General features: G+C 36.2%; 2 protein-coding genes across 6 annotated transcripts in view; one reads left to right on the top strand and one right to left on the bottom strand.

Annotated features, from left to right (window-relative positions):
* ORC4 (origin recognition complex subunit 4) overlaps positions 1 to 41029 on the top strand; it is a 64545-nt gene extending 23516 nt beyond the window's left edge. For 3 of the 5 annotated variants that reach the window (XM_090279597.1, XM_090279591.1, XM_090279596.1), the window contains exons 3-14: positions 7166 to 7242; positions 8140 to 8230; positions 17588 to 17663; positions 18102 to 18187; positions 21239 to 21287; positions 23753 to 23904; positions 26532 to 26705; positions 31252 to 31338; positions 34341 to 34449; positions 35183 to 35278; positions 35363 to 35430; positions 40052 to 41029. In XM_090279597.1, the coding sequence (XP_090135723.1) occupies positions 7166 to 7242; positions 8140 to 8230; positions 17588 to 17663; positions 18102 to 18187; positions 21239 to 21287; positions 23753 to 23904; positions 26532 to 26705; positions 31252 to 31338; positions 34341 to 34449; positions 35183 to 35278; positions 35363 to 35430; positions 40052 to 40240 (1254 nt within the window). In that variant the 3' untranslated portion in view covers positions 40241 to 41029. The remainder of the gene's footprint in view (positions 1 to 7165; positions 7243 to 8139; positions 8231 to 17587; positions 17664 to 18101; positions 18188 to 21238; positions 21288 to 23752; positions 23905 to 26531; positions 26706 to 31251; positions 31339 to 34340; positions 34450 to 35182; positions 35279 to 35362; positions 35431 to 40051) is intronic. The other 2 variants (XM_090279598.1, XM_090279599.1) reach the window with 1 other exon arrangement.
* Positions 41030 to 48581: 7552 nt separating this feature from the next.
* Positions 48582 to 134037, bottom strand: ACVR2A (activin A receptor type 2A). The gene is made up of 11 exons (XM_090279584.1): positions 133186 to 134037; positions 82081 to 82288; positions 76719 to 76828; positions 76375 to 76529; positions 61316 to 61459; positions 58966 to 59109; positions 57857 to 58002; positions 56035 to 56149; positions 53613 to 53751; positions 50374 to 50504; positions 48582 to 49451 (listed from the first exon to the last, which is right to left on the bottom strand). The coding sequence occupies exons 1-11, from the start codon at positions 133238 to 133240 to the stop codon at positions 49257 to 49259; spliced, it is 1542 nt and encodes a 513-aa protein (XP_090135710.1). The 5' UTR covers positions 133241 to 134037; the 3' UTR covers positions 48582 to 49256.
* Between the last annotated feature and the right edge of the window lie 10142 nt (positions 134038 to 144179).

The following is a 144179-nucleotide window of genomic DNA, read 5'->3' as shown; positions in this document are numbered from 1 at the left end:
GTACAGATCAGTAGGGTTTGAGCTAAACCAGTTTAGATGTGTTGGTCTCTAGAGATTGAGGTGTGGTGCATATGCATTATAAGATTAGATTACCTCCTGTCTTTGTTCCTTGGCTGACATGTTATATAGTGAAGTATTCATTCACATGCATTAAAAAAGCCCTCTTGCAGTGCTGGTTTGGTGGAGACGTATTCTTTTAGCCTTCTTTTGTCTGGGAAACAACTTATTTCACCTTCCATTTTGAATGAGAGTGTTGCTGGATAAAGTATTCTTGGTTGTAGGCCTTTGTTTTTCATTGCTTGGAATATTTTTTGCCATTCCCTTTTGGCTTGTAGTGTTTCTGCTAAGAAATCGGATGATAGCCTTATTGGAGCTCCCTTGTATGTTATTAGCTGTTTCTCTCGTGCTGCTTTTAGGATTCTCTCTTTGTCTTTCAACGTTGCCATTTTACTTATGATGTGTCTTGTAGTGGGCCTGTTTGGGTTCATCTTCATTGGGACCATCTGTGCTTCCTGGACTTGCAAGACTTTTTCTCTCATTAAGTTAGGGAAGTTTTCTCTCATTAGTTTTTCAAACACGTTTTCTATCCCTTGCTCTTCTTCTTCTCCTTCTGGTATTCCTATGATACGGACATTATTATGTTTCACATTGTTCTGCAACTCTCTTAAAACCTCTTCATTTTTTTTTTCAGTCTTTTTTCATTTTGTTGCACTGTCTGGGAATTTTTCCTACGTTGTCCTCCAGCTCACTGATCCAATCTTCTGCTTCTTCTAGCCTGCTTTTAATTCCTTCTACTGTGTCTTCAATTCAGAAATTGTATTCTTCATTTCCTCCTGGCTCTTATAGGTAGCTTCTATGTCCTTTTTCATGCTGGTGTAGTTCTCAGTAAGTTCTTTGTAGTTTTCCTGGATTCCTTGTAGTTTCCCTGGAGTTCTTTGTAGTTTTCTTTGAGCTCACTGATCTCATTGAGCTTCTCTATAATCCATGTTTTGAATTCCATATCTGATAGTTTGCTTACCTCTATTTCATTTAGCATTCTTTCTGGGGATCCCTCCTTTCCTTTTGATGGGGGGTTGTTTCCCCATCTCCCCATTTTTGTGACTCTTCTTGTTTGGTGCTGCTTCTTAGATTGATCTGTAGGTCCAGGATCTGCCCCTGGTGGGGTCAGATCATGTACCAATCTGGGACTAGGCAGCCTGTTCGAGACTACCAGAGATCTACTGCCTTTGTCTGTCTCCTTTAGTTGTTAATCTATTCAATTTGTGGTCAACAGTCAGGCCTAAGCACCGAGGGTGGGGCAGATTAATTCCTGCCGGTGGGGCTTTCTCTTCCCCTCAAGCTGACACAACTTGGAGGGGAATGGTCTGCATGCAGCACGGGGAAGGAGTCAGCACTGGGACCTGGCTGGCTGTTCCCTCAGTTCTCCCCTCAAAGCTACTGCCCCCAAAACTCCCCAGGTGTCTCTAGTCCTCTCTGCCATCCCTCTGCTTGAGCCCAGGGTAAGTGGGTGCCAAAATATTTTCGTATGTGATCCGTTTAAGAGCTCTTTGTCTCCAGCTGTTTCTTTCAGGCCAAAAAAAACCCTGTGGCTTTTTGCTTTTCACAGCTGGATGCTATTTTACTTACCACTCTGTTGCTGTAGGCTGCGAATCCCAGCTGGGGGTTTAGACGCTGCCCTTCTAAGGGACAATTCCTGGCTGCTGAGCTGTTTCTCAGTGCCTTCAGCCGCCACTCATGGGAGCCCAGCCAACCCTTTCGCGTCTCTGCACTTCCTACCAGTCACATTGTGATGAAGCAACCTTTTCTGTCTCTCCATGGTTATAAGACTTCTCTCCAACTAGTATTCAGTTGGTTAAAAAACATTCCAAGCAATGAAAAACAAAGGCCTACAACCATGACTACTCTACCAAACAAGACTCTCATTCAAAATGGAAGGTGAAATAAGGAGTTTCCCAGACAAGAAAAGGCTAAAAGAATACTTCTCCACCAAACCAGCATTGCAAGAGATGCTAAAGGGTCTACTTTAAGACGATGAAGAAACAGAGAGAGACAGAGAGGAACACAAGTGCAAAGGGGGGAAATGACAATGAATAAGAACCTATCAGTAATAACCTTAAATATAAATGGATTAAATGCTCCAATCAAAAGACATAGGGTAACTGAATGGATTAGAAAGCATGACCCACATATAAGCTGTCTGCAGAGACACACCTTAAAACAAAAGATCTACACAGACTGAAAGTGAAGGGATGGAAAAAAATATTTCAAGCAAATGGACTAGAAAAAAGCTGGGTAGCAATACTTATATCAGTCAAAACAGATTTCACAGCAAAGGCCATAAAAAGAGACAAAGAAGGGCATTTCATAATACTTAAGGGAAAAATCCATCAAGAAGATAAAACCCTTGTAAACATACATGCACCTGACATAGGAGCACCAAAATACGTAAGGAAAATTTTGAAAGACTTCAGGTAGGATATAGACAGCAAAACACTCATAGTAGGGAACCTTAACACCCCATTGTAAACAATGGACAGATCTTCAAAGCAAAGAAACACCAAGAATATTCAGATCAAATGGACTTGGTTGATATATAGAACTTTTCACCCCAAAGAAGCAAAATATACATTCTTTTCAAGTGCACGTGGAACATTCTCAAAGATAGACCACATGGTAGGACACAAAACAAGCCTCAACAAAATCAAGAAAACTGAAATTATGTCAAGCATCTTTTCAGACCATAATGCCTTGAAACTGGAAATCAACCTCAAGGAAAAAACTCAAAAGACATTTATACTCAGGGAGAATGAATAACATGCTATTAAATAATGAATGGGTTAACAGTGACATCAAGGAAGAAATCAAAAAGTTTCTGGAAACAAACGGTAATGAACATACAACAACCCAAAATCTATGGGATACAACAAAAGCAGTCCTGAGAGGAAATTTCATAACAATACAGGCATATCTGAAAAGGATAGAAGAATCTCTAATAAAAAATCTAACCCTACAGCTATAAGAACTAGAAGAACAACAACAAACAAAGCCCAGTGCAAGTAGAAGGAAGGAAATCATCAAAATCAGAGCAGAATTAAATGACATATAGAGACTAAACAATTCAAAAGATCAATAAAACCAAGAGCTGGTTCACTGAAAAGATAAACAAAATTGACAACCCTCTAACCAGACTCATCAAGGAAAAAAGAGAGAGGACCCAAATAAATAAAATCAGAAATGAAAAAGGAGAAATCACAACCAATACCACAGAAATAAAGGAATGTAAGAAATTACTACAAACAACTGTATCACAAGAAATTTGACAACCTAGATGAAATAGAGAAATTTCTAGAAACATATAATCTTCCAAAACTGAGTCAAGAAGAAGCAGAAACCATGAACAGACCAATAACAACTAGTAAAATTGAAGCAGAAATCAAAAAACTCCTGGCACACAAAAGCCCTGAACCGGATGGCTTCGCAGGTGAATTTTACAAAACATTTAGGAAAAATAACTCCTATCCTTCTCAAACTATTCCAAAAAACCCAAGAAGAGGGAAGACTCCCAAACTTTTTCTATGAAGCCAGTATTACTCTTAAGTACAAAACCAGGTCAAGACACAACAAAGAAAGAAATCTACAGGCCAATATCACTGATGAACATAGATGCTAAAATCCTCAACAAAATATTGGCAAACCGGATCCAGCAACACATTGAAAGATCATACACCACGATCAAGTGGGATTTATCCCAGGGATGCAAGGATGGTTTAATATTTGCAAATCAATAAACATAATACACCACATAAACAAAATGAAAGACAAAAACCTCATGATCAGATCAATAGATGCTGAAAAACCATTTGATAAAGTTTACAACACCCATTTATGATGAAAACACTCAGCAAAATGGGAATACAGGGACCATACCTCAACATAATAAAGGCCATGTACGAGAAACCTGAAGCCAACATCATACTCAATGGGCAAAAACTGAGAGCATTCCCCCCTGAGGTCCAGGAACAAGACAAGGATGTCTGTCTACTCTCCCCACTCCTATTCAACATAGTATTGGAAGTCTTAGCCACATCAATCAGACAAAGAGAAATAAAAGGTATCCAAATTGGAAAAGAGGAAGTAAAATGTCATTATTTGCAGATGACATGATAGGTGTACATACAAAACCCTATAGACTCCATGAAAAGATTACTCGACCTAATAAGTGAATTTGAAAAAATAGCAGGGTACAAAGTCAATATTCAGAAATCGAAGGCATTTCTGTACAGCAACAATAAAATATCAGAGACAGAAACTAGAAAAAAGATTCTATTTACTATAGCAAAAAGAAAAATAAGGTATCTAGGAATAAACTTAACCAAGGAGGTAAAAGACCTGTACTCAGAAAACTACATAACACTGAGGAAAGAAATTAAGGAAGATACAAAGAAATGGAAGCATATACCATTTTCATGGATGGGAAGAATCAACATCATTAAAATGTCCATACTACCCAAAGCAATTCATAGATACAGTGTCATTCGTATTAAAATACCAACGACATATTTTACAGACCTAGAACAAATACTTCAAAAAATTATATGGAATCAAAAAAGAACCCGAATAGCCACAGCAATCTTGAGGAAGAAGAACACAGTAGGAGGAATCATAGTACCTGATAGCTAACTATACTACAAGGCCACGGTCATCAAAACAGTCTGGTACTGGCATAAGAACAGACATATAGATCAATAGAATAGAATAGAGAGCCCAGAAATAAACCCAGGTTTATATGATGAACTAATATTTGACAAATAGTGAAGGAACATAAAATGGTGTGAAAAGAGCCTCTTCAACAAATGGTGTTGGGAGAGCTGTACAGAGGCATGCAAAAAAATTAAACTAGACCACCAGCTTACAACATACACCAGAATTAACTCAAGATGGATCAAATACTTAAATGTAAGCCATGACACCATAAAAGTCCTAGAGGAAAACATAGGCAGGAAAATTTCAGATATCCCACATAGCAATATTTTTACTGATGCATCTCCTACAGCAAGGGAAATAAAAGAATAAACAAATGGGACTACATCAAACTAAAGAGTTTCTGCTCAGCAAAAGAAAACATCAGTGAGGTGAAAAGGGAACCAGCCATATGGGAAAATATATTTGCCAATGATATCTCGAACAAGGAATTGATCTCCAAAATATATAAAGAACTTATACGACTCAACACTAAGAAGACAGATAAACCCAATTAAAAAATGGGCAAAGGACCTGAACAAACACTTCTCCAAAGAGGACATACAGAGGGTCCATAGACATATGAAAGAATGCTCAACATCACTAGCCATCAGAGAGATGCAAATAAAAACCACAATGAGATACCACTTTACACCAGTCTGAATGGCAATCATCAACAAATCAATAAACAGCAATTGCTGGCGAGGATGCGGAGAAAAGGGAACCCTAGTGCACTGCTTGTGGGAATGCAGACTGTTGCAGCCACTGTTGAAAGAGTGGAATTTCCTAAAAAAACTAAACATGGAACTGCTTTTTTGACCCAGCAACTCCATTACTAGGATTATATCCGAAGAATCCTGAAACACCAATTCAAAAGACCCTATGCACCCCTATGTTCATAGCAGCACTATTTATAATAGCCAAATGCTGGAAACAACCTAAGCGCCCATCTGTAGATGAGTGGGTCAAATAACTGATACATTTACACAATGGAGTACTATGTAGCAGAAAGAAAAATGGAACTTCTACCATTTGCAACAACATGGATGGAACTAGAGAGAATTATGCTTAGTGAAATAAACCAGGCAGCGAAAGAAAAATACCATATGATATCACCTAATACAGGAGACTAATGGACAACACAAACAAACAAGCAAAATTGAACCAGAGGGCAAAAGCCTATGATCTCATTACTTGAGTGACTGTCTAATACAAGAAGGATGCCAGCCTGTTAAACCAAGCACGCCGTGGTCCAGGGACAGCCTACTGACCTGGAGTCTGCAAGATCCTTACCCATGTGGGAAGGCCACCCTCCCTGCTATACCCCAACTCTTATTAGGGATTTCTGGACCCAAGGGTAGGTAGGACAATGACCATGTCCAGCTTGAAGCAGCTAGAGGAGCACGAGACCTTCGCCCATTGTCCTTTTTAAGATTATAAAGGGTCTTAATTCTGAGAGGGGGGAATTGTTTTTTTTTATTGTTATAAATTAATTAATTAAAAAATAATAATATAGGAAAGTGTGAAGTCAAGGAACTTACATGCATGACCCATAGACATGAACTAAGGGGGGTGGGATTGCTGGGGGAAGAGGGGTACTGGGCAGAGGGGAGCCAGGGGGTAGGATTGCAGCTATTGTAACAACAGAATCAATGAAATATACTTTAAAAAATACATATAACATGGTATTTACTCATTCAATCTTCATAGCAAGCCCATACATATACACATACATACATATGTCTATATATACATGTGTGTATGTATATACATGTGTGTGTTTATATAGTTTATCCAGAAGGTATCCAGCCATGTAATATGAAAAATTGAGACATTTATTGAAGAAGATATAAGAAACATTGTACTAAGATCAGAGCTTGACTCTTGTAGGGATGGCAAGGTGTCCTGAGTGGGAAGTAAATACATGATTTTGTCATGCTTGGACTCAGCTACTCGTGAGCAACTACAGGAAATGCCAGGTTCTTTCTGACATTGGACTGTGGTTTTAGGGGAGGGTAAAGCAGCACAGTCTATCCTAATGCAATGGCCCGAGTACCTCCCGTGTGCTGGCACCATGCTTCCCACTGAGGAGCGACCCAAGAGACCAAAGAGCCTGTGGGTGCTGAAGGCAGGAGCTCTAAAAGAAAATTAAACAACCTCAAATTGCTGATGTAGCTAAAGAAAGTAATTCTCTCTTGTTGAAACCTTCACAACTAAATTTTCATCTTTTCTCCGGAACTTAAGATAGGTAGAAAGAAATAATTTTATAGGTCATGGAAATGGTTCCAGGGCTCTTAAAGAAAAGTTATTTAGGGAGAGTTGAACTGATTCATTAATACCTAATCCTAACTACTATAAATGTATATTCTGGTTCATTCTTTACTGCATGCTTAATATTTTTATTTATACTTACTCACTTTCATAGGTACAAAGAATTTTACGTGAAAGATTTTGTCGTCAGAGTCCACATAGTAACCTATTTGGAGTACAAGTACAGTATAAGTAAGTTTAGCTATTCCCATGTTTGTTATAAATATACTTTACAGGTGCACATTAGGTAATGAAGAAATCATACCCAAATTTTATCTTAATGCTGATGAACAAAAAAATTTGCTCTGGATATGGAGGCATTGAATATCATGAAGCAAGAGAGATATAAATTATTTTCATAATGAGAAAGCCTTTTAACTTTTAGTCTTGTGTTGTTTCTGTTATCTGGCATTATGGAGATAATTCTGAGCTTCTTTTACCTAATATTTCGCAACCAGCTGAGGAATGAAGGTCCTAAGACCTGTCGCTGTTGTCTCTTATCTCATATTAGGACAAAGAGCAAGATATTTCAAACTTACTTGATTTTGTATTTATTTATTTATTTATTTATTTTGAGGTTTCTAGAGAATCGGTATTAGCCAAAAATCTCTTCTGTGCTCTGTGTAGGACTATTTAGAGCAGTGGTTCTCAACCTTCTTAATGCCGCGACCCTTTAGTACAGTTCCTCATGTTGTGGTGACCCCAACCATAAAATTACTTTCATTTCTACTTCGTAACTGTAATTTTGCTACTGTTATGAATCGTAATTTAAATATCTGATATGCAGGATGTATTTCATTGTTACAAATTGAACATAATTAAAGCATAGTGGTTAATCACAAAAACAATATGTAATTATTTATGTGTTTTCCGATGGTCTTAGGCGACAGCTGTGAAAGGGTTGTTCGACTCTCAAAGGGGTCGCGACCCACAGGTTGAGAACCGCTGATTTAGAGCCTAAGTCGGGTACCCAGAGGGAAAGAAAAAGGGAATGCTTGTTTTCTATACATATTCAAATATAGCTTTTAAAAAATAATACCCAGAAATTATACCAGCTTCTTAAAATTTGGCCTATTTATGTCATTTTAGACACTTAATTGAGCTGCTAAAAAGAACTGCTATCCATGGAGAAAGTAACTCTGTTCTCATTATTGGACCCCGAGGATCAGGAAAGACTATGGTAAAGCTGTTTATTTCTGGTGTTTCTTTATTCTGGTAGTCTTGGGATGATTCCTATAGACAACATTAAAATGTGTTTCATTATTTTTATTATTTTGTTACTAACATCTTACTTTTTTTCCTTAAATCATCGAAGACATGCAGAGCCTTATAAAGTTAACCTTATTTTGCCCACAGTGACATATTTTTAATTGATGTTTGTTTTATCATGGTCTTTCGTCCTTGAAGAAGTAGTGGTTGCTAGTGGAAAAGAAACTTAGACTTACCGAACATGTACCTTGTGCCTTTTATGTATATTATATCATTTACTGTTTACAATAACCCAGTAAAGTAGGTATTTTCCCTGTTTATAGATTAGGTAATTATTACACCATCCATTCTCTCTTCTCTTATCATTTGTTGTGTATTGTTTAACACTAACTCAAACAATTTTTCATACATCCATTGACTTCTTCTGGATTTGTCTTACACTTTCCCTTGTTATTATATATGCTTAGTTACCTCAAAAATATACTCTTGCTTTTTTCTCCTCTTCTCTTTTCACATTTTTTTTTTAAGATTTCATTTATTTATTTTTAGAGAGAGGGGAAGGGAGGGAGAAAGAGAGGGAGAGAAACATCCATGTATGGTTGCCTCTTGCATGCACCCAACTGGGGACCTGGCCAGCAACCAAGGCCTATGCCCTTAGCCACATCAGCCAGGGCTCTTTTCACATTCTTTATTTGGTATTATATGAGACAAATTATGTCTGTCATGTTGAAAGTATTACTATACTATTTAATTTTAAATAGCTGGGCTATGTAGAATCTGTTTTCTGCTATATTCCATGCAATACATTACATTCTGCACTAACATACATTTTTATTCTGTAAAAGTAAAATTATATAATTATGTGTTCAGTAAAATTATGTGAAACAAGTAAAATTTTGTTTTCATTTTTTTAAATAATGTGTATTGACTGTATTATATAAGATGAGGAAATTAGGACTGTTAAGATTTTATTGTTATCACCCATTTCCAATATTGTTTGAAATACATAAATTGGGGATATATACCTATGCAAGGAAGTACATTCTTCTTAGGTACCCAAAAGGGAGGTTAATCAGAAGTATTTGGTTAATGTCACTGAACACCACCACAGCTAACTTGTTTCATGTATTTTTGCAGGTCTGAATGCTTATAGAGTTTCTTTATCTTAGCAATGTGAAAATTTCACAGGTTATATCTAAGTGTTATAAAAACTGATACTCTGCAAATCTTTGTAACATGAATTTAGATCTTGTCTTCAGTAAAGGATAATTCCCCTCCCCCAGTTTTCATTATTTTATTATATCTGGAAAACACCTTATCATACTAATGTTTGAAGAACATTTTTAGATAATACTTTAATTTTTCAAGAAGTTTCATAGTGATACTCTTGTATCAGTACAGAAGAAAATGAGATCTAGGAAATCAGTGCATTGCATCTATTATACTGTGCATCTTGAAACAAAATGGCATTAGAATAGGAAAGTTGAATCTCAGTGATTTGTACATCAAAATGTCAAGCCCAAAAGTATAAATTGAGCAGCTGACAGAGTTTATTCTGAACTTCACCTTGGAAGTTTGTTCCTAAAGGCATGAAGAAAGCTCAGAGAAAAAAAGATAGAGCCAGTAAAAACTTACCATAATTGGTGGGTAAACACAAATTATAAACATACTCCAGTTCATTAGAAAGTTGGCTAAAGGAGAGATATTTTTTACAAAAAAAAAAAATTAAGCATATAGTACAGAGCTACTATATTGTCCCTGTAACACAGTTTCCCCTGTTATTAACATCTGGCAGTAGCATGGTACGTTGGTTACAGTCAATGAATTGCTATTGATACATTATCATTACATTAAGGTTCATTCTTTGTGTTGTACAATTTTATGGGTTTTAACACATATATAATGTCATATATCCACCATTTAAGTGTCATGCAAAATAGTTCACCATTCTAAAAAAATCCCATCTGCTTTACCTGTTTATCCTCCTGCCCCAAACCCCTAGCAACCACTGATTTTTTTACTATCTCCATACTTTTACCTTTTTCAAAATGTCATATAGTTGGAATTATACAGTATGTAACCATTTAAGATTGTCTTCTTCCACTTAGCAATACACATTTAAGGTTCCTTCATGTCATTTCATGACTTGACAGGTCATTTTTTTAAGCTGCTGAATGACATTGCATTATATGAGTGTACCACAGTTTATTTATTCGTCTAAAAAGGACATCTTGGTTGGTTCTGATTTTGGGAAACTTTAATAAAGTTACTGTAAACACTGCAAGATTTTCTGTGGACATACAACTTCAACTTAATTGGGTAAATACTTAGGAGCACCAATTGTTGCATCATAATGTGTTTTTAGTTTTGTAAGAACTTGCGGAACTGCCTTTCAAAGTGGTTATACCATTTTGCTTCTTACCAGCAGTAAATGAGAATTTCTATTGCTGTGTATCATCACCAGCATTTAGTATTGTCATAAAAAAAATTAGCCATTCTAGTATTGGTACCTCATTGCTTTCCCATTCATTCATTCATTCATTCACTTATATTGTTTTTCTTTCCCCATTACCATTTATTCCCCTCTCCCCGAAATCATCATCTTGTTGTCCATGGCCTTGAGTCCCTTTTTTTTTTTTTTCTTCACTTGGTCCCTTTGCCCTCTAACCCCCTCACCCAGAGCTGTCAGCCTGCTCCCTATGTGTCTGTGTCTGTTTTGCTTGTTAGTTCAGATTGTTCATTAGATTCCACATAGGAGTGAAATTGTATGGTATTTATCTTTCTCTGACTGGTTTATTTTACCTAGCATAATAATCTACAGGTCCATCCATGCTGTCACAAAGGGTAAAATTTTCTTTTTATGGCCAAGTAGTATTACATTGTGTAAATGTCCCATAGTTGTTTTATCCACTCATTTCCTCATGGACATTTGGCTGCTTCCATATCTTGGTGATGGTAAATAACGCTGCAATGAACATAGGGGTGCTTATATTCTTTTGAATTAGTGTTTTGGGTTCCTTTGGATATATTCCTAGAAGTGGGATCTCTGAGTCAAAAGGCAGATCCATTTTTAATTTTTTAAGGTATCTCCATATTGCTTACCACAGTGACTGCACCAGTCTGCATTTAATCCAGCAGTGCAAAAGGGTACCCTTTCTCCACATCCTCACTAGCACTTACTGTTCATTTATTAATGATGGCCATTCTGACAAGTGTGAAGTGATATCTCATTGTGATTTTAATTTGCATTTCTCTGATTAGTGACATTTAGACATCTTTTCATATGTCTGTTGGGCCATTGTATGTCTTTTTTGGAAAGTGTCTATTCAGGTCCTTTGCCCATTTTTTAATTGGATTGTTTGCTTTTTCTGTGTTGAATTTTATAAGTTGTTTTATAAATTTTGGATATTAACCCCTCATCAGACGTATCGACAAATATGTTTTCCCATTCTGTGGGTTGTCTTTATTTTGTTGATGGTTTCCTTTGCTGTGCAAAAATTTTTAATTTGATTGTAAAGGTGTGGGTTTCTAACTGGGCTCTCTGTTCTTTTCCATTGATCTGTGTATCTGTTTTTATACCAGTACCAGGCTGTTGTAATTACTGTGGCCTTAGAGTATAGCTTGATATTAGGTAGTGTGATTCCTCCAACTTTGTTCTTCTTTCTTGGGATCGCTGTTGCTGTTTGAAGCCTCCTGTAGTTTCGTATAAATTTTTGAAACATTTGTTTTAGTTCTGTGAAATATGTCATTGGAATCTTGATAGGAATTGTGTTGAATCTGTAGATTGCTTTGGGTAGTATGGACATTTCAATGATGTTAATTCTTCCTATCCATGAACATGGTATGTGCTTCCACTTATTTGTATCTTCAATTTCTTCAGTGTCTTATAATATTTTGAGTACAAGTCTTTTATATACTTTGTTAGATTTATTCCTAGGTATTTTATTCTTTTTGAAGCAATCATGATTATTTTATTTATTTCCCTTTCTGATACTTCATTATCGGCTTATAAAAAGGCAACTGAGTTCTGGATATTAATTTTTTATCCTGCTACTTTGCTGAATCATTTATCAGTTCTAATTGTTTCTTGAGAGAGTCTTTAGGGTTCTCTATGTACAATATCATGTTATCTGCAAATAAAGATAGCTTTACTTCTTCCTTTCCCATTTGGACGCCTTTTATTTCTTCTTGTCTGATTGCTATAACTAGGATGTCCAGTACTATGTTGAATAAGAGTGGTTAAAGCAGACATCCCTGTCATGTTCCTGATCTTAAGGTGAACACTTGTAGTTTTGTCCATGAAACATGATACTTGCAGTGAGTTTGACATACATGGCCTTTATTATGTTCAGGTATGTTTCCCTCTATTCCAACTTACCTGAGAGTTTTTATTGTAACTAAGTGCTAGATTTTTCAAATGCTTTTTCTGTATGTATTGATATGTTCATATGGTTTTTATCTTTCATTTTGTTTATGTGGTTTATCACATTTACTGAATGCGAATGTTTTACCAACCTTGCATTCCCAGAATAAATCCCTCTTGATCACGGTGTATGATCTTTTTTGACGTATTGCTCTGTTTGGCTTGCTAATATTTTGTGGAGGATTTTAGCATCTATGTTCATCAGGGATATTGGCCTATAATTATCTTTCTTTGTAATACCTTTATCTGGTTTTAGAATTAGGATAATAGTGACCTTATAAAATGTGCCTGGGAACCTTCCCTCCTGAATTTTTAAAAATAGTTTGAGGAGAAGTGTTAGTTCTCAAAATGTTTGGTTAAATTCACCTATGAAGCCATCCATCCAGTTCCAGGGCTTTTGTTTGTTAGGAGTTTTTTGATAACTGCTTCTATTTCACTAAGTGTAATCTGTCTATTCAGGTTCTCTGATTCTTCCTGATGTAGTTTTGGAAATTTTTATGTTACTAGGAGTTTATCCATTTCATCCAGGTTGTCCCATTTGTGGGCATATCATTGTTCATAATATTTTCTTACAGTACTTTCTATTTCTTTGGTGTCAGTTTTTATTTCTTTGATTTCTGATTTTATTTGGATCCTCTTTTTATCTTGATGAATCTGGTTAAAGGTTTGTCAGTCTTGTTTATCTTTTCAAAGAACCAGCTCTTGGGTTCATTGATCTTTTGTATCATTTTTTTAGACTCTATTTTATTTATTTCTACTCTGATCTTTATTATTTCTTTCCTTCTACTCACTTTGGGCTTTGTTGTTCTTTTCAGGTTCCTTTAAATGTAAAGTTAGATTGTTTATTAGAGCTTTTTCTAGTTTCTTGAGAAAGCCCTGTAATGCTTTAAATTTTCCTCCTAGGATTGCTTTCCTTCTATCCCACAGGTTTGGGGTTGTTGTGTTCTCATTTTCATTTGTTTTAAGATATCTTTTGATTTTCCTTGGCCTTGTTGATCTCATTGTTTAATAAATTGTTATTTAGCTTGCACGTGTTTGTGTATTTTTTAGTTTTCTTGTGATTGATTTTCAGCTTCATAGCATTGTTGTCAGAGAAGATGTTTGATATGATTTCAGTCTTAACTTCTTTGAGGCTTGTTTTGTGTCCTAACATGAGACCTATCCTTGAAAATGTTTCATGTCTCTTGAAAAGTATGTATTTTCTGCTGCTTTGGGGAGAGATGCTCTGAAGATACCAATTAAATCCATTTGATTTAGTGTGTCATTTAAGGTCCTTCCTCCTGGTTGATTTTCTGTATGGAAGATCTATCCATTGAAGTCAATGGGGTGTTAAAATCCCCGACTATGACTGTACTTCTGTTGATCTCTCCTTTTATGTCCATCAAGATGCCTCACATATTTAGGTGCTCCTATAAGGAGCATGTAAATGTTTATTAGGGTTATATCCTCTTGTTCAACTGTCCGTTTATTATTATGTAATGTCCTTCTTTGTCTCTTAACTGTAGTCTTGCTTTTAAATCTATTTTGTCAGATATAAATATTGCTACCCCAGCTTTTCTTTCCTTTCTATTTGTATGACTTATCTTTTTTCAGCCCTTTACTTTTAGTCTGTATCTTTCTATCTGAGGTAGGTCTCTTGGAGGCAGCATATGTATGGATCTTGTTTTATTCAGCTACCCGTATGTCTTTTGGTTGGACCACTTAAGCCATTTACATTTATTGATAGATCCGTATTTATTGCCATTTTATTTTTTAACTGTCTTTCTCTTTTTTTCTTCTTAAAGCAAAGCAAGCCATTTAATATTTGTTGCAGTACTGGTTTGGTGTTAACAAACTCCTTTAGATTTTTCTTGTCTGAGAAGCTCAGTATTTCTCCTTCAATTTTAAATGATAGCCTTGCTAGGTAAAGTAGCCTTGGTTGTAGGGCCTTGCTTTTCCTCACCTTGAATATTTCATGCCAGTCCCTTCTTCCCTGAAATGTTTGTGTTAAGAAATCAGATGACAGTCTAATTGGAGCTCCCTTCCTTGTAGATAACTAACAACTTTTCTCATGCTTTGCCATTTTAATTATGATGTGTTTCTGTGTAGGCCTCTTAAGGTTCATCTTGTTTGGGACTCTGTGGACTGTGCTTTCTGGACTTGTGTGACTTTCTTTCACTGAAGTTTTTGGTCATTATTTCTTCAAATAGGTTCTTGATATTTCTTCATGTCCTTTCTTAGGATTAGAGTATCCAATTATTAAGCTTTTGTTCTCATTTCTTTATGTAATTTCTCCTTCCTCAGCATTCTACTGTATCACAAATGCACTTTTTTCTTCATTAATTCTGTTGTTTGCTTCTTCTAATGTGATGTTGCATTTTACTTTCATAACGGTCCTCCCTGCTTGTCTAGATCCTTGTCATGAACTTTCTTAGTCTGTTGTTTTGTGTTTGTCTAGGTCTGGCTTAAATAGCTCAAAACATTTTTTTCTAAAATATCCATTTTCAGTAGTAATTAATCTTTTTCATTAGCTTTTCCTTTCTTTCGTGTTACATCATTTTTTATAAATTCCTATGTCAACTTTTTCTGTTTACTCAGATTTAAAGAAGGAGATAGCCATTAAAACATAGTATTTATCAGTTAATAAAAATGGATAGATTATTCTTGGCATACTGACAAGTTTATCCAGTTATTGTTACTTCTTAAACTAGAGCCCTGTTCTACTTTGAAATCATTTATTTAGTGTGACTTCACTGGGATATGGAAGAGTCCCCTACTTAGTATTTCATTTTGGTACAATGTAATTTATTTCTGTTGCACTCCAATATTGAGAGATCAGAAAGCTGAGGAGCATTGTTTAACTGAGTCACTTCTGTAATTTGCTCTGTGTGGGATTATCCTAAAATATAAAATAGGTTATTCTTAGATAGGAATGGTAATTAATATAATTATGTGCATTCAAATTTAAAAATGAGATTACAGAGTATTTAAAATATTCCTCTTGGCCTGTTTGAAATACAAAAATTCAAAATCTATAGTTGATTGATAAAGATAACAGATGGTGTGGTTTGTTGTATTTCAGATCTAAAAAATAATAAAGTTCCAAATGACAAATTGGACCCTGAATAATAATTTATATAAAATAATTACTATAGACAAAGAAACTTGCTAGATGGTTAAGCGAGATGTTTCTTCTAATTGATGTTACTTATGTTTGCAAATTGCTGAATGTTACGTTCATTAAAGTATTTAGAAATTGTAATAGTAGGTAAGCATAAAAGTCCCTAGGTGCTGGCAGATCTAAGCAAACTCTGCTTGTACATTTGTAAAATTAATTTTTACCTACAATGAATGTGGAAATTGGGTAGCCAGATTGGTTATGCTCTCTGATGTAACATTAGTAACCAACTATATTTTTAGTATATAACTTAGTTTGAAATACTTGAAAAGATGACATTGTATGACAGTGTATGAAAAAATGACTTAAATTATGTGATTGGTTACCTAGTTAATTACACAGTAAATTTTAGCAGTATTCAAATTAGAACAAAAATTATTTGAAGACGAACTTGCTAATACATTTAAATTATGGTTTCAAATCACACAGACACACACACACATGCTGTTAGTTGATCTAGGCAAATCATAACTAGATGCTTGAAGTAAATTTAGTGGAAAGAGTGCTATATATATAAATCTGTTACAACTCTTGATGCATATGACAAATGAAGGTACTATTATTAACCTTGTTTCATTCTGCAAAGCATTTGAAATGGTTTTCAAATTTATCAGACTTAAAATAATTTAAAACATAAAGTCAGAGCCAGGGATATATAAATTCTATATAAATAAAATTTTAAGAGGTGGGTGCAATAACATAGCGGATTACTAAGAAAATATTGCAAAGGCTGTATTTTGAGAGCACAAGTTTGTATCATTTGGGGACTAACTCCTGTAATAAGGTCTGACTTGACCCAAAGGCAGAGAAGCAGCACTTCATGTTCTGACAGTTCTTTATAAAGAATGTCACATCTCAGCTGGGCTTTTATACATAGTATGACAGTTGATATTTTAAGATTGTCCTTTTAAAGAGACCTGGACTAGCTATTATATGTTTTGAAGTAGAATTCCATATGCTTAAAAACTGTACGGACAAACAAGGAATAGCTATTATGTTTGATACCCTGTTGTGAAACCTAATAATTTAAAATGAGGATATTTGCTTCTTTCTTCCTATTGCACAAAGATAGATTGTTGCAAATAAAAATAGTATTTTGTTTTTCAAAATAGTTTACCTGTTGTCCCAGTTCCTATCTTAAATAACTCCTTTTGTTCTCACTTAATTTTGATGCCATCTCAACAAATTTTGGGGGTGAGGGTTGTCTATGGAGCCTTCCTTCTTATAACATATATTTTGTGATAGTATCCTTCCATTTTAATATTGGAAGGAATAGTTCCTCATTACCTTTTTAAAAAGCTTACTTGTCTTAATTTTATTCATTTTCAAATTTTAAAAAATATATGTAGTATTAATATAAAGAGATGTATATATTAATGAGTGATAAGATGTCACAGTTCAAAAAATATAAAGAATATGTGTAATAGAAACCTATAATTATAAAAATGTGAAGCTTTATAATTGAACAGTTTAAGGTGGTACAATGCTGAGTATATTTTTAGTAATTATTATTATAAGTATATTATTCATAATAATGTTTTCATTGCAAGCACTAAGTTTCTATAATAAGGACTTTCCCTGTATACCTAGCAACTTACACAGATGGAACTAAAGAATCTGCAAATTTATTTGTTAATTTAAAATGACAATTTGTTTATATTCTTTTGCCATTAGCTATATTTTTAAAATATGAACATATCATCTTTACCTATTATTAATTATTTTGTAAACTTTTTAATATTATTTAGTTAATAAACCATGCTTTGAAAGAACTAATGGAGATAGAAGATGTGAGTGAAAATGTATTACAAGTTCACTTAAATGGTAAGTATGTCATTATTTTGCAACTGGAAATAATATAAATCATGTGATCTTTTTATATTATAAAACTAAATTCACTTGTATACTTTAAATTTAGATTAATAATTATATTTAAAAATTAGATTTTTGCTTAACAACTTTGAATTTAGCAGACTATGCACAATATTTTTAGAAATTAAAACAAAAATAAAGGAAGCACATAAGGACTTCAGATTTTTGTCTTTTTTTTTTTAAGTAACACGGACTCCAAAGAAAACTGTTCTTTGTTCTTTGAGTCTATCAAATGTCTTTATTGCTCAGTTGTAAAAGTAAATATAAACTCACTTATTTAACTTTTTTTTTCTAGTTAAATTCAAAAAGCATTAGAAAAAGTTTTTGACTTGGAAATAATCTGTACATATTTTATTTTAATTAAATACTTTTAAATGGGCTTCATTTCAGGACTGCTGCAGATCAATGATAAAATAGCTCTGAAGGAAATCACAAGGCAGTTAAATCTGGAAAATGTAGTTGGAGATAGAGTTTTTGTAAGTATCATTTCTATCTTTTTATTAAATAGGCATCAAATGTAAAATCTGTAATATTATAGCTTTATACCTTTGGAAACTAGGGAGGGTTCAGAGATTCTACATTGAGATATGCAGAGTTCTTGTCACAAAAATGTATAATGTACTAGGGTGCATTTCTTCATCGAAACCTGGTTTATGTAGATATTATCTGAATTTATTTCTTTATTTGTAAGATATGTAATCTTATTCTCTGTCTTTGGACATAGATTAATTTTTTAAAAAATACTATAGTAGTCTATTTCTAGTCTTCTGAGACTTAGGTAGCATGGGAATAGTAGAAAATGTGCTGAATTTTAAGCTACAAAAAGGTGGGTTTAGTCTTGCCTTACAAACTGGTGACCATGATTAATGAATAACCCTGCATTTCAGATTCCTCAACTGTTAAATGGGCATTATCTTAAACTTCCTATATAAAAGAAAGCATTAAACATTATTTATGTTTTAAGAAAAGATACTTAATGATAATATACTATACAGATGTCAGTTATCTCTAAACTGTTAAACTGTTTTCAGAAACTTTCCAATACCTCATTATTGTAATAGCTTGGAGTCTAGGTTAACACACATCAGTAGCTCAAAAAAAACTCATTAGAAATTTTTTGAACTTTTAAAGCCTTTTTACCTACTACTTGATTTTTACGTCTCAAGGGAAGACTATTAATTTTCAGCTGCCTTAATTTTCATAATGAAATGACTTATCTTCATACTGCTTATGCATTTGAAGTAGGTTATATATGAGTGGGGACCCCAAAAAAACTGAATTTATTTTTTTTAATTGTGTATCTAACTTCAGTCACCCTCAAAGTACTCTCCATTGGATGCAATTCAACTATCGAGACACTTTTTCCATTTCTCAAAACAGTTTTTGAACTCCTTGATTTTGATGCCTTTTAGTGCTTCTGCTGTTTTTTGTTTCACCTCCTTCACATTGGCAAAACATTTCCCTTTGAGGACTCTTTTCATCAGGGAAACAAAAGAAAACTGCTCAGAGTGAGATCAGGTAAATTTGGAGGGTGGGGCATGGGCATCGTGCCATTTTCTTAATCAAAAACTGCTGAACATTCAGCGTGGTGTGGGCAGCTGTGCTTGGTAAATCACCCATCATTAAATGGGCAAACGTGTTGAAACAGCCTTCAAAAAAAATTATCTGAAGCCGAACACAGCCTCTCACAACAATGCCAGCTGGTACACTGATACAGAAGGATTCTAGAATACTCACCTAGTGGGGGAAACCTGTACTACAAGGAGCCCACCCCTCAGAAGATAATACCGGGTTTTTTTGGAGTCCCCCCTTGTACCTTCCTGGTTCATTTTCTGGTCACTGGTAATCATGCAGTGCTCTCATTCTGATCTCTAAACTGTGTATTCTAATGCAGTGGCACAGCCATAGCTGTGAAAACCTCCTAGAATTTAGTAATTCATTCTTTTGTAATTATCTATAAAAAGTTGAGCCAGTCATGTGTTACTCTTCCATTATCTGTAGGTCTCTGAAGTGCAAGTTCAGATGCCCTTTCTATAACTCTGATGTTCTACCTTGTTAGATTTTAATGTTGTAAATGGTTGCCTACTTGGTCTTGGAGAGTTACTATTATAGAGGCTTAGTTTGGCTTTTGATTTCCAATTGATGTAGATTGGTGTTTCTAATGTTCTTAAATGGACCTATGTTTATTGGATTCAAATGAAATAATAAAAGACACAGTTTATCACACTCGTCATCAGCATTGCTACCACAGTGGTCACATATAGAGATTATTAATTTAACTTCTACATTATATAGATCAGGCAGTTGATGCTCGGAGAACATAAGTAGCTTTTCCAAAGTCATAAAATGACAAAGGCTGGACATTAAGAACCTGAGTCACTTAACCCAGAGCGTTTCTGTTTTGATATGCTTATAGCAAATTTGTGTATTCTATACATATTATGCATGCATATGTATATTTATATAAGTATATACTTATATGCATATCTACTTACATGTATAAGTATATACTTAATGTGAGGTACAATAGTTTTTTAAAAAATACATACCCGAAAGAAAAGCAATCTTTGAGTAACTTTAACCACTGATTTTCCAATAAATTGTCTCTGAGCCTTTGTTTATGTTATGGTAAATTCCTGTAGCCCTGCCTACCTTGGGAAAAGTAGTGACTTGACAGAATGCAATCATCACAAAATATATGGGAATTCTTTAAAAACTTATGCTATTTTATATCAGTTCTCTCAGTCAGGAAACAAGTGTGTTTCTTTTTTCCTTTACATTTCCTCAAATTTAAAGTTGGCTGTTTTTTTTTTTTAATTAAAAAATCTGAAGTATAATAACTTTAATGAAAAAATATTTAATAGAGCCTTTATCTATAAGCTGGAACATCTGGATAATACATCTGCTACTCTATTAATTTCCGTCTAGAATATTTAAGTTGTATCCAAAAATGTTTTGACTGTGCTCCAAGTAAGCATAACCAAATTTGATATGATATATATAAATTCTGTAATATGCTCTAGAATAGAGATGCACTATTATAGCATCTAATTCGTTCTCCCTTTTCCTTTTGTATCTCATTTAAATTCATGGTCATTTTTTTGTGGTAGAAATTAATTTGAGATTAAAGGGCCTGGTGTGTTTGAAGATATGAAGTACAATGGATTTCTAGTTCTCTACCTATATTTATAATATACCAACTCTTAAGAACTGCCTTTAAATAACATTAAATGTTTATGGATTTTATACAGAAAATACAAAATTTTGAACATGACATAGTAATAACATTTTTAATGCTATGCCATCTTGCTTTTATATATACATTTTAGATTGTAAACATAGTGATATGCAGCTGAGAATCTGGTCAGTGACTCTAATTTACTATAAAAAAATAGAGTATCTACATAATGTCTAAGACTCAGACACAGAATGTGTCTATAATGTCTAAGAGCTAGATAGCCCTTCTGTTCTTTATTTCACTAAACTTCTAATCATGGTATGTTTTGTTTTGTTTTTTTGTTATTCAGGGAAGCTTTGCTGAAAACCTTTCATTCATTCTGGAAGCTTTAAAAAAAGGTAAATATTAGCATATTTAATAGTATCAAAGATATTTGTTTAGCTTTATTTTTTCCCTGATTATAAAGATAATCGCATCCTTTTTAGAAAATGAATAAAGAAATATGAAAAAGAATAAAATAATTATCATTGTATTCTCACCACTGTAATAGTGATTATCCCAGCTAACTTTGGTTTCATATCTTTATTCATCTGCAATATATCACTGATATAAATAAACTAATTTTTCATATTTTGTAGTCTACATCTTTTCATTTACTGATAGCATGTTGTAAGCATCTTTCCATGCCAGTAAATATTGAGCTGCACTATCATTTTTATAGTTCTCATACATTTCATTTTATAAATATATATTAACTATAGTTAAAAATATAAATTAAATTTTATTAGCTACCAGTTGTGGGTTTTTATTTATAATTTTATATAATTAAGAAGATATTCTGAGATAGTATGTAGCTGAAAACAGGTCCGGCTGCTTACCACTACAAAAACGAATACTTGAGAGGCAGGTGCTGATGCTAAAGGGAAGTGATTTATTTGCAGATGCTGGCCATCTGAAAGATTGGGGACTCATGTCTGAAAGCCCGTCTTCACCTTTCAGTGGAGGCAGGAGTTTTTATAAGGAGGGAGAGGGGAATAGAACAAAGAGATCAAGAAAGGGAGTTGAAAAGTTCCCTCCTTGCAGACTAGTATAGTCCATTCCAATAAGGCAGGTGATGGTCCGGTGTGTGTCATTCTGGTGTGGTCATCCTGGCTCCATGGGTGAAGCTCAGCAAATCTTCCAGAGCTGGGATGCCTTAAGGTTGGAGTCTGTATCTTTTGAAGTTAGTTCCTAGGATTCTTATACAAACTACATATTAGAGTCAGCACTTACAGAAACAATGTCAAAAGAATGCGGGGGTGGGTTACAATTTTCCACTGTTACAGTCATACAGATATTTCCTGAGTTAAATTTCAGTTAGTAGAATTCTGGATTAAAAGGTTTAATATTTGAAAAGAATAAATATTACCAAACTGCCATAGAAAGTCAATTTTCTAAGCATATTTCATTGTACCATTTTCTTCACAATTTTAAAAACAATTACTATCTTTTATGTTTGTCTATTTAATAGAAATAATTATTTAATTTGCTAAATTTTGGTTAAGACTCATCATCCTTTTCTGTTTTTACTGGCCACTGATATTTCCTGCTTCATGTATTTCCTGTTGGTTCTTTGCCTTATTTTGATGTTTGGCTTGTATTTACTTATGGGAATTATTTTTATTTTATTTTATTTTGCTTTATTTTCTTTTATTAATTTAAGAGAGAGAAATGTCAATTTGTTGTTCCAGTTACTTATGCAACCTTGGTGTATAGGCAACCTTGGTGAATCGGGTCCATGCTCTAACCAACTGAGCTACCCGGTCAGGGCCTCCTCATGGGTATTCTTGCCCTTAGTATTTCTTTTTTCTTAAATTTGGTTTGGATTTTCTGCTCAACAGAATTTTAAAATTTTTACAGTCCAATTTTTTCCTCCCCAGATTTTAAACATAATCAATTATGTTTTCATCTAATACATATACTTGTAATTAATATTTTGGTTGGAATTTATTTTGGTAAGGAGTAAAATGGAGCTTTAACCTTGAATATACCACTTTTCCCCATCTATATGTAGTGCTATATCCTACCAATACTAAATTTCCGATTATGTAGATGTGTTTTTATACTTTTGAGCAGTCCCTCAGAAATTCATGCTGTTTAGGTGAATGTTAAATATTTTAATATCTGTTGGAGTGAGTGTCCCCTTTTCAGATTTTTTTTTCACTTGTTTATGCAAGTAAAAAGCCTTAAACCTTAAGGTAAAAGTGATTCTTTTGCTAAGGTAGATTCCATTGTGATGAGAAAAATGAATCCACAGAGTCCTGTTGAACTTTTCTCTGTCATTGCAGTCTTAAAATTGTGATTTGAAGGAATTATAGTGGTTTTGATTGAACTTCATAGCCTAACCATAGTTTATAAAAATTATTTCTATGGGAAAATGTACTTTGCATTTCTGCCAACCAAACAAGTCTCTTCTGAAGTAATAGTTTTGTGTATAAATTAGTGACTCTTTATATTTAATCTCAAAGTGATTTGATCTGTGTAATATTAAAATAACTTTATACATTTTCTGATAGAAGAACTATTTTACATAATTTGAAAAGCAGTAGTCTCCAGTATTTAAATGATATTCTTAATTTTTCATCAGTAATCTACTAGTCTAATAATTAGACTGAAATACTTTCGGCTATCTTCTCCTGTGAATAATTTATTTTTGTTGAGTAAATAAATATACTTGCGTTGGTCAGTGCCTGATCCAAAGTAGGTTATCAATATTTGTTTGTTGAATTAAGTTTTAAAAAGTGAAATGTAGTCAATAGTTTGGAAATTTAACAAAGGTTGATACAACTGCTTGTTAATGTAAAACTCTTATTTTAAATCTTAGGTGACCGGACAAGTAGTTGTCCAGTGATCTTCATATTAGATGAATTTGATCTTTTTGCTCATCATAGAAACCAAACACTCCTCTATAATCTATTTGACATTTCTCAGTCTGCACAGACTCCAGTAGCAGTTATTGGTCTTACATGTAGATTGGTAAGTCTTTCTATTTAAAAATTAATTATAATATCTATAAAATTAAAGCTTAATTACCAACATAGTCACTTATGTAGGTCATCATGTTCATATTAGGCATTTTTCAAATGTGTTTCACTGATGTCTGTTCCACTTAAGAAAAGTTATCACACATGCTCATAAACGAACACCTCTGTCCCTCCAAAGGAATCACTAAATTAAAAAACGTGAATTCAGATTATGCTAATAAATATAACTTCTATATTAGCAGGTGAAGAGAAAGTTAAATAATCTTATCACCATTTGATAAAAATCACTAATAGTTTTTATTTATATTTATGATTACATATTTTGAAAATGTTTGGAATCGACTCAGAATACTATTTTAATTTCATAAGTACACACCTCTGGAAATAAGGCTCATTTACTTATTGTTCTTTTCTATAGTTCTTTTTCTTTTTTAGAAAAGCGAAACTATAAAGTCATCTTTCACCAGTTCTTTTTTCTAGTGTTGTTTCTTCTGTTGAGTGGCTTTCTCTGTCCTCCTTCCCCAGTGCTCCAGATGCATGCCTTTTAATAAGCCCCGCTCATAGAACATCTGTCTGGTTCTCCACATAGTACCTTTATTCCTCCTTGCCAAAAGCAGCAGTCTCTCATAGGGGTTGAGGCCCCTTTCTTCTTGCTAAAAAATCTTTCTTTGGATGGAAGTAGCAGTGGCAAATGTTACTGACCCAGGGAAGGAGCAAATAAAGTGCTGCTATCAGAGGCTCTTTTATTTTTGTATCATTCTCAAACAAGTATATAAGTGTCTGTGTATATAGGGAAGGCCCTGGCTGGTTTCACTCAGTGGATTGAGCGTCGGCCTGCGAGCTAAGTGTCGCTGGTTCGATCTTCCAGTCAGGGTACATCAGAGAAGGAAAACTCTGACTCCAAAAAACCTCCGCTGCCTTGCGGCATACCTCTTCAGGGGAAAGGCTAAGGGAGTAAACCCTGACAGAAAATCCGGAGCCGGAGTCCCTAAGGCGGTTTGACGTTGTAGTCAACACCGGCAACTCCTGCGGCGCACCTGAACCCAAGCTGTATCGACTCCGTCTTTCCCTTGGACCCTTCAGCTGCGAAGAGAGGGGGGGTCTGCTGCATGGGCAACAGCAGACCCTCCATATCACCCTGCCCAGGCTCTGTAGCTTCAGCTTCACTGGAGAGGACACTCCAGCGTCATCGTAAGATGTCGATTCAACACGGGAGGAGACAGATACCGTGTCACTCCCGAGTCGGACTGCACAGCCATTCTCGGCGGTGCAGATAGACTCTTAAGAAGCTACACCATCGTCTCTCGAGACGGACGGCTGCCGACGATATAGGGAAAAAGCAAAAGGACAAATGGAGTAGTAACTTTCCTGGCAAACAGCCTCTTCCCTGTAGAAGTGATTCCTTTACTGAACTCTTCTCGCACTGCCAGTTTCTGTCATTCCTCTTCACCACTCAAATCTCTTTCTCTCCATTCCCAAATGTAGGTTCTTAATTATTGCTTGCGTAGAGTGTTACTTACACATCCTTTCAGCCACTTACCTATATGGGTGATGTAAAACTGTTCCTTAATAGAAAATAAATGTATAATATTTCTTTCTCTAAATTTAACTTCCTTTAGTTCTCTTTTACTGACACTGTAATTTTCTTTAAGCTATAAAAACATTCCAGGCTTTTCATTCACCTCTTCTCTCTAACCTCAATCTATTAATCTTTCCTGTCTTCCTTCCCAAACTGACCATGATCCCGTTTTGAGTCATTGAATTCTTTCTTCTTTATAATTGATTTCTTAACTTAGCTATTACCTGAAAATCATATGAGTAGATTTAAAAATCTGTATTTCTGGGCCTCACTACAGCTTTTTTTTTTTAACTTTTTAATTATAGAAAATTGACAGTAAACTTGATTTCTAACTTCTTAAGGAAAAATAGCACAAAGTAGTTTCTAAAATATCACTAGCACTATTAAAAAACCAAAAGATAATAAGTTACCCCTGTCATGCTGTGTTCTGCCAGTTTTCCTCTTCAGCATTTTGTTCCTTTAGCTTTGCATGGCTTCAGCTTAAAATTGTGGGAATTTTAGTGAACTGAACTTTTCTCCATTAGACATGCTGCTGCTTGAGTCTTTGTTACATAAAATAATGAAGATGATATTTAAATGTTCATTAATGTAATGGGTCTTAATACATTTTATATCTTAAATTTTTATCTGAATTCTTCGTAGAATGTACAAAATTCCTTATTGAAACTCTTAATGTTACTATATTTTTTAACAATTCTTGTAGGTCTTGGAATGTTAGAAATTACCTGAGAATAACATGGTTGGTAAAAGACATAATATCGCCAGGCCCACAAATGCTTACAAATGGATTAAAGTAGCACGCGTAACAAAATTTTTTGGAGGCTTGGTGTATTTCCAAGCCATGTTCTCTTACTGCCTTGTAACTGTAAGGAGATCAAGGGAATAATTTGAGTTCTTAGAGGCTTTTATAAATTTTTTATGCTTAATTGTGTATTATAAGATAAGCATTGCTAATTGCAGGTGATAGTTTAAATACTTAGAACTCTAACATTGATATTTTTTTAACATGCATCTTACTGGAATTTCTTTCTGTTTTTAAGGATATTTTGGAGCTCTTAGAAAAGAGAGTGAAGTCGCGATTTTCTCACCGGCAGATACACTTAATGAATTCATTTGGTTTTCCACAGTATCTTAAAATATTTAAAGAACAATTATCTCTGTCTGCAGAATTTCCAGACAAGCTTTTTGCTGAGAAGTGGAATGAGAATGTTCAGGTAACTTGGAGCAAAAGCAATAATATTTAAAGTAATTTTTGTGTCTTGCTATACCATTTGAAAGCAATTAAAACATGAACATTTAAAATTTCTAAACTAGTGAAAAGCTCAAAAGCACAGAGGCATAAAACTGCATAAATACAAATTATACATTTTTGGTGTGTGCATAATTTCTTCTTTTAAAAGACTATTGAAATGTCATATGTGCTGAATTTTTTCTCCCAAAAGAACTTGAGTGAGATTTTTGTCTTATTTATCTTTTATATTTTGTTATTTTCTTAATGCATTTCCATTATAGAACTTATTTTTTTATTTTATATGTTTAGCAGTATATTAGCTTAGTGATTCATACCTGCTTATCCAATGCGTTTTTTTTTTCCCTCCAGTTCTCATAAAGAACTTGATCTTTTATCTGATTGTGTTTATTTAGAGGCAATCCAAGTATGGCACTTGTGGTTATATTATATACATTGGTGAATTCCACACTGGCGTCCCTGGAGCCCTGAGGTCTTAGCTAACAGAGGCACCTTCAAATATTGTTTTAAACATTTACTAAACCTGTGGACTCTGTAAATGTACCTAACTTAAATTGCACAGCCTAACTTGTACAGATCATTGTTACCTCAGCTCTATATATTTGCATCAGTTTATTTTATGATAACAAGGAAGAGAGGGAGAGGAAGTTTAATAACAATTGAAGAACAATATTGGTAGATAAATACCACATAGTAGAATCTTTCAAAAATATGGGTCCTGTGAAAATGGAGAAGATTGCTTTATATTAAAGCAATATTGATTTTATTCTTAAATGACAGTACCAAATTAAAAGTGAGAATTCTGTATTTTCTCTTGAATAATTCTTGTTTCTTCTCATCTCTGTTGAAGTATAATTGACAAGTTGAAAACTATGTTTATGGTGTACAACTTTATGTTTTGATATATGTATACATTGTCAAATATCCCAGTCAAGCTATTAAACATGTACATCACCTCACATAGGTATAATTTTTTTAAATGTGAGAAAACTTAAGATCTATCCTCTAAGCAGATTTCAAGTGTACAATACTGTGTTGTTAACCGTAGTCAAATCGCTGTACATCTCTGAAACTCTCATCTTCCATAACTGAAACTCAATTCTTGTTTTAATAATAAAATATAGTCTGATCATGTCAGCATTATAATTTTGACGTTTTGGGTTTTTTAAAATTATTTATTTGTTTATTTATTTATTTTTAGAGAGAGGGGAAAGGAGAAAGAGAAGGAGAGAAACATCACCGTATGGTTGCCTCTCACTCGCACCCCCAACTGGGGACCTGGCGTGCAGCCTAGTCATGTGTCCTGACTGGGAATCAAACCAGCGACACTTCACTCGCAGGCTGATGCTCAATCCACTGAGCCATAGCAGCCAGGGCAACGTTTCATTTTTTAATTTGAAAGTTTATTGAACAGATTTAATCAGTGTATAAGAATACATGATAAAAGGTAGAACTTTCCCTTATATCACAGCTTATTCTTCCTTTTTTTACTACAAAGTAATTATTTAATTTATAGCATTTCAAACTTTATATACATACTAAATGTTTTTACATAAAGAGTTGAAGCTTTATTATTTTACTTTTACCTTTTACACTTTGTTCTGATTGATAATTCCATATAATTTTTTTCTAATATAGTTTTACAGAAGTATATATAAAAGTGGCTAATTTTATCCTTAAAATTTAGATACTGTGCCATGATGTACTTAGGTGTGGGTCCTCCCTTCCACCCTTTTCCCCAAATTAGACTTTCTTAGGACTCAGATATTTGTTACCTCCAGCAAGTTTTCCTTGACACTTTAACTGTAAAGATTCCATTTTTTAGGAACACTTTATAATTGGTGCTCCCACATTGTCCTTTCCTTTACCAACATCTGGAGTGGATCAGAGCTCTGGTCTCCTGGTCTCTGAATCCACTTCTCAGTGAGTTACAGACTTTCACCTTCTATAGTTTTTTAGCTGATGTCTTTTTACAACAGTGTGTTTTCTGACTGCTTTAGAGAGTCAGTTGTAGTCTTTCATAGTATTTAAATTTGTGCTATCCCAGGGCTTTTACTACTTTTATGCTTGCTTACTTTCTTGCCTAATATGGCAGATAGCCCAGGTTGTACTATGCCATCATCCATCTTTCTATCCTTCTCAGATATGTTACATTCTGATCATCTCAGAGTAGGTGTATAAAGGAAGTAGATGATAGAGGTTATTGGTGAAGCTTAACTCTAGGAGTCAGAAAAGTGGTAACCATGTGGTAGTAGAGTGGCTAACCTTTAGGTTTTTGGTCCCTTTTTTGCTGGACCTTTATCACTGAATTTATAGGCAGATGGTAGGAATGAACGTCAGTACTATCCTGTCTTCATTCTGATACCCTTGTAGTTCTTTTATAAGGTAAAACTAGTGACATGGAGTTTGTGTCTCCTAGTTCTAATACTTTTTTAAAAAATTCTAATCATCATTTGCCACCTTCTTTTGGTATTATAGTAATGGACTTCACTTGAAAAATATGTCAGCACCATGGCCAGAGGCTCTGTCCTGTGGGTGGGAGTGGGATAGGGACTGCATGAAGGGAGCTGTCATTTCTCTCAGTGCTGACTGTCCAAGTTTTTCTAATTCCAGAGTTAAACCAAAAATAATGGTATAGATAACATCCTGAAATCGCATCCAAGAAATATCTTCAGGATAGTGTTGAACCTGGACCCCTGAATGTTTTAGCCCCTCCCCAAATGAATCAAATAAGTAAGCAGAGGAAACACTATCTCAGCATGGCAGTGTTAGAGAAATCCCTGTATAAAAGAACATTTAAAAGAACCATAGCTAATTTTCTCAAATGCAATTCCCCTCAAGTGCTAGCTATAGCTAAGTGCAAGGAAGATTTAGATTCACCTATTGTCTTAAGCTTTCCCTGTTTAGTTAACAAAAGGTGAGAAGGTTTGGCAAGAACTAAGAGACTTGTTACATACACTGCTGCCAATAAGTTATCCCTAGAGCAGTATGAGTCTTGAGGTGCACGTGGAATCCTGTAACATTCTGCTTAGACGCTGCCTGAAGAAGCACTGGCCAAAAACACTGTGCACTTAGCACAATAAGAACTTGCTCTGTGGCAGCTGTTCAGGTGACCATCAGTGAAAAGGAAATGTATCCACTTACCTGAACAACAGGGGAGGTCTGCTTTGTTTCGGGGAATTTCTCCCCTGTTCCTATAAATGGTGACGTTAGTCAGTCTCTGTCTTATTCCCTTTACATCATTTCCGGAGCCAACCATAAGAAATTCAGGCATGTTTCAAAACCTAAGATTTAATATTTTCAATAATTATCATAATTAATTATAATAGGCATTCAGTAACTGGTTACTGGTAATAGCCTTATTCTCAAGGAGTTTATGTTTGAATTAAGGTGAAATTAAAAATGTGATGAGGTTTTGTTTTTAATGGCTCACATATGCTTTTTTTTAAAGCAGATGAATTACGGAATCAAGGAAGTGATAGCCTTCAGAGAGAAGGGGAGTTGGATTCAGACCTTGAAAAATAAAGAGATGATCAGAAAGGCAGAGTATAGAAGACTAACCCTTTGACACATGTTATTTTTAAAAAATTGAATTTTTTCAAAAATTGAATTCTTGTAGAAAAAAAATTTTCATCATTATTTTTGTTTTGGGAGATTTTCTTTAGTTTTCCTAAGTGCTTGGACTGTAATACAACTTTATACAGGACTTGATAAGAGTCAAAAATTGCAGAAGTCAGGACTACAGTTAATTTCCAGAATTCTTTTATTTGAATTACTTTGCCTAATTTTATGTTCATCTTGTGCATGTCCAAAGGATATTTGACCCTGTTTATGACTAAAATTAAATAAATAAAGCTAAGCCCTTTCTCTTCTACTTTCTCATTTGTTGTTTCTCCACTGAACATGCCTTTTATGTCTCAGTTCTCTCTTGTCTTTACACCACTTTGTTCAGACCCTCTTTGTCTCTTGTATGAACAGTTACAATTGCCTCCAATTAGGTTTTCCTGCCTTTGTCTTTCTCTACAAATTGCTTTGCCAATAACTGAAACTCAGGATTACATGACTACTTATCTTCTGTCAGAGTGCCACAGTCTTCTACATTCCTCATGCTGCTCCTTATAACCGGAGTGCTCTCTTCTGTTTAACCTATTGACGCATACAGTGTAAGCACTCTATATATAACCTTGTTTTCCCAAATATAGTAACCCTTATTTTCTGTTGTGTGTTGTGCTGCATTTTGAACACCCCACTAGTAACACTGTATAGATTCCTTTTTCACACTAGAATTTTGTGGGTAACGAGGATTGTGTTTTATCTTTGTGTCAATTGAAATAATGTGAAGGGATGAGAAGAAAATCAATAGACTGAAAATTGATTTTGATTTCTGTATTCTAAGTAAGGCAAGCACCTATTTAATAATGAGGAGAATTAACAAGATATAACTGGTGAGGCATAAGATTATATTTAGGTTTTAAATTACATTATTCTTTAATTCTCTTTCCCCCGTCTAGTGTCTCTCAGAAGATACAAGTGTGCGAGAAGTACTGCAGAAGCATTTCAACGTCAGCAAAAACCTGCGATCATTACACATGCTGTTGGTTTGTATTAGTTTTGTTTTTATTATTTATTTTATTTCACCAGGTAATTGATTAAACCCGTAGGTAGGTTTTGGGAAAATTATAATGTTTACTATATAGAGTCTTTCAATTCCTGATTGGTACATCTCTCCTTTTATATAGTTATTTGATTTCTTTCATTATTATTTTATAATTTTTACCACTCTGATTCTGTTTGTCCATGTTTAAAGTGTATACCTAAATATTTAATTTTTTAGAGCATTTGTAAATGATATTTTGTTTTTAATTTTAGTTTCAGCATGTTTATTGTTAATATATAGAAATGTGATTGATTTTTGTTTGTTGATGTTGGATACTGCAGCCTTGCTGAATTCATTCTAGAAGTTTTTTAGATTTCTTCAGAGTCTATCATCTGCAAATTAGTTTTTTTTTTTTCTTTTCAATCTGATATATTTCATTTCTTTTTCTTGTCTTATTGCAAACTTCTAATACTACACTGAGTAAGTGTGGTGAGGGTGGACATCCTTGCCTTGTTTCCAGTTTTAGAGGGAAAGAATTCAGTCTTTTACCATTGAGTATGATGTAAACTGTAGGTTTATATATATATATATATTTGTTATCCAGGTACAGTAATCCCCACCTCTTCCTAATTTGATGATAGTTTATTATGAACACATGTTGAATTTGTCAAATGCTTACTCTGTATCAGTGGATAGAATCTATGATTTTTCTTCTTTAGCCTGTGATATGTTAGATTACATTGCTTGATTCTTTTAATGTTGAACTAGTTTTGCATACCTAGAATAAGTCCCACCTAGTTATTGTCTTTGACATGGTAATTATAGCTTAAGCTTAAATTATTGAAGGAGTACTTTATTCTGTAAATTAAAGCTCTTCCTTCATTAAGAGTATTTGATGTTAGCCTAATGTTTCTAGGAAATTACCTACGGCAAATGCCTTTCCAGGAGAAAACACTTCTTGTGTCATGAATTTCTTTTGCTCACTTTCATTGATAATAATAATGGGTATCTTTTGTTAAATAGTACTTGAGCCAGGTAATAGTTACTTTACCAACATTATATTTTTTTATAAATGTTGGGGTCGTTTGTCTTCATTTTGGAAGAAACTGAAACTTCTTGTGGTTAAATAACTTGCCACAGGTCTCACAGCTAATACATGACAAACCCAACTCAAAGCCAAGGCTCTCGGGCTTCAAGTTTCTATCCTACTTTAGTATATGGTTCTGCTGTGTTTATTTACATACTCTCCTTCCCCATTTCTGTTTTTACTGAGGAAATTTAAGAGGTTTTTTTCTATATGTTGTCTCTCCTTAGCAATCCCCTTCCCATTCATCAAAATCATATTACCATTTTTGTTAACAGCTGTCTTTATTATAAAGTAATTTCAGGATAAAGAATTTTTGGAGTAGGGTTTTTAGTTATTTAAATACCAAATTACTTTATTTACTAATTTATTGAATACAGAGGATACACATACATACCACACATACATGCACATGTATATATTATTCATATACACACACTTCTCATTCTGAGAAACTTATCTACTCAGAATTGTTGATATGAATAAACATTATTCTGTGAATTATCTATTACATTTCTAATTCAGGGTAATGGCTTGAATTTGTCTTGATTTTTCTTGTTTAAGAAAAGTTTTGGTAGTGGTGAAAATTATAGAGGTAAAGTCTTAACAGAGATTAACTATAGTTTGGATAAATTTTCAACAACAAAAAGAAATCAGGAGTTATACATAAGAAAGAAAAAAACACCCTCAATGCATATTCAAAAGGAAATTCCTGGTTGAAAAACCTAAATGTATGTACAAGGAAAAAAAAAAAACTAAAAATTTTAGCAAAGAACCTAAAAGAATAATATATTTGTAATCTTGAGATAGGGAAAGATTTCTTAGAGAAAGCAACAAATCCAAAGCCATTAAAAAAAAAAAAAGATGGATCAAGTTAACTACATTTAATTTTTAAGTGTCTGAACAAGATGCCACAGAATAAATGAAGACTGGTTGGGACAGCATGTATGCAATGCATGTAATCATCCATATTATCCATAATAATCAAAGAACTTCTACAATAATCAATGAAGGAATGAGCCAAGAATATGAGCAAACAATCTAGCAATGTAGAATCTCACATGACCTGTAATATACAAAGATGTTCAACAGTTCTCCAGTAACAAGGGAAATGGTACAATTTAAACTTTACATAATTAAACACTATAATTAAACTTTTTTTTCCTGACAGTCTGGTGGGTTTCAAAGTGTATATCTGATGGATTTGTGTCTGTAACTTAAAAATTGTTGGTGCAAATTGTATGGGTATTTTGGAGAACAATTTGGCAAATTAGGTACCAAGAGTAACTTGAATATACAAGATTGTTTATTGCAGCTTTACTTACAGTTGCGAAAAAGGAATTGAGAGGTATCCAACTATAAGAGAAAGAATAATTAAATTGCAAAGCAATACAACAGGAAAAAATGAAGAAACTAGAATTGACACCTTGAATGTAATTGTGGTTTTGTCTTTTTCCTTTTTGAACAATTAAACATAAGGTAGCTAACTTCTGTCTTTCACTTAACCCTAACCTGGACTGGTTGATTAGGTGGTAAGAAAGTTTACACAAGTCACAAATCTACCTGTTTGGTTTGGTCTGGGGCTTTAAATAGTATTCTTAACTTATTTTTGATCTTCTTGCTTTACTCCTTTTTAAATGTATTTCTTTTGAGGAATTATAAATAAACAAGATAAGCAAATGGTAAGGGGTAGAGAAAGCAGCAAAACTTTCTATGCTTTACATTTATAGTTTTATGGCATATAAATTGAAATACTAAATTTTAATAGAGCTAAATGAGAGAATACTTTTCATAAGCATTAATATTTATTGTCTCCTAGGAATAGACTCCAAATTAAAAAGTTTTTGTTCAGTAATATCTCCAGATTGCCAAAGTAAATATGTAATTGTTTATGGTTTTTCTGCTCTCCATTTCTCTAGATGCTTGCTTTAAGTCACATAACAACATCACACCCATTTGTAACTGCAGCAGATCTGATGGAGGCACACCAGCTGTGTAGCATGGACTCTAAAGCAAATATTGTACATGGTGAGCAACCTGCTTGATTAATAGTTTTTTATAGGTTTGAGTATGTAAATGGAGTGCTTTTCAAAATTATAATTAACATTGGGTATAGTGCTTTATATACAGAATACTTTTATATCCACTCTGCCTTTAACTCAGCTTTTTATAAGATGTTGTCTCTCCCATTTAAAGTCAAAGAAAATTGATACTCCTGCCTCCCTTGCCACACTGGAAATCCAGCAAAGACTGTATTGCAGGTGTTCTTATTGCACCAAGTGCTACTGAAGAGCGTTGGCTTTTAGCCATTTGGGGGTTTACTGTTCCTTTTGAGAATCTAAAGAACCTCTCCAGAAAAAGAATTTTAGATATAATATCCAGGGATTTTGGGATTCTGTGAATAATCAAGATCCCTGTGTGATTTAAAAGTTACATAATGAATGATTGCCCTTCAGTTTTTTTACTATGGGCCGTATAGTAACTGCTTGATAATATTGTCTCTAACCCTTCTCACATCTCTGTAAGTTTAAAAAGATCCTTATTTTACTGATATGAAAACTAAGGCCAGAGAAGTTGAGTAACTTCTTAAGATTATATGGATAGTATTAACTGAAACTTATTTGAACATGGGTATTCTTGACCTCTGCCCACCCTTCAAATCCATGATCTTTCACTTTGTCATTCTACTTCAGGACAGTTATTTTACTCTTACGTATCAGTAAGTAAACTACAACTCATATTTGTTTTCCTTTTACTATAGGTCTGTCAGTCTTAGAAATCTGCCTTATAATAGCAATGAAACATTTAAATGACATCTACGAAGAGGAGCCCTTTAATTTTCAAATGGTCTACAACGGTAGGATGAGACTTACGTAGTTTCTTTCTGGCTCTACCCCACTGCTCATTTGAAGGTACTAACTTTGTCATTGCTTTTTTCCAGAGTTTCAGAAGTTTGTTCAAAGGAAGGCCCATTCTGTTTATAATTTTGAGAAACCTGTTGTCATGAAGGTAAGACCTGCCATTAGTTTTCTGCTAGCAGGTATGTTTGTATATCCAATTTCATAATCCACCTGATCATTGAACATAGGTGTTTGAGCTATGAGGGTCCACTAAGTACTGTAAATGTATTTCTCTTCCTTATGATTTTCTTAATAATTTTCTTCATTCTAGCTTAATTTATTGTAATAATATAGTATATAATATATATGATGTACAAAATATTTCTCAATCAACTATTGGTAGTAGTAAGTTTTAGATGAGTCAGAAGTTGTATAGGGATTTTTGACTGTGGGTATAGCGTTGTTGGTGTTCCTAACTTCAGCATTGTTCAAGGGTCAATATTATAGTTGCACTTCTATTAATTTTGAAAAATATGAATAATTTTGAAGGAAGCAGCCAGGTATTTTAATGTGTAGAGGTATACTGCCCTCTACCGTCTGTTTCTAGCACTTGCATCCTGAAAAGTAACAGTCGGTGAAATGCATTACTATAAGCCTTCCCCTTTACAACCCAAGGTTTGGCTCTATAATTTTAGCAGTAAAAAGAGACAAAAAATGCTCATATTTAAGAAACCAACAGACGAAATCCCATTGGCTGGCGACGGCATACAGAGAAGGTTTTATTAGCGGTTTGGGTGAGTTTTTAAACTTGAGGAACTTTATTATAGTGTGCCATTGTCCATTAAAAATATGAGCCACCCCTGGCTGCTGTGGCTCAGTGGATTGAGCGTCGGCCTGCAAGCCAAGTGTCGCTGGTTCGATTCCCAGTCAGGGCACATTACTAGGTTGCACGTCAGGTCCCCAGTTGAGGGCGTGAGTGAGAGGCAACCACACTGATGTTTCTCTCCCTCTCTTTCTCCTTTCCCATCTCTATAATAAAATAAAATAAAATAATTATCAACACCACCAATTTCATTTAAAAAATAAATAAAAATAAAAAATATGAGCCACATCATGTAACTTTCGATTTTGTATTGCAACAGCAACAACAAAAAGGGAAAATAACTTGAATAATAAATTTTACTTAACCTAACAAAAATGTTTTAACCTATAACACTGGGGAACACAATTTTCGTTGAGTTAGATCTGACACTTATTTTTGACTAACTTTTGGCATCTGAATCCAAAAATGACCCCAGTTTTTCTCTATCGCATCAACTTTTTAAGGTACAGGATACCTTTCCTTTGTCCCAAAAATCATACAAAATGTACAAAGGAAAATAAAGAAAAAACTACCTGAATATACTGTTTACATTTAGAGTTATTTTATTCATATAAAGGCTATATATTGTTCCTGTAAGTCAAATTGTGTACAAGTAGTAAGGGTCTGCTACCAAACATACATATTAAAGTATTTTATCTTTTCTAAGGACAGGCTAGGAAATGCCAAAATGAGATACTTGAAACAGTCTCCTTCAGTTGGCAAAGCTTTAACAAATTGCTTCATGAAGCCCAGTTTTATGTGCAGAAGTGGGAATATAATGTTCTTTCTGTCAATAAGTGGCTCATGTAGAATGTTTGAATCACCAGGTTTGAGGTCAGATCTTGGAGGCCAATTTGACTCCACCCAATGCTTCTCACAGGCTCTGCTGTCTCACATACACAGAAAACAGGGATACTTGGTATATCCATGTTGCTGACCAAGAAGGAAGCAGACCATTTTAAGGTCAACACAGATGATGCTGTGCTTGTAATATTGCAACAGATCAATGACTCTCTTTATGTCTTCATATTCTTCACAAAAACAAACTGAATGGCCAATTGGGACTGCACCAAATCAATTGCCATTGTGGAGGAGGACACACTTAAACCTCCGCTTTGAACTATCGATGAACAGTCACCATTCAGTTGCGTTCTAGATTGGAATTCCCGATTCCTCCATTAAACCATGTATGTTATGGCAATACACAAAGCCACCATCACTTCGAAAGTACTGCAGAAATGTACTTTCTCTTGTTAGAAAGTAGGATACCTTTGCTCCTTTTTCAAGTAATTTTTCTTGTGCAGTCTTGATGCTAGGAGTTCTGAAGCCTTTTTGGATAGTCCCAAATCTCATGCCAAATCATGCAACTCATGCTGATCAAATCCCTTAGGAAATGAGTCATCTTCAATTTCAAAATCTTCATCGTTGCTGTCACTTAATTCTTCACCATACTCCTGTTTTTTGAAAGAGGGTAGTTCAGTGAAAACTGACACTGGGATTTCAGCTGAATGAGGCACTGGGCATACAGCTGATGGTAGACTAGAATACTCTATTTTACATTTATTTTTCTTGGTCTCTCCTGACGTTTTCACTATACAAAAGTAAGAGTCGCTTGAATGATCTCTGGGCTCTCGCCAAATCATAGATATGCCAAATGGCAATTTATCACATGTTCCCTTCATCCACATCCGTAAACTCTTGACACACTGCTTGCACACCTTGTGAGGGGCCCAAGACTTATCTTGATCACCAAGTTTTACTTTAAAATATTCAAAATAGGCTTGCCTGACAAATGCACTGTTTGTCCTTTGACTGGGAATGGTGAAACTGCCTCAGATACAACAATACGAATCAGGGTTGTTTAGGCACTTACGATGAGAAATAGCAGAGGCAGACATGATCTGAAGGAAAGGAAATAAGTACATATGTAAATAAAAAAATAAATTCTGCTAACTCCTTGTATACAGACAAGAACTTAGACTACACTTCGGAATAGGGTTCACTATATAGAGTGGCACACAACCTCTCACCACACTGTCTCATGTGTAACTGAATAGCCTAGACAAGTATGAACCTGTTGCTGGTCTCCAAGGTTGTCCCCCACTCCTCCCCACTTGAGGGAGGTTTGCTCTCAGCCAATAGGAGAGCACTAGTGCTTCCCTTGATCCAGGCTTGATCCAGCCTAGAGTGGTTGCATTAAGATAAGCTGTAGAGAAAAAACTTGACGTGATAGAAGAAAACTAACTGCAGTTTTGAAATCAGCATGCATATTTACGTCTAACACAGCTGAAAAATCGAACTCAACAGGAATTGTGTTAAAAATTGTTCCCCTGGATAATCAATATAGACAATTATTAATGAAGCATTTTCCTTTATTTTATTTTTTTTTGTGTTAAGTGTTTAAAAATCCACTGTGTGTTTATACCTATTTAATTCACTAAATATTCATTTTAAATAGTTGCTCTTTGGATTTCATAAAATGTTTAGCTAAAGAAATAGATTTACGTTCTGAAATTGTTCTAAACATACTTAAAATTTTCTAATTGACTCAAGTATCAGTTTTTAAATTAAACTTAATGAAAATTAAATAAAGTTAAAAATCTCGTCCCACCTTTCAAATGTTCAGTAGCCCTGTGTGGCTAGTGGTTACATTATTGGACAGCACAACTCTAGAAGAGTTTATGAGAAGAAACCTTTCTTTCTTTTAAAGCAGTGGACACGTATAAATTCATTAGTATTCCTTACAGACTGGTAGTCAGAATTTTATTTCTTACGGCAATGCCCCAACATTTTTTGGTTGCTATTTCTTCACAACATGCTGCAAGTTGGCCCTCCCCTTCTTAATATCCATGTCCGTCTGATCATCATAGTTTGTGAGAGTTGTACAAGTGGAAAGGGTGCCTGGGCATTTAAATTCTTAAGAGTGTCTACATCTAAAATAAAAAAGTATTTCTGCTGCCTAGAAATATTTTAAATCTCCTTAATTTTATTCAGCCCCTGCCTCTTATATTTTTGTATTTTCCTTATTTTCAGAACTGAATGGTGTTTGAGCTATTTGTTTCCATCAGAAGAATTTTTATGATAACAGAAAATATATTCTAGTGATATTTTTCACAATGAATCTGTAGGTATAGAAAGCTCAAAAATCAGTTTTAGTGTGTAAGTATGTGATGGCTAGTTGTCATGGTTTCATGGGTTTTTTTCCTCATACCCTAATAAAATTCCTAAAACAATAATAAAGGTTAGAAAAGGCAGGGCACATGAGGTAAGAAGAAATAGACAGATAAGAGCCTATTAAGATGGGAGAATGAAAGAACAGCTTTTGGACAGGTTGTGGCAGCCTTCACCTGACTTCTCTAGGAAACATGAACCTGTTCCTCTCCTTCATTCTGGCACCAGTCTGCTGAGCCATTTATTTATTCTGGGATCAGCTGAGCAGATGTGGTGCGCTCTTAGGGGTCCTTTCTCCTCCCTCAGTTTTTGCAGCTGAATTAAACTTACACAGCAAAGTCTTAGAAAGCTACAAACAAAATGTTAGTACAACTGTAAGTAACCAAGGTAACAACTCAAAAGTACTGGTCTTATCAGATCCTAGAGTTTTTATAGAGAGCTGGAAACCCTTAACTTCAGTACTAGGAGGAAATATGATACAGAATGAAATTAGGAACAAAAAATGAGATTAGGGAAAAAATCATGTTATGCGTGCAGACTGGATTAAACTCAGCAATGCAGGGAGAGAGAACTGTGTTGACGCTGCTTCACCTGATAAGTTTTTATGAAGTTGGTGGAGAGTTGTTTTTGAACCTTACTGATTTCTATTAAGGCTATTTTGTTTTGTTTTGGCATTTTATTATTCTTTAACTGTTCTGGGTTAGCATTGTTCCTTTACTTCTCCTCTTGAACCTAAACTATTCCTTTCATCTTCCAGGCTTTTGAACACTTACAACAGTTAGAATTAATAAGACCCATGGAAAGAACTTCAGTAAATGCACAGAGAGAGTACCAGCTGATGAAACTACTTTTGGATAATACTCAAATTATGAACGCTCTGCAGAAATACCCCAACTGTCCTACAGATGTTAGGCAGTGGGCAACCTCCTCCCTCAGCTGGTTGTGAATATAACCAGTGGCCTCAGTTGTGGAGTTTCAGGCAGACTTCTCTAAAGAACTAAAAACTATTGTCCTTCAATGAGATATGTTACTACATTTTCATGTATTTATAGACAGTTATTTTTGTATTTATCGGGGAACGTTACACATGTAGTATTTTCTTGGCTGTGCCGTGCCTTTAAATCATTAGCAGTTACATGATTTATAATCCCAGTAATTTAGACTATAGTGTATGAAGTTCAAAAAAATAAATGTGGCTGTTTTATAGGGATTGAACCATATGCTTATTTAACAGTTTTGAAGTATTTGTATATATTACATTTGAAGTATTCGTTTCGGCCCAGCAGCTGATATTTTTATAAACCTTAAAGCAGTAAAGAAACAAGGGTAAGAGGTGAGATGTAATAGATAATCTTTTGGTACAGTGGGAGGCACTTTTTTATTTTCTTCCTGTACCCATGGGAATTTTGGATTCCATTCCAGACCTAGGTTTTCTAGTTCAGAAGACTGCCCAGTTTGGCTAGAAGATGGTTCACAAAGAAGAAAAATGACCAAAAGTTTGGACATTTTTTTTTTACAGATTTTCAAAAATGTGGTATGTATATCACCTACAGAAGAACCCCTTGGAGGGCTTTTTAAAAATGCAGATTTGGGGGCCTATTCATGTCCAAAAGGATCAGAATTTGTCTATTTTTTAGAAAATAGAAAACCACTCTCACCTCATAAATTCAGGAATCCATAAATTAATACAGCTGTTGTTTTAAGTAAAATTTAATAAACATCCATTAAGTGTTAACTGGCTTCGATTACTCATGATTATTTGATTGCCTATTGTTTTCAGGGAAGACTTACAGAAGGCAGTGTCCCCAGTCTTGTTCAGTTTTTAGTGCAGTCACACCTCAGTACTCGCCAGCTTCAGAACTCATCAAACCTTGTACTCGTCTCATTTTGTTGAAAAAAAAGTGTTTCAGCACTTGGCATTTGCTCGGGACTCGTTGCACTTGCCAGAGTCACATTGCCACCCCCCAAGAGAAAATGCTTCATTACTAGTCACTTGAAAAATTCATTCAGCACTCGTCACGAGTTCCAGGACGAATTGATGAGTACTGAGGTGCCACTGTAACTGTTTAAGGCCATATGGTAGTTCCATAATGATATTTATAGATGAGAAAACTATTGTAGCAGGGGAAATGTCCAGGATCACACAGGTAGAAAATGATGACAGACTGGTTCAAATCAGGTTTGATTGATACCAAAGGCTATTAAGACTTGAAATTCAGTAATGGTTCATGTATTTTTTAAAGAATGCTCCGAGAAATGATCTATTTGTTGAGAAGTCTTAGGTGTGGAATAGAAGTATCTGCGCACGTTACAACCTCTTGTTTTACACACATAGCTATTCCTTCCCTGCCCTCTTAAGTCTTCAGCTCATTTGCTTTCCGCAGTTGCGCTAAATGTAAGGCTTGTGTACTGTTTCTACACAGTACTCAAGACTTCTAGGAAGTATTTTGCCAAAATACTTACATAGTAGCGTCACTATTACTAAAAGCAAGGACTTTACACTTCAGCTAAATTTCTCCCTTTAAAAAAATATCTGAACTATTTTAAGGCACTGACTGTAAAAGTACCTAAAGAACAGATCTGAGGATTACAAATCTTTGTTAGATTAAGATGCCACTAAAAATAAGGCTGAGAGCCTTCATCTGCCTCCCTGCTACATACGAGCTACGTAAGATCCCTCAGCATCCACATATACAAATTAAAAAACTTAAGTGGCAAGGTGGGTTTTCATATTCAGTGAAACAGAAAGCAGATTAGAAACAAAATAGGTTAGTAAAAGTCATACAAATAAAGTATATTTCTACATTCCAAAGTCATTTTTTGAGGGGAGGAGGGATGTTGATTTTTCCTTTTCCATATTCCCTAATACAGAGAAGCTAAAGTGTACTTAAAATTTTTTAGACTAACTTCATCTATTCAATTCTTAAACCATCAGCAGCAAAATAAAAACCAAATCTGAAAAGTCCGTGAAAAGCTTTAGAGAATGATGTAAACAAACATTGTTGAAAGATATTTTCTTCATTTACTAGAGGAATGTAGCCTTTGAAAAACACAATCAAAATCAGTGGCACTTCCAGCCAAGATGGAGGCGTAGACAGACATGCTGCATCTCCCTCCACAACTAAGAAGGAATACAACTACCTGAAAATTAGAAACAACCAGAAGTTCCAGAAAGTCAAAGTGCATGGAAGTCCAGCAAACAAAGATATAAAGAAGAAATACTCATCCAAACAAGTAGGAGGGGCGGAGCCGGGGTGGAGAGGACATGGAGTGGCAGCAGTGGCAGGCCAGTGGAAAGCACAGTTACACGATTTAAAAAGTCAGGAGGGACACCTGGGGAACGTTCCCAGCTCCTCACCAGACCACGAAGCTCACTGTCCCAGCACCGGGGAAAATCAAGCTTCATTGGTTTTGACTGTGCAAACCAGTGGGTGTTGGGATGGAGGCAGAAACTGCCAGTCTCTCAGCAGAGTCAGCTTGTTTAAAGGGCCCTCAAGAACCTGGAACATCCGCAGACCCACCCACTCTGGGAATGACGGCCAGGGCAGCAGCTAGAGGGGCGCCAGTCCCGTGCAGAAGTGGGAGAAGTGCCTGGAAAAGGGGGGAGTGGCCAGCACCACAACATGGTGAAACAGGTTGTCCGTTACTGACAAATCCCTAAGGCTCCGCCCCTTACAACGCAATAGGAGCCACAGCTCTGCCTGGGACACGGAAGCAGACAAATACAGGAGACTTCCAGCCAAGATGGAGGCCTAGACTGACACACTCCATCTCCCTCCACAACTCAGAAGGAATACAACTACCGCAAAACCAGAAATAACCAGAAGTTACAGAAAATAAATGGAAGTCCCAACATATGGAATTATAAAGAAGTGGTGCTTGTCTGGACGGGTGGGAGGGGTGGAGACTGTGAGGAGAGGTCAAGCTGTGCTGTCCGCAGCGGCGGCAGCAGCAGTGACAGGCAGGACAGTGGTAAGCACAGACACCCGTATTTAGGGGGAGGTGAGAAGCACCTGGGGCGCACCCTTGGCTGCAGACCAGACCCATCAGCTTGATTCCAAAGCTGGGGAAGGCAGACCCCCATTGCCTAGGACTGTGAGGCCCAAAGGGGTGGGACGGAGGAGGAGGCTCCTGGTCTCTCAGCAAAGAGTGAACAGCAGGAATCCATCTTGGACCCCCACCCCCGCAGAAAACGCCACAGCGTGAGACGGGTTGCCTAGTTGTGACGAGTGCACAAGGCTCTGCTCCCTATAATGTAGGAGGTGTGACAGCCCTGCCCAAGAAGGAAAGGTAAACACAAAACGGTCAGGATAGCACAGGTCATGATAGAGATCCTGGTGACGCAGCTGACAGCTGACCCAACAGCAAATATCTAGTCTAACAAAACATCAAATAGGAAATCTTTTTGAGGCTCAGTTCAGAGCTTTGGTTATAAAAATGCTTATAGACCTAACAGCAGATCTTAAACAAGATAGGGAAGGAATGAAGGCTAGTCCTGCTGAAATGAACAAAAACACATACGAAATTAGTGGTGAGGGAAGGAAAACAAGGGATCAAATCAACAAATCAGAACATAGGGAAGGAACAAAGAGTCAACCAGTGCAGAAAGAGGAAATGATAAGTGAGGAAAATGAGAGGCTCAGAAACTTATCGGACAGCTATAAGCGGGCCAACATCCGAATCATAGGGTTGCCAGAAGGTGAAGAAGAACTAGAAATTGGAAAATTATGTGAAACAATAGTGAAACAGAACTTCCCTAACTTGGGGGATGAAATAGACTTACAGGTCCAGGAAGCACAGAGTTCAAAAAAAAACTGGCCCCAGGGAGAACCACACCAAGACACATTATAATCAAAATGTCAAAAAATTAAGGATAATGAGCGAATCTTAAAAGCAGCATGAGAGAAAAGAATTACTTACGAAGAGGTCCCAATAAGACTATCAGCTGATTTCTCAAAAGAAACTGCAGGCAAGAAGGGACTGGCAAGAAATATTCAAAGTAATGAAAAGCAAAAACCTACAACCACAATTACTCTATCCAGCAAAGCTGTCATTCAGAATAGAAGGGCAGAAAAAGTGCTTCCAGGACAAAGTAGAACTGAAGGAGTTCATCAGATCCAAACCACTGCTATATGAGATGTTAAAGGGACTTGTTTAGGAGAAAGAGGATCAAAACTATGAACATTAAAATGAAAACTATATCACAGCAACCAACAACAGAAGCTAGGGAACCAAAACAAAGGCAAACTAAGTAGGCAACGAGAGTGTGAAAAGAATTATAGGTATGGAGAACATTATGGGGGGAGGTCAGCAGGGAAGAGGAAGGGAGGAAAGGGAGGGAGATGGTACAGGAATTAAGCATAGTAGGAGGGAGTGGAATAGACAGGAAGATGTTGGGAAGAACTATATGCACAACCAATGTTCATGGACTAAGCGGGTGGGGACAACTGGAGGGAGGGGGATCACTGGGTGGAGGGGAACAAAGGGAAAAGAAATTGGGACAACTGTTAATAGCATAATCAATAAAGCATATTAAAAAAAAAAAAAAACCAGTGGGAGTATTTGAGATACTGCTTTCTGTGTGTCATCACTTTGATTCAAATAAATTCAAAACTTTTAAAAAAGCAAAAATCAACTCTTGAGGTCATCAGCTTGAAAAGCAGGCGTGGAAGAAGAACAGTGCAGTTTGTACTCACGTGATCACCCCCAGGTGCCCTACCAAAACCAAGATCTTATAGAAAAAATTTTCAATTCATGTACACATGCATGTGAATAGCTCTGAGGAATTAAACCTCTTGTCCAAACTGACTATACCATAATGTTATCATGTTGAGTATATACTGTATTAACTTCCTGAAGAATCTGTTTTGCAGAACAGGATGTGGAAAAGGATTCCCGTCGTTCTGTAGATTTCATGCAGATTCCACCATGGTTTATATTTTCATTTGGTTTTAAAGACAGTACATACTCTTTGAAACCACCGTAACTTAACCCTTTCTTCACCTTTACCATAAAATAATTAATGCACTGGTGTGAACAGGGGCTTTTCCATTCTTCCTTTCTTCAAAAGCCACAATATAAACAAAACCTTTGGAATATTAAAAATGTAAATGTTACTGTTACCCTACACAAAAAATACCAGAATTATTCCATCTAATTGGTAACCAGATAACAAATTGGTAATAGTTTATATCTTTGATGACTATTCCCTAAGCCAGTTTTCTGTTCCCATGTGAAAAGACAAGATAACTAATGCTAGCTAGCCTATGGCTTCCTAAAACTGGCAGAACAAATACTTCAGTGGGAATACAATCTGCTTAGACAACAACGGAGGGAAATGTCACACAGACTGACAAGCCTCCTTTTGCACCATCATCCCCATTCTTGCAAATCTCAAGGTGTAAGACTCACTATAAATTACAAAGCTCCTGTTCCCCTTTTAAAGATCATACAGCTAAAGAAAAAACTGCATATGCAAGTCATACCATATTCATTTTTTTTTTTTTTATTTAACTTGGGGATGGAATGGGGATAGCATACATTTTATTTGTACAATATTTAACAATCACTTATCCAAGATGGGGTTTTATGGTTTTTTTTTTTTTTTTTTTTTTTTAGCTTTTGTTAAATACTTGCAGAAAAAAATAGCAAGTACAATTTGACAGTAGTACAACAACCTGTGTCCAAAACACTGACAAAAAATACAGAGTAAAGCTAAAATAATTGCTTTCCAATATTTTGAGAGGTAACAAATAGGATATGGGTTGAGACTGCATAAAAAATGTACTGCTGGTTGAATATCTGAGGTAAATGATGTTCAATCAAGATGCTACTTGTATCATTTTGCCCATAAATCAGTAAATAATTTAATGCACATTATACCAAATGTTCCTAAAAAGTAATTTAGAAAGGTAAAAAAGAGAAACTGGAAAATATCTGTGGTGAAGCAGTTTTTTAAAACAGTAATCAGTTCATTCCACCAACTATACTTTCATCTGGCCAGGGTTCCCCCCCCCGCCACCTGCATTTTACATAGGGTGAGGAAAAGGGGAAGAAGAGATTCTTTTTTAATTTGATGATACATGATTCTGTTTTAAATGTCAAACTTGGGATATTTTCCTGATTGTATTTTCAAAAACATCTCCATGAAAGATAGTTCATGGGACCAACAATTGTGAGGCACAGTCTCTGTTCTAGAATTCACACGGTACCTGTACTAAACATTCAAACAAGAGGCACACGTCACATGCTAAAAACTTCCTAGCAGCTGAAATACACGGCTGTCAGGGCATAGACTTCGATTAAAGCCAAACACGTTACTCCGTCCTCAGTCCTATGGCAGTTGATCATGAAGCGTTCCTTAGACGGAGGTGTGGGCAAGGTCAAGAGTGGAAGTTAGAGCGGCAGTTCCAGAGGATGTCAGAAAGGCAAAACACAAGAGGAATCATGAGGAGCACCATACACATGAGGAAAAACTGGGGTCTCAGTTCACCCCAAAATAAAGTCATGTTTTTCTCATTCTTTGATCTTTTTTTTTATATCCCTTGCTCGAACTTTTAACTTGCCCACTCTGCACCTACTGTAAACAAACAAGAAAAGGCCCCGCAGAGGAAAGTTTTAACAAGACTGGGTATCAGGACAGGTAGTCACTGGAACGTTCTTATTTAACTGCTTATAAAAAGTTTTTTTCTGTTAATGCAGTTCTCAAAAATACATGTTTGAAAATCGGTTACTTAAGTACAATACCCAGATTTCTAAAAACTTTTCCTAACATGAAGAGAAAAATTTATCTCATGAATAACTGGTCTTATGAAATTCATCTCCAGTGCTCACATAAGCCAAATATTCATAATACTCCTTTTGTTTTGATTGGATTTTTTAACCTTTTAATATCAGGATTAAATGTTTAGAAGACTTCAAGAGATTAACAATTTCCATGTGTGAACTATTGTCATTTTCCTTTAGTTTCAAAGTGGAAGCAAAATCAAATCAAGAAACTGGGAGGCAAAGTACTTTTTGAAGTAAAGAAGTGAACTCAACATAGAAGTGGGAATTCTTAAAAATAACACAACTTGGGCACGTGATATGACCAAGAGAATATCCTGTATGGTGTGTGGCGCACAGACGACAATACTTTTCCTCTTCTTTCCCTCCCTGCTTGGAGTCTGGTGACCTATGTATTATTTATAAATAATATAACATTCTGAGAGTAAGTGCATATTATATGTAAAATGTAATGTACTATGTGGTTAAATAGCCATTTGATGATAAGATTCACAGTGAGCTGACAGTGACATGTAAAAAATTCTTTTATAAAATCAATGTATGAATTTTAAAATGACAAAAAGTACATAGCATAATACTGGCTATTTGTCATTGAGTAATCTAAAATTTCAGGAAATTGATGTCTCACCTTGGCCTGTATAAATTTGAGAAAGAATCCAATTATTCTAATTTGATACTGTTTTGAAAAGCATTTTGGCGCATACCAACAATTCCCATTTTCTTATCAAGGATAAGGCATGAACTACCTTAAAATAATATTAGTTAGTTGTGAGAGCAATTTGCAGGAGGAGGCTAGGCGATGTTACCTGTATCAACATTTGTTACCTCTAAATGTCATTGCATATTTTAAGTTATAAGTTGAACTTGTTATCCCTGATTTGTTTTAAAACAGTAACATCTGAAATCTGTGCTTAGAATTTACAGTCTCTATCCCAGGATAATTCTTTACATATCACAGACATCAAATATTACTCTGACAAGATGGCACCAAGCAGAGAGACGGTGATAAGGTTACAAGTCTCAAAGCAGAGAGTGAGGAATTCTAGGTAATGACACTTCCTGAGGTGATCCTAAAACAGTGATAAACAAGATCCCACACACTGTTTGGTGAAAAAAAAAAATACACTACAATTTTACATATATAAATAGGAAAAAAATTATTTTAAAAGGATAAAAATGAAGAGCCTTCCAGTGTCACAGCTCACTTAAAAAATTTAAATCATGCTTTAAATTTTCAAATTTCCCCAAACACAGCACACCTAAAAAAAATACTTAGGTCATTATCCAATATTTTGGGAACTATGGATATAAGATGAAGCTTTAAAACATGGGAAGAAGGGGAAAATGACACCATTTTTTCATTTCAAAAGAACACTTTTTTTCCCTTAAATTACAAGCTAGCACAGGAAAAGCTAAAACACTGCTTTACAAATGGCCACTGACTGTTGGCACTAGCATAGCTTACCTTTTTTTCTTAAATAACACAGTGAATTTGTAATACCTTGTTACAAAACATGGATGGATTTATTATTCAAATTTTGTTAGTGTTTTCAATTATATAATTTAGCAACCGTGGAACTGAGGTATACCGTGTTGAGGGAGGTTAAAGTAATGCTTGGAAGCCTCTTTACTGTACCCCACGTTGATGACTTGGTTTATGTACACAAAACAGCAGCACACTAAACATTCACAAGCTGTGTCATATTGGCATTACAATATTCATTTATAGAAACACAACAGCAAATGCAATAAAAACAAGTTACCCTTTTTAAAATCTGAAATGAAGTTTTTTGATTTAAAAAAAAAATAGCAGTAGTTCATTTAAGGAATTAGTGTCTTCTGACAGACATTAAGAAATCTGAAGTCAGTTTTCAAACACTTGATCAGCCAGGTCCAAAAGATCCTTGATTTGGAGAGGGCCACATTCTTCATGTACACTTTTTCAAAAGTTGATAAAGAGTTCACCACGTTTCTCTTAGCCTCGTGTCCTTCACATCTCTGCTACAGGCAACGCCCTGTGTCTCCCAGAGCCACAGTTTTGAACGAGGGTCTTCTTTTTGACATGTCCAGGAGACATCCTACTCATTTCACACAGAAGATAAACTGTAAGCAGTTTCATTAGCGTAGCAGCTCCAGTTCAGAGTCCTGTTTCTCAGTGTGTACACATGGTTCAACCATCATAGACTAGATTCTTTGGGAGGAAAGTCAACATTTGTCACCATTGTGACCACTGTTACAATGTCCTCTGTGGTAATGATATTTGTTAGTCTTTGCATCTGAGTAATTCTTTCACCCACACATCCGGCTGATAGCCTGGCTTCCGCGTCATGATCCCAACATTCTTCTATCGTCTCGCAGAGCATCGCCATTCCCTAAAAATGAAAAACATCTTCAAATACCACAGCGAGTTTTGTTTTCTATTATGAAATACTATAAAGCTTCCATAAAGAAATTGCTGGTTTTGTGGCTTAAAGAAAGTATCAAGATTAGCAAAGTCTGATATTTTTATCAATGTTCACTTTTGAGTATTGTATATAGGAAGTTTAAGAAAAGCACTAAGAAAATTTTTTAGCACTGGACACTACCACAGTAGGTGATTAATTTTTTTAATTCCCCAAATCCCTATCCGTTGTTCATAAATGAAGATATTTCAGTGCTAAACCTGGATATGGATTCAAAACCAAGGCTAAAGGAAGTTAACAATTTTTATGGTTTTCTTAGTTAATGATCAGCATTTTTCTCTTTCAATTCAACAGAAAGGTTAGAAAGCTGTCCTTGAGGATTCTCTACCCCATTTTATCCATGTTCCTAGTTATACCTAGACCAAAATAACTAGGACCAATACTCTTCCATCCTTTGCCTATCTAGTCTCTAGTTTTAGAGCAACCCTAAGAACTTTAAAATCTTCCAACCCCGAATCAGAAGGCTAAAACAAAATTCCCATGGAAAGGGAAAAAGGGTGTTCAGCTTTTTAAAATGGCATCATGTAGGAGGGTGGGGGTGGGCAAGGTTACCACACTGCCCACGGGCTCCACGCCAGGAACCCCTTCTGGGAAGCTGTCCCATGAGGTGGCAACTCTGCACAGGACTAGGGACGAGAGCCTGTAAGGCTCGGCCTCCGCCACCTCCCTCATGAGTGTTACAGCCCTGGTTCTGTTTCTAGAACAGAATATCTGATACAAAGGTCACCTCCCCAGAAAACCAATCCAGAATAGAAAAGTGCAGAGGTACAAATCATTCCTCTGAGAAGCATTTTATTGGAATTTCAAGTGAAAAGCAAACTGTGTAACTTACAGCATGTTTCTGCCAATAATCTCTTAAAACTGGCCTCTTTTTTTTATGCACAACAACTTCCTGCATGTCTTCAAGAGAAGGGTGCTGGCCAATTTCCTCCTCAAATGGCAACATGTACTCATCTACAGGTCCTAAAATCGTAAAAACAAAACAAAACAAAAAAAATGTTAATTCAAGTCTTCCTGACTTACAAACTGGAACAAACGTTCTAAAACACTATCATCTCTTCCCAACTGTTACATGCTATAACGACAGGAGAGAAACAGACTCTCAACCGGACTTATCCCCCAGTTCAGGGGAAATCAAAAAGTCTGACTTGGCATGCAGCTCCCCTAAGCGTTGTGTAACGGGTTTTCTTACCTACCCACCTCCATCTGTAAACAGACAGGGAACCACGATATTTGCAAATGCTGTCTCCCTTTAAGGTACCCACTGCTCGTCCAATGCAGAGCAGACTGTCAATAGTGGTGCTGCCATCTCTGAAGATATTGGGTTCAATCTGTCGTAACCATATTTGTTCTATGAAATGCTGAAGCTCCCAACAAGCTCCAAAGACAAACAATGTACCTCAGAGTCACACCTCTTCTCTGCCCTCACAAGGGCTCACAAAAATACATTTAGTTGTTTTTTTTTTTAAATCATACTCTCCAGGGTTCCCAACAAATCAGAACACGCCTTCATGGACAAGCAAGATTTATTCAACAACATAAATGATTCCTTTTTTCTAAGACCTACTCAAACAGAAAAATGCAGTTAGGAGTTAATAACATCTGATGAGCATTTCTCCTGGCCGAAAACTTTACATCTGTTATTTAGCTTCACAGACTTAAGGTGGCATTGCATCTATTTTACAGATAAAGACGAAGGGCAGAAAAGTTCCACCTTCACACAAGGGCACACAGCTGAGCGGCAGAGCTGGAACTGCAGCCCCTCCGGGAGACTGAAGGCTGCGCTTTAGGTCGCTGTGCTGCCTCCCCTGACAGGAGCCTGTCACTGACCAGCAGTGTCAGGGCCCAGATGTGTCTGTACATAAGCACAGACTGTGTACAAGCTCTTTAACGACAATAAACATTTCTGGATAGAATATGTTTTAACGATCCGGAAGGAGGCCATCTAACGCCACTCTCTCCAAATGTAAGAGTCTTGGGTGCCTGGCTAGTCTGTCTCCACCAGAGCACTTCCAGTGTCAGAGGACGGACCTTCGAAGGCACCTGTCACACCCTTGCTACCTGCGCAAAGCCGGTCCACGGGTCGGCAGCGTGGCACTGACTGGGCAGAGCTTGTAAGAGGTGTAAATATCAGGCCCCAATCCAGACGTACTAGTTCGTATCTGAATCAACAAGATCCCCAGGGGTTTGGTGTGCACATTAAAGTTTGAGAATCACTGAACTGAATCAACAATTAGCTACCAAGAAATTGTAAAGCACTCACTTTAGCAATATCCATACTGTCCTCTGTGCCTGTTTCTGACTAAGTTGGAAATGCCTGACTCTGCAATCAAGTACTTCACAGCACATGCAGGCATATAAGAAAAGTCAGCATCCATCCTGTTCTTTTCTGTAAGAACGCCCCTGATAACCCCTCCCCAATGGCAAGGGAGTTTCTCACTCCTCTCACCACCTGTCACACTTCTTTACATTTATTTCTCAGGTACCACACTGATACAAAAATACTTACTGAATACCTAGGTACCAAGCCCTGGGCTAGACAATCCACACCAACCTTACTCTAGAGTTAATAGCCCAGGGGGGAAAAATTATCCTAATGAAACTGTACATTGCTGAAAGTCAGGGCCCTATGAATCCTCCATAAAACCATATCCAGTAGTTTGCTTTGGAGAGTTCACATTAATAAAGTTCTTATGAAATATATTTTCCTATGATGTCTGCTATTTCATCTACTTCTGCTTCCATAAATGCCCATAATAAATGTACTTCCTCTTCCATTTACAGTAAAAAGTACACTGAATAGCTTACTCTTCTTCCTACAGACTTCTAAGATTATATCCAAATTGCTTCAAACTTTCTTAGGTTCTAGATCCACTCCCATGACAAACACCCCATCTTGGAGGAATGAATGGCTGTTCATTCCTGAGCACACTCTAAAGTTCCTTTAAAACCACAGTACACCTAATCAAATTTCATATACCAGAGGTAGACTGTCCTACAATGAGAGACTGTTACCATACTTCAGCAAGTATTCTTATAAACATAGGTTAAGTTGGTTATACCTTTTAAAATCTTCAACAACACAATTTCTATGGTCTTTCACAATCCGCAGTAAGTGTTTAGACAATTTTAAGTTAAAATTTAAAACACCAGATCAAGCTTACATTTGAGTATTTAACATGAAGTTTGCCTTACATTCTCACATGCAAAAGTTGTAGCATAACTGAAGAGAGTAGAGAGACTTTATGAAGAGTGCTAAAGACAGTATCTAGAACACCATAAATCTGTTACACCAGGAATATATAGTATGCAAATTTATTATCAATCAATGCAAATATTTATTGGACTTGAACAAGGACTTCAATAACCAGAACAAAGAACAGGAATCCTTTGAATCCAGGTGCTGTGCTAACGAACATTCACAATAATGTCTACATCAGATCAGACTTTCAAAGCTTTAAGGAGACAGAATTTAACCTGTGGCAAATCCAAACGCATGCTCAGTTCTGTGTCATGGAGGAGAGATGGTTAAATTTAATCTGGTTAGTTAGGTACTTGAATAGACTCAGCCTGAGTGACTGGGAGGCAAAGTCCCCCAACCCTACATACATGTCCTCTAACCACAAGAGCTGACTTTAGAACCTGTGGGCAGGATCCCCATGTGCTAACCAAAGCAGCAGCCCTCTCCCTATGCCTGGATCAGACTTTCAAATGTAGGTTTTACCGTTTACCACTTCGAGGCAAAAACAAGCAAGCTACTTAATTTCGACTTAAAATTTGAGCCTTAAATTCCTCTCTCATAAAACTGAGATAATTACGACTTCCAAAGTTGTTTTAGGAAATAAGCTAAAGGTATGTGAAACGCCCAGCAAAACGTGGCAACAATAAAAGACATCCTGCCCACCCTCTATCCCCTGCCCCGTGAATTCTCTTTAAGCTACCACCTCTTGGAGTGTATTTAAAAAAATTAAAAATTTTTACTTTAAAGTATTAACTTTGAGTGTAACCATCCCTTTTCATACATGTGTGGTAGACATATATATCTTTTGAAAATACGTTTGTTTCCCTTACCATCTGCAGCAGTACAGCGAGAAGCCAGCTCCCACAGGACCAATCCCATGGCGTACATGTCTATCCTCAGAAATGCATCCCTTTGGAAGTTTATAGCGCCCTCTAATACCTCTGGAGCCATGTACCTCCGGGTACCAACCTGAAAAAGATGTTGAAAGCAAACAATACTCATTCATTAACTTTATGAAATAACATAATTCTGTATAAAGAATCAAAACCAAATGTGGTCTAACATCAGACAACATAACTAAATTGTGACCACTGGACTACAGGGTCACGCAGAATTTTATTCCATTTCAAGTAACAGAGCAGCCCAGACAGTTTCTGGGAAAGAGCAGCAGCTTCCACCAGTAGGGACTGATCAAACAAAGAGACTACCATGCAGCTCTTAAAAAATATGAGGTCAATCTATAAAGGCTGATACAGAAAAATTCCACAAAATACTATAGAATGAAAACATTAAGGAATGAAGCAGTATATATACTAAGATCCTTTCTGGGTACACTTAATAAATATATCAACATTTTGCTTAGAATTTTCTCCTCCTCTTCTGGAAGTAACCACAAGAAGCTGAACAATAATTATAGGGAGAATGATGGAATAGAGAAAAAAAGCTACATAGTTTTAAGTTGTAGCTTTGCATACTGTTTGAAATGTATCTTTTAAAAAAGTACTTTTTTTAAGGGTTTCTCTTTCTCTATATTAAGGAAACTAATAAACAACACAAAATGTAAAAAGAATTAGCCAAAAAAGGATGGACAGAGTTTATATGTTTATTTATTCATGAACTGCCTTGAAGTTCTTTATTTGTCTGTCCCTAACATTACTAATTTCTTAGTAATGTTAACAATGGTTACTAAGCTAGCTCTGGTTGGTACATGACAATATTCCTATATGGATGCTGGTGGGGTAGATCACAATCTACTTGAGAAGTAGATCTAGGGAGTGGCCCTGATACTGGCATTTCCAAAAAGCTCCACCCTCAGGTGGCTGTGACCTCTGGACTAGAATTGCGCAATTAGCTGCAAATATACAGATAATAAAAACATTACTAAGACCTTTAAGTTCAAGTTTTTACTTCATTTAATAAGAACGGTTTAAAGAAAAAAAAGCTAAATTTTTTTCTACTTTAAAAAACTTTTAGTCATACAATTGTGCAATATATAAAATGTGTAAGAACATGAATTTTTGCATTTTTGTATTTTCTGTTCTATGAAATCTAAAGTCAAGGAACAACTAATGTAAGTAATTATTTTTACCTCATCATGTAACCCAATTGTGAGAGTGTTAAAAGATATGAATGAGTCCCAAAACTGTTTTCTTAAAAAGACTGGGGGGGCGGGGGCAGTTTACAAAGTACTAAAGGATTAAACTATTCACCGAGTTTAGTCTTACGAAATCATACAATAGTGACAGAAGTTTGTCCCTAGGCTTCCTGCACAATCTCCCTCTCAAAACTGCCTTCATTTCCAAATACATTTGCTGTCAGTCTTTCTAGAACTATGACTGCTGACCATTCCCCAAGCTGATTTCTTAAATTAGTTAATACTGCCAAAATCTGTTGTGCTATGATTCTTTGATAACTGTGTTCTTGGAAATTACTAGGATAGGTTGGGAAAAAAGAAACTGAGAATTAGATGACCAAATAATCTGCATGATTTGAAAGATGAAGAAATGATCATACCACACAGCCTAAGTCATTTGGCTTTGTAAAAAGAAATGTCACCTTTCAGGCCAAACTGGTTTTCCTGAATAAAAGTCATCTTGTAGGAGTGACAACACCTTTTCTAGCCTCACAATGTTCTTTCCCCTTTGGCCTTCTTAAAGGCCCCCATTACTGAGATCTCTCTGTGCAAACTTGGACTTGAGTTAGGCTCCTCGCTCAGGCTTTACAAGTGTGCTGGACTCTGGAGAGAATTCAAAGGAAGGCTATAAAGTTGATTAAAGAGTAAATGAAGCAATAAAGACCAAGAAGCAAGATACTATAATTGCTGTCTGGAAAAATTGGCAGTAGATCTTAATACATCGTAGCATGAATAGTGACTGATTATTCTACCATTCTTCTTAAGATAGTGAAAAAATTAAAACTGAGTTAATGCTAAGAACTCCCTAAGAATGAGTTCTCTTAAAATGTCTTGGATTCTTCTTTGATTAGTTTTTAAAATAGAATCCCTGACATCTCTCTATATTATTTTATGAATTGTTTGATCTAAACCACTTGAGGTCCTAAGATCCTTCACCATCGTATAAAAATTTCTCCTCAGCAAATTTAACATATTACTCTTAAGACAGTCACTTTATATTAGAATGCTGACCTAATAACCTCCACAATAATTTTAGACCAATTCAATCCAGATACGCCCCTCTAAGAAAGCAGGGGAAAAGATTCTTTTTTCTTACAGTCTCTAGTTATCACCCTTACCTGCCCATGAGTATCACCTGCAGACTTGCCAGCCTCGAACTTTAACGCCAACCCAAAGTCAGCAATACAAGCTGTCAGATTGTTTTTCAACAGCACATTTTTACTTTTGATATCCCTTGCAAAAAGAAAGATAAAGTATTCAAATTAACTTTAAACAAGGTACATCTTTTAAAAATTTTCATTGAAAGTGGAAAAGAGGGAGACTATATATCCTATGAAAAAGATAGTTATTGGAAAGTATGAAATACAGAAAAAACGAGAGGGAGAAAAAGCCTAAGCAAAGTCTCCATATAGCTTGAATAACAACAACAAAAAAAAAATAGTGACAAACTCCTATGTATAACATGGGCAATGAAAAGGTATTCTTTCCATAATACAGTTTTATAAAGAAGTGCCACTCCAATACTGTCCTGCCTACATGTTATCTATGCCATTCCTACCTACCAATCATAAAACTGCTGTTTTCTAAGATTAGAATATAGCAGAATTTATCATTAGAAACTCCCATTAAAACAACTTTAAAAACCAAAATTTAAGAATTTTCAAACATAGCTGAAATGGGGCCTTCTGTCTACTAGGTACAGGCCTACCTTTTAGAATGGTCCCTTATTTTAGTGGTTCTTGTATTCCTCAACCTCGATGCAGAAAAGCATCTCTAGGAATGTATAACGGAAATTTTTCACCACGATGTACACTGCTGCAGTTAGATCATGGTGTTCTGAGAAGAGTAACTGCTTTAAGGCAACCAGATGTCCTCTGCACACTAGCCCCAATTCCTTCATCCCAGCATTACTGTAGCTGAGCCAAATACATCTGTGCCATGAGCAATGATTAAATTTTTGTGTATAGAAACCACGAGTGGGAGAGAAGAGGCACAGGGAAACACTCACTAATGCTACAAAACAGTTTTTAGACTCAAAAAGTTTTTAGGGACAGTACTCCTGATCCCCTTAGGTGTTCAATTCACTATAGGATGAAATGAGGTAAATAAAAATCCAGGAAGAGGTCTTTAGACTGAATATAAGGAAGCTAAGAAGAAAGGAGAGCTATTTATGAGGTGGAAGTTTGCAAAATCTGAATCTCTATTGAAGTTGGGTTTAAAGTAATCCTCTCAGCAACACCACCTGGTGGCACTCAGCTAAATATTTGTTACATGAATCAGTTTATACCTACATTTAAAACAACCATCTTTAAATTGAATACCACAAGATGACATATTGGTCCCATGTTCGAGGAAGTCAAATACACAAAAACAAACTGAATTTCATGTTCAAGGGAACTAATGTTTTCCCTTTTGAAAAAGGAAATGACAACTATTTTGTCCAAATATAATTTCTTCCCTAAAAAGGGCAATTAAGTGAACCCAACTGTTCAAATGAGGCCTCCTTCCACCTCAGCTAAGGTAGTAGTCATATGGTCATTCAAAACATGAGCAAAAAAGATACTCCTTAATTATATCAACTTGTACCTTTTTATAATCATCTTCAAAGTAAATCCTGTTTTGAGGTTAAACAAATTTACCCTTTGATTTAGAGAAAATACACTTTTATTCTTAACCATGCCTTCAAAAAGTAGACTAATTAAAACATAAATCTATAATTAGATTAATGATGACTAACAAGTAAACTAATGATGTTAATATATACATTATCCAAATTACTTCCTGGCTAATCTCAAACTAATTTGAAAAACAAATGAAAATCCTTCTGCCTCTGATAGCATGATTAGATAATGAGGGAGAAAATAAATTTTGTTCAGGGGATTAACTGTTTAGATAATAAACAAATAATTATTTGGGGCAATAATATAAATTTAGTTCTACCTGTGAGATATGGCGGGTTTGTGGCCGTCTTTTAGGCCAGGTATATCCTCATGTAAATATGCCAATCCTCTAGCCATGGTTTCTGCAATGTGACACAATTCATTCCAAGAGACCACATTAGCCTTAAGAAAGTCTGACAGTGAACCCTAAAGAAAGGGGGAAAAAAAACAATTCAAGCTCTTGACAAAAGCCATACGTATATGGAGACTTTCCTCTTTATTTTTAAGAGGTTATGGAAGACAATATACTTTTCCTTCTGGTGAATATAATGTCCAAAAAACAATCTGGAATAGTTCAAGTTTCACATTAATAAACATTTGACTAGAAAGAAAGACCACTAATCTTCAAAGGTTTGCTACAGGTACAGTTGGTCAGTCAATTTCCCCATATTTAGAAGGCAAAAGTTAAAAAAAAAAAAAAAAACTAGTTGAAAATCTAAAGTTCCAGAAAATATTTTAAGAGTTAAAATATGCTGTTACCTCATAGGTCTAGGAGAGCACAACATTCAGACATATAAACAACAACTAACAAAGACTGCCATCCTTTGGTCTAGCATTCAGAGAAGGAAAAGAGGCACCTGTATGTGACCCTGCTGGACCTGACCACCAAGGAGAACACACTCTCCTACTTCACTAATGTATATTTTCATAACAACTCTGAACGTGGAAAAATAGCCAGTGTGTTTTGGTAATAATTACCCGACAAATGAGTGACAGATCCAAGATCAGATAAATTTCCTAATTCTAGTTTTATGACTAAGCTTTACTGATTTTAAAGAGTTTTACAAAAGAAAATTCAAACTGAAAATAAAAAATGGAACATTTACTAAGCATTGTTTATACTAAAATAATTATTTCTAAGAGAGGTGATTGCAGCACAAGAAATCAGGGACACAAGACTGGTATTATAAACAGAGGCTTAGGTGAAAAAGTCATCTTTGCTCTTTTATTAAAATGAATTATTTTTAAAAAATACATTTTATTTATAAATTCTAACCAATTAGATAACATACTGTTCCCAGAAAAAAATAAGGCTAAGGGATTTGTAACCAACAGTAGGTAGTTAAACCAATCCTGACTTTTCTGAGTTAAAATAGGAAGTAGTTTTACCTTTTCATGAAATGCTGTGATTAGCCAAAGGTCCACATCAACACTGGTGCCTCGTTTTTCTGCACCAATGAACTGTAATATGTTTTCATGCTTCATTCCAGGCAAACTGTAGACTTCATATTCATTCTGCCATGACTGTTTGTCCTACAATCAAAAAGGAAGAATAGTAAGAATGCAAAGAATACAGGCAATAAATCCTACCTATCTAAAAAATTACTCAAGTTCTAAGGCAAAAAAAAAATAATAATGAAAAAGAAAAGCTAAGTATTAAAAGATTCTTTAGTTTTGCTTTTAATAAAAGAAAACTTGATAATAGGCAATACCAAATGCCTGCCCTTCCCCATCTCCTCCAAACAGACTTTTCTGTGTTCCCAGTTTGTAAGACAGCAGCTGAGTAGAAACGCTGTGCTTCTGTGTCTAACCGAAGCAGCACATTCTGCTATAAGTTAGCACTGCAGTGAATTTCATCGTGGAGTGAAGTTACTTGTGTTACTATTCAGAATAATCTCCCTGAGAGATGAAACTCAGGTAAAATAACTTCATCTAATTAGAAAACAATTCTTTAAAGACTAACCTTAAATCAAACATAATTAATAAAATGCTTAGAATACCCTGTAAAGTCAACAAGAGCACTATAGAGTATAAATATGCAATACACTAATTTAAAATACCATATACCCACTTGTGTCTATAACTGATCCATGCCTGCTGCATATCAACTTATAAAAGTTTTAGTTTCTTTTCACAATGAAAGAAGAATAAAAGTGGGAGGCATGACTGCATAATGGTTACATAATCATTCAGTTTTTGCCTCATAGAGTTGTGGTATATTATATGCATATTGTGGGTAATACATGGACACATATTAATGAGTATTATATGTAAAGCACCTCTATCTGGCAAAATGGAAGCACTGAATAAAATTTTAGTTGCTACTACTATATTAATTTTACATTAATATCACCCAAATATTTGCAAATCTTGGTACAACAGAATACTCTTTCTCTGAAAACTAAACTATATAGCATCTGCACAAATAACCCTCCCCCAAAATAGTAATAATAAACTTTTTCACAGACTCTAATAAACAGGCTTCAGAAGGGACAAGGAGCCTAAAATGCAGGTATATTAACCAAAGAAACTGATTATATGATAACATTGGAATAAGGAAGATCTACTGTCTAGATGTAGAGAAGGAAAACTCTGACTCCAAAAAACCTCCGCTGCCTTGCGGCATACCTCTTCAGGGGAAAGGCTAAGGGAGTAAACCCCGACAGAAAATCCGGAGCCGGAGTCCCTAAGGCGGTTTGACGTTGTAGTCAACACCGGCAACTCCTGCGGCGCACCTGAAGCCAAGCTGTATTGACTCCGTCTTTCCCTTGGACCCTTCAGCTGCGAAGAGAGGGGGGGTCTGCTGCATGGGCAACAGCAGACCCTCCATATCACCCTGCCCAGGCTCTGTAGCTTCAGCTTCACTGGAGCGGACATTCCAGCGTCATCGCAAGATGTCGATTCAACACGGGAGGAGACAGATACCGTGTCACTCCCGAGTCGGACTGCACAGCCATTCTCGGCGGTGCAGTTAGACTCTTAAGAAGCTACACCATCGTCTCTCGAGACGGACGGCTGCCGACGACTGTCTAGATGTGGTGATGAAGCCAGCATCACCCAACCTGGCCAGGACTGCAATCCCATGCTTGGCATGAGCCGCAGAGGTGCATATGTAAGAGAGGGAAAGGAATCAACATAGATCTAGACAAAACATACAATCACTCTGAGGTGCATTAGACCAGGGTTTTATGAGCTCAGTCACCTCTAAAACAAAAATTCAACAGTAAACCAATTATTTGTAGCCTTAATTCGCTGCATTTGAGGTCACCAAACAAAATCTGAAATGATTACACAAACTCTCAAAATAACACAAAAATTTATCAGGTTGGTAATATATTTCCAAATGGCAATTCTGGAACAAAGCACACTACTCTTTCACTATTCTACTTGCTTTTTCTGATTATGTGAATGCGACAGTAAAAGCTAAATACTCAGAACAAATTTTTATTGGAATCCTCATCTTCACTTTGCATTTCTTTAGAATTTTTATTGGCAAAGATCTCCTATATGTTAATTTACTGTAATTCCACCACTCTTAAGAGAATATAATGACGTGTGTACCATGGATTCCATTTCTCAGAGAAGGAAGACATAACAGGGCCAACCACTTGCCCTAGCACCACAAGAACCACCTTAATACACATGGCTTGTGTTTCAGACTGCTTCTGAGTTACAATGACCTAGTGGCCAGTTGCACCTTTAAAAAAATAGAGGCAGATTAGAAAATTAATCAACATACCTGTATTGGAAATATTTTCACAGCTACATATTCATTGAGCAACTGGGCTTTCCAGACACAACCGAATCTTCCCCTTGCTTTCACTTCTAATAACTGCAGTGGCTTCAAACCTAGTAATGGAGAAGGTGGGGGTGGTCCTGGGTCCTACAGATAAACAACAACAACAATATTAAAAAGCAGCACTTGATACATATCATTTTAAATGTGAGGGGGAAAGTGAGTATACTGAGGAATCAATTAACAGAAACAATAAACACAAACAAATGACATTAACTTCAATCTGGCCAAAACTGAGGTTTCAAGCTTTACTATATGATCTATATGATCACAAGGCAAGCAATTTGAATTAAAAGTTTTCATAATAACATTAGCACTGTTGCTATATATGTACAGCAGGAAAAAAAGATCTAAAATCTTTTTTGATCCAGTATCATTAATTTCCCAACTAAGGTCTTCTGTGACCTCTGGGATACTACTAACAGTATTTCAATGGTGTCATCTCATCCAGTGATGACACAGAATGAGCATTTGAAAAGGGCAAGGAACAGCAAATTGTGGCTGTATCTCAAAGAAAACCTCTCCTCAGAATCCCCTACTTTCCTGAATTTGTTTAAATCTTTTCTTTATTAATCTCAGAAATACCCACAGTCATTCTCAAACTCATATATTTATATCAAATATAAAGCACATGAAAGAAATGTCAGTTAACACTGCTGTAGTAAAACTGTTCCATTCACTTTTAATTGTTCGACCTATTAACAATTCCCCTCTTTGTTTACAATTATTTCCCAAAATTGATTACATAAAATTTATTCGTGTTCTGGGTCTGATTGGCAAAGAAGGTACAAATAATAATCCAGAAAGTGAGTGGTCATCATAGTAGATAAGGTATGGTAAAATAAAGAGAACTGTACTGCTACAGTTAATTTTTTCTAACGGAACCAATACAGCATTTAAATAGGAGTACGGCATATACAAAAGACAAGGGAATCCTTCCTATACAAAGCAGAGTGGCAACCCTTTACTGAAAGCATTGTATCAGTTCAATATCTACAAGGAAAAAAAAAGATGTAAAAAGCCTTTTGGAAAGTTTCCAGGAAAAAAAAGGAATAAAAATGTTTGAAGGGCTGCATAATGAGTATTGTAGGGAACAACTAAAATTTTGTGGCTACAGCAACAGACATTATGACACTGGTGGAACATAAGACACTTGAAAATTGTATGTCACCCTTACATCAGTGCATGGCTCTCTGCCTCTCCTCTCCTCTCTTACAAAAAAAGGAAAAATAAATCTCTTCTAATGCCTCAAGACTGTTAATATTCCCTTTAGGCATTATTCAGCCCACTGGTGCCACAAGATTTTTAAAAGTTAACCTAAACATTAGAAGGACTCTCAAGAATAGAAACACTGCAAGGTATTAAAGAGAAAAAAATATTTCTTTTTAAACTAAAGTAGACAATCTTTACAAAATGGTTTCAGAATTCCTATTTTGTTACAGTAAGATAAACTACAAGACTTTCTGTGACTCATTTCAACCTCAGATATTTATTTTTTTAATATCTACAAAAGTTGTTTTTCCATCACACATTCAAAACATGAAAGGTTAGTAGAGCTAAAAAGTGTTTTTGCTTAACAGTGATGAATCAAGGCGATGAGATATAAATCTTACAGAAGTATGGCCCCAAAAGGTATGGTCTGCAGGGGGAGGGGACACAAGAATCTCTGGAAAGATTTTATTAAAAGCATCCCTCCCTACCTCATTCCTTGACTAATCACTTACACTTATAATAGGTAATTCTACTGATAGGAGTTTGTTACTGATGTGAATGTGAAGTTAGGAGGAAAAAGTCAAAAACTATGCTTCTAGAGGCAAAGAAAACTACTCAGTGCTCAAAGTCTAAGAATTACTGGATAAGTGCATAAAAGAATAATTATGCTAACTAATCAAAAAAGTTCAATTTGAAAAACTTTAAATAACTATGAAGTTAAAGTCAATGATCTCCCCTCCTTTAGCGATAAATTTGAAAACTTGAGTTTTCAAAGAAGGGATGCCAGAAACTAAAGTGTACAGATAAGAGCTAAAAGCTGAAGAAAAAATAACCAGGGAAAGGGTAATGTGGCTCTAAACTTAAACACTAAGATTTTTAGTGACTTTTATATAAATTGACTGATAACATCTCTCTAGGTAACATGGCCCATTCTTAGTTTGAAAGAGTACCCATCTACCTGGATATGATTGTATGAATTCACATGTCAAATTAAGACTATGTCAGCAGTTCAAATTATGATTTAATATTAACCTTAATTTTAGGAAAAAAATACAATAATTTTCAATGTTTAGGAAGAAAATCATTGAGTGCTTACTGAATACAGAGATAAATTTCAAAGTTCCCATAAATTTCCAAGGCTCTGTTCAACAAGTTTCTAAGTTACCATTATTTCAGCAAGAAATCTTAGATCACTCTCTTAATAATATTACCATTATATCATAGCCTGAAAAATATAATGTTGTCAAAATTACTTATAGGTAACAAGTTTAAATTAAGGAGAGAGAACACTGGCCAATTTTCAAAGGTGATAAAAAGGGCTACAAAGGTACATTCCTATAGAGCATCTAAACTTTTATAAATGATACATGTTTTTAAATAATACCCTATAATACTTAAAAAGGTAGGGTTCAAAAACAATAACTGTCCAAAGAACTATAACACCAATCAACATACCTTTTGCTTTTTCAATGTAAAATTACTAGAATGTTCTTCTATTTCATACTCTTCAGCTCTTGATTAAACTTTAACTGCATGTCTCACATATCTAACTTTTACTTATTCTATAATCTAATATTAGAAATGATTTTGAGCTTATTACCATTAACATCACTATACTAATTTACCCACCAAAAAAATCCCTCAATAGTTGATTCTAGAAATAAAGATTAATACGTTTAAAGTGTATGAATACCTGGGGAGACAAATTCAGACTTAAACTTCATAATGACAGCAACATTCTAATGTCATCCATAAAACAGGTCTTTGCCCTGCCACACAGGAAAACCACTTTGGGGCAGGGGCAATTATAAAGACTGCAGAATTCCTAAAAATTTTCCCTAAGTCTCCAGTTCTTTTGCAGTATCCATACTTATTTTTGCACAGTTAAAAAGATACGCATTAGAACATGGCTCTGATTATTTCCCTTTCTTTACCTATATGCATGTGAAAGTTATGGCATCGTAAGACATCATGTGATGAAGCAACAAATGACTACAGCTGGAAAAAATGTCCCCCACCCCAACACCACCACTACCTAATAGCATTACTATTAACCAATACTGGAATAAATTATTCGAAGTGAAGAGCTGCAAAGAAGTTTGTGATCATTTTGCTTATTCTGAATTCTCCATCTGAAGGGTGAACTCTAACCTAAGTCTCAAATTTCTACACAGCAGAAGATCAAGTTACACTTCCCTACCTAATCCACCTGCTAAAGAAGTCAAAGATGAAAGAAACTACCTGAAAATACAGCTTTCACATTAAAAGACAATGGATTTGACCAGGAAGTTAGCCCCCCGTCAAAAGTGAACACCAACTGACATTTAAACTAATGATGTGATATAAAAATTAACCAATACAGGGTTTTTAAGACTCAAAATTATTTGAGGCTAAAAATATAGCCATTAGTAACTTCTAATCAACTAAAACTGTTGTTTCTACATTTCATCTCAAATAAGTATAAATATTGTTAACAATCCTTTAAAACCAAAAAATATTACTATGCCAGATCAATCATGTTTTCAATACTAAAAGTAGAAAAAAACTTCATAACATAAATGCATAAACTATAAAGGATGCACAGTAAAGCAACAACAGAAAATCTCTAAGAACAAAATGTTTAGTATGCATCCACAAAAAGTTCCACAACCATAAAACAAACATCAATGCATCTTACCTCTATCATTATATGAAAGGCGTGCTTGTGAAGAAAAAACACAGGCAAAAGAAATTACGATTTATATCCAGAATGAAATGAAAAATGACACATCAGTTACAAAAGTGAAGAAAGGAGAATAATGATTTAGCTTTTTAAAAGTTGGCAATGATCCAATGTGTTATACTTCTAAAATGAGGATTGGGAACACTTTCCTTATAAACAAAGGAAAGTAATATTTAAAAAACAAACAAACATTACCTATCAGATAAAGGGTATTATATAGATGACTCTCGTAGGACCCCAAACTTGTTACCTGACCGAATGGACTTTAAGCCAGTAAACAACTGTTACCTATTTTTCTAAGATGTTGTAGCACCTTAACTATAAAGTAAAAATAATAATAATTATTTAATTAAGACATGCATTGGAATTGACTTCTGGACACCAGAGGGCAGTATTGCCTTTAACAAAAGTAGAAGCAGCACTGAAAAAATTTTATATAGCTAGTTGCTCAGAACACATTCTGAAAGTTATGTTAAAAATCTCTAGAATCTCCTACTTCTTCCTGAACTGCTTCACTCCCCTTTCATGGAAGGCAGTAAAATCATAATAGTGAGAAAGAAAACTGTTTCCAGTGTCTATGTGAATGTGTGCAATACACTGTAACAACATACTAGGGGGGTTGGGGAGAAGAAAACAAGGGAAGACTAAGATCAGAATTGAACAGAAAGAGTGACGAACCAGGCCTATTGCTATTCTACTTCCCCAGCCACATCAACAGTGAAGAAGTCAAGCAGTGGTGGGCCCTGGGAACAAGTGTTCATACATACTTGTCAGTCAGAGGACACGTGTAGAGAACAAGATTTTCATTTTCCCAGTCATTCCAAAATAGGTAAGGGCCCAAATTTAAAATTAAGAGAAATACTGTCACCAGTATAAAGGACGGCTATGAATCTCTCCAACTGATGATTATATTCCCCAGTTTCCAATATTTCTATAGTATCTACAGGGAATAGCAACAAGAAGAAAGATTTGACAACTCATCTGTACCAGTTGCTTAACTAGTTTTTCTTCCTTCTTAATTTTTTCCTGATTGTCATTCAGGATTATTTATAATCCTTTCATCTAAAAGGCTTAGCTAATCCTACTATCAAAACATCTTATCAGTATCCCAGGGTAAAATTCATCTCCTGAAAGAAATTCATGCCACATGAATAACTACAGCTTCCCAAAGTTTAAGCATCTCTCAGGTTTTGTTTTCATACAGGTGCTTTCAGAGATAAACATGGCACTGTAATAACACAGTGTGCAAGTAGGTGCCATTCTTGCATCTTACCAGAAAGTTTACCTTTGCTCAATATACTTCTCAATAAATAAACATTAGAATAAGCTACAGAATGATCCAAACTAAACAAGAGACACCAAGAACAGACTTCAATGTGTAAATCATGCTATAAAACAAAAGGGTCAAAACAAAATCCAAAAAAATAAAGTCACCAAAATAAATAGATTAATTAAAAAGTAAACAAAACAGTCTGGATTCACAACATGAAAAATGAAACTTGAATGTCACTAACTATAACTGAAGATAACACTGAAAACCAAATTAGCACATCAATGTCAATAAGGTTTGCTGAATTAAAAAAAAAAAAAAAAAAAAAAGACAAGGGGAAAAGAAACGAACTGCTGAACATCAGAAATGAAGGAATTAGTACTTCTCCGTTCACTCAACAAATCTTCACTGAGTGCCTAGTTTGATCTAGGCATTGACTACTCAAGCTCTCATGATGCTCACCGTAATGCAAGGAAGAAACACTAGTCAAAGATTATACTAATAAATGCATAATTATAAAATAAGAGCAAGAAAAAAATTCACTACTTTGTGTTCCTTTAAAAAGAAACCTGACTTAAACTGGCAAGTTAAATAAGAGATCTACCTGTGGAGAGGATCTTTATGCAATTGTTTAAATGAGAAATGGAATAAGTACTAGAGGGGGAAGATAGAGTACAAAAAACAGTATTGGGACCCATCCTAGAGTTCTGACTTGTGCAACCAAGTGGTTACTGGTTCCATTTACTGAGAACCAGGTTTCACAGAGGTCACTACCTGTGAATGTTAAAGTGTTTGGAGACACCTAGATGGAGATATTCAGTAGCCAGTTTGATATACAAAACTGGAATACAAAGGAATTCTTTCTAGAAATACAGATTTTGGTTCATTTATATACTATAAATAAATATATGATATATAACATTCATTTCCCCCTATTTTAACTATTCTGATACCACTTTACAACTCTTTAGAACTATCAAGAAGAATTAAGGACCCCCTACCCAAAGTACTAAATACTAAATACATCTTCTCTTAGTCATCTATTTATCTTACATTCTAAGAAATTTCACAATTGCTAATTATAAAAAAGAGTATTGCCAAGCAGAAAGAAATAGAATCTATAAAGAAATAACACAGTGTGTGTATCAGGACAAATGTTTCTGGGCTAGAGAAAGAAAGACATTTATACATTAATAGATTCAATAATATTGATACTGTCAGATGCACAACCATGATTCCATCCAATTAGAGCTTCAAAATTCTTTTGTGATATATCAACTCCTACTTCTCTCATCTAATTCCTCCTGAAAGCAGAGCAAAGACAAACCAAGGTACTGAAATCAGGATTCTGAACATGTCCCTAAGAAGTTGTCAGCTCCTTAGGGTAGCGAGCACTGAGATTAAACGTCTGGAAGAGATGTAGGCATACCCATTCTCCTTTTGGTTGCTGCTCAAAACGTCAGGTTTATCACTGGTACAGAAAAAATGTGTATTGTTATTTACTTCAGCACTTGTTTTCTGCAAGTAAGGATGAAAAAAGGAAAAGGACCATGCTATGGATTAATAACTTGTGATGTGGTTAAGTGGTTATGTTTAGCTATCAGTCTATATACACTCACTATAAAAACTACTTTTAAATGTTATTCATGTTTTCTGATCCTTACCCTTATTCTATTTGCTTTTTCTGGACCCCACATAATTATTTATAGAATAAGCCATTCAATTAAATTTACTTCAATGACTAGTAATCCTTGCATGTAATTGCCCAGGCTGTGCCACTCAGCAGACTGACACTAGGCCAAGACACTTCATCTCTCTATGCCTTAACTTTCTTATGCTGTAAAATGGACTTAAAACAGAACCTACATCACGAGGTGTTGAAAGGTTAAATGAGTTACTATGTATACACTGCTCTGTATAGTACTTGATAGTCAAAATGAAATCTTTTATTACACTAAATTAATTTCAAAGTATTGACATACATATCTACAATGGTTTTAATAACAATGAACCATTTTGAGTACAATTTTGAAGTTTTTACTCTGTTAGCAATAACAGCTAACACTTCTTGAGTACTTGACATTAGCTAAGCATCCCAGATGTGGCTCTTCTCCGATCACTACACAATTGGAATAAGATATTCCTCCTCCTTTCTTCCATCTTGGCCCAAAATTATTGAAGCAACACCTTTCTTATTCTCTATACCCTTCATTTCCAAGCTGTAAAGTCAAACAACCAGCCAACCAACCTACTTTTAGCTCACCTACATATTAATTGTGAGACCCATACCAGCCAGGACTGTAGGTGCTCCTTTCCACTAGACATCCAGCAGGGGCCTGGCACACCACAGGCACTCAAACATCAGGTGAACAGTTGAGCAAAAACAAAACAAACAAACTTGAATACCTCCTAGCCTACCTGATACAAGCAACTTTCACTAACAAAAGGACTTTTTCATTTTTACAATCTCAAATTAATAGAAAAAAATTCAACAGCAATGAAGTAGTTAGGAATGAAGAAACAGATCTAGGATGAGGTCCAGGAAATCAAGAACAGAGAAAAGCAATTTTAATTCTTCCTACTACCATCTCCTTACCAGATAAGGAGAAATAATGTACTCTGGTCTACATGCATCAGTCCCATTTGTAAACTGGCAGACTGGGCTCTCTACAGGCCAAAGGAGAACTAAACTCAAAATTTTTAAATTTAAATGAAAGTCAGTTTTAGAAATAAGGTGTTTTGATCATTTTAATGTGCAGCTTTAATTTAAGTTTTTGATAAACTTTTCCCCCTTCTTTCCTTCCCTTCCTTTTTGCTTTTGAACATAGGATTTGAGCCAATCTCCAAGTGGATCTATCTCCGCCTTTCTAAGTGAAACAACTCACATATGCCTAATGAGACTAATTTTTTGTCAAGCTCCATGTCAGTGGGTCATTTATGACACTTCTCCCACCATTAGTCTAGAAGTATATATAAAAGTAAGTTATAATTTAGGTTACCAACACAAAACTAATTACATACAAAAATGGAACACGAAGGAAGAGACGTTTGTAATAGCCCTATACTATCTCTTAGGAATATACAAAAAAATAAAAAAATATGCTTAGGGGTAAGACAATAGCATTATATCGCCATGTTTTATGCATGCTAAAATAATAAAGTGAAAACATTTGTGGAATGTAGGTTCCAGCTCTCAGCAGAAAACTTACACAAACTCTAAGCTAATAAAACAAATTTTGGTATTTTAAGAGCAAACATTAAAGTTCCACTAAATTTCACTTAAAAACACATCACAATCAAAATGAGATCAACTAGGAGTACTGAGCTGAAAAGCTATCCTCAGTATATATTGTGGAATAACATTTACAGTTTATAAATGAGACAAAAATGTATATACTCAAACAAATGAGATTCGAGAAAGGTGTCAAAGGATACACCAACCTATTAGAATTGATTATTTCAGAAAAGTGATTTAAAAAAAGAAAAGCAAATGATTCTCTCCCCTTTTGGGGGGGACACACTTCTATCTGTATAATGTGTCTTGTTACAGCAAGCAAGCACTTATTTTAAACAGAAGAGAATTTTTAAAAGAGAAAGTGAACAATATAGAAAAAGCAAGTTATGTGTTTATAAACTCCAAGCCTATTTCAAGATGTGCTTCTACAGATGTAATATTTATTTTGCAAGTATTACTTATTTAGTACATTAAATACTTAATTAAATTTAGTAAATTTCCCTTGTATCCTTCCCAAAGAAATAACATATTTCCCTAAACTGACTTGGTTGAAGGATGATATGCTGCCCTTTCAGTATCTTATTACTTTTAAATGGGTACATATTTAGAGTCATGTTCAACAGGAAAATCCTACAAAAAGCATTTCACAGTTGGCTTGGTTTCTCAGTGGATGGTAATTTTACATAGCATGAAATGACAACCTATGATTACTTTAATATTAAGGTCAACAGGATTATTCTGTCTGGCCAACCAGGTATCTCAAACATCTGAAAGCCTTATCATACCAAAACCTAGACAAAATGTTGTAAGAACTGAAGAGACCGATGTCATTTAAAAAGGATTAATGTTGTAATACTATAGTGCTGTTTATATAGCCTTTAAAAATTTAACAAGCTAACTTCATACCTTTTTAAAGGCAGGTAACTTCTAGCCCCTAAAATGCATTTTCTTATCAAGTGGTATTTTTTATCAGTACAAATATAGATCTCATAAGCAGGAAACTTAAGTTCACATATGGTTATGAAAGTGTTGCAAATGATTTTATTGAAAGTATATTAACTCTAACCACAATAAGACTTTTTAATAATAGAGTGAATGCATCAATTCCCTCATACTCGTGACTCACTGGCACTAGAAAAACCAGTTTGTGTTTGGTTTACTCACTACAGATTATAAGAGCATCTCCCTACATGTGGAAAGACAGTTTCAACACAGGCCAAAGAAAAGTGACCTAGGTGATACAAATTAAAAGGATGTTTTAATAGAAGGGGGAAAAAAAAAAAGAATAATGGCATTTTCTTATAAAAGCCAGGAATACTTCAACTTATTTTACCCCCAAGAAATAATGTCTCAAAATTCATCTTAAAGCAAAGCCCTCAGGTCCCTAAATGTTTGTTAAATGAATCCCAGGGCATACTGCATTATCACCTTAGTATAACTCTAAATGCAACAAAGTCAATTCAGCAGTTCATCACTTACAGAATAGTTATTACATACAAACACTGTGTGAAATACACTAGTGACTCAAACACACCTTGTCTTCAAGGAGCTTAAAATCTAAAGTGGGAGAATGAAACATGTACACAAATGACTACAGACTTTCTCAATTGGGGTCACTCATTTGAATCGCAGGAGACTGAAACTGACTTGAGCGCTATTTTCTCAATTCTTTCAAGGATAGTGCATAATTAATACCATTCTAGATGGGTATGATGGATGGGTTAGGTTGTAATAGGAGAAAAGAATCAAAAGGCACACAGAGTATGGAAGCAGAAGCATGTCATGCTCCAAACTTTGCATATTTTGCTGTCAATCACTTGAGAACTCTCAAATATTTTTAAGCACAGAAGTAACATAATCAAACAAATAAAATCCTATTCTACAGCATTAATACAAATGAGAGAAAACTGGAAGCAGGAAGACCAGTTATGAGATTACAGAGATAATCTTAGACTCAGATGTCACGATGTCTTGAGCTACAACAGGATCAAAAAGGATGAACAGGGGAATGAACAGGACTTTGTAAAGGACAGGGCCAAGAACAGAAGTGCTCGTCTCCAAGGCTCTCATTCAGGGTGAATGGAAGACAGTGATGCCACAAAACAATGTTATGAAACCAGTAGATATAGATTATAAAGAAAAATTAATGGCTCCATTTTTTTCTTTTTATGAAAAGGCCTTTCACTATGCTAGATTTATTTTAGAGCAAATATTTTTTATTGTTTAGTAAGAACCATAATTAAAGACCATATTTTAAAGAGCATGTATATCTCTGTATCACTTCTTCAGAATAAAATACTAATAAAACCAGAATAAATTCTAAACTTTATATCATAAAGAATCCTACCATTTAACTGCCAAAACCAGCTTAATAAGAGGATACATCAATATGTGAACATTATCTTAGTCCTCTGGATGCCCCATAGAATTGATCTTTTTTCCCTCAAGGAGAATAAAACACTGAGATCAGACCAATGAATGAGCACACTATAAGTAACTTTATCAGCACAGATTCTTGCTCTGCTGAGAATCACTATAAATCTACAAGTATAGTTCTTATTGCAGGAATGACTCATCAACAAGGTACTGTATCATCATAATAAGAAATCATCACTAACATCTTACAATAGACCAGATAATCCACAAACCAGCCTTTAGCCAAAATTCTAAGGAAAAGTTCCCCTAAGAAAAGGAATGCTATATTTTACGTCATTGTCTGAAAGTGCCCTGGCTGGTTTAGCTCAGTGGATTGAGCGTCGGCCTGCGAGCTAAGTGTCGCTGGTTCGATCTTCCAGTCAGGGTACATCAGAGAAGGAAAACTCTGACTCCAAAAAACCTTCGCTGCCTTGCGGCATACCTCTTCAGGGGAAAGGCTAAGGGAGTAAACCCCGACAGAAAATCCGGAGCCGGAGTCCCTAAGGCGGTTTGACGTTGTAGTCAACACCGGCAACTCCTGCGGCGCACCTGAACCCAAGCTGTATCGACTCCGTCTTTCCCTTGGACCCTTCAGCTGCGAAGAGAGGGGGGGTCTGCTGCATGGGCAACAGCAGACCCTCCATATCACCCTGCCCAGGCTCTGTAGCTTCAGCGTCATCGCAAGATGTCAATTCAACACAGGAGGAGACAGATACCATGTCACTCCCGAGTCGGACTGCACAGCCATTCTCGGCGGTGCAGATAGACTCTGAAGAAGCTACACCATCGTCTCTTGAGACGGACGGCTGCCGACGACGATGTCTGAAAGTGTTTAAAGAATTTAGAGAAAGAATGTTCCAGAAATCCACAAGAATGTAAGATATTTTCCTAACTGGTCTTGGAATTAAACTTGGAATAGGGGGACATGAATATGGGATGAAATAAAGAAGTCACCGTACAATTTCAAATGTGTGGCATGTCTCCCCTACCTACTTCTATCCCTCAGAAAAGTCTTGAATACCAGCTAGGCACTAGTACCATCAACTCAGATACATAGGAATCTATACCTACAACCCAATCGAAGTTCATAAAACCTATTCAAAAATGTGCTAAAAAAATTTTTTAATGGAAAACACATAAACATGAGTTTCTATGTATCTATGACTTATTTCTTTTCCCTTTTGTCCTGTTGGAAATGATGTGATCACATTATTGCTCATTTTAGTAGTCAAATTATTCAACATCCAAAACTAGAAAAATAACAGCCTGCAGAATGAATTTGAGATGGCAGGGATGTTTATTGAATTATCTGAAAAATGTGAGGCAGTTGCTCTGTAGAAAAAGAGAAGCAGAACAGTGTAAGCCATAAGAGCAATGCTTTAGCTCTCAAGAGTCCTTGGTTTAGATTTCAGTTCTGATACTTGTGAGTTTTGCTATGTTTCAATTTCTTTATCTATAAAACGGGGATTATACAATACTATGTGAACAAACCTGTGAGGTAAAATTAAATCAGTGCTTTCCACACCTGGCTGGTCACCAAAATCACCTGGAAAACTTATTAAAACTACAATATGCCAGGCCCCATTCTATACTTTCAGTGATTGGTCCAGGAATTTGTATTTTTTTAACAAATTCTAAAGATGATCCTCAAACAGTAGTCATAATTTGGAAATCATGGGGAAAATTTTTTGTATTTTATATATATTGTGTGTGTATATATATATATAAAAGATTTTATTTATTTATTTTTAAGAGAGGGAAGGGAGGGAAAAAAAAGAGGGAAAAAAAACATTGATATGAGAGAGAAACATCAATCAGTTGCCTTTTTGTACACGTGCCCAGACTGGAGACTAAACCCAACCAGGGACCAAACCCGCAACTCAGGCATATGCTCTGACTCATTGAACTGGTGACCTTTAACTTTGTGGGACAATGCCCAATCAACTGAACCACACCGGTCAAGGTTATTTTATATATTTTTACATATTCTTATCTAATTTATACATTTTTACATACATATAACTAAACAAAATTCTGGTGTACTCTAAATGTTCAGTAAATGCTTGATGTAACTTTCAGTAATTATTTTAAAATAGATAAAACTAACTATTTTGTAACAAGGTGGTCCCTAAGTAGTCTGCAGAACTAGTTTTTATAACCTCTCACCAAAAATGAGACTGAGAGTATGGCACTATCCTTTCTGAGACATTGTGAAAGCTGACATAAACAAAATTCCACACTGATGACAATGCTCCTTTTCCACAACATAGTTTATGACAGAACAAAAGCATAAGGTCAGGCATGTCTTGTATTTTTAATTACAAAGCTTGACCATTCCAGGTCATTTCATCAAAAATCCTTCAAACTCATTCTTTTATTTTTCAGTTCATACAATTTATCCGAATGCACCATGAAAACAATGCAAGTACTAAATAAGTGTGTACAATAACATTAACCATGCCAACAAATAACTAAAACCCACAGAGATAGTTACTACTGAAGATCCCTGGTTCTTAGTTATTAATAATAGCTGCATCTTTCCTCTTTTAAAAGTCTAAACCTTTTAATTAGCATTTCTAAATAAAGTAGCCTCCTATATGATATCTAGCCCTTTATAAACATACCACCATACAACCACACTTTTGTATCAATATTATATAAAACCAATGCTACCTATAAGATTACATTATTATTCTAAGAGTTCTACTAAGAAACAACAAACCTGCCTTTAAATGTAAGTTTCCAGTTTGTTTCTCTCATACTACAAATATAAGGTACATTCGAACACTACTATAGTTCTAAATATAAATGTTCTCTCTTCTAAATGTAGGTGTTTATTATTAGAATAGTTACTACCAACAGAAGGTAAAGTGCATCATCCTATGGCCTTTTGGAGTAAACTACATATACTTACTGGACATATAAACTACATATATTTATTTGAAAATGCTTTTGAGAGATGATATTAATATACCCATAATTTAGTTACTACTGTTTAAAAGTTAAAATATTCCAGCTGTACAAAATAGTGTGTTTACCTAATTGAATAAGGTATTCTGCCTTCAGGTTTATTTCTCCATATACACATCTCACAAAGATTATGGGGATCAATGATCTAATGCTAACGGATTGTTGTAAGTCCTGAGGAAAAAGTATGTTATGTAAATAAAGCTTAAAGGGAAGATGTTGTTTCGGTCATCAAATTATAGGACTATAACATTTTCTTCTATCAAGTTTTAACCATTAATCCTACTGGCGTTAGAGAAACAAAGTTAAACAAAGAAATCCAGAGTAATCTGGATTTACAAGTAATCTGATCTTAAGACTGAAAAGAAACACAGTAAAAACTAGAGATTAAAAATGTCTCGAGCAAGTATAACCAAAAGTTATCACCTTTCCTCAGTCTGTAGAATATCAACTACTTCTATTAAAAGTCCTTGTAAAGCACTGGACCAGAGCCAACTGTCTACATGATAGAGAATGAGAAAAGTTCCACGCATTTAATCTGACTACCTACCACACCTATATTTTCAGGTATAAATGGGCTTGGGGAAGTGAGAATCAAGGGCATTAAAAAAGTTTTTGCTGAAAACAAAACATATATACCAACAACACATGATGGGAAATGCACTCTCCTACTCCTTTTCCTTAAAACAACATTTTTTAATGGATGTATTGTCCTGAAGCCCTTGTGAAGCCTCTTTTTCATACATTCTTGGTTACCTTACTGGGTCCCTCCCCATGGTTAAAGGATATTTTGGCAAGTAGTCTTGAAAAAGGCACAAAAATTTAGGAATGGAGGAGAGAATGGAAGGGAAAGAAAGGGTTACGTTTTCTCTCCTCCATCATCAATTACTTCTCAGAAACAAAGCATGGTAGATCTCAAGTACTGCAAGGACAGTAAAACTCTCCCACGAACAGGGATGTAATAGCCTTCAATCTAGTCTACCTCAAAACTGAACTGAGAAAAGTTCAGGACATAACAAATTAATATGTTTGCAAAATTAGCTATAGTTTCCATGACGATAAACATTCAACAATTAACACCAAAGGAAAATGAATTATAACAATCTGGTAGGTTTTACCGCACTAATCATCCTTTAAAATATACAATTTAAAATAACACAAAGTACAAGACAATAACTTACTTGAGTTGGAACAAGTACTGGAGGGTAGGCCATCTTATGATGCCTATACACCCAATATGCACAAATGACAATTCCCGCAATTAACATAAGTGGCACCAGGGAATAGAGCAAGATGTTGTAATATGGTGGCTTAGGTGTAACTGGATTTGAAGTAGCTGTGGAAGGGGAAGAAAGAAACAATCCAAATTGGTCTAAAAACTACAACAAATATGGATAATAGGATCAAATTCCAGGAGAAAAATAAAGAGTAGGAGAGGCAGGAGTAAATTATTCCATCAACATGATTATGCTTTGTTTTCAATCTACTAAACAGATCTATCTATGCATTTTCCCTGTGAACTTACGTTGTGTGACTTCCATCTCCGGAAAATAAGAAAACCTTTCGTTACACATATTGCCCTCACAGCAACAAAAATATACTTCAGGGCTATCTTTTCTTTCTATACATTCAGTCCTGTAAACAAAAGAGGAATAAGTAAAATTAACATTGTTATACTGAATCTACAATAGGTGTTTTTCTAAAGTTGTTCTCAGAGATAAAATAATAAGACATTTATAGTCAACTTCAAGGTTTTATTAATACCCAATGATCAATTCTTAAAGTCCAAAACTGTTCCTAAAATCCCGTTACTAAATCTCATCAGAATAAAATCAACAGCTGATTTTATAACAATCACATAGGCTGCTTCAGACTGTTGCTTTAATTTGGTTTTTGTTGTTTGTTTAATTATTAGAAAACTTAAAAGAGAAAACATAAGCCAATGAAGTAATTTGGTCAAGGAGTGCTTTTTCTCACAAGAAATACAGCTTTCCCATTTCAGGAATACAAAAGCTGAATATTATATATAAAATTATATGTGTGTACATATAAATATACATACAAAGGGGACCCCCCCCCAAAAAAATGGAATTATCTTCAGAAGGGTGAGCCCCTTGTAGCACAGGTTTCCCCAAGTAGGTGAGTGTTCTAGGAACCCATCTGTATCAGTGTACTAGCTGGTGTTGTTGTGAGAGGCTGTGTTTGGCTTCAATGAGTTTTTTTTTAACACTCTATCAATGTGTTTTCCCATTTCATGATGGGTGATTTATGAGTGCACCTGCCCACACCATACTGAGTGTTCAGCAGTTTTTAACAAAAAACAGCATGACCCCTATGCCCCACCCTTCCTATTCACCCAATCTCACCCCCAGTGACATTTTTTTTGTTTTCCTGGATGAAAAAAGTCCTAAAGGGAAACGTTTTGCTGATGGGAGGAGGTGAAACAAGAAACAGCAGAAGCACTAAAAGGCATCAAAATTGACAAGTTCAAAAACTGTTTTGAGCATGGAAAAAAACGTCTTGAGAGCTGTATTGCATCAAATGGAGAGCACTTTGAAGGTGACTGTAGTTTAAACATGTAAGAATTCACAAATTTTTATAAATAAAGTCCAGGGTCCTCCTGCATACACACACACACAAACACAAATATAAAATGTTGCAAGTTCCTATCTCTAAGCAGAACATATCTCAATATCAGAGACCCAAACTAGGTTTTGGGAATTAAGTGTCATTTTCAGTAGCAGTAGATTTAAGTTCCCTGAACACAATGAACAGGGTTCAGATAAGCAATAAGAACAATATGTAACTACATATTGAACCTAGTAACTCAAGAAACAATTCAAGTTAGGTTGCTCTGAGAGCAAGGGAGAGGCAGCCCTCTAAATAGGAACTAAGTTGCTGAAAAAATAGGGATTTAGCCTCTAGAACAAATCCTAATCAACTACTAAGAAAGAGCTATACCATAGTCCCCCAACCCTTATCCGCAGGGGGATAAGTTCCAAGAGCCAGTGGATACTTGAAACCAAGGATAGTACCGAACCCTACATATACTATGTTTTTTCTTATATATTCATACTTAGGATAAAGTTTAATTTATAAGTTAGGTACTATATGAGATTAATAACAACTAATAATAAAATAGAACAAGTAAAAAAATACTGTAGTATTATAAACGTGGCCTCTCTCTCTCTCTGATAACTGATCCAATAACCACGACAACTACTAAATGACTAATGGGCAGGTGGTGTATACAGCATGCATATGCTGGACAAGGGGATGATTCCAGTTCCAGGGAAACAGCACAAGATTCATCACAACACCCAGAATAATGCAAAATTTACAACTTGTGAATTGTTTATTTCTGGAATTCCCCATTTTTGCATCAAAAGAATTACACTCTTAATTCCCACAGGTAACTGAAATCACAGGAAGCAAAACTGAAGCTAAGGAGGGGCTAGTGTACCTATTTTTAATTAAAAGAACATCAAACATTTAAATATTTCTAACAAACATCAGGTAGAATTAAAGACATGTGTTACAAATAAACTGAGAACTTTAATAATGATTGTTAGAATAATAAGGCTGAATTTAATTTTAAAATGAAAAGCTCAAGATATTTCAGGGGGAATGCAGTTTAAAAAAATTAAATTTTAAAATAAAGTCTATACCAATATCTACTTTGCAGAAAGTAAAAAATTAAAGCTGAATTTTTAACACTTTATAAAAAGAAATGTACATATAAATTCAAATTTTAATATTTAGAATCATGCCTCAAATTATAGGGGGTTAATTAACCTAGCCTAATTACTTTCTGCCATCCAATTTCATTCTTACTACTTTTCCTCCACATTTTCACATTCCTTGAATCTTCTTTTTCTTTCTCCTACTTCTCTTACTATCTTTAATATCTGTTTTTTAAGCAAATTCAGAGCAAAAAACAAAAATTTACATACTTTTAAACTGGCACTTAATCCCCAGAAACAGAGTTGGTGTAGTTATTATCACTGTAAGAACAACTATTTTCATAGAACAACCCACACCCCATTAATGAGAAAAGTTCAACCTCTAGCAATACTGGTTTTAGGTGAGAAACACATTATCTTTTTATTACAAAAAGAACAGGAATCCCTGATTTCAACTGATTAATAAAAAGTAGTTTTGGATAAAGATTCCCAAATCTAATATTCCCCCAACTTCTTCCTACCTACCTTTAAAAAATTTTTATTTAATTTATTGATTTGAGAGAGAGAGGAAGGAAGACAGGGAGAGAAACACTGATTTGCTGTTCCATTCATTTATGCAGTCATTGGTTGATTCTTGAATGTGCCCCAACTGGGGATCAAACCCACAACCTTGCCATATCAGGACGACACTCGAACCAACTAAGCTACCTGGCCAGGGCCTACCTACATTTGTTTGTTTGTTTGTTTGTTTGTTTTTAATTGAGATATAACTGACATATAACACTGTATATTATTCAACTATACAGCGTAATAGTATGATATTTGTATATACTGTGAAATGATCACCACAATAAGTCTAGCTAACATCCATCACCAAACAACTACAATTTTTTTTCCCTTGTGATGACAACTTGTAAGATCTACTCATCTAGCAACTTTCAAATACACAATTCAGTATTAACTATAGTCACAATACTGTACATTCATTCCAAGGACTAATTTGTTTTATAACTGTAAATTTGCATCTTTCCTCCCACTTTACCTGTTTCACCCACCCCTTACACTAAGCCTGTGACAACCACCAATGGCTGGTTCTCTGTATCTGTATTTTTTTTAATTCCATATATAAATGACATCATACAGTATTTGTTTTTCTCTGACTTTCTGACTTATTTCACTTAGCATAATACCATCAAGGTCTATCCATGTGATTTCAAAGAGCAAGATTTCCTTTGGCTTATGACTGATTTATATACACACAATAGAATATATTTTTATATATTATATAAATATGTATTATATAATATACACACACATATTCTGTATCCATTCATCCATTGATGGACAGTTAGGATTGCTTCCCCATTTTTGCTATTGTAAATAATGCTGCAATAAACATAAAGATGCAGATATATCTTTTTGAGTTGGTGTTTTCATTTTCAGATAAATTTCCATAAGTGGAATTGCTGGATCATTTGGTACTTCTATTTTTAATTTTTAAGGAACCTCCATACTGTTTTCTTAGTGGCCCTACTTACTTTTCATATAGCAAGTATCACTTAATGATCACCTCTGTTAAAAGAGGCTAATAATTGAAAAGCATAAATGTATAATTATAGAGAAATAATCCCTGGAAAATTCACAAATTTAGAAGTATACCCTAAATACTAAATAAACACCTAAATGACTTCATCTCTCATAAAAAGTGGAGCTAATTCAATTTCTATGGTCTTATTCAATACATTTTGCTATTAATCACATATAGCCAATCACCTGCAGATGCATGGTAATCCAATGAGGCACCTGAAAGCAGATCAGGAAGTTTCTACTGTTCTATGATTATATGAGTTTTTGACTCCAAGAAGTCTGGTTATCTAGGATATTGCAGCCTCTGCCAGTCATCAGCACCTGCCCCCAGTGAAAATCCTGTGGCCCTGGCAGTTTAAGTGGTCAGCCTAACATCTATGTGACTCCTTACAGAAAGATCACGGGTAGTCAATTACATGTCCATTGTATTTCATTCCCAGTACAGAATAAAACAATTTAAGCAAGGTCTTTTAAATAAAATGTAGCTTTCTGTGAGGACTGTGTTAGTTCTGATATAATTCTGAATGTCAAGTTAAAATGTCTCTTGGGGTAACGAACAAAGGTCTACTTTGCAAGAAAAAAAAGAGTAAAAAATGTAGTAGGACCCATTTCTTTCAGACACATAAAGAAGAAAACTAAAAGGAAATTAAATACCGTGATTAAGCTCAGTTTCCTTGAGAACAGATTTTCAACAGATATACTGTCTTTTAAAGCAAGTTTAAAATCCTTTTTCCTTGAAATTGGCATTTTAAAAATGTTTATAATCCTAACAATATAAAGAAGGAAATATTTCTAATCTATTGAGTTGGTCAAAAAGTCTGTATAGTTTTTTTTCTGTAAAATAAAAGACACATTTTTCATTTTCACCAGTAACTTTTATTGATTTGGATGTGTTGAGTATGTCGGCTATTTCCCATTATTGGTTCTAGTGGGTAGAGGCCAGGGGTGCTCCTAAACATCTTCCAATGCATAAGACAGCCCCACAGCAAAGAATTATTTGGCCAAAACGTCAATAGTACCAAGAAACTTTGCAAACCACTTCTGACACATTCGATCAGTCACAGCACCTTCTCCATACACCACACCTCTTTTTTTTTTTTTTTTTTTTTTTAAATTTCAGGTACGCTTTTACCTTTCTTGAAGCATAAAGCATAATATGCTGAAAATGTTGTGTACTTTTTCCAATCTTTAATATTAAAATGGCTACAGAAAAATTCACCAATTTTGATAAGTATTTTTTAAATGCATGCTGATATGACAGCTGTCAAAATAGAATAAAAAAAATTGTTTGAATGAAGTTAAAAACAACTAAGTGGTACTAGAGCCATCTTATGGAGAAAAAAACAAATGAACTTTTTAGCCAACCCAATATATTTCTTACTACTTGGTCAAATGTTCAAAGCATATCAAAGATAAAACATAAACATGTCATACTTATTTTATTACTTTAAATATATATCTTGTCATTAGAGCATGTTATAATGGTTTTCATAATCTCATATTTTTAAAAAGGGGAGAAATAAAATAAAAGTCCACATATTGATCTTTCCCCTTTAAAAAGGGTTGTGGTGGTGAAAATTATTCAACACTATCACACAAAATGAAATGTTTCCCTACCTGTCATAGCAGTTGATATCATCGAGCCAGCAGCCCTGTTTCACTATTTCAATGGAACCAGAAATATTCTTCCAGGTAGCAAAACAATGTCGCCGTTTATCTTTGTCACCATAACAGGGTTCAACACCAGTTCGATTGGTTTTATCTCTTTCCCAATTAGCATTATAGAAAATACACTCCTGAGTTTCGGATCTACCAAGTATAGCACCTGTAAGATAATAAAACAACAACTTAATATAACTGCATTGGTTCTTAAAATAAGAGATTTGTCTCTCAAGATACTAACTTCAGGTGTTCCAGAAATGTCAATAATTGACTGTCCTCCTAGTGTTATACCATAGGGCTTAGGTTTCCAGGTCACTCATTGCACTTTAAGAATAATATAGATAATAATGGAAAGTGAGTACATATATCACAGACTTCTCTGGAAAAGACAAGTTTCACTTTACTAAAGAATGTCCTTGATAAAAAGCATTAAAATTATTAATTTTATTAAATCTTAACCTTTGGGTACATTTCAACATTCTGTGTGACAAAGTATGAACTAAGCAAAAGCACTTCTGCTGCATACTAAAAATGGTTGCCTCAAGAAAAAGCTCTTGCATGACTAAGTTGCAAACTAAACCAACCACATTTACTCAGACTTGGAAATCTGGCAGATGTGGTCTCAAAAATGAACCAAGTAAACCTGTTGCTTCACGAATAACAAATGACAGTATGCATCGCCAATGACAAAATTTGAGTTTTCACACAAAATTAAGAATTTTGGAAAATTTGTCTCCCCCACCATTAGAATGACACCTTCCCAATACTTAAAGAACTTTCTGACAATATCAATGATAATTTTAACAAATGTTACATTTAAATATTGAATACTAAAATGTGTATTCACAAGGTCCATATTCACGTGGTCTGTATCACAAGGTCTATATAACTGAGAGAACCATTACTTTTCAAATGAATTATGTGTGACGTTACAAATGCATTCAAGGAAAAATAATCTATTCAATGTTCAAGATAGCCCAATACATTTTAATGTTACAGAAGACAAGAAGTTTATTAATGATTTCAGATTCTGCCCTGTAACTAACTTTAAAGAAATTATCTTTTGTCTTTTATGTAAAAGAGAACAAAAAGACCCAAAATAATTCTGAAAAAGAGGTACAGAAGAGAATTCATACTATTTCTTTTTAAGATTTGCTATAAAGCTTCAGCAGTTATGACAGTGGTCTCAGTGAGAAGACAGACACATGCACCAATGGGACAGAACAGAGAATCCAGAAACAGACCTGCATAAATATGGTCAATTGATATACAGCAAAGATGCCAATAAACTCCAATAGAGAAAACAAAGTCTTTTCAACACTGATGCTGGAACAATTAGGCATCTACACACACACACACACAAATCTCAACTCATACCTCACACAATATACAAAAATTAATTCTAAGCATACCATAGAACTAAGTGAAATTTGAAACTAAGAGACTTCTAGGAGAAAATAGGTGAAAAATCTTTGGTACACTATATTATAAGATTTCTTAGAACACGAAACACATGAACTATTTTAAAAAACTGGTAAACTGAACTCCATTCAAATAACACTTCTTTTCGAAAGTTAAGGGAAAAAAAAGTCACAGACTGTGAGAAAATATTTGCAAATTATCTAAAATAGAACTGATATTCAGCATATAGAAAGGCCTCTCATAACTCAATAAGAAAACATACTACCCAGTTTCTAAAAAATGATAAAAGGTTCAAATAGATGCTTTGCTAAAGAGACAGGAATGAAAAATGCTACATGAAAAGATACTCGATATCACTGATCATTAGGAAAATGCAAAAACTAAATCTAATATTAATTACAGAAACAAAAACAGACAATCTCAAGTGTTGATAAATACGTAGAACAACTGGGTGGATCTTTCACACAATGGAAGTAGAAATACAAAATGGTCCAGCCATTCTGGAAAAGTCAGACATACACCTACCATACAACCTAGTGACAGTATGCCTAAGTATTTATTTACTCAAGAAATAAAAATATAAGTCCATGAAAAGATATGCTGTGTTTTGGAATCCTTTATATGTTTGAATGCCCTTTTGTAGGCCCTGGGAATGAGTAGCTGAAAAGCACACTGGGGTGATATATGTTTTACATATATCTTGGTGTGTATGTGTGTATTTTGGAGGGGGGAGGGCAAAGACCCACTGGTAATCTTATGTTCCTTCTTAATTAAATTAAGTGCCACTGGCTTAGTAGACTGTGACTTGAACTTGGAACTTAGTTCACAAACTGTGTCCTTGCACAAGTTACCAAACCTTTTACTACCTTCTTTACACATGTGATTCAACTTCCACAGTAATTCCATAACTAATATTATAAATAATTTTAGTTTCATAATTCACAATCAGCCTAATTATAGTAAATCAGTAAACCTAATAAAAAAAAAATCCAGTATCAGACTTAAATTAGATATTATTCTATTTACAAAGAACTACCTGTGCATTAGTGACTAGTACTTACCATTGATTTTCCTATCCTTAAAAAAAAAAAGAAAAAGCAGTACAAAAGATCTGAAATTTGATAGACCATTTGGCCATACAAAAGGCCTGAAAAAGTCATATTCAAATATAAAATACTCCTCCTTTGAGGAAAAAGTATATTTTATCTAATGTAACCAGATCTGTGGACAATGAAGACTTTGTTTGTTAAAAGCATAAAGTACTAAAATAATACACCAACACTAATTTTACACAATCTCTTCCAAAAACAGAAGAGGGATTACATACTCCACAACTAATTTTATGAGACCAGTATTACCTTAATACCAAAAACAAAGATTGTACAAAAAAAGAAATACAGAGTAGTATCTCTCATTAACTTAGATGGAACAGTCATCAACAGAATTTTAGCAAACAGAATGCAACAATGTATTGTTTTTTGAATAATACACTCCAGCCCTGGCTGGTGTGGCTCAGTGGATTGAGTGCCAGCCTGTGAACCAAAGGGTTGACAGTTTGATTCCCAGTCAGGGCACATGACTGAGTTGCAAGTCAGGTCCCCAGTTGGGGGCATGTGAGAGACAACCACACACTGATGTTTCTCTCCCTTTTTTTCTCCCTCCCTTCCCCCCTCTCTAAAAATAAATAAAATATTTAAAATAAATAAATAGATAAATAATACACTACAACCAAGTGGAATTTATACCAGGTATGCAAGGTTGGTACAATATTCAAAAAACCATAAGAGAAAAATCATATAGTCTTTCCATACAGCAGGAATAAAACTACCTTAAAATCACAAAGAGCACCTACAAAAAATCTACAGCTAATATGACTGGAATGCTTTTCCTCTAAGATCAGAAATAAGCAATGATGCCTACCTACTCCCACTGTTCTTATATAATATAGTACTAAAAGTTCTAGCTATTGCAATAAGGCAGGAAGAAAATTAAGGGCATGGGCTGACCAAGAAAGAAGATATAAAATATTTCTATTTGCAGATGGCATGAGTGTCTATCTAGAAAGTCCTAAAGAATCTTAAAACAAAATAATGCTAGAACTAGTGAGTTCAGGATGGCCACAGAATACATCAACACACAAAACTCAATTCCATTTCTATCTACTGAAAGAATGGACAAATGGAGCTGAAATTTAAAATGTAATACCAGTTACAGCTGTTCCTAAGAAAATAAAATCCTTAAATATAATCTAACAGAACATTTATATAAGATCTATACAATGAAGATTATAAAATGCTGAGGCAAGAAATCAAAGACTAATAGTTGGAGAGACATACTGTGTTCATGGATCGAAGACTCAATATAATAAAGATGTCAATTCTCTTTAAATTAATGTGTAAGTTAAATTCATATCAAAATCTCAGCAATTTCCTTTTAAACATGAATAGACTTATTCTAAAATTGAGAAAGAACAATAAAGTGGGATAAGTCACTCCTGATGGTAAGGCTTACCATGTAGCTGCAGTAAGCATGACAGTGTGGTAATGGCAGAAAGATAGGCACAGATCAATGAAATAAAGAACCCAAAAGTAGATCCACACAAATACGCCCAATTAATTTTTGACAAATAATCAAAAGCAATTCAATGGAGGAGACAGAGAGCCTTTTCAATAAATGGTGCTGGAGCAATGGAAATATTTCATTGCTCCCTATCATCATTCTAATAGGTTCTAAAAGCCCAGCTCTTACACAAAGCCTCCCAGGTTAAATCTCACATATGTGACAATTTTCATATTTTTTCAAGGTAGATATAACAAAATCTTAGGAGCTCTTTAATCAGAACTTCTCATTCCCCCTAAATGCATACTACTTGAAACCTAATATAAAATGTTTTATTTAATATTTATTCATTGTTTTTAATCACTTGTCTATACATGTCCTTCTACATGTCAGAATGCCACTAAGTCTAAGACTATCCATTTACTTGCCCTCCAAACATAAACAGTAGTTAATGAATAAAATGTAAAAATTCAATGTAACAACTGCATTTTTAAAAATCCGTCAACTTCTATTTCTCCCCACTCCTTTAAAAATGGCAGATGGAATTAAAGTATATTTTACAATTATGAAGGTTATTGATTTCTTTTCTAATTAAGACAATGTTTTTCATAGCCTGTGACTGCCCTCTCACAATTTTCCTATGTATACAATCAACTTTAAACAGAAATAATTGTTGTGACAACTCACAAATCTGAGTCTCACTTCTAAAAAAGTATTCTAATGCTGTATGAAACTATCAACGAATTATTTAGAATATAGTATAAACAGGCAATTTAGTCTTCTAAGAAAGCTTAATGAAAATAATAAATCCAACTTGAAAAGACATTTTTGCCTCCCTTTTGTATGTCATTGCTTTCTTCCACTTAAGGGTAGAACACATGTCCAAAGAGAATTAGCTATGGAAGGAATCATACTGAATGATACTTGTAATCCAAAACATTTTATATTACAAATAAAAAATAAAGCAGTTTAAAAAACAGTATACAAAAGAATGATTTCAGATAAATTAAATAACTGGGAAATTCTAGTATAATACAATCCTTTATGGCAACAAGAAACCGTAAAATAAGTAAATATAGACAGCATTTTATTAGTTCATCATGAAGGATTCCCCAATTTTTCCCCAATGAGACAATTTTCTAAAAATTTTTGACCAACTTGAAATATACAAATCTTGTATATTTATATGAAACAGTCCAGTGTGTACTTCTTTTAATTCATTAATTTAGTTTTGTAAATGTTTTAAAATCATAAAGCACAAAAGTTTTACACAACTTTGTTCAAACTTCACATACATCTTTCAACAAGTGTCATCTCGTTACCTTCTTTTGGAGTCATATAAATGTATCAAAATGTAAATAACTTTCACTTTTGTTTAAGGTTTTAAAGAAGCAATACCTTTTGAAATCATATAGGCTATTGTCAATGGAAATGTTTTTCCAAGCTACAAATATTCAACACATAATACTAAGACAGTGGTTTTTTTCATTGTTCTGTTAAGTATATAAAAGTAACTACTTACAATATTTTTTAATGAATTTTTAAATTTTTAAAAAACCTTTGTAAATAGTTTACAACAAATTATGATAGTAAGCCGCCACCACCCCCATGAATAATTTCTTATTTCTTAAATTCTTAATCCCCTTCCATCTATTCCCTCCAGAAACCTCTATAAACATTCAAAACTAGCACTGACTGGCATCATTTCAAGCTTGTCTGTCTTCTGCACAAACTGTATTTTTATTCAAAATAAAATTATTGAGAGAGAACCTCAAATATGAAAAACTATGTAAGGACTCAAATAAAAAATGACTAATTTTGAGAAGTAATCGTTTAGAGAAAACTTTGCTTTAGATTGAATATACGCATGAAAAACTGACTATATGCTTGTACTATAAATTAAAACACCAAGAAATGGGCTACAGATAAAATGCTGTAGGAATTTGAAGATAAAAACCTAGTACCTCCATCAGACTAAGAACTTCTAGAACAAACCCTGGTATCATCTCTGTATCACCAGTCCCTGGAACATGCAGGAACTCAACAAATGTGCACTAAATCAATTCACAGGGACATTGGGGTGGGGAGTGGGGGCATTTTAGAAGAAATGGAACTATGGCAGGGCTATTAAAAAGGGACAGAATAAGGTAAACATATGCAGGGAAGATCATAGCCAAATAAAGAGGGTTGTGAATAATCAGTGTTTGAGAAGGCAGCTCTCACCAGACATAAGTGGTTCATATTCTTTAGTATTAGGTATAATCTAGACAAGTCTGCAAGACATTAAAAGTCAAAAAAGAATAGAAGAGGTATCTTTAAGATTAATTTGACAACAATGAGCAAACTATTTTGAAATGGCAAGAAACTCAATAAGCAATACTAACTACCCAAGAAAAACCAAGGGTCTATAATATTCTTGTTGACCAGATGACCACAGGTATCAAAAAGGAGTGGCAAATTAGAACACAGATACCAAATTCTTGCTTTGCATAGTCCCTTGTTTCATCTCTTTGAGTATAAGAAAGTATGAGATAGAAGGGATTTGGCTTAAAACTCAGATACAGGGAACAAACTGATGGTTGCCAGATGGGAGGGGGATAGGAAGGACAGGTGAAAAAAGGTGAAGGGATTAAGAAGTACAAATTGCCAGTTATAAAAATAGTCATGGGTGTAAAGTACAGCACAGGGAATATAGCCCATAATACTCTTAAGAACTATGTACGCTGTCTAAAGGGTTCCAGGTTTATCAAGGTGATCACTTCATAAGTTACGTAACTGTCTGAAACTAATATATTGTAATATTGTATGTTACCTATACTTCTTAAAACTTTTAAAAATTTTTAAGTGATTTGGTTTATAAACGTGATTTAGGTTAGGTGGTGGGCTGTTTCTAAATGTTTATCTTACATCATCTGACAAAACAAAGTTTGCTTCCATACATATCACCCTTTGTTTCTCTTTGTTGCTAACTCTCTTCCTGATATTTAGTCTTACTCTCATGAAAAATATGTTATTGCGCAGGATAAACATCTTTAAATATAAGGAAAAATAGAAAAATGTTTTGCCTGTAGCCTCAAAATGTGTGGGATATCTATAAATCCCAGGTCTCAAGATTAAAATAGTTCTATGTAGTTCTCTGGCATTCATTCAAAATACAAATTTCATCAAAACAGGTATAAGTACATACACCTGTTAGTTGGACTGTATTAAACAGATTTCTGATATTAGATGTGCATCTTTTGGGGGTCAGGGAGATCATGGTGACAGCAGCCAGAGGCCAACATCCCCATCAGAATTAATGGGCTATTTTATAAGTTGTAAAAAAGCCAAAACTGAGCCTAAATCTATAGGAGTACTGTTGTAAATTTAGGTAAATTCTCAAAATCAGAACAGACCTCCTAAAATATATTATGAAAACACACATACATAGTAGTTCCTACTAAATATAATCTACAAGTCTCAATTACACTGAAAAGATAGTATGTACGTTAAGGTTTTTCAGTGCTTTATTTACTTGGGAATATGGAAGCCTTCTTTTTAGCAACTCATCAAACTATGATGCAAAAAAGTAAAAATGGATAACTTCAACTGCTATAATATGAAATATTATCCTTGAAGAATCTTAGTAAATACCAAGATTGAGAATCCTAAAAAAAAACACTCATCACAAAAGTTTTCATCAAAGTATTTGGCAGTTTAAAACTAGCAACTGAAGAAAACCAGAGATATTTAGAGTACCACTACGCTTTCCTTAAAAGAAAAGAATGCAAACTGAAAACTCGCTATGACATTAACAGAATATAAAATCACTTTAACAGCCTTATTTTGAAAATCACCAATAGCCTTTTTCATTTTTATAACTAAGATTACTACTATTAGAAAAGAAAAATCTAAAATTCTTGTTTATTACTTTTGTGTTATGTAATTTCTCCCACTGAAATACTCACTTTAATAATTTGTTTCTGTTGCAACTATAAACACATCATAGGTATTCTGGTATCCTTTCTTTTCTATATAACTACACATTAGAGAACCTAAGTCACCTATTTGGCTGCCCTAGGCTGTTTTTAAGCATTAGCAAGAAAAGTAAAGTCCACAATGTCCCAAAAGACTTCTGATAAACAGGTCACAAATATGAGGAAGGAGAATACATTTCCAAGTAAAATTTACGTATGGCTATGCAATATTCTAGGTCCAGCCAATCCAATTGTTTTTAACTAACTACCACCAAACAATCACTTGTAAAGCAAAACACAAACACACAAAGACTTTCTGGCATTCTTTCCAGGAATATTTTTTGCCTTCCCAGTTACATCTGTACTTAGTTAGTACTTGCTATCAGTCTGACAAAACATCAGAAGATTTTGTTCATCTAACTCAAATAATACAAACTAAAAACAGAACTAATATGTAATAAAACTAAAAAAAAATTCATGTTCTGACATTAGACACAGTGTATGCATGTGTGTGTGTAATAAGGAGAGTAAAAATACTTAGCAGACAATATTTAACCACTGGTTATTTAAGGACTCATAATGATAATTCCTCACAAATTACTTAAGATGTCCACCTAAAATGGATTTCAACATTGCTAATGCATAAGTGACTAATTTTCCCCATATAGATAGTTCCAAAATAAGTATAAATCTATTTATATATACACCAAGAGTTGGGGGGAAATAAATAAATAAATAAATTGCTCATTTTTTCAAACCTCTTTCTTAAAAAGCCTCAACATAAAGTTTTAGAGTCCCAAAGAGAGCACCAAATTTGTAATGGTGTAATTTTCTTCTATAAAAGAGGCAAGAAGCCCCTTTATAGATTTGTATTTATTTATGTTTTAGAGAGAGGGAAAGGGAGGGAGAAAGAGAGGGAAAGAAACATTGATGTGTGAAAGAAGCATGGATGGTTGCCTCTCACATGCCCCAGTCGGGGACTAGCAGGTGACACAGGCAAGTGCCCTGGCCGCAAATTAAACTGCAGACCCTTCAGTTCACAGGACAATGCTCAACCCACTGAGCCACACCAGTCATGCAAGGCAAGAAGCCCCTTTAAAGAAATTTCCTAACAATCTGCCTATATCTTAATCCACTTAATTGTAGATCCAGTTTAAATCAAAAAGGTGCATTTCTATATTAGCAAAACTTTTAGAGGACTTTATTTCTTAAATTCTTTACTAAATACAGAAAGTACTCTACACAGGGCTTTTTCAGTATAGAATGCTACCGAACTTGCACTCAATTACTAAAAACAAAATACTAAATAGCAAAAGACATCCATTGTAATATTTTCTCCCAAAAAAAAGAAAAAAGAAATATTTCTTTAAAAGTCACAGACATAGACACAGACAGAGAAAATACAATACAAAGAGATTTCATCTTCAAAGGAAACCATTCTCATCCTCTTAAGGAATGACTTGACATCTGTTTGAGCAGAAATATACTTCAAGTTGGTATAAGTAATTGGTAGTCTAGAACAAAGCATTGAATTTTGTCATCATCTACCAAAGAACTTCACTTTCCTGAATACATAAAGTAATTTATATATATACAGGAGCCAGCAAAAGAGCAAATCACAAAATTCCAAATTTCTGATTCAATTCACTAGCACCTGGGACCACATTTAAGACTGTTTTTCTAGGATAGTCCAAGAAAGCCTGGCAGATTTCCAGACCTCAACTTCCATGTGCCTTTTTAATTATTAAAAAGAGGGGAGAGGTAATGGTTGTAAGAAAGGAGTGGCTTTCACTCATTTTAATCAATATAAATAGGCTTCTTATAATACTATGAGGAGAAATTTCCAATTAAGAAAAAAAAAAAAAAAAACAGGAAAAATAGGAGCCCAATGTTTTTCCCCTCACAAATGAGAAAAATGCCACTCTTCTATACTTTCTACCCTGGCAGGACACTTTAATGTCTGTTTTAGTGACATGTTACATGAGATCTCAAAGGTCACAAAGCTTCAACTACATTCAACAAATATACAGCAAGGTCTATCCAGAAAAAGTCCAGGCATTGTTCATACATGAGAAGTTTGTGTGACATCAATATAACCAGACAACCAAAGAGAGTGGACTGGAATGTGTATGCATGAACAATGATGACCTCACTGTACTAGTCAGTGGGGGTGGTAGATGCCACTGAGTAAGCCGTTGCCTTCAAAATGACTGAATGAGAAGACAGATGAATCAGCATCAAATTTTGCGCTAAGCTTGAACATTCCTCTGTGGAAACTATTTGGGTAATTCAAAAGGCTGCAGCTGTGGGCAACTGGTGATTGGTAGCTTCATCACGACAATGTGACCGCTCATGCATCATGTCTCCTGCAGTTTTTTTGCAAAACATCAAATCACTCAGGTGATTAGCCCCCCTACATCCCAGATTTGGTGCCCTGTGACTCCTGGCTCTTCCTAAAACTACAATCACCTTTGAAAGGGAAGAAATTTTAGAGCATCAATGACATTCAGGAAAATATGATGGGGCAGATGATGGTGATTGGGAGAGCTGTGTGAGGTCCCAACGTGCCTACTTTGAAGGAGACTGAGACATCTTTGTCCTATGTACAGTGTTTCTTGTATCTTCTTCAATAAATGTCTCTATTTTTCATATTACATGGCTGGATACCTTCTGGACAGATCTCTATTGGCACACACTGGTGTCAGGCACTTTGACAGTTAGATCAGCAATAGTGAAAAAGAATATTTTTCAAAATCTGAGAAATCTTTAACCTCAACCTGGAAAGAAGAGACAAATTAAAGCTTATTTTCAAATCAAAACACTGAAAGTAGAAAGTAAGAGAGAAACTCACAAATCATTAGATACTTTTGAACTTCAATTAAGGTTTATTCTACTTTCTCTTGTAAGGTAAGTGGGAAGGCAGTAATGAGAGCTAAATAATCAGAAAATAACAAAGACTATGGAATTTTATTCTTTATCAATATACTTTATTTAAAAGAAGAAAAACATGCTAATGCCTCTAAAAAAGTACACTTTTGTCTTAGACTGAATTTGGAAGATAAAAAGGTAAATAAATATAAAAATCAAGTGAGTATACTTATAGTATACAAAGTGCTCACTGGTCATCACTGTTTGTTATCAAGAACAGCCACATCAACTCATTTGTTGTAAAGATACTTTAGGAAGTAATAAACTATCCATAAAAGCATAGTAGCCATAAAGAAATTCATACAAGCAACCTTAATGAATAAAACAATAAAATAATGTTACCTATTTTGTCAAATGAAAATTTATGGGTAACTGAAAGAAAGCAAAACAAAACAAAAAGATCAAAATCAGGTCAGAGAGTTAAGTCATAAGTAACAGAATTAGAGAAAATCTAAACTAGTTTTTGAAGAAGGTGAGTGTCAGCAAAGTAAGAAGGCTCTTACTGCAAATCACCAAACTCTTCCTGAACAAGAGCTATAGTCTCCCTAAATAATTCCCCAGCTTCCACTTTTATCCCAGCCAATCACTTCTTCATCCAGAAGTCAGCCTTTATTAAAGCAAACAAAATCAAGTCACTTCCCTAATTTAAAGCCATTGAATGGCTTTCCACTGCCCTTGGCCTTAAAATAAAGCTTGAACACATAAGTCCTTCCACAGTTTCGCTCCTCTTCAGCTTCAATTCACAACGGTTGAGTGAACTTTCTTTGAACATCAAACTCTTTCAGGCCTTGATAAAGTCTTTCAACCACTAGCCTCCCTATCTCTAAACCCTTTAAGTGGATGAGATAGCAGAGCAGAGTTAAAAGTTGAGAAAATGCTTGAAAAAGTTGGAGAAGTTACCAGATCATGAACAAAGGCAAAATAACTCTAGTTTGGAAACATTTCCCAAACCATTGAGAACTGTTTGATTACATTTCTTAAGATTTTAAAATATATACTTACCATCTTCTTCACTCCCAAAACTACTGATTTCTAAACTTTTAAGAAGTTAAAATAATCGGTTAATTCTCTATTATATTTCTATAACCATTACCCCTTCCTCCAAAAAAGAAAGCCTCATTTGCTACTTATTTCTTAAGAGGCCAGGAAAAGCCCTTAACTCTAGCAACCTTTCTCTATGAATACCTCAGTCAGAATAACACAAAACATGTACCCTTCCTCTAAAATTCAAAGAAAGCTAAGCAAAAATTTCAGATAAACCTTCTAAATCAAATGAATATCTGAATCTAATTTATCGTTACTGGCATCTTGCTTAATTAGTAAAAATATAGAAGTTATATTTGTAAAAGTCAACTTTGCCCTCATCAATCTAACATCCTTCAAGTTACTGAAGTTGTTTTAGATAATAGCAGTGTTACAGAAACAGGGGTGTCCAAAAACAAACCCCAGAGTTTGCGGCTGGGGGATGGGGAAAAGGAAGCAGCTTTTAAGACCCTTTGCATGCCTGGGGCTAGTTGCTAGTGTCTTTGTTATGCAGAATGGCTTTGATACTTTCAAGGCCCAAGAAGATGGAAGGAGCCTACAGAGCCAGTGTAGGGTTCTGTGAATGGTCAGAACTGGGTGCAACACCCACTGCGTCAGAGGACGCAGTCAGGGATATATAAGCAGCTGTGGACATTTTAGCTGGAACTCGCTCACTCGGACTCTCACTCCGACTCGCTCTCTTGGTCTAGTGTCTTGCGCGCTCTCTCTCTCTCTCTCTCACTCTCTCTCTGTCTCTCTCTCTCTCTCTCTCTCTCTCTCTCTCGCTCTCGCTCTCGCTCTCCCTCTCGAGCCCCCTCCATGCGGCTTGGTGAAGGGGCCTTCTCCATGCGGATTCAAGAAGCTGAGTTCTCCATGAGCTTTTGAGAGGGCTCTCCAGGTCGCTTTAAGAGGCTCTCGCCATGCAGTTTTGAGAAGGAGAGGAGATCCATGTGGTTTGCAGGAAGAAGGCAGTTTGCAAGGAGGTTGAGAATCCATGCGGTTCTGCATTAAAACCTGGAGGGCACCACAGCACAGAAAGGACCTCCCCAAACAGAATTGAGTGATCGGCAGCTACTGGTAAAGCTGAACAGTGCCTAGGAAGCAGGGAAACGGTGTTTCTGACTTTCCTAAGGCTGGCCTGGTTTGGTAGGGGAAGGCAGAACTATGTGTTTGTGGGTATTTTAAAGAACATAAGACTCAACAGCAGAAATCCGCAAAATCCGCAAATAATCTAAACCTATTTAACTGTTAAATAAACAGTTCTTTTTTCTTTTCACTAAACTCTAGTACTGAGAGTTGTAATTCTGGTGGCGGGCAATTGGGCCCCTAACTAAATGGCCTGTGGGTTCTGTTTCAATCAGAGCAGCTCAGAAGTTCTGTTACAGCAGCAGGAATAATAAAATCAGATTAACACACACATTTAGTTAATAGTACAAAGTATATCTCATCTAAATCTTTCACATTTATAATTTTAAAGTATTTTCTCCAAATCCAGCTTTAATCTTTACCTCCTAAAATGAAAGAAAAGAAGTTTCAGCACTTTAACAGTCTCGCTATATTGATACCGCCCAAAATCTAAAAAACAATTTTGTTCTATGTTAATTACCACAAAAGAATTATTTTAATAATATCTCAATAGATTTTTCCCTCCACAACTTAATGAAACAAAACATATATACTACAGGGAATGATTTTTACTGTAAGCATTCATATTTCTCTGTATAACCAGTCAGTAGTTAATAAATATAGTTTTTGAAACGTAAAGAAAAAGGGGGGCATGATAAATGTTACACTAACAGTTTTAACCCAGGTCAAAGTTATAGCAGAAAATAGTCTAGACTAGCCTCCTCAGAAAGCTTTCATATAAATATCTGTAAAGCATTCTACATTTAGTCCATGATTTTTATCATCTTCATTAATAAAACTTTCACTTAAAATGCCATGTTTACACTGAAAACAAGCCACATTTACTTAAACAATAATTAATAACTGGTATGTTTTATTTTGTGGAGAAGTAAACTATTTTCTAATATGCCACCACCTATATCCAATTAATAAAACTAGGAAAACTCCTATTTACTTAAACTAATAGTAAAAAAAACTTTTTGTGCCCTGGCTGGTGTGGCTCAGTGGATTGAGTGTTGGCCTGCAAACCAAAGGGTCACCGGTTTGATTCCCAGTCAGATGCCTGGGTTGCAGGCCAGGTCTTCAGTTGGGGGCATGAGAGAGGCAACCACACATTGATGTTTATCCCCCTCTCTTCCTCTCTCTCTTCTACCTCTCTAAAAATAAATAAATAAAATCTTAAAAAAAAAATTTCTTAATTAAACATTTTATTTTAAGATAATGACAGATTTACATGCAGTTGCGTGGAATAATGTAGAGAGCCCATGCACCCCTAACTAGTTTTCTCAAATGATAAGCTCTTACAAAACGATACAATAACTATGATATTGACATTGATACAATCTACTAATCTGACTCAGATTTCCCCAGTTTACTTGTACTTATTTGTGTGTATAGGGGTGTGTGTGTGTGTATTTAATCCTAAGCTATGTTTTTCAGATGTGTAGGTTCCTGTATCCACCAACATAATTAAAATATAAAACAGTTCCATCGCTACATACATCTCCCTATTTACTTTTAAATCTAATATTAGAAGAGAGTCAACACACTGATACATACTTACTTATATTCTAATAAGCAAAATATTTTGAAAAGAGTGCTGTTAGCCCACCTTGAATGCAATTCACCATTTCTTCAATATTTTCGCACTCAGAAATGTTTATATCCATCATTCTCTTAAAGAACAAAGATCCAAAGAACCTTAACAATTATTGGGTTGTTCCTACTCCTTTAATTGTTTAACATTTAAACATGAGACAATTTTTTTTTTTACTAGTGAGCCACTGAAAGAGACCAAAATAAGATTTAAAGAAGTTCAAATATAGGGCACTTTCTTCCAAGTAAAAAGCCACTTTCCCAGTGCCAGAAACTAACTAAAGGCACAGCTGGCCAATGTTTAGGTTCAGGTCTACCCTCGGAATGTAAGTCTGGGATCAGAACATGTGTAAGAGAACAAAGGAATTCAGAGACACAGAAACTTTAATAATAATGCTACTACTGTTATTCTTTTTATACTCAGTGATGTATTTGTACACTGAGGAGACAAAGAAGAAACAGGAGCAACAGGACAGAAGAAAAGGATGGAGACAAAGAGCAGTTGAAAGGACATGGGTAACAACTGCACTCATCAGAGTTGTTCTCAGTTAAGCAGCTGGCTGGCTGGTGACTCAGGGGTCAACAATTCTAATCCCTGGCCTTCCACTACGTCTGAAGACCAATTCCTAGTGGAATTCACATACTCTCTTTCCGTTTAGCACTTATACCCACCTGACTCAATTTTCAGTGAAACACAATTTTGCTTTTTAAAGACAAGAACAGTGAACAACTTCAACAAAAGTTTGAGCCCCAATAATATTGCAACAACTGTATGTGGAGCCAGGTGGGTACTGGAAATATGAGGGGAGTCACTTTGTAAAGTCTATGATTGTCTAACCACTATGCTGTACACATAAAATTAATACAAAATAATACTGAATGCAAATTGTAATTGCAAAGTTTCAGCTCAATGGGAACTTACATATTTATAGATATTAAAGGACTCATAAATCTGATGAAGACAGTGATAGTGATAAGCCGATGAAAATTATGCCCTAGGTGCCACACAATCCAAGATCTGTCTCTAATATTAGCATTTTCAAATATAAATAAACACGTCATATATCTAACACCAAAGGAAAGGCTTTGAGGTAAACACCTAAGAGGAAAGGCAGCAGCACTGGTGTAAGAAAATTGGTTTTATCAAACCAAATTTTAATATTTTGCTTACTTTGATACTTGGGAATTTTTAATTTTTTTTATAAGCTATATCATTCATTTATAACTACAGCATACAGTAAAAATGGAGAAGTCATGGAGAGAGACAACAAGTGAGACATATTATAAGAAAAACAGAAATAACAATGAGTGAGCAGACTATTCAAATGAGAAAAAAGAAAAAAGACCAAAACCTGAGGATTATTCATGGGAATGAAGGCATTTAATCCTTTCAAGAGGTGCATACTAGGTTGAAGATGCTTGCAGGAGCGTAGTACCAGGCATACAACAAAGCTCAAATAGTTTTTAACAGAAGTGCCAGACACTGCCTGCTTTCCTATTTTCTCCTTCCCTATTTATTTTGCCACAAAACCTTAACGGTTTTCACTAATAGACTATAATGTTTTTGGATCGCTGAAGCTAACTTAGAAAGAAAAGCCAAGTAGACCCTTTCAAGAGCCAACCCTGTTTTATGATTTTTTTTTTTTTAATATAAAAGTTTGCTGTGAGCCCTGGCCAGGTGACTCAGTTGGTTGGAGCATTGTCCCGTACACCAAAAGGTTGTGGGTTCGATTCCTGGTCAGTGTACATATCTAGGTTACAGGTTTGATCCCAACTGAGGGCTCATACAGGAGGCAACCAATCAATGTGCCTCTCCCACATCAATGTTTCTTTCTCTTTCTCTCTCTCTTACCCCCCCTTCCTCTCTCTAAAAAACAATAAACATATCCTCAAGTGAGAATTTAAAAAATTGTTTTCTGTGATACTAAACAGCTTTAACCTGGAGGTGATGGGCTTGTCACCTTCATCTGACATCTATGTCAATATCATCTTGAATTCCTGGGGAAAAGCACACATGAAGTTCTGATGTGCAACATTTTTATGATCATTTTGAAGCTGGAAGCATACTATACTAACCTAATTTATTCTATGCAGCTAATACCTACAATTTATGCCTCTAGAGTAGGGGTTCCCAACCTCTGGACCACGGACCAGTATTGGTCCAGGCCTATTAAGAACAGGGCCGAGCAGCAGGAGGTGAGCTTGAATGTTATGTGCTTGAATCATCCTCAAACCATCAACCTCACCCCCTTCCATGGAAAAATTGTCTTCTGTGAAACCAGTCCCTGGTGTCAAAAGGTTGGGAACTGCTGCTCTAGTGGCAACAAGAAACTCAGAGCACTATTTCCAGTGTGGGACCTGTATAACCTCCATCAAAATCACCAAATGCTGATTTCTGGGACACAGTCCAGACCCACTAAGTCAAATTCTCTGGAAGTGTGCTCTTTGTTTGGGATGCTGCATTTTAGTAAGTGCATATTAAGTTATGTATAGGGATTAAATATGAAAACAAGAACATTTAAGCACGAAACACTGTAACAAACACAAAGGAGATATTCAAAATAGTCTGTCTTCTCTGGAAATGGAGAAAATGGGGGAGTATATGCCCAGAGAAAATACCCTAGTATTAGGGGTAGCTTTCTGTTCTGGGTTGGTTTTTTGGTCTTTTGAAAGCATAGGGGTTAATTAATGGGAAAAAAGTATTAAAGGTTGACTAAGATAATCCCTAAACAGGATTTCTACCATAAACAACAAAGAGTCACAGAAATTATAAAAAGGAATTATTCCTAATATAATATTAGGAATGATTATTTCTAATGTTAATATTACTAAAATTAAATTATTTAAACCTCTGATTTTAAAAATTAGAACAGCCTTTATTTCAAATTATATATTCATCTAGTTTGAATGTCTGTAATCCTGCTTAGTCTCTATGAGACTAATAAAAGCAAAAAATTAAATGAGATATGGGAGATAAAAATAAACTCATTTTGTGCATAAGAAATCTGTTATCAAATACTAAATAAGATCTGTGATCCACCTCATGTATTAGTCATTATAGACTTATAGATAAGAGTCACTGCCTATATCCATGGGTATTACAAATTATAATGTATGTTTGTCATAACATGTATTATATATATTATAATCTATAGGATTCTAAAATTTATTTTTTTCACTTAAACTTATTTTTACAAAGTTATCTTACTTGATCCTCACAACAATTCCACAGGAAAAATAGGAATAGATATCATTATTCTTACCCAATTCCTACTCTAGACTTAAAATCCAATCAGTAGACCCATAATTGAATCGAAACAGATCTTGGGCCCTGGCCGGTGTGGCTCATTTGCCTGGAGTGTCGTTGGGTTCCATTCCGAGTCAGGGCACATACAGGTTGAGGGTTCAATTCCCGGTCTGGGCATGTATGACCCCTGGTCGGGGCATGCATGGGAGGCAACCAATCAATGTTTCTCTCTCACATCGATGTCTCTCTAACTCCCTTCCTCTCTCTCTAAAAGCAATGGAAAAAAAAAATGTCCTTGGTTGAAGATAACAAAAAGAAAAAAACAGATCCTGGAACCATCTTTTCTTGTAGTTTTATGTGGTGTGAATAAACTACACTTGAGTGCTGAATAAAACTTTTTTGGCTCTACTCTCAGAGGTTACTTCAGTGGTTCTAATGTGAGGCTCAAGAATTTTTATCCAGTACTCAAGGTGATTCTAATGCACAGAGGTCCTCGAGCTACAGGTTAAGAATCACTAACTACCTCAATCCCAACTGAGTACCAGAGAGATGAACTGATTAGGTCATTATGTGGTATAGCAGGGACTCAATCCCAGACTTCTATTTTCATTTTCACTATCCACACCATTCACAAAACAAGATTTGAAAATATTTCTTCACTTAACTTTAACTATGACTAAAAAAAAAAAATCATCAATTATCAAGAGGTTTCACCAAGCTGAATCTGAAAACTGCTGTAAGGGGTAATAGCTTAGTAGATATGGTGTGAGCATGTATTCCAAGAAAACACTGTTGTAACTCTTTTTCCTTCCTCTACATATTCCAAACTAAGGAATAACAGGAAGACGTGTCATACTGGTCAAGGTCATTACATGCATAATCTCATTTAATCTACATTATTCTATGAAGTAGAGACTATTTCTGCCCAATTTGTAAAGAGACTGAGGCCTGAGTGGCTGTAATTTCCCAAGGAATAAAAAGTTAAGTGGTTCAGCGAGGACTGGACCAAAAGTTAAAAGCATGATCTCTTAACCTCACTTATATACTGTGGCCAATGTCCCTATCACCAGGTCTTATTCATTGCCTAAGCAATAAGTTTTCATGTAACATTCTGCATCTTTCATTTGCTCTTAAGTCACTAAGAACTCTATCCGGTTCTTATTTCACAAAAATCAATCATTTACCTCAGACCCTTCCTCTGCACTATATTAGTATAAATCATCCTCCACTGCCTCCCTGCTACCCCTATTATTTCTCTGCAATCAATTTTATCTGCTGATTCAATGCTTTCTCTTGGGTGTCGTTATGAGAAACTACTGCTCTCCTCCAAACTGTAATGACATAGCCTAGGCTAAAAAGCCCTTGACCAGGAAAGATGTTTTCCTTAAAATGATAATCAATTACGTGTTCCTCTTATAGCATGTTGGCCATTGTCAATTTCTGCCATTTCCTATTTTCATCTTCTTTTGAATTTTTGCTGTTCTCATTTTCCAGATGGTTTCCCCACCACCATCTACCACACCAGTTTCTCAATCTGACTCTCCTGAAATTTCATACTGCTTCAGGAAGAATTTCCTGTGCTAGGTCTATCTTAGAGATTCCCATGTGCTCCTCTTATATCTTCCCCAACTTCGTCTGGCTTCACCATAATCTCACTGAACATTTAAGACCTAAATTGTCCAATATAGTAGCCACTAACCATGTGTGGTTACTAAGCACTAGAAATGTGGCTAATCTAAATTGAGTTTTGCCGTAAGTGCAAAATATACGCTATATTTCAAAGGCTTTGTACAAAACAAAAACAAAAAAAACAACAGTTTTCATATTGATTACATGTTGAAATACTTTTACTATACCGAGTTAAATAAAATACCACATATTATTAAAATTAATTTTTTTTTTTTTTTTTTTTTACTTTTTAAAATGTGGGTACTAGAAATCTAAAATTATACGTTGTGGCTTACATTACAGTTCTTTTGCAGCACTACTTTAGACACTGAGCTTATCTGGCCTACTGCTCTCATTATAACACATGTCATATAAGGCCTTCTTAGAACATATCCACTATTTTTCAACCATTGCTTCAAAGTTCTGTCATCCCACAAGAAAATCTAAAGCAGTATTTCATCATAAATAATATATGTGTGCATCTCAACATCATATGGAAATGAAGCTACCGTGAATGTCTCCAGAGTGAGAACTACAAATTAGGTGTCTAGTAAATGAGCTACTCATAACCACCCAGCCTATTTAAACACAATCTTCTTCTATACTTGAAAATTATTCTCTGAAAAATTTCTTTTTCTTCTCTCTTGTGTACTTAAAAGGTGTCCCCAAGAAGGTAAGGAAATGGTTACCTCTAACAAAGAAAAATGAAAATCCTAGAAACCACAGAAAGACAAATATAACTTCTATTGCTTAAGTATCTATAGTAAAACCACATGTATATATAATTCTGGGAATTAGAAGATACATTATTACAAAAGAGAATGATTACAACTTTGAGAAAAAACATATTGAAGAGCATCTGCCACAAATCCTGCTCAACCAGATGACCTGGAGACGGTGGTAGGAGACTCAGACTCCTACGATTGTCATCTAATAGCATTGCTGTCAATGGAGGAAGTCACACCAATACTTCTTTAATTGTCTGAGCCAAGAGATACATCAATGATAACTTTCCTGAACTTGCAAAAGTGACAGTGATAATCCAAAACATCAATGAAAAACCTTGTCAGTCTGTTAATGTCAGAGTGGAAAAGGAGCAAAAGAGAGGGGTTTCTGTTGAGAAATACTCTGAAAATATAAATTACAACAAAATGGAAGCCAACAAATGATTAGGTCAACTATTAAACATACTGAATATCCATGGGATCCAATTATCCATTAAGACATAATAATAAGCTTTTTACATCAAGGTACATTTTACTTTTAATTGGGCTTTACATAATATGTTCAACATGGAAAATAAAAAGTATGACTCCTTTTTGATAGATGCAAAACTGGTATATGAAACATTTAAGAAGTTAGCTATAAATCATTAAAATTTTACTGTGGGAGAATACATACACATCAAATCATGGGCTCTATGTTATCGATGCTAATTCAAAGAAAAAAGTGGAAAGTGCATGATCAGGTTTTGCCACTATGTGAGGTAAAAAAAAATAAAATAAAAAATAAAAAAATAATTGGAGAGCAAGCAATCTTAACCAATAAGAGTCCCTAATACAGTAGGCACCTAACAAATTGTTTTTCTCCTACACATGTCGAAGATCAACAAACAAAATCAAGTCACAAGGAAGATAAATGGAGAAAGTAATGAAGGAAGACAATGAGCAGAAAAGATGAAAGATGTCAACTTGAAGAAGAGCAAGAAGGAGGCAATGTGAGCAGTAATTTAAAATGATCCCCAAAAACATGAGTCAAGTGTGTCTTTAAAATGAAATCTTAGCAGATGGTTAAGTAGGGGACTTAGTCCTTAGAATATTTATAAGATTAGTTTTTCAGTATATATCTGCTCAATTCTACTGGCACTAAAAAGACAGTACAAGGCTTAAGAGCAGCTGTTCCATGCTTTTGCTTGCTAGGACTTACCTGCAGCAGATAGCACGGCTTTTTACTTATTTTTTTCCTTCATAAAATATTGATATTACCAACTGTAAAAATTTATTTATAATAAAGTGCATATACATAAATACACAGGCACCTAAGCTAGATGTTCTGCAAATTTTCTTAAGGGATAAGATACAAAATTTTTATTTAAATAAAGCTGATTTAATAAGCAGACCAAATTAAGTTATTTCTGGTTGTCTCATCAGGTCCTTAGAATATAGGTATTAAAGTCAAAGAAAGTGATTAGCAGAAAGTAAGTGTAGAAAAAGCTTATTTCGTAATGAATTTAATTAGTAATAATGTATTAACTCATTGGCATTAACTCAACATTAACCAAAAGGAAAGAAAATAGGTCTTCTTAACAAATTTTTAATATCATAAAAATCCACAAGTATAAGAACCAGAACTTGAGACAAAAGCAGGAGAAACACCTTTCCACATACGAGTTCTGGGTGTAGGAGTATCAGCTATCGGACAATAACCACAGAAGTGCTCAGAGTGTGCAAAATGTTATGGAAATACACCACAAGAAACAGAACAGTCTTCTTCTGTCCCTGGGGAATCTACAATCCATTCTGAATAGTGAATATATCAAAATTTTAGAATTATTTAAAATAGTCTGTATGCTTATTTGCAAGCCAAGTACATGATGAATGTGAAGACTTATGGAAAACTTTCATAGTAGTTTATGAAAAAGATTGTAGATATTTGGAAAGATATTTGTCTAAAGAGGAGCATATTCAAGGAAAAGAATGGCATATATGCAGAAAGCAGTCTGCAATAAAAAGTTATGAAAAAGGAAGTTCATTAAAAGGGAAGAAGGAAGAAATGGGGTCTTCACAACACAGTGGATTAACCAAACAGAAGAAATTAGAAAAACTGAGTGAGAAAAAACAGTTCTTGCAACTAAAAGACATGATACTGACCTATAATATTCAGAGTCACTGAACAGTGACTTGACAGGTTAGCAGGCCTACAGGTATAAAAGGTAAAACTCTGTCCCTGGCAGTCCACAGGTACGAGATAGGTGGATATAAAGGGTGATACCTGATCTCAAATTGCAAATGCTCAAACAAGAAAAATGAGAAGCAACTTATTAAATTCAGCAACCTGGTAAGGCATATTTTACTCAAAGACTAATTCTTTTTTTCAAAGCACAGATAGGTAGTTATTTGAAATTAAAAGTACATTTTTGAGTAAAGAAATAACAAAGATGACCAAGTAGACTATTAGAGGAATAGGCCAACACTTAATTTGATGCTATGGTACATGAATACAACAGGAACTAACATGCATGTCTGAATGTTAAAGGTTTCCTTATACTGCAGACAGTTTTCACTCCACTAACTTGTTTTGCTTTGAAGAGAACACACGCCCTCCACACACATTCACACTCACAAGCACCCTCACATCTCCACATTCCTCACAGCCTTACAACACCCTACAGTACTACCGCACACCCCTGCACACCTTCCTCTCCCAGACCCCATAATACCTTCACATCCCTGCTCATACCTTCCTCTTACACACCTCCACACACCTTCACACCTCCCATACAACCTCACATCATCGCTGCACATGTATCCCACAACCTTCACACCCCACACAGCTCACTCATCTTCCATGGCCATCCTCTTCTACACCCCTAAGCACTTTCATACCCCATTCAATGCAAATAAGCCATTCTCATGCCTACCTTTCCTCTCCCACCTTTCAACCCACTACACACAAGCACTTTCCCACCTATATAAATTTTAACTCATCTTTCAAGGTTCATTGATGTCCTATTTTCTTTATGAAGCTTTCCATAGTACTTTGCCTCTTGGTGAATTTTTTTTGGTCCTGGATTTCTTACTCAGCTGGTGTTTAGCAACAGCATTTAAATACAAACTACATTGTAACATTCACTGTAGATTTATGAGACCTGTCCAGAAAGTATACAGCCACGTACTATGAAAAACAGAGACATTTATTGACGAAGATACAAGATACAAGAAACGCAGTGCATAGGACAATGACATCTCAGTTCCCTTCAAAGTAAGCACCTTGGAACTTCACACAGTTCTCCCAATAGCTATCAGGTGCTCTGTCATATTTTCCTGAATCTCATCGATGGTCTGAAATCGCTTCCTATTCAAAGGTGATTTTAGTTTTGATAAAAGCCAGAAACTGCAGGCTGCCAGATTCAGGCTGTAGGGGAGCTAAATCACATGGGTGATTTGATATTTTGCAAAAAAACTGCACAAGACATGATGCTTGAGCAGGCGCATTGTAGTGATGAAGCTGCCAGTCCACCAAGTTGCCCACAGCTGCAGCTTTCTGAATAATCCGAATAGTTTCCACAGAGGAATGTTCAAGCTTAACACAAAATCTGATGCAGATTCATTGCACTACTCGCTCAGCCATTTTGAATGTGATGGCTGCACAGTACACATGCTCACTCAGTGGTATCTTCAGCCCCCACTGACCAGTACAATGAAGTTATCATTGTTCACACATCCAGTTCCGGTCCACTCTCCTTGGCTGCCAGGTTACATCGATGTCATACAAACTGTTTTCAATATATTAACAATAGTCAGACTTTTTCTAGACTGATCTCATATATATAGAATTCTCTCTTCAATTAAAGTATAAGCATAGACCACAGCTTTCTACAGTAACAGAGTAAAGGGGAACATCCCTTTTGAAGGACTATTACCTTACATATCCCTTCTTTCACCTAACTTGTGTAATAGTTCCCCAAATACATCCCTGGATTTCCTTCCACGATTTCACAATATCACATGTAAACACACAACTGAGAGGAGTCTTGCAGTCATAAACTGCAAATTGGCTTAAGGGAATATGGAAAAGGCAAGAATGAATAGTTAATCTCCCTTATGAGTGATGTGAAATCAATTTTAATATTTTCACAAATAATCTGAAAAAAACATGTGTACAGTGAAACTTCCAGATTTACAGATTTCAAAAAACAATTCTAGGAAGCAAATTACTAAGCCAAAACGGAAAAACTTTAGAAAGTTCTCTTAAGGTTAGAAAATTGTAATAGGAGAATACTTTCTAATATTAAAAGAAGAAGAATAAAAACTACCCTTATTAAATGATTATTTCTGAAGAATAAATGCAGAAGTCATCATAGATATTAAAAGACAATGACAGAAAGTACTGATATATCCACAAAGAGCAACATTTTATAATCCTTAGGAAAGGAACTAAACCAAAAAAAAAATTACTAAAACCTTGCACAGAATAGACAGGTTATCCACATCTGATACTTCAAGAAAATAGATTCTTTCCTAACAATTCAGTCGGTGTTACCTCCCAGTTTAACATTCCACAAGGGTTGTTACAGGGGAAAAAAATTCTTAAAGCATAGTATCCAAGGCTCTATACCGAACTTATTTTTCTAACCCTATTTCTCATTACATTTTCTACTATTTCTGTCCTATCTAAAAGAAATATGCAGTGAATCTATAAATATTATCATATTTATTGCCTCAGTGCTCTTGCATATGCTGGCCTTTCTGCACAGAATCTTCTTCCCCATCAAAGGCCACATGGTAAAACCCTACCATTATTCCCAGGTCCAATCAAATGCCACCACCACTACACGTATTTCTCTTTGTATCTAATCAATGAATGTGAGCTGAGCACCAACTCCACCAGCACTGAGCCAGGCACAAAGAATTCAGAAATGAATTTGACAAATCTAATGTGAAGAGAGAAAATGTTAATAATGCAGGAAGTATAACAAGTAGAATAAGTGGATGCATAAGGTGCTAAGGCAACTCAGAAATGAGCACATAACAACTTGCTAGGGAAGAGGGGTCCCCAAGGAATTGCAGGATGTGCCCAGTCAGTGGAGTCGGGAGGCAGAATAAAAGTAGGTGGGGGAGGGGAGAGATTAGATGTTTTTTAGTGTTATAGGATCCAAGTGGGAGGCAGTGAATGGCAGGAAATAAAGTTAGAAAGCAACAGAACCAGAGGGTAACATGTATCATGTTAAAAAGCTTTACCTCCATGACGTGGTGGCATCAGCAGCAGGCCAGCGGAAAGTGCAGTCACACATTTTAAAAAGTCGGGAGGGACATCTGGGGAGCGCTCCCAGCACCAGACCAGACCGCGCAGCTCACGGTTCCAGCACTGGGGAAAACAGAGCCTCATTGCTTCTGACTGTGCAAACCAGTGGGGATTGGGACGAAGGAAGAAACTGCCGATCTTTCAGCAGAGTCCGCTTCTTTAAAGGACTCCCCACAGGGCTAGAACATCCGCAGACCCACCCACTCTGGGAACGACAGCCAAGACAATAGCTAGAGAGGCTCCAGTCTCATACAAAGTGGGAGAAGTGCCTGGAAAAGGAGTGAGTGCTGAGCAAGTGGCATTGTTTTCTCTCAGACCCCTCCTCCACAAACAGCGCCACAACATGGTGAAATGGGTCACCTTGTACTGACAAATACCTAAGGCTCTGGCCCTTACAATGTAACAGGAGTGACAGCTCTACCTAAGACACAGAGGCAAACAAACACATAAACCTGTCAAGATGGGGAGAGAGAGAAGTATGGCCCAAAAGAGGGAATGGATCAAGGTTCCAGTGGGAGAACTAAGTGATGAGGAGATAACCAACCTAACAAACTAGGAGGTAGCCAACCTAATAGATGCAGAGTTCAAAACACTGGTGATAAACATGCTCACAGGCTTGACAGATATCCTTGAGTACGGCAAACGCATAAGGGAAGAAATGAAGGCTATGCTAAATGAAACAAAGGCAAATCCATACAAAACCAATGGTGAAGGGAAGGAAACCAGGGTTCAAATCAATGATTTGGAATATAAAGAAGGAAAAAAGTCAACCAGTAGAGAATGAGGAAACAAGAACTGAAAAAAAATGAGGAGAGGCTTAGGAACCTCTGGAACAACTTTAAACATGCCAACATCCAAACCATAGGCGTGCCAGAAGGAGAAGAGGAAGAGCAAGAAATTGAAAACTTATGTGAGAAAATAATAAAGGAAAACTCTCCAAATCTGGCAAGGAAATAGACACACAAGTCCTGGAAGCACAGAGAGTCCCAAACAAACTAGACCCAAAAAGGACCACACCAAGACACATAATCATTAAAATGCCAAAGGTTAAAGATAAAGAGAAAATCTTAAAAGCAGCAAGAAAAAAGCAGAGAATTTCCTACAAAGGGGTGCCTGTAAGACTATCAGCTGATTTATCAAAAGGAACTTTGCAGGCAAGAAGGGACTGGCAAGAAGTATTCAAGATGATGAAAAGCAAGGACTTATAACCAAGATTACTCTTATCCAGCAAAGCTATCATTTAGAATGGAAGGGCAGATAAAGTGCTTCCCAGACAAGGTAAAGCTAAAGGAGTTCATCATCACCAAGCTATTATTATATGAAATGTCAAAAGGACTTACTTAATAAAAAGATCAAAATTATGAACATTAAAATGACAACAAACTTACAACTATGAACAACTGAATCTGAAAAATAAAAACAAAATCCAACTAAGCAAACCAGAATAGCAACGGAATCATAGATATGGGGATCATTTGGAGGGTTATCAGCTGGGACAGGGAAGGGGGAGAAATGGGGAAATGGTGCAGGGATTAAGAAGCATAATTGTTTGATACAAAACAGAAAGAGGGGAGTTAAGAATAATCTAGGAAAGGGTGAAGCCAAAGAACTTACATGCATGACCCGTGGACATGAACTAAGGGGGGTGGGATTGCTGGAGAGAAGTGGGGTACTGGGCAGAGGGGAACAAAGAGGAAAAATAGGACTACTATAACAACATAATCAATAAAATATACTTACAAAAAAAAAAAAAGCTTGACCTCTCACCCTGGCTGGGTGGCTCAGTTAAATGGAGCATGGTCCCACACACCAGAAGTTTGCGGGTGCAATTCCCATCCAGGGCACATACCTAGGGTTAAATCCCCAGTTGGACAAGTATAGGAGGCAACCAACTGATGTTTCTCTCTCACATCAATATCTCACTCTCTCGTTCTCTCTCCTCCCCCACTTCCTCCCCTTCCCTCTTTCCTTTCCTCCCTACTCCTCCTTCCTCTTGATCTAAAATTAAGTTAAATTAAAACATAAACCTTGATCTTCATCCTGTGTAGGTGATGTGAAGTCAGTGCAGGAGTTTTAGGCAGTTGAGTGTCACGGTCAAAATGTACATTCATACTAGATCTCTTTAGTTTCTGTAATCTCCATGGTTTCCAGTAAGACTGTAGACGACAGGTTTTCTTTTTCCCACGTGCTTTTTTGTTTGCTTTGTTTTATTGGGAGGAGTGGGAAGGTCCATTTAAGAGGCCAGGCAAGGAATAGTAAGGGTAGAACTAGCAGACTGCTGGTGATAGGAAAGGGCGAGCAAGAAGAGATTCAAGAAATATTCAGAAGATAAAATTTAGTAATTTCTTGGATTTGGCACAACACTAAGAAGTAAGTGTTAAAGATGGCGTCCAAGTTTCTGGCTCCAAAAGGTTTGTATTTTAATCTTTCCCTTTCCTGAACCAACTCCCCAAGCACATAAACATCTTCACTTAAGCTTTCTTTCCATCTCTCTACATTCCTTTTCAGCCAACATTTCTTAAAAAGTTATAGACCACAGCTGAACCAACTTCCTCATCCACATTTCACTCCTCATCTTCTACATGGTTTTTTTCTCCACCATTCCACTGAATGTCTCTTGCTAAAGTTACAAATAATCTCCGAACTGGCAAATCTAGTTGTGACTTTTTAGCCTCTATTTTATTTGATCTCTCTGGCACTGTTGAATACTCTCTTTATAAATTTAAAACAATGACATCACACTTGTTTCTCTTCAAACTCTATGGCAATGTCTTGGTCTCCTCTACATGCTCTTCCTCATCCTCTCTCCCTACCATGAAAGTGTTAAGTGTTTCCCAGAGTCTGACCTTTTGTTCTCTTTTTTTATTCCTCCTTCTGCCTAACTGATTTCATGCCTATCGGTCTAATGATAGAAGACTCAAATCTCTATCCAACTCAGATCTGTATCACCAACTACTTATTTGATCTCCCTATCAGGATGAGCCAAACTACTTTTACCTCTTGTTGAAAACTTATCCCATCTTTTTATGCTAAAGCTCTAGTCTGATGAAGGGCACTTCAGCTCAAAATTGCCCTTCCACAGTCTTCAGCATGAAGTTAGCACTCCTGAGCAAATCAAGCCCTTCACTATCTGACCCCCTGTGCACCTCTGCAAACTCATCCCCCATCACTGCTTCATGGCCCATAATATGTCTTATGATCTAGGTCTCATGAATTAATTCTAGTTCCTCAAACATGTAATAATTATTCATGTTCTCATATAAGTTGTTTCCTCTCCATTCGTCTGTCCATTCTTGGCTCCTGGAATGTCTTTCTACTCAAATACAGGGCTGACAGCAGTGGCATCACTGGGAGTTTGTAAGAAATATTGAAGCTCAGGCCCCACTCCAGACATACCAAATCAAAATCTGCATTTTAACATTATCTCCAAGTGATGCACATGCATAGCACAGCTTTAATTTATCATGACAACTACTACAATATACAACAGGTATTGCAGAAAAGGGCAAATATATATATAGCACACACAGCTTTCGGAGCTTTAGTCTAAATGACCTGTTAACGCACTGCTTTTGACATAGTAGTAATAGGTTTTGATATTAACTCCCCTGTTCTTATAGTCTCTCTCCCTCTGTATTTAATCCTTGATAACATTTTGCCAACCATGACACTGGACCCACTAGAAGATTTTCAATGTCTGCCCGGAGGCTGTATGTCCTCAGACCTTGGAGAATTTCATACTGGGCTCTCTCCAGAGGGAGCACACCCACCAGGCATGACAGAGACAACATAAAATACTCTTCCCACTTTACTGACTTGATGAACTCCTAATCACCCTTCACAAGCATCACTGAGGGGAAAAAACATTACCTGACTCCCTCCAAACTGAATTAGGCCACCTTTTTCTTTATTCCCAAGGCACTCTAATACAGGTATAGATATAATGTGCTGCATAACTGCTAGTTTACTAATTATTCTGCTCCAACTAAGCTGTGAGTACTCTAGGGTAAAGTGTGTCTTATTCATCTCCATATTCCCAGTTCTGACATGTACTTAGTGTTTACTGGCTAACTAATAAATAAGTCTGGAGCTCAAGAGGGAAATCAAAGCCAGATATATAACTTTGGACATCTACATACAGTTAACAATTAAAAATGAGGTGGGATTACATTCCATAATGATTGAACTCTGAGAAACACAAAACCAAAAGGATGAGCAGACTGACTATTAAGGTGGTGAGGAGCTGTAGTCAGAAAAATTGAGAGTAAAGGCACAAAAGTATTTCAAGAAGGAACAGAGAGACAATAGTATCAAAATTACAGGAAAGTCAAGCAGTAACTGCATATAGATAACAATAATCTTTAGATTAGATGAAAAAATCATTAAGCTTTGAGGAAATTATTTTATTTACTTTGGGAGAGCAATGGGCTGAAGAAACAAAAGGTACAAACAAGTGCTGGTGAGGATGTGGAGAAAGGAGAACCCGTTTGCACTGTTGGTGGGACTATAGACTGGTGCTGCCACTGTGGAAAACAGTATGGAATTTTCTCCAGCAACCCCCCCTTCTGGGAATTTATAAAAAACAAAACAAAACAAAAAACCTCATTTGAAAGAACATAAGCATCTCTATGTTCACTGCAGCATTATTTACAATCACCAAGATATGGAAGCAGTCTAAGTGTCCATCAGTAGGTGAGTGGATAAAACAACTATGGGACATTTACACAGTGGACTACTACTTGGCCATAAAAAAGAAAAAATTTTACTCTTTGCGACAGCATCGATGGACCTGGAGAACATTATGCTAAGTAAAATAAGCCAGTCAGAGAAAGACAAATACCACATGATTTCACTCATATGTGGAATCTAATAAACAAACTGAACTAACAAGGAAAATGGGGACAGATTCATAGAGAGAAGGAAGACAGTTACGGTAGGGGAGGAGTTTAGGGGGTAGAGGGATCAAGCAAAAAGGTAAAAGGACTCATTGACGTGGACAATAGTGTGGTGACTGCAGGGAGAAAGGGGTATGAGAGGTCTAAATAGCAATGGAAAAAAATATAATAAGAAATGCAAATGCTGACATCATCCAAAAAATTTTACAGGTTTATTTATATTGTTATAAAGTTGAACTGCTAAAGCTTGTTCACTGAAACATTTTGACTTGCATTAATGCGTTATGTCCCCTCATTTATATTAAAAAATTTCACACAAATGAAAATGGAAAAACTGTCAATACCTGATTTCTGTCCTGTTTCCACTTGCAATCATATACGTAGGTACCTTTTGAACCCATGGGGAAAAAAATATCTAACGTTCAGAAGTATCATACCAATAACAGAAAGAATTTTTTTTTAAAGAATGAAATGTTTCCAATCATAGGAAACTCTTAAGCGCTTTCTTCATGTATGTGGGGTGCAAGCTGGATGTCTTTTGGCATAATTGTTACACATATGGCATGGGTAGCACACAGGTTGGTATCTTTAAAAGGGCCAACCACATAAGCCTCACTTGCCTCCTGCAAAGCACCAACAGCTGCACTCTGGGAGCACAATCTATTTTCAAGTCCTGAGCAATTCCTCGCACCAGACACTGGAAGTTTACTTAATCAGAAGTTCAGTGTTCTTCTGATGTCCTCCAGTAGAGGGCGCACTCTTGTGAGCAGCTTTCGTAGCCAGTTGCTTCCTAGGTGTTTTAACAGCCATGGATTTGCAGGCGGTCTGTTTTTGTACATGAGCCACGGTACAGAGACTTTTTCACTTGAGCCACGGTACAGAGACTTTTTTACTTACCCTCCTTCTCCTTCAGCTGAAGCTCCGAGAGCTAGAGGTAGCACCCGCGTTACAGAGCGACAGCACCTGCGATCATTCTGTGTGCTTTTATATACATTCATCTACTGATGGGCACCTGGGAGGCTTCCAAATCTTGATTATTGTAAATAAGGTTGCAATGAATACAGAAGAGCATTTATTCTTTCAAGTTAATGTTTCTGGTTTCCTCAGATATATCCTCAAAAGTGGAACCACTGTTCATTTTTAACTTTTTTGAGGTAACTCCATACTGTTTTCCATAATGGCTGTACCAATCTGCATTCCCATCAGTGCACAAGAGTACCCTTTTCTCCACATCCTCGCCCAGCACTTGTCATTTATGGACTTACTGATTGATGACAGCCATTCTGGCCGGTGCGAGGCGCTGTCTCGTTGTGGTTTTAATTTTCATTTCTCTGACAACTAGTGATGCTGAGCATCTTTTCATATGTCTTGCGACCGACCTTCTGTATGTCCTCCTTAGCCTTCTCTATGTCTATGCAGGTCCTCTGCCCATTTTTTAATTGCATTGTTTGTGCGGTTTTGTTTTCTTTTTTGATGTTGAATAATATTAGTTTTTTGTAAATTTTGGATATTAACTCCTTATCAGGTGTATCATTGAAAAATATGTTCTCCCATTTAGTACTGTCTCTTCGTTTCGATGGTTTCCTTTGCTGAGCAAAATCTTTTTAGTTTGATGTATTCCAATTTGTTTATTTTTTCTTTTCTTTCCCTTGTGCCAGAAGATATAGCAGAAAAGATATTGCTAAGAGAAATGTCAGGGATTTTATTGCCTATGCTTTCTTCTAGGATTTTTATCAGAAAGGGAAAGTAAGAAAACAATCCCATTTACCCTTGCATGTCCCCCCAAAAATACCTAGGAGGTAAAAGATCTGTACTCAAAAAAATTATGAGGCACTGAAGAAATAAAAGATACAAATAAATGGAAGCATATACCATGTTCACGAATAGGAATAATTAACATAATTAAAATGTCCATACTGCCGAATGCAATCTATAGATTTAATGCAATCCCTGTCAAAATACCAATGGCACATTTTGCAAAACTAGAACAAATAATCCGAAAACTTCTATGCAACTGCAAAAAAACCCAAATAGCTTCAGCAATATTGAGAAAGAAAAAGAAATTTGGGGTATTATGCTACCTGATTACAAACTATGCTACAAGGCTATAGTAATTAAAAAAAAAAAAGCATGGTACTGGCATAAAAAACAGACATATAGATCAATGGAACAAAATAGAGAGCCCAGAAATAAATCTATATGTGTATGGTCAATTAATATTTGATAAAGGAGGCAAGAACACACAATAGGGTAATAATGGTCTATTTGATAAATGGTGCTAGAAAAAACTGGATACTTGAAAAAATAAAACTAGACCACCTCCTTACACCATACACAAGAATAAACTCAAAATGGATTAGACAAATGGAATGCCCTCAGTTTTAGAATCACTACATTGTATTCATTCCTATTCAATAAATAGTTCAAAGCTAGACTCTGTTAGGCTAAAACAAGCAGCATCAGCAACTTTTTTTTAAAGACTTTATTATTTTAGAGCAGCCTTAGGTTCAAAACAAAATTAGAAGAACGTACAGATATTTTCCACATACTCCCTGATAGCACAAATGCAGGCCACCCCCATGATCAACATCACTCATCAAAGTGGTACATTTGTTAGCAAGAATAAACCTACACTGACACATCATTACCACCCAAATCTATAGTTTACCTTAGGGTTCACTCTTGGTGTTGTATATTCTATGGGTCTGGACAAATGTACAATGACATATAGCCATCACTACCATATCACACAGAGTAGTTTCACTGCCCTAAAAATCCTCTGTGCTCTGCCTATTCATTCCCCACATCCAACTCCACTCCTACAACCCTGATCTTTTTATTGTCACCATAATTTTGCTTCTCCAGATGTCATATAGTTGGAATCATACTGGCCGTTGTCTTTTCAGATTGGCTTCTCTCACTTAGTAATTTAAGGTTTCTTAATGTTTTTTCAATACTTCATAGCCCATTACTTTTTCCATTGTCTGGATTTATGAAAAAGGCTGTTATAAACATATATGTATAGGTTTTTGTGTAAATATTAAGTTTTCAATTCCTTTGGGTAAATACCAATTAGCACGATTGCTGGATCTCATGGTAAGATGGTGTTTAGTTTTGTAAGAAACCACCAAACTGTCTTCCAAGGTAGCTATACTATTCTGTATGCCTACCCTCAATGAATGAGTTCCTGTTGTTCTATCTCCTTCTTAGCATTTAGGGGTGCCAGTGTTCCAGATTTTGGCCACTGTAATAGGTATGCAGTGGTATCTCAGTTTTAGTTTACATCTCCCTGATGGCATATGATACGATGCATCTTTTCATACACTTATTTGCCATCTTCTGTTAAACTCTTCGGCTTATTTTTAATTGGGTCATTTTTTTCTTTGTTCTTTTGATTATTCTGGATAACAGGCCTTTATTCAGATATTATCAAATATTGCAAATATCTTCTCCCCATCTGCGGCTTATCTTTCAACCAATATTTTTTGTTGAGTTATGTAGAATACTTACAAAAGAATGCTTATTATATACCAGACATCATTAAAAGCACTTTACATATGTTAACTTTCCTATACTTTATAACAATTGTATAAAGTAAGTAGCACTATTATCTCCATTTTCCAGGTAAGAAAACTGTAGCACAGGAAGTTAAATAACTTGCCCTTGTCACAGAGGCAGAAACTCATGGCCCCAAGATAGAAGATCAGGCACATTGGCTCCTATGCCCTTACATCTACATCATATGCTAACTTAGCACTACACTGAATGAGTCTGAAAGAGCACAGGTTCAGCTGGTAGATGGACTCATTAACAATTATGATACTGAATATGGTAAGCAGTACCATAGGGTAAGTGATATTAAGTCCAAGTCTTCAGATATTTCTAGTTGAAACTAATTCTATTTGAATTAGTAATTCCCACAGCAAAATTAAGAATCCTAACTCAGCCTGAGAAAGAAGAACATACTTGTATAAGGGACTGACATTGTTCCATTCAGTTAACCCTGTATCTGTCCGCTATGGTCTCATTCCTTTTCTAGTTAGGAACAGTAACTTTCCTATCATTTCCTTTATTTCCAAAGAACACTCCAGATCAAGTTAGAAATCAGAATCAGCATAAATGAGTTTTCACCAATATATAAGTAAAACAGATGCCTTAGATATGTATAAGGGGGGACTCCCGGCAAAAAGCACCGAATTATCTCCTGGAGGGCAGGCCCCTTGTAACATAGGCTTCCCCTACTAGGTGAGTGTTCTAGGATCCATCTGTATCACTGTACCAGCTGGCATTGTTGTGAGAGGCTGCATTCATTCGGCTTCAGTGAATTTTTTTTTACTCTTTCAACGTGTTTGCCCATTTACAAGTGCACCTGCACATACCATGCAGCGTGTTCAACACTTTTTGACCAAAAACAGTGTTATCCCTGTGCCCCACCCTCCCTATTCACCCAGTCTCACTCCAAGCAAATTTTTTTGTTTCCCTGGATGAAAAGACCTCAAAGGGAAACATTTTGCCAATGTGGAAGAGGTTAAAAAACAAAAAACAAAAACAGCAGAAGCACTGAAAGGCATCAAAATCAATGAGTTCAAAAACTGTTTTGAGCACTGGAAAAAAGGTCTCGATGGGTGTATTGTATGAAATGGAGAATACTTTGAAGGTGACTGAAGTTTAAATATGTAAGAATAAATACACAATTTTTATAAATAAATTCCATTTTGGGAGTGATCCTCCCACATATTGACTTTTCAGTACTTAAAATGGGTAACTGAATCTGGACTTGTTGCTTAGGAGAGATGCTCCCTTAATAACTAAAACAGAACTATTTTCAATTAGCATATCAAAGCTAAGAGTCTCCAAAGTTAAGACTTCTGCTTGTAACACAATTAATAGCAGGCTCTGTTTTACCTACACTCGCTGATAAATTGCCACCTGGGAACAGCCAACCTATCTGGGTGACCAGGTGGCTCTGCTACTTGAGTTTCCCATCTCATTCTCCTTTCAGCTAAAGACAAGATTATATTACTCTTCCTCACTAAGCCTCATCCTCAAGTCCTTGCTGTTTCCAGTATGAGTTAAGAGCCCATACTGGTAGTGAGGTATGAATGAGCAGGGATAGTAATGCAAAGGGGGAAGAAGAAAGAAATAAAGGCAAAATGACAGAGCCCCTTCCTTTCTTACACACTGCATCATTCTCCATATGTAGTTTATAACTATTTTCTTCCAATGGCCCTGTCCTAATACTTAAGGCAATTGCCTTTGTCTCAAGCAATCTGGTGAGTTACCACTAATTGGGACTATTTTTGTCCTTTGAAACACAATGGAAGTCATATATGGCTTCTTTCCTACAGGGAAAAAAACCTCATATAATGGACAAAGCCCATATTCTAAAATAAGGTAAGCATCTGTTTGAATCACAGTTGCAAAGCTTATGGGTTGTATGACCCTGTTTCCTCATCTGTAAAACAGGTAACTAAGGTAGCTCAGTACCAGAAACACACTGTAGCAAGCAGTCAACAGGCTTACTTTATATTTTTCATTTGGCTCTGATAAAGGACCTCAGGAACAGTATCTCAAATCCTTACAATACAGGCTTTCAATTTTTGACTACATACCACAGTAAGAAACACATTTTTTATCGTGACTCAGCACATATGTAGATATAACATATCTCATAACTGAGGTTTTACAAAAGGATACTCACTTCTACTATGTGTAATTCATCCTGGCATTTTCTATTTTCTTTCTTTCTCCTCTCCCTGGAAACCCTTATCTTCCCATGCCCTCCTCCCTACCCACATATATGAATTTTAGTCTGGTCACCACACCACCCTACTGGAGCTCCAGGGAATAGGGTACTTCCAGAATACAAACTTCAGTCAGTGAAAGAGACATCAGAGAAGAAGAAAATTCCAATAGCACTGGGGGGAAATCCATTTTCCCTAAGACATGGTGTTATTCCTGGGGTTAGAGTTGTATCGCTGTAATACAGAACATCGGAGGTAAAACAGGCTTGTAAAATGGCTAGGAACTTAACCAACACATATAACAATAAGCCTTCTAAGAAAATGCTTCCTAGGTTCCAAAGTTTTTGGAACATAATATGTGGTTGGCCAACAAGTTTGTTCACTTTTTAAGTAAAAATAGGACAGACATATTTTTCATTTTTACCAATAACTTTATTGAACATATTCACCGTTTTGTTCCACTACCTTCTGCCATCCTTCAGGCAACTTTATAAATCCACTTTCCCAAAACTTTTTATCTTTTTGAGCAAAGAACTGTTCCAGGTACCTTTTGCAATCTTCCAGGGAATTGATATTTCTTTCCATTAAGAGAATTTTGTAAAGACCAAAATCTGAAGGTGCAATGTCTGGTGAATACAGCGGACGAATCACAACTTCCCAGCCAAGCCGTAGCCGTTTTTGCCTGGTATTCAAAGAAACATGAGATCTAGCATTATCCTGATGGAATATTATGTGTCTTCTGTTGACTAGTTCCGAAAGCTTTTCATTGAGTGCTGCTCCCAGTTGAGTACTTGCTGAAAGTAATGGTTTGGATTTTCAGAAGGAGCTCATAATAGAGGACTCCCTTCCAATCCCACCATATACACATCAACTTCTTTGGGTAAATACTGGCTTTTGGGGTGGTTGATGGTGGTTCATTTCACTCACCCCAGGACCTCATCTATTCCACACTCTAAAGTATCCACTTTTTATTGCCTATCACAATCTGTTTGAAAAATGGAACTTTTCATTACATTTCAGTAGAGAATCACATGCAGAAATGTGGTCAAGAAGGTTTTTTTCCGCTTAACTTATGTGGAACCCAAAGATCAAAGCGATTAACATAACCAAACTGGTACAAATGATTTTCAACACTTGATTTGGGTATTTTGAGTAGTCATCTATCTCCCACATGATATAACATTGACTGTCCTAATTAATGTCTCAATCTGATCACTATCAACTTCAACTTGTCTACCCAACCATGAAGCATCCTCCAGAGAGAAATCTCCAGCACGTAACTTTGCAAACCACTTTTGACACATTCTATCAGTCACAGCGCCTTCTCCAAACATCACAAAAAAATTTTTTTATTTGTATTTCGGTTGCTTCTTTTCTTCTATCTTCATTCAGTATTTAAATGGCTACACAAAAAATCACCAATTTTGATGTTTTTTTTAAAAAAATGCAGGTTGATACGACAGCTGTCACAACACAATCTAACAAAATTGTTTCAAATGAAGTTAAAGACAACTAAGCACAGAGCCATTGTAGGGGAAAGTGAACGAAGTTTTTGGAAAACCCAATATATTTCTAAGTCAGGAAAGGGGTGCTACTTGTATAATATCCTATGTCAGGGGTGGTAAACTATCTCCTACAGGTCAAATCCAGGCTGTGGTATATTTTTGTACAGCCCCTGAACAATTGTTTTTACATTTTAATGGTTGAGGAAAATCAAAAAAATATTTTGTCACACATGAAAATCAAATTCCAGTTATCTATAAACAAAGTTTTATTGGAACACAGTCACACTTATTCATTTATATGTTGTTCATCATAAATATCTGTTCAGCACCTATAATATGTCAGACACTGAGAAAACTACATTAAATAAGTCAGATATAGTCCCCTTCATAAGTATTAATGAAAGGCAAGTGGAAAAAATGCTCAGAGAAATAAACAGCACTTGGTTTGTTGTAAAAGTCATCAGAGGGCCTATATGGCAAAAGATGAGGTTGGAAAAGGGTCCTATCAAACAGTGCCTTTAAGGTCACTGTAATGAATAAACATTCTCTAATATTTTATATTAAGTTGTTTATGGAATAAATAGCTCTCCCTTTAATAAATCACTGCATTGTTACAAATATTTGCAATATTTTAAAATTTCATGTAGATATGTATATGCAAGTATGATTATATTTGTGTATGTAGCCTTTGATCCTCACTGTAATCTTGTGAGGTAGGTATTACTATTACAAACTCTCTATTTTACAGATGAAGAAAGTTAGATTTTGGAAATCCTGAAGTTCACATGGTATATCACCACACCATGGCAAAGACATGTCCAACACCCAAGTTCTTTCCCTACAGAATGTTTGCTCTTTCTACTATACCAGGTCAAGACCTGCATAATTAATTACTTTCACTGAATTTGAGATGAAGAATGTTCTTACTGCTGTTTGTTTGTTTGTTTTAAAAAACCATTCCTTCTAACCAACAGCTGTATTTGTACCGACAAGATTAGCTTTTATTTCTAGTAACTAGCTCCTACTGGCCAACCATATATTCTAATGGTAGAAAAATTCCATAATATGTAACAGACTAGGCTTATCTACTCTCCTGCTGATCTTTTTCCATATCATGGAAACAAGTCATTATTAATTATAAAAATATTGCTTAATTGAGGCTGCATTAAATATATATTGCTATACTAACAGGAATTACAATTCTTTGTAGTGGCTATTCTCAGGCTCTTGCAGTAAAAGATAAGATCAAAACTACCTTTCACTAATTCAAAAGAAAAAAAACGACACTTCTTCTCTAAACCTAATCTTTTAACTTTACTCCATCTTTCAGGAGTAAGGATCAATTTGAGCATATTCTTCATGAAAATCATTCTGACAGAGGTAGTTATTGGAGAAAATAGTATCTGACAGTTTGTTAGGCTCTCTCACCAGTTAAAGCCTCCTAATTTAATTGCTTCTATTATTTCTAGCCCTCTCAGCTAACAGGCAATCTCTATTTACATTTTAACAAACAATATAATTAGCAATCAATTTCCTAATTCAATACCCAAATCAAGTTTACATATCTCTAACGAACTAAGGAAAACAATTTAAAAAGGTTACCAGGTAAGGTTTGTTATAATATTCATATAGAATAAAAGAATGGTTAGTAGCTATTACTATTATCTTGCCCATCTTGTATTAAGTCAGTATCTCACAACTACTCTTACTCATAATTTATCATTCTCTTTTAACTTTGACTTTTCATTTCTAATCATATCATTTTTAAGTGTACTTACACAACTAATTTCAAGTCTTAGCTTAAATAAAAATAATCAGCAAATTCTATTCACTAATCCTGCAGCATAAAACTTCACTACCAGGTAACACAAAACCTAGCAACCAGTTCTTTTTCTATAACTACTTGATTTAAGATAATAAATAAAATGGCTTATAGTATTTACTGGGTAAAACTACACTTCTTTACAGAAGATAGTTTACTAAGGATAGTTAGCTTTACCTGCTACCAAAATGAAAGAAACCAAAAGAGGAAGTCACCATCATATTTTTAAATTCAATAGTTTAATGTCTCTTCTCCTTTTATCTCTGCGTAATCATATAGTTTTTCCTAGTCAAAGATGATGCTACTGAACTTCTGCCAATATAAAGCTGATTTCCCTGTGCCAAGCTCCAACTCCCTTTCCCACCAACAGTAGAGGCTTGAAATCCTTCAGATAAAAATATTCAATTTGACTACTTAGAAGCGATAGCCCTGAGTAAAAATAAACAGCCCATAGCATGAACTATTTATCCTTTCAGCCTTTATTGCAACACCTTAATAACCTCTAAATATATCAAATTCCTAAAAATTAAGATACAAAATATGCTGAGTTTCTACTTCTGAATCTTCAGCCATACCAACAATACAGTATATTACATGTTTGAAACAATAAGAGGTGATCTAGTGGGGGAAAAGAAAAGGCATTTAGAAATGAGTAAAACCAAAGTTCTAGAGAGAAATAGGAATGCTTGGTAAGTAAGAATATAGATTGGCAGCTACCCAAAATCTGAAGATAGGAATTTGCCACAAAAATTCAACAGCCTTTGGTCTGTTTTATTATCTCCTTTTGGGGGTTTGTTTGTTTTTTTAAGACATTATATTCTAAGTTCATATATGCACAATAAACCCATTCATTTCTTTTAAAAAGTAAGTAGGAAATATGGGGTGACTAAGAGGGAGACTGGTAAGTGTAGGCAAGCTTTAAAACACAGAGAATGTTCAAAGCTATAAGGGATCTTTCGAGAGTCTCTCTAGCTTAAGTTGATGTATTAACAGTCTCCTTAACTGGTCTCACCTCTTCACTCCTATATATACTTCCACTGTATTTTCCAGATAGCTGCCAAAGTGCTCTTAACACATAACCCAGATCTAGCTTCTCCTTAGAACTCTTTGCTGCCCACTGCCCTTTGGATTTCATTACAATTCCTTCCCACATCAGATCAAAAGCCCTGCACTATCTTGTCCCTGACTATCTCTCCAATCCCATCCCTGCATTCATTTCTTCAGGCAGCCAAATATTTATTGAGCTACTGCTCTGCCAGAAACTGTGCTATCCCTTCGGGGTATTGCAATGAAGGTGAGGGGTGGCTCACTCACCCTCTCTTAAAGCCTACACTCCAGCAGTGCAAAGGGCAGATAATAAGTAAATAGATAAATACACCAAGTAATTAGAGATTGTGACATGTTATGTGAGACAAATAGTCACCCTCTTGGGATCCTGTTTGTTTTTGTCAGAGCACATATGACAATTTATAATTATTTTATTAATTCGATTACTTACTTTATGACTGGAAGCTCCATAAGGACATCATGTCTATCTTATTCACTGCTGTATGCCAAGCACTTAGCACAGAGCCCAGCATGTAGTTCAATATTTACTAATTAAATTAATGCTTATTTCATTCTCTTTAATTTAAGGATGAGGAAAGTGGGGTCTCAGTGGTTGTCAAAGTCAAAGAAAAGAAAAAAGGAGTCTGAATGAGACTGCAAAATTTTAGTTTAAAATATTGTACCAAATTCAAAATATTGATATCCAAACTGAAGGATCATGTTTTTGAAACTTGTACCTGTTACCCCAAAACAGACTTGAGAAACTTTCAAGATTTTACTTTTACATGAAAAAATTTAAAACACTTAAGAAAAATATTTTAAATTCCAACAAATAAAAAGAGATGAAGATTTACTCCAATGTTTCATTTTAATGCACATTAGAACAATGAGACCTTAAAGAACTTGTAAAAGAACCATGGTATCTGAATGTTCTAGGTATTTCCCGGCACTCTGTATTGCCATTTTCTTTGGCTGAATCACTTACTCAAAATATTATCTCACATTAAGTGATAGCTAACTTACCAACAAATTTAAAAATGTTCCCCAAGAACTGAATCTGTATTTTTCAATATTTTATATACTACACACTACATTTTTAAAAATAAGACCTAAAGGTGGATTAAAAACTAACACATAGAGGGGTGGGCAAAAGTAGGCTTAAAGTTGTAATAAAAATAAATAATACAATAATTAGTAAATAAAAACACAAGAATAAACTGTATTTCGTGTACTCACAACTGTAAACCTACTTTTGCCCACCCAATATAAGTAAGATCTATGAACCAGCTACGTTATTATGTGGCATATTACTTCACTTAATATATACTGGTTTATAAACTTTTTAAAAATTCTCAGAGTTTTAGAAACTTTCCAATATCTCATAACTTGGCCATGCCCATTCCTCTTGAAATAGTGCCCTGGACCAAGATTGATTTATCATGTACAGTCATAAAGACTTGAACACCAATATAATTTCTCCTAATAATCAAGATCTCATTTCTATAAAATATGTTATAAACTTAGTAATCCTAAGCAGGAAAAATAATCCTACCCGAAGTTTTATAGTATATAGTATATGATAAGCTTATTTCTATTACAATACGTAAAAACAATTAATTTTTTTAATTTTTTAAAAGGCAATCCCTTCCTACATGGGTCCTTCTAATAATTACCTTATTGCTTTACATTTATTTTGTTCAGCAACATTAGAGAATAAAATTATTCCCAATGTGAACTACAGTTACTAAGAAAATAGTCAACCAAAGAAAAAAAAAGAGCTTTTATCTAGTCCAAAAGAATGGTATTGAAAAGGTTTAGAATTCAGGCATGAATAGCATATATCAAGTCAGAAAAGTTTCTAAAGCTATTTTTATTCTATAGAAGAGTGTAAATTACTGCAAGGAAAATGCCTCATGTAGATTTCAAAGAATATTTAAATACAAACAACATATTGAGCTACTAGTGCTTAAATTCTTTAACTCGATAGCACAATGGTTACATAACCATCATACAGTCTCTGCCCTATAAAAGAGTATTATACTCTATCCTGGGTTTTATGTACTCTTATTTTTCCAAATCTATGTCTGTATTTTCACTCATGATTATAATCTAAATCCATATGTGTACAGAATTTCTTTTGTTATGAGTGATTTCCTCTTTTCTTCTGGTTTGTTATTTCTTTACAAATTGTATTTAATACTGCTACCATTCTACCTCAAACATGCTTCTCTGTCCTACGTTCATCATTTGGAACACCAATCACAATCATATCATTCACTCCAATCTCCTCTAAGTTTTAATTACTTTACTTTTGGACTTAACCCCCTCAAGTGAGATTGTTCTGCTTCTTTAAGCAATGCTAAACATCTTTTCATAATATAAATCTCTTCTTCAGATTTAGTCAAAATTCATTCATTCTAACTTGCCTTTCATCCATGATAAAGTTTACTCACAAATGCCCTCTGTGTTCCTGATCCTATCTTACTTTTCTCGTCATATTAAGAAAAATAACCTTCTCGCCCTAACCAGTGTGGCTCAGTTGGTTGGGCATCATCCCGCAAAGCAAAAGGTCACCAGTTCAATTCCAGGTTAGGCACAGCATGAGCTGTGGGTTTGGTCCCCACCCACCACAGTCCCGAAGCCAGAGACAACCGGTTAATATTTCTCTCTCACATTGATGTTTCTCACCCTCTCTCCCTCCCTTCCTTTCTCTCTAAAAATAAATAAATAAAGATCTACAAAAAAAAAAAAAAAATGATGAATACCCTTAACATCCTGCCAAGCCATTTTTTCCCTATTATTAGGACCTACATTTTCCAGCAAGCTTTCCCTAAATGAAAAAAATCTGAACTCTTCAAAATTACAATCTAATTTTGCTTTAGCACCTTCGTGTGTGCTTAATTCATCCAGCTAATCAAGAAAAGAACTCAGGAAGGGCAGGTTCACATTCTCCCTTGGGATATGGTTTCCCTCAATTCTGTACCTAAGACATGCCATCTATTTTAGATTAAATAATGAGCATATTTTTCAGTGCATATTATTTTCTGTTGCAAATATTTAGTCATTCAGCTTCTTCTCTACTCAAGAGTACCAGGTATGGAGAGTAAGTGATTATTGAACTAGGTTAGTATTTTTTAGGAGTTTAGTAACCATTGATCATTTAATTAATAGGTCATAATCAAAAATTTTTAATGAAACAGAATATAAAAATAAATAAGAGTGCCCCGCACACAGTAAGAGTTAATTCATGAAACTTTTATTTTTGATACATATACAAAGGAGGACCCAAAGAAAATAGGAATTATCTTCTGGAGGGCAGGACCCTTGTAGTACAGGTTTGCCCAGCTAGGTGAGTGTTCTAGGAACCCACGTGTATCAGTGTACATAGCTGGTGTTGCTGTGAGAGGCTGTGAGAGGCTTCAGTGAATTTTATTTGAAGACCCTTTCAATGCATTTGCCCATTTCATGATGGGTGATTTACAAGCCCACCTGCCCATACATCACTGAGTGTTCAGCAGTTCTGGACCAAATAACTGCATGACTCCTGTGTCCCACCCTCCCTATTCACCCAATCTCACCCCAAGCAACTTTTTTGTTTCCCTGAATGAAAAAAGTCCTCAAAGGGAAATGTTTTGCCAATGTGAAAGAGGTGAAACAAAAACGGCAGAAGCACTAAAAGGCATCAAAATTGACAAGTTCAAAAACTGTTCTGAGCAATGGAAAAACTGTCTCCAAAAGTTTAGTGCATCAAATGGAAAGTACCTGAAGATGACTGAAGTTTAAACATGTAAGAATACACAATTTTTTAATAAATAAATTCCAGGTTTTTCTGCATCCCCCTCGTACATATTTATGTACACAGGACTTGAGTCATAATTCAAGGTCCATTTCTTATTATACGTAATGGTCAAAAACACTAAAAGTCACTGAACTTGAAGATCTCTAAGATACCTTCTAAATCTATGATTCAAATTATATTAAAAGTTTTAGTCTAAGGATCAGAGACAGCATTTTTTTAAATGAAAATAAATTAATTATACAAAAAAACAGAAAATTTGTTTTCTTAATAAAACATTAATATTAAACCCTAACCTTAAAATTAAAGAATCGAAAAGCTTTTAGAGTAGAAAAAGTTCAGAGATCACCTGATCCAAGTTTACCACTTTGATGCATCAAGAAACTCAGACCCAGAAATAAAAATAAATTTCACTTCATTTATTCGATAAATATTTGCTGAGTACCTATTGTGTGCCATGATCTAGAATTGGGTCTGTGAGAAAAAGATGTCTTTGAAGAGCTCATAGTCTAAAGGGTATATAGGCAAGTAAACATTTGCATGAATTACTGGAATCAAGGTAATTTACAAAGTATGAGAAAACAGAAAGCAACTAACTCAATCTGGGTTGAGTGGCAGAAAAAAATGTTTCTAAAGAAGTGATACTTCTCAGTCTTAAAAACAAGGTGTTATATGGTGGAAGAAATAACATGTATAAAGGTACCGTACTGATATACAATAAAGGATGATGGCATGTTCAGGAAATAGCAAGATGAGTTCGTATAGCTGTAGTATAGGACTCATGCTGAGGAAGAGCCACAACAGAATACCTAGCACTTATGTGACATTTAATATTCAAACCACTCTCTGAAGTAGGCACTATTAATATCCCCATTCTGTAGATGACAAAACAAGCACACAAGGTGAAGTGATTTGCCCAAGGTTACGTTGAGGAGCCAGGATGTAAAACACGTAAACCGAGGAAGTCTAACCTCAGAGCCTGTACTCTTAGTCAGTATCCCAAGCAGTTAAGAGAAAACTGTCAAGAACCAAATGATAAATGACTTTGAATGCCATTCTAAGACTTTAGATTTTAGGCTAAAGGTGACTCACAGTCAGTGAAAGGTTTCAAGCAGGAGTGACATACTCAGATTTATTTTTTAATGAGTTCAAAATAACAGTTATGTGGACTGACTGGAAGAGGAAGAAGTAACAAGGAACTAACTAGTGTTAGCTAGAAAGGTACTACAATAACTCAGGTAAGAAAAATGATAGGCTAGATATTGGCAGTGCTGGACCAGAACCCAAGACTAATGACCACCACAACCACATTCCTGTCTAGTTATCTATAAGATGCTCCCAATTTTAACCCGTAAGCCACCATTCTAACAGTTTAAGAAATCCAACCTCAGAGACACATTCCCTTTAGGTCCCTTGAACAAAATCTGACCATTAGATGCTTTAGGTATATGAAAGTGACTAACAGCTGGAGAATAAAGGGCAGTCGGTTGCTCTCTGTAGTAGTTTTCTTACCTTCTTAACTACTCCTTCTCCTTTATAAACTATTCCTGGAACTTTCATGTTCAATAGTCAATTTCAAATCAATGTTCCGTCTAGACATGACTATTATAACCCATCAGAATTAAATTTACCACAGAGGAAGTCTAATGTGGTTGCAGCTATGGCAATAAATACACTGTCTGGTCTGGTCAAATTTTGGTTTAAACAGTGACAATGAATGAATATTAACAAGAGGTAAACTTCTTGAAAGCAGCAAAGAGTTAAAAAAAAGACCAGAATATTAAAAAGGGAATAAGAGCAATCTAAAGTTTGATAAAGCCATTTGATTCCAATACAGTAACACTACTCCAAAGTGTGTATGTAGTATTCCAGAAACCAAGAAATGAAAGAACAGTGGAAAACATTACCTGGTCAATTCTCAAGCATTCTAAATTCAATCCGTTTTCATTTAAACCATAGGTGAGCCCTCCTGAGCTCCCTGTAATGCTAAGCAATGAGTGGGTCCCATAAGCTGGTAGCCTACAGTATAGCAGGAACAAAGGAGGAAGAGAGTAAACAAAGAATGGAGGAACATAGCAAGGGAAATATTAATATAATGAAAGGGAATGGAAGAAGTGATGAGTTATAGAATATGTAATAAAAAGTGAAGGAATACTAGTGATCCCAACATCAAGCACTGCCAACTTTACCTAACTTACTATCTGAGGGGCACCATGACAAATGGCAACATAAGAGAGCATGAAAAGCATGAAAAGAAAATTTAAATCACAGATTTATGAGACACCAATGAGAAATAAGAGTACTTACAAAAAATTAAAAAGCAACAAAACAGTTTTAGAGTCTACGGGACAATTTAGAGATTATTAAAATCTCATTTGGTTTAGTTATGCTTTACTTCTCATTAAACAGTGATTCTGATAGTATCAGATCTATATATAGGAAGTGTGTTACAAAGACATTATGAAGCTTATTTGCATACTTTTGTGGGAGTGACTTCAGAATTTTTCCTCTCACCATTGTACTGCTACTTATTTTATTAAGTTTCACTATAATTCTTATCCTGGCTGGCTGAGTTAACTTCCTTAAAACCAGACTTCAAAACAAAGTAAGCACTTTTCAATTATGGTCAAATTTTAACCTTAAAAAGGACAAGGGTCTAAATAGATTATAGAATATTTTGTACAGCCTAAATGAGCATAATGGTAACCAAAACTCTGCTAATGATTCTTAAGAAAATTATGTAATTAAGAAATCATTTTAAAAGTTCCTTGAATTTAAAGTTAGATCGACAAAAGAAATAACCTTTTAAAAAAGAAAAAAAAGACAAAACTGAATTTATACCTTGAATCATTTAGGAAATATAGTAATGGACATATTTCCTCCATATGAAACTTACAAAACTTTCAGGCACCATGTTAAACACACACACACCGCCCAGGCAGTAATTTCAGTAAGGATAAAAGGAAACATCTTTAAAGACAATCATTATGGCAAATAAACTACTGGATCAAAAGCAAATATAATTAAACTCTATACCTTGACCAATCATTCATCACATCCATAAGTATGCAAACTTCACGAACATTCCGTCATAACAAACAACTGGAGAGAGTTACTTCATAACAGCAAAATATTTTTAGTAAAGTATAATAGGATGAAATAATGTATATACCTATGGTCTGTTTCTCTAATTTAATCATTCTAATTTTAAATGTTAGTGGAAAGATGAAAACTCTTAATACAAGGTCACCTGGAGATCACAAATATCATGTACTTATAGAATTTAGGTAACTGGGGGAGGGGGAGCAGAGCCCCTTTACTAATATACTAATGCTTTAAAAAATTAAAAGTTTAAAGTAGGGCTTTTCAACCTCAACACTACTGACATTTTGTTGTGGAAGGCTGTGTGATGCCTTATAGGATGATTAGCAACATCCTTGCTCTCTACCCACTAGATGCCAGTAGCACACCCTTACCTCCTCCTCTATAGCTAGGACAACCAAAAATGTCTCCAAATGTGCCCTGGGTGAGAGGTGCTGAGGAGGGATACAAAAGTTACCCAAGCTTAAGAACTACTGGCTTCTCTTAAATAATTTTTTTTTAATTTTTTAATAAATGGGGGGAATGGATATTTTCATTCTCTTCTGTCTTGATATTCCAATATATTATACTTGAATTTGATCACAGACTACATTTAAGAGATTCTGCCTTTTAGAAAACAAAGCATTTAATATATATCATTTGTTAGCTAAATTCAGAAGAGTCCCAGAAGATTCACTGCACTGTCAATTCTCCCTCCAACAACACATATACTTACTCACAGAAATACCCACAGTATTGCCTAAACTGAAGAAAATGCACATATTACTTTATTTCCATTTCTTATTTTATTAACTATAAGGACCAGACTGCTCCTGCTCCACAGAATCCAAAGGAATTCTCAACTAATTCAATGCAACTCAAATACTACCACAATAGTTGCCTCACTTTAGGTGGGATAAAACTAAGAACTAGAGCAAGTATTAAACTCATCCTCACATTTTAACAAATTGTGGAGAAAGGTACAAATTAACCACAATGCTTTAAAAACAAAAATAAAAAAAACTATATAAGTTTCTGTGTGAAACAAAATCTAAGGAAGAATAAGAAGAGTGAAAAAAATCAAAATCAAAGGGAATCCATAGACATTTCTAGATGAGGGCAAAATTCAAAAATGTTTCTCCTGGAATGAGAGGAGGAAATTATACACTTCGCCAAACCCTACAGAAACAGTCTGTACATTCAGTCTCCAGTATGCATACCATAAAATGGAAACTGAAAAATAAAAATCCATATAATACTAAAAGAAAAGTAAACATCTACCCTAAACACCTGAAATAAAAGTGTTCTTTACTACTATTCTCCATTTGATTTAAAACAAATGTCCAGAAACAAAAAACTGGAAACTTGAAAAAAAAAAAAAAATTCATTCTTATAATAATAGCCATCCTCATGCCTGATTACAAATTATATAGAAAAATCAATTAGGAAAACAAACATAATAATCCTTTTTAAAGTGCATCTGATTCACAACAAAAGCCCTTTTAAAAAGCAGACATTTTAAGTTCTAAAAATCTTCACGGATAAATATGTATTAAAGTATATAAGATTATTTCAATTATCTTCAATAGACTTCTATTTTAGTTTAATTAAGGATGTTTATTTTTAAAACTATGCAATGATATTTAGTATTAGTTTAATGTAAGTAGAATATCTATATGCTCTAAAGCAACAAATTACTTATTTCCAAACCTCTTGGCCCAGTGTAAATAATCCTACAAGAAACTAATGCTCAATTCTTTTTTTTCTCTCAAACCGAGCAGAGGAAGCTATAAGATTATAAGATCTGTAGTGGCAGCCTGTTTTTCCAGAAGCAATACCTTAAGACTGCTCAAGAATAACCTCCTTTACCAATTAGTGTGACTCAGGTGAGCTTGGGAGGGAATAATGTCCACAATTCTTTGGTCAGTGGCCATGATGCCCCTCCTCCTGAAGGGCAGGAGATCAGAAAGAGGGATTTGAACAAGATGAGTTCACCAACCAGAACATATAGGGGCAGAGGAGAAAGAATACAACCGGAAAAATAAAAACCTCATGGTTAAGTCTTGCCACAAAAGAGGTTTAATGTTATCAAGGTATTCATTCATTTTGGAGACACCATTGTTTATCTTCCTCCCAAACCTTGCACAAAAAGAACTGTCAGCCTGCCTTAAGCATGTACCTTCTTCCATTTAAACAGACATGATTCTTTTAATCTCTGGCAATGATCGCCATTTCACAACACATTCAGCCCACCCAGAACTGATCAATACCACTACAGACATAGGACTAGACTTTATCCATTTATTAACCACAAGGAAATGTACCATTCAGCAAAATTCTATACATTACAAAGGATTCTATTACAAAGGGGGGTGGGGTGGGAGGACGGACGGACGGACAGACACTCACACATACACACACACACACACACACACACACACCACAGAGGTACACAAAGAAAAGACTACCACCCTCTAATTTCCCTGTAGAAATGTGATAAAGACATGGGCATCAACCCTGTCAATTTCCCCCCACCCCCCATAATTCTATCTCACAACCTAGTAACTGAATATTTAATTTTATGATAAATATTCACTGCGACTTTAAAATTGTTCATCTTTCAAACTAACTCTCCTGTTACGAACATCTGCACACCTTTGGTCTAGATTCTGTATTCATTTATGTAATTTCAAATACAAAAGATTAGATAGTTTTCCAACCACTGGTTGCAACCACAGAACGTTCTCACAAAATCAAAATTTCAAATACAAAAGGGCCAGATTATTCTTCCAACCTTGGGCCAAAACCTATTTTATGAATATAAGGTATCTGACAGTATGAACAATTTCAAATGGGCTAGCCTAATCCCAAAACAATGCTTCAATACAACGCATTTAAAATAGGTATTCCGTAGGTAAGCAAAATCTATGCCAGAAAAGAGCACATAAATGGTGGTTGAAAGCCAGCAAGCAACATTACCAACACACAGCGGCATACCTCTTCTGTACTGGGTTATAGTTAATACTTCAACAGCAACAACTACAACTATTTTTAACAATGCTGGACACTGAAGTTGAAGAAAACGTGAGAGGAGACCCAGACGAAATTGCTGATTATGATCCATTGTTTCTCACGGTCAAAATTAACTAGCAACTGACTTGATCTCTGACGTTATAGTCACTGGTGAAGCACTAATTAAAAGACGATGTTTTTTAAATACCCTTATTTTAGAGGATGCCACACTAGATGACATGTTGGAATATGCCTTTCAGGTCTCAAACCTTTGCATAAATTGTCACTTGTGGTATTTGCGACTTGATTGCAACCCAACCGGCGCTGTCATCCAGTGTTATGGCCACAAAACCATGACTTTCTCACTTCCCCAACAACAGAGCAGGCACTCTTATCAGTTACCAACCTAACTCAAAACGAGGGAAATTCATGGGGGTTTACAGATCACAGTCAGATCTTGGGGTGGCAGCAGAGGGGCTCGGGTGGGAGGGGGGGCGGGGAACTCCCCAGGCTCCACTGGAGCTCGCCGACCCAACAACAACCGCGGCCGCCAGCAGCAGCAGCAGCAGCAGCCGCTGTAGACCCGCCGCGCCGCGCTCCAGGCACCTACCTGAAGAACAAGAGATAAGAAAGACAGCAAACGCCAACTTTGCAGCAGCTCCCATTTTCCCGAGGCGCCGGGGAAGCCGTAGGAAGTTCTCGCTAGATATCCAGTTCCCTGGATCTTCCTCGGAGACAAACCTCCTGGTGTAAAATCAACCGTCATAAAACATATTCGGAAGCCCCGACCAAAAAACGTTCACGGGGTTAAAAAAAGAAAAAAGAAAAACAAAAAGGAAAAACAAAAAGAGCACAACAATAAAAAGAAATGCACCACGGGGGGAAAACCGCCACACACGCGCACAACACACTAAACCAAACAACGAAAAGCCAACAACAACAAAAGCAGGTTTAAATCACTGTCAAAATCACTGTCAGCTCCGCTCGCCTCTCGGGTCTCTCAGAACAAAACGCCAAGCTTAGGCGACGAGGAGGCGGCGGCGGCGGCGCCCGCTGTCGCCCGGACAGTCCGGGAACCGAGCTGGGTCCGACGTCCGGACCGACCTTCAACCCGGACACCCAAAGTCCGCGGACCACTGGTGGCCGAGCTCGCGGCGGTGTCGGCCGAGGAGGCAGCAGCGCGGGGAAGGAGCGACGGACAGCGGCGATAGCAGCGGTGCAGGCGACAGCCAAGTTCTGGTCCAGGCTCTGGCTCCGGCTCCGGGCTCCGAGCTCGGCCGCGTTTTCGGTCCCCTGGCCTCCACCGGCCCCGCCCCCTAAACTTCCGGTTCCGGTCCGAAGCTGGAAGGCGAGCACCGTGGACGAACGCTCCGCGGTGGTGGCAGTAGCGGTGGCGGTGGCGGCTGCGGTGCGCAGCGTGACTGCCAGGCCCGAAGCTCGAGGAGATTGTCGAGCTAGCGAGGCGGTAGCAGTGGAGGAGTAGAGAGCGAGGGCGGGGCCGATTGGAGAGCGAGGAGGCGGGGCGGAGGGAGGCTCGTCCCCGCCAGGCCTCGGCGTCGGGCCTGTTCGGCCTGTCGGGCTTGCTAGGCTATGGGGCTCCAGTGGTTGGGCAGGTAGATGTGGTCGGCTAGCCGGAGCACCTGGTTTTTCTGTCGCTCTGCTGACTGGCCTCTGTGGAGCTCACGCCCGAATGGTCAGGGGAGCCCAAGAAGAGGACCTCAAAGCGGGGCGGATGGCTGGTGACTCCTCCGGGGGGCGTCTGCGGCACCCTGTCTTTCCTCTGGGGGGACGCCTCGTCCGCTCTGAGACTCCCGGCGCCGGAAAGCCGCGGGTGGGAGCTGACCCATTTCACTTTCTGAGCTGCCCGAGGTCGGTTCGCGTGAGCTGGTGTGTCTGTGCCACCAGTCTTAGCGATGCATCCCACCCCTGTGGTTTCTGCTTAAGTGTTTTGTCTTTCGGCTAAAAAGAAAAAGGAAAGAAAAGAAAAAGCGTGGGGCATGGCTATCCACCCGGTCAGGACATCCACGTCAATTATTACGGTGTGCAATTTGAATCCATTCCCACCAGCCCTTTTAATACACGAATCATTGTGTTGAGAACTGTTCCGAACGTCATAGGTTCGCGGATACCTACAGATTATGATCGACATAGTTTCTGGTCAGATCATTGTTTTACTTTTTCAAAGTTAAGGGCCTATTTTTATCTCTTAATCTAAGTTGACAGTTTACAAGCTGCTGTTCTACACATGGAGTTGGATCCAAAATGTAAAAAAATAGAATTCCTACCTCAAGGAGCTGACAGTTTTTTGCTATACTAGAAGTGGCTGCCGAACGCAAACTAAAGATAGTATTAAAGATACTGGCTTTGTCATTTACCACACTTACCGGAAGCCCCGTGAAGGTAGGGATCTTATCTGATTAACATATATAATAGGTACTTAATAAATAATTGTATAAATGGCAAGGGGGCAACTGCCTTTTTCTTAAATGCAATATTCTCACTTGTACTCTACAAATTTTTGCTTTTTACTAATAAAATAATAAAGCAACTGTATTATATGGCTAATTCATGTTTACTTGTGGCATACCGATTCCCACATTTTTCCCACAAAGCCGAGCCTTCTCCCCTGTATTTATAGCATTTTATTTTTCTCTTCCTCTAAATTACTCTCTATTTCTATTAAATTCATCCTGTAATCATCTGCCCATTTCTACAACTAGTCAGGGTATTAGCTATCACTGTAGCACTTTATAAACTCTCCAAGACTCCCTATTCTCAAGTTATGGTTCTCAGAATTTGACTGATACTGTGCAACAGTCCAAAGTTTATCTTCAAGGTATCTAAAAGATCCCATGTAGTTCCCTGGAATTTATGAGCTATTCAAAGGAATATACATCTTCCATTCTCCAATTGAATTAAGAGATGCCACTAACATTTCTGGAATGAACGTGTGTTTTATTTAGAACTACCTTCAGTTCATCCAGAAATTTCATGTCAGTTATACCCTGGGTCAGGCCCCACTGTTGTCGTATCTGCATTACTTCAATATTTTTGAATTGTGAAACCAGAGCAAGTGGAATAACTGGAATAGCCAGCAATAGGACTAAAATGTAAAAATTATTTCTTACCACCCAAATTCCCCAGTATAAGAAGGTAAGAGAAGATGAAAATTATTTTTCTGTAGTTTGAAAGAGGAGCAACAAGTCAAGGTCTTAACTATAATATTTTTTTCTAATAGTTAAAATAACCCCATGGGAAATATTATTAGCATCCATTAACAGTAGTTATTTGTTTTTGTTCCCAAATTTGTGTTCACCCTAACCTATGCACTTTTTTTTTTTTTTAAATCCTCACCTGAGGGCATTTTTTTCATTGCTTTTAGAGAGGGGAAGGGAGAAGAGAGATTGATGTGAGAGAGAAACATCCATCGGCTGCCTCCCATACGTGTCCAGACCGGGGATCAAACCTGCAACCTAAGTATGTGCGCTGATGGGGAATTGAACCCACAACCTTCAGTTATGGGAGGACACTCCAACCAACTGAGCCACTCCTGCCAGGACTGCCCTCTTCATTAAAAAAATTCAAAATAATTTAACCTATTAAGACATGAGAGTGCCTTAACTGGTATAGCTCACTGGGTTGCGCATCGTGCCACAAACTGAAAGGCTGCCAGTTCAATTCCCAGTCAGGACACATGCCTGGGTTGCAGGCCAAGTTCCCACTTGGGGGCGTGCAAGAGGCAATCGATGTTTCTGTCGCACATCTCTTTTTTCCTTCCCCTATCTCCAAAAATAAATAAAATCTTAAAAATAAGACATGAAAGTGTGTGACTAATTCCCACAGGGATGCTAAAGCATCAAAAGAAGACAAGAGGTAGTGGCAGTTGACTCTACTGTCCCTCTTTCCTGTTTTATAGAATCACTTTTTCTTATCTACAAATCCAATACCTCTGTAACAGTGCAAGCTGTACAAACTGGATTTAGGAAGAACAGGAGGGAAAAGAACATAAAACATGAAAGGAACTCTGCTGTGCCAGAGCATTAGACATGTGTTAAACAACTTTAGCTAATATCACTCAATCTGAAAACTTGAGACCTAGCCTTATAGCCACTCCAATGCTAAAATTTCAAGTCAGAGTCCCAGCAAGAAGTTCAATTAAACTGCAAATTATTCCCAGCTGGAAGAACCTTGAGAAGCCAGTTCAACCTAGAGATTCAAGTGTGTGTTGGCTGGATGAGGAAACAGAGGTAACTGAAAGGCACAGACTGCTTCCAGAATAAAGGATGATTTCTTATGATAGAAACTCATATGGCTCAAAAAGGTATGGACTAGCTTAAATCTTCACCTCTGAAGTAGGACTGGAATTTAACTAGCCTTTGAGATTGGGTAGTATGGCATATATTGTGAGGAAATTTACCTGAAGTTTTTCACCAGCTTTTGGACATACCAACAGCCACATATAAGCAACACATGCCAATTTTTTCTTCCTTCATCTTCAGGAGGATGACAACCCCTGAAGAGGATGAGGGATGTTGCATTCCCTTTAGATGAAGGAATTTTAAAAATTTCTGCTGCTTTCTAGCTACTGTAAAAATCTCCTGAGTGCAGATAAAATGGACATGCCAGAAGTGGCTCAACCAATGAATTTCTTATATACCAATGCTGTAAAGCATAATACATGGGAAACAAACTTGATACCTTGGTAGGTTAAAGGAAGGCAGATAATAATCAGCATATCTTTCATTAGTATTCTCCTCTCCCTAAATGTGCAAGATGGGAAGACTACTTCCTATATCCTAGTTTTTGCTACTATTACTCCTCTCTTTCTGTTAGGTTTCAGGGGGTCGGTGGAGCTAGAGAAGGCCGGCAGCCAAATGTTGAACAAGATGATTTATTAAGTGTGCAATAGGGCGGGCTGATGTCTTGGAATCAGACACCAGCAGCCAGGGTGAGGACGGGATGAGTTTGAAGGAATTCTGGGGCTTGGAATGCGGAAACAGCACCTATAGGCTAAACTATAAGTTGACTCCTTATAGGGCCAGCAGTGATTGGTGATTGGCGCAGTTGCAACTTCCTGATAGCCACCTGAGTCTAGGGCATCTAGGAACGTGGGGAGGAAGGTGAATTGCCTCATGGAGGGCTTTTTGGAACGGCGGCTTCTTCCTCACATTCCAGACTCTTTATTTGTTTCTAGGGGTGGTTCTAAGGCAGATCTTAATGGGTTCATGTTGGGTGGTGATGAAAGGGGTGTCTGTGTCCCAGTCGATGGGGGAAACAGTTGGGAGAATGGAAGAGAGTGTTAAGACATGAGAGTCAGTCAAGTGTGAGAGTGAGAGAGAGAGAGAGAGAGAAGGAAGATTCCATGCAGTTGCTGAGGGATATAAGAATCTGGGCCCATAATTTGGCTAAAATATCTCTACCAAAAACGGGGGCAGGACAATTAAAAAGAACTAAGAAAGAATGTGAAAAAGTGAATTCTTCCAGGGAACAGGCCAGGGAAGAAGTTACAGCAGACCTTGAAACTATGCTATCAACCTCAATAATCGAGATAGAGGAACTGGAGAGCTCCCCAGTGTCTATGGGAAAAGAGATTGCCTTACCAGCCACTGAAAGAGTTACCCAAGGTTCCATTGTTAGGATGGGCGTGGGGGCAGAAATGGTTCCTGGGCAACCTCAGTCTTCTGTGGCCAGACCCAGGAGGTTGGCTAGTTCAGAGCCCGGGACGTTACCAGCCTGGGCAACCGGTGCCCCATTGCCTTGAGAGGCCCAGAGTCAGTCGGACTCCCAGTGTCCTTTCTGTTTGCAGAGGACAGAGCTTGATTGGTTGTCCTGGGTTTGGGCAATTGGCAGCCCAGTGGCCAGTTTTGCCATACTTGAAGCAATCTCTAAGGGGTTCCTGGGAGTCCGCCCCTGCCCTCAATGAACTGTTTTTACGGGGCTCACTCAGGGCTGAAGCCAGCATCTAAAGGGCCTTAAACTGAGACTGGGCCTTCTCCTCATCTCGATTGTCGAAGACCATGAAGGCCAGACAAGTCAGCCTGTGTAGTCCCTGGACCTGCTTCCAGCTTCTTTAGCTTACTGTGAATGTCTGGAGCAGACTGGGAGATAAAATGTATATGGAGAAGAAGAGCACCCTCTGGCATATTAGGGTCTAAATTAGGGAATCGCTGGAGGGCCTCCTGAAGCCGAATCAAGAAAACAGCAGGGATTTTGTGTAATTTCTTTGAGTTTATCATAATTTACAGCTTTCTGGGCAGTAGCCTGCATTCTAGCAGTGAGGCAAGTTATCCTGTGGTTGCAAGCGCAGATGCTCTAGGCCTCTTCTTGATAGTTTAAATCTGGTTCCTCTTGGGGAACCGCCGTGGCCCCAACTGGACTATTGCTTGTTCCTGGTGATTAAGCATGTCAGCGTGAGCCTGAGCTGCAGCCCAAACCCTCTCCCTTTCCTCAGCAGTCAAGCAGGTAGAGAGGATAATATAACGGTCTCTCCAGGCGAGGCTATGGATTATAATACATTGAAATTCCTTAATGAACCACGTGGGATCAGAGAAGAAAGAGCCAAGGCATTGCTCAGTCTGAGACAGATCGGATAGAGGGACGGGCACGTGGACCTGGATGGGATGGCCCCCAGAACCCGCAGCCTCGCGGAGGGGAAAGGTGGGGTGTGGGGGCAGTTGCTGACAAGTCCGCGTATGGGGAGGGCTTGGCTGAGGGGGTGGAGTAACAGAAGTAGAGTCTGGATCTGGGTTAGAGTTTGAGGGTGCCAGCGCCACAGGTGCGGGTTGAGGTGGAGGATGTTGGAAAGGAAGGGGAGTGCGGGGGTTGGGGGCAGAAAGAAAATGGTCCTCTAGGGGATCAGGGTCTGAGAGTGGAGTGGAAGGTGAAGGAGCAGAAACCTGGGGTAAGGGAGAATGGAGGAGAAGGATTCACAAACGGAGAGGCACCGCTGCAACTCAAAGAAGGCTTGCACATAGGGGACTTCACTCCATTGGCCGAGGCATCAACAATAATCGTCCAAATCAGTTAAGATTGAAGGGTCCAGGGTCCCATTACGGGGCCACGTGGACGGATTATCAAGTTTGTACTGAGGCCAGGCAGTGTTGCAGAAAAAGATCAGCCGCCATGGTCTCAGTTCGGGATCAATATCCTGGAGGTGTTTTAGAAGACACCCAACAGGGAGTGTCGGGGAGGCTTAAATTAGCCAGAACCCATGATTAAAGGGAGGAGGGTAAGGAGAAATCCTGCGAGCCCAGCAGCTCAAGACTCTAAAGGCACGCCAGCAGCTTAACTCCGAGCGTCTGGGACTTGGGGGCCGGTCGAGGGCGTCCCTGCCGCCTGATCAACGGGAACTTAGAGACGTTCTGAATGCTCTCTAAACAGAAAAGAGGAGAGAAGGGCGTCCTCTTGTCTTGCTCCCTTCAAACAGTGGGTAGTCTCCGCCTAGCGCAAAGCCTTCGGAGGGGCGTCCCTAACGCCCGAGGAACAGTACAGGGAGATACTCAGGAAAAGGGAAAACTCCTTACCCGAGTTTAGCCAGTGTGGATGTAAAAGCCAGGCAAAGGAAGGCTGGTCCTCAGTGGTTTCTCTTCTCCGACCAGATCCCCTAAAGTCTGGGTCTGAGAGAAAGGCAGCCGAGGCCTTGAGAGGTAGGAGCAGAGGGTTAGCCCTGGGCGAGCTGCCGCAGCCCACTGCTCCCCTGGCTGCAAGCCTCGGGGTGCCAAGACTAGCCCTCCTCCCAGCTTTCGGCACCGAAATGTTAGGGTTTTTTTTTGGCAGGGCGGGGGGGTGTCGGTGAAGGTAGAGAAGGCCAGCAGCCAAATGTTCAACAGGATGGTTTATTGAGTACGCGACACCACAGACTGAGGGGTCTTGGAGTCAGACTCCAGCATCCAGGGTCAGGGCGTGGTGAGTTTGAAGAAGTTCTGAGGCTTGGAATGCGGAAACAGCACAGGATAGGCTAAACGGCCTCCTTGTATGTCTGTCAGGTAGGCGATTGGCCCAGTTGCAACCTCCTGACAGCCGCCTGAGTCTAGGGCAGCTAGGGACAGGGGCAGGGGCAGGGGGCGGGGTGGAGGCTGGGGGAAGTGAGCTGCCTCATGGCGGGTTTCTGTTTGGAGTGGCAGGTTTGGGATGTTTTGTTCAGAATGGCGGGCTTCAAAATGGTGGGCTTCTTCCTCACAGTTTCTACTTAGGATTGTACTATGCCAATGGGGTAAAAAAGACATACTAAGAATGAGGATGTGGGAGTAGATGGTGGGGCAAAATATTAATGTGAAATAGCGTAGGACAGAAAAGTGAGCTAGAAGAGTTAAGAGAAGCTATGGTGAAAATAATGTATCCACTTTGATAAAAAAAAAAAGGCTACACTAATCCAGCTAGTAATACAAATCTCAACAAACAATTGAGTTCTCAATAATCCCCCAAGGGTAACATTTGACTTTTTCTTCCATATCACCTCCTTTGAAATCCAGTAAATGTGTGGAAAACAAAAAGAACAGGATTATTTGGGGGAAGTTTTTTCCCACCCTCCAATATATAAATTCATGAGCACAGGGGTTTAGTTTTCTAACTAATTTAACTATTTAATTTCTAATAGTTTTATAGCTATTTTATTTCTAAATTTTATAACTATTTTATTTCTAATAGTTTTCAACTACTCTTTGTATAACAAAGAATAGGCAGGGCTTTGAGATGCACCACCTTCAAAAAGATAGTGGAGTAAACCAACATGATTCAAAGTGTGGTTTTCTAACTACTGTTGGTTTTAAACTATATTCAATGAGAGTCGTCGTCGTCGTCGGCAGCCATCCGTCTCGAGAGACGATGGTGTAGCTTCTTAAGAGTCTATCTGCACCGCCGAGAATGGCTGTGCAGTCCGACTCGGGAGTGACACGGTATCTGTCTCCTCCCGTGTTGAATCGACATCTTGTGATGACACTGGAGTGTCCTCTCCAGTGAAGCTGAAGCTACAGAGCCTGGGCAGGGTGATATGGAGGGTCTGCTGTTGCCCATGCAGCAGACCCCCCCTCTCTTCGCAGCTGAAGGGTCCAAGGGAAAGACGGAGTCAATACAGCTTGGCTTCAGGTGCGCCGCAGGAGTTGCCGGTGTTGACTACAACGTCAAACCGCCTTAGGGACTCCGGCTCCGGATTTTCTGTCGGGGTTTACTCCCTTAGCCTTTCCCCTGAAGAGGTATGCCTCAAGGCAGCGGAGGTTTTTTGGAGTCAGAGTTTTCCTTCTCTGATGTGCCCTGACTGGAAGATCGAACCAGCGACACTTAGCTCGCAGGCCGACGCTCAATCCACTGAGCCAAACCAGCCAGGGCTCAATGAGAGTAGTGTAGACATTAAAAACAACAGTTTAAAAAGTTCTGCAGAAACTTAACAAAACAAGTTTACATCTGCTGAAGTTAATACTAACAATAAATGTTTTAATTTTATAATTTTAGTAATTAATTTTTATTGTATTTTACAGAAGTGCCATAAAATATAAATTTACCACAGACAATTTGAGAAGCACTGGAGTGGAGAATAGGCAATGTAGCCAAGAAACTTTCTCAAAAATATTGCCTTCCATCCATTTTAACAAATGCTTAAAATCTTGAATAAAGCTTTGACACTATAGTCCTAAAATGTTCTATAATGCAAGGCTGCATGAGAATCAGGCATTTTTATTACATTGTTCATTTTTATCTGTGTTATTCATTTATTCAGCAAGTAGTTATTAGTCACAGGATTTGTGCTAGGTATTGGTTGCATAGTGATAAGTGAAATGGATGTCGTCTCTGCCCTCATTGAGCTCACAGGATCATGAGGAAAACCAAAGTAGCAAGTAAAAAAGCAGTTGTCAAATGGAAAGGATTGTTTATAATATTGTAATAGCAGACAGGATGCTGAGACAAAAAAATGAGTGGTGGGATTAGATAGAAAGAGGGGACCTATTTTCAGAGAATGATTCAGGAAGGGTTTACAAAACAAGTCCCATTTAAACTAAAATGTGCAAGATGAAAAGAAGATAGTCACAAAAGGAGCTAGTTAGGAAGGAATAGTATGTACAAAGCCTATGATGTTCAAGAAATTGAAAGGAGGCTCTTATGGAAATGAGGAGAGTGATATGAATAGGAGAGAGAGGAGTACATGCCAGACTATGCAAGATCTCGTAGGCCAAAGTAAGGTCCTTGGATTTTATTTAAAGTGAAGCATGAAGCCATTGGATGGTTTTAAGTAAAGGAGTTATGTGGTCTGGTTTATGCTTTAAAAATTACTCTTGCTCTCATATGGAGAACAGGTTGGAAGATATTACCAAAGAAAGCAGAGAGATTAGATAGGAGGGTACTGCAATAAGTCAGGGAAGAGAATATTGATAATATGAGCTCATTTAGGAAGAAATGGACAGATTAAAGATATATTTTGTAAGTACAATGGACAGGATTTGCTGCTGAACTAGATGACTCCTACTTTTTTTCCTTGAGCGAATAAGCAAACATAGTGTCATGTGTTGAGATGGAAAAGATTTAGGGGAAGATATATATTGTAGAGAACAGAATGAAGAAATGAATAATGAGAATTTTTGATTTTAGAAATGTTAAATTTGACTTGTCTGTGAGACATCCAAATGGAGGTGTAATCAATTGGATGGAGGTGACTGAAGTTTGGAGGAACATGCAAAGCTACAGGTATAAATTTGGGAATGTTCGACACATGAATGGTATTTAAGACCATGCAGATGAATGAGAACATCTAAATAGTGAGTAAACATAGAAAAGGAATTTATCAAATGGACAATTGAAAGCAAGAAAAGGGGATGAAAAAGTAGCAGCCAGAGAGAGGAGATAAAAACCAAGAGAAAGAGGTGTTGTTCATGACAATGTTTTACAAAGGGAGATGGGAATAGTACCGACTGCTATAGAGACATCAGTAAATTGAAGAACAAAAATAAATAAATAAATAAATAAAGGCCCACTAGATGCGGCCATCATGGGGAGAATTGATGTCCTTGACAATAATTTCAGCAGAAGCCAGATTGAAATGTTTGAAGGATCAATAGTAAATATGAACTTGGAGGCAGCATAAATAACACCTCTTTAAAGATTTGGCTTTAGAAAATCAAATAAGGCAGTGGTTAGAGGCAAATGCAGAATTAATAAAGGATTTTATTTTTTTTCTACTTTCAGATGAAAGATCATAAATTATATTTGTAAATTGAGAGGTATGATACAATAAGGAGGAAAGATTGAAAATTCAGAAGAAAGTGAAGAAAACTAAATAAGTGGACAAAATATTTGTCAAGGTAAGAAGGAAGAAGCTTCAGAGCATGAGAGAGATGGGTTAGCCTTTGAGAGAAGCATGGCCATTCCTTTTTTCTTTTTCTTTGCTTTTTCCTCTCCCTTTCCCCTCTCTTCTCTTCATTCATTATCTATCTATCTTATATCTATCTACCTCTATCTCTAGTCTTTGTCTCTATTTGTGTTTTTCTTCTTTCTTTCTCTATCTCTTTCTTTCTTTCTTTCTTTCTTTTTTCTTTTTGGCATGCAAGAAGGTAAAAGAGCAAATAGAAGCAGGTGAGTTTGTAGAATGGGACACTGAGGGTGTTGGTATTCCCAACT

The sequence above is a fragment of the Furipterus horrens genome, unplaced genomic scaffold (genome assembly GCF_987537825.1).
Source record: "Furipterus horrens unplaced genomic scaffold, mFurHor1.1.pri manual_scaffold_1, whole genome shotgun sequence".
Lineage (NCBI taxonomy): Eukaryota > Metazoa > Chordata > Mammalia > Chiroptera > Furipteridae > Furipterus > Furipterus horrens.
This window is presented reverse-complemented; position numbering and strand designations above follow the sequence as displayed.

Coding starts and splice junctions, on each gene's coding strand:
- ACVR2A (XM_090279584.1), bottom strand. CDS start 133,240: ATGGGAGCTGCTGCAAAGTTGGCGTTTGCTGTCTTTCTTATCTCTTGT. Junction 61,460..76,374: donor CAGTACTTGTTCCAACTCAA/GTAAGTTATTGT, acceptor GTTTATCTGTAG/GACCCAGGACCACCCCCACC. Junction 50,505..53,612: donor TCGCTGTACTGCTGCAGATG/GTAAGGGAAACA, acceptor TTACGATTTTAG/GACCTGTAGATGAGTACATG.